Raw genomic sequence first — 144,179 nt, forward strand, 5'->3', positions numbered from 1 at the left:
AAGTCATTGTTTTATTTCTTCTTCTCACAATCATCTTACATTCAACACTCCTTCCCTTTCAGTCTTCTGCCATCCAGGCTCTATCAGAGAAAACCTAAACCACTGTAACATTTTCCCAGTGGGGTCTCTGCCTCCAGTCTCTGCCTTCAATAGTTATTTTCCTAATACAAACATTTAGATGTCTGCATGCCCATAGCGATGGCTCCTAGCATGGGATGCCAGTTAAACTAAAAACTTAGCTGAACCCTGGTCACATTTCAGACCATGATGGAATCTGGGGCACATGGCACATCGTGGACTGGATGTTAGCCCAACACATCCAGCCCATCACACAGTCAAGCCTTCACCTGGGTAAGTATAAACTAATAAGTATTGACATTTGTGGAGTACTTATGTTGGGTGAGACATGGTTCTAAGCAACTGGCATATATGGGCCCATTTAATTCGCATAACAACCTCTGGGGTGGGTTCTAGTTTTCTCATTTAATAGGCAGAGAAATGAGATATAGGAGGCCAAGTAAACTGCCCCACCTAGAGTTAGTGATGAGAGCACATGGATTAAAAGCCAGTTAGTTGGATCCAAAACCACACATTTAACCCCTGCACTCAGAACAGGCACTTGCTTGGCTTCTAACACCTCTGTCTTTGGGTCTGCCTGGCCAAGTCAAAGTCTTGGTTCTGCAGCCCACATTCAGCATGGCCCTAGAGAATGCTGGTTTTTCTTCTGGTTCCAGGAGCCCCTACTCAGTAGTGAGAAATGGTTATTAATTTTTAAATGTTGGAAATAAATATCAAAAAGTTTAAAAAGAAAGTAAAAGAAAAAGCATTGGAGGGTGAAATCCTATCCTTGTAGAGAGTAAGTGGTCCTCTAAAAGAAGATTATTTTCTATAAATCAACTATACTCCAATAAAAATTAATTTTTAAAAAAGGAAACAAGCGGGCTTCCCTGGTGGCACAGTGGTTGGGAGTCCGCCTGCCAATGCAGGGGACGCGGGTTCGTGTCCCGGTCCGGGAGGATCCCACATGCCGCGGAGCGGCTGGGCCCGTGAGCCATGGCCGCTGAGCCTGCGCGTCCGGAGCCTGTGCTCCGCAACGGGAGAGGCGACAACAGTGAGAGGCCCGCGTACCGCAAAAAAAAAAAAAAAAAAAAGGAAACAAGCTACATAATAAACTTAGTTCAGAACCTGACCCCGCTCCCCCCAAAAAAGTGATTTAAGAATAAATGATTTCTCATACAGGAGAAAAGAAAAAGATTATTTTCATCCTTCCCCTCCCCCCTCCGCTGTGCACTGTAGTAAGAATTCCAACACAAAACTATCTTTACCTATTTTATGAATAGTTTACCCTGTTCTGTTGGATTGATTCTTATTTGCAAAAAGACTTGTTCTTTTATTCCTTGCTTTTCTTAACAAAATCATCATTTGAACAAAGAAATGTTTAAAGAACTGGTTCCCCTTCCCCCCAAAGTTTGCCTCCCCTTTCCAAACTAAACAGTAACCCCCTTTTTCCCCCACCTAGAGCATTTTTTTCCAGGATTCTTTAAGCAAGTTCGAGGTTACAACAATCTTTGCTGAGACACTCTTAAGATTCCATTGTAGATATAATCCTTATCAGTGTGACTGTGATTACCAAGTCGCCTAGCTCTTATACAGCGTCAAAGATAAAGGCTAATATTCTACAAACTAAAATGCTGCAGCCTTTGAAAGTTAAGTTTTTCAGGTACAGCTTTGTCACTTAATGTACTTCTTTCTTCCCTCAAGACAGAGCGAGAGGGCTTGTCATGAAGAGCGGGAAACCTCCACCTTCCCACGCTCGCGTGTGAAAGCCCTATCGTAAAAACACGGTACATTATCCTTGAAACAAATTTCTCTCTGACTTCAGTGACACTAAAATGCACTGCAAACAATGGTGCTGGCACAGTTCCAGTGTTTCTGGACACTGCTTCTTAACATGAAATGAGTTCACAAAGGCTTGGGTTTCATTTCTGAGGATAACGGATACTTTAAATACTGTACACTTTTGTGTCTACACATACAAAGTGAAGCAGTGAATCGGGGCAATTATCCTTGTAATTCAAGTGCGCCCTTTCCTCCCCACATACATATTTTGGCTTTAATTATCTGAATGTTTCAAATGAAAAGCGTCTTTTTTTTCCCATGGAAAATTGCTTCATTTCTCTATTTTGTGTGTGTAAGTTTAAAGTATTCTCTACTCCATATATAGAGATGAGAGAAAGTTTTGCAAGTAAATCATGTCAGAAGCAACACTTTTCCTTTTTCTAATGGAGAGCCACACAGCACCTCAAATATGGTTCAACAGGCAAAAAATTGTTTGCCTGTGAGGTCGGAATCCCACCCAGGCACGGACGTCTCATCCCCATCTTCCAGCCCCGAGGAACAGAGAAGACAGTAGAGGCCCTGCCACCACGGAGCTGACAGAAGCTGTCATCCAGGAGGAAGGAACACAATTCACCTGTGGCCTGAGAATTGTCATCAGACGTGTTGACAGGCTCGTGGGCTGAGGACAGAGGCAGGGTCTGTGCCAGCCCGTGAGAGGATGGAGGGTCCCCCTCCTCTCATCCAGCAGGAGGGAGATACTGCCGTCAGCATCACTGATGGGTATGAACAGTGTCAGGCATGGATAGATCATTCCTAGCCACTTTGTGGAGATCCTCACCAGGCTTGGGGGTGAGGGTAAGGGATTTGAAGGATGGGATTGGAAACTGTGCGGCATCTTCAGCTCTGGAGCGCACATATTGTGTGATTACCTGGTAGCCCGAGGGCCTGGATGAATCACCCATCTCAAAGTACTTGCATTCGTTTAAGGACAAAAATGCCGTGGTTTGGCCGGTGAGCCAAGTAGTTCTTTCTTGCTATTGTTTGTCCTTTTCACTCAGCTATGAAAGGAATGTGTCGCTTTCTTTCAAAACTGTGTAGACAGAAATAAGAACTTCGTCTCAGGAACCCTTAAGGGACTACAACTGAGTAAAAGGAACTCGTGTTTAAAATACACATTAAATTCATCCTCAGAATACTTAGGATATGCCAGAGCCTCTGAAAATGGAGGATTTTTAGGATTATGAAACATAGGACAGGGGAGAGTAACCCTAAAAGACCTCACATAACTAAAGGGGACACTGTATGTTCTTTATTGTAACATGGCTATGATTCCAAGGTTTCAGACTACAAGAGACTCTAAAATGTTCTTGGTATTGAGCAGGAACGTTTGTGGATTTCAAATAAATGCAGAGTGAGTGAGCATGGATGTGTTCTGCTCGGAAGTCAGTGCCTTCCTAAACCAGCTGATAATGAAAACAAGATGCCCCGTTTCTGGAAAGAGGGGATCTGTGGGTCCAGATAACCAGGAGATGTCAAGAAGCTCAATTCACGAAAGCTGTGAAGGATGAGGAGAGTGATTGGAGTCGTTTAAGATGAATGGCCCAGAAAAAAAGGTCAGTTAGCAAGTCCTGGGAATTGTCAGCCACGAATGTGGCCACAAAGATGAAGGAAAGATAAATTCATGATGCTAAGGTTTTCGTTTTCTGGTCATAAACCAATATTTGTTTATGTCAGTTTACCGTAAAAGCAACATTTAGTCACGAGCTGTTTGAACATCATTTATTATTGCTTCAGGCCAAATGCACCAGGAGGAGGCCAGAGACACAGGGCCCTGTAGGGAATGAATCCCTTCCTTGGAGCTTGGATGGCTCCGTTCGGTGGTCAATACCCTCAGCCACTTGCTGAAGGCCTGTGGTCCTTCCTCCTTTCCCCACGGATCCCAACAAAGTATTCTTTGCTTAGACTTAATCCCTGTCTACCTACCTGCTATCCAGCCTCTGTCATTTTCCTGCTCAGATCTCCAAGCCTGTGTCCACCCACTCCGTTCTTTCTTCAACCCTGCAATTTGCACCTCCACCTGCAGATGAGACCTCGCCTCTCAAAGTCCCCCATGATGTCCTTTCTCTTCCTGCTTCTCCTCCAGTTCCTCCTCCCTCCCCCGCCTTTCTTTCTGTCTCCCCACCTTTTCCCCCCACGTCTCTCCCAAATTCAAATTCAGCGAGTTGGCTCATGGGTTATTCTTCTCAGCCCTTCTTTGATCTTAGACACTTTTGACCACTATCTCCTTTTAAGAATAATTCGCTTGTTTTCTGTGTTCTCGGCCTTTCTCTCTGTCTGATTCTGTATCACCTTTGCATCTCCCTTCGTCCTCCCATCCCTCACCTGTGCATACCTTCAAGTCTCTATTTTTGGCACTCTCCCCCCCACCATCTTCTCAAGTCCTTTCATTCGTGCTACAGCTCCATCTAAATCTTCGTCTCCATTTTTTTTTTTTTTTTTTTTGCGGTACGCGGGCCTCTCACTGCTGTGGCCTCTCCCGTTGCGGAGCACAGGCTCAGGACGCGCAGGCTCAGAGGCCATGGCTCACAGGCCCAGCCGCTCTGCGGCAAGTGGGATCTTCCCAGACTGGGGCACGAACCCGTGTCCCCTGCGTCGGCAGGCAGACTCTCAACCACTGCGCCACCAGGGAAGCCCTCCGATTTTAAATCCTGATTTGCCTACGGTCAATTCAGCTAAACTCAGTGAGCACTGGGTGCCGTCATCCTGTGTCCAGCCGCCTACAGGATACTCTCACTGTTCTTCCTGATGGCACCATAAGCTGAAAATGCCCAAACGTAGCATCTCCTCTCCTAAAACTACTTCCCTTTGTCAACGGCCCGATTTTTGGTACCTCTCATCCTGCTTCCTGTCTTTGAAGTGAAACCACCCCCTGACATTTGATTCTTTCTCACTGCTCGGTCCTCAGATGCAAGCCGTTATGCATCTTACTTCAAAAGGGCCTTCCGTACAGCCTTTCCTCACCCCCTCCCCCAGCTACAATTTTCATTTGGTTTCTTTCCTCTTTGACAGCTATTTCTATGTCTCCTGTACCAGGATCTCTTCTACTGCTTCCTCCTGTACCAGGCCAGCCTTTGATCCTCCACACCTCTCCCTCTGCCCATCGTTGCAGGGAGCCCACAGCAGCAACTGTAACCTCTGCATGAGAGCTCACAAGTCTCCACGCAGGCTGCAGGATACAGCGGGCTTGGATTGGCCAGCGTTGGAACCCTAAACGGAGCACTTACAGACTGTTTATTGCCCATCCCCCCAAGAGCTGTAGATTCTTCCTTTGCAACATCTTGGACACTTTCCTCTTCCTTCCTGTTTCCACTCCCACCACCTCTACTCAAGCCCACTCCATGGCTCACCTGGAAAGTGGCAGAAGCTCCTCAATAAGTCTTCATCCAGGTTCCCCTTTTCAACTCATCATCATCATCATCATCATCATCATTTTCGCTATGGTCTCTGTGTCATAGTTCACTGGAGGCTCTTGTATATTTTCCTGTCACGTCATCTTTGTAATAAGCCTTTGCAGTATAGAGAGGAGATGAGCAGATGAATAAACTACAGGTGATGAAACGAAGGTGCAGGATGGCTCGATGGTTGTCCAAGATTTCAGAGCTAGTGACTGGTGGAAGCAGGACCCACCTCCCTCCAGTCCCAGGGTCTGAGCTCTGAGTTCCCTTATAGATTTCATAAGCTAAACAACAATCATATCCCTTATGTGCTTAAATCTTCCAAGGGCTCTTCACTGTCCGCAAATAGAGTCTAACGATTTTAGCCTGGCCCTCTAGGTAGAACCCCCATGGTCTAATTCCAAATTAGGTACTTCTCCAGGTTCATTTCCTGGAGAAATACATTAATTCCTTAGGTACAATATCTGCACACCACACTCCAGGAAAAGGTACACCATACAACTCTGAGCTCATTGCAGCTTTGGCATCTTTTACAGTCTATTCTCTGCTCAGCAGCTAGAGGGGTCTTGTAGAAATGTGAGTGACAGGATGTCTCTGCTCTGCTCAAAATGCTCAGAATAAAATGCAAAGTCTTTGCCATGGGACACAAAGCCCCACGTGATCTGGCCCCAACACTCCCTTCAGCCTCATCTATAAGTCACCTCCTCAAAGACTTGCTACATTGTTTTCATCTATACTCTTCAGACACACCCAGTCTTTTCCCTCCACAGGCCCTTTGCATGTGCTATTCCCCCTGCCTGGGGGGCCTCATCTCCTGAAATCCACACAGCGGTCTCTTGCACTTCCATCAGGTTTTTGTCAGAAGGGCTTTCCCAATGGCCCTCTTTAAAATAACACTTGCCCCCTTTATCCTGCTTTAATTTCCCTTGCAGGGCCTCACACCACCTGGTATGTTGTAGTTTTATCCGCTGTCTCTCCTGCCCCTAGAATGTAAGCTCAATGAGAGCGAGGACTTTGTGTGCTTAGTTTATTCCTGGATCCCCAGCACCTAGAACCATGCCTGGTGTACAGTAAACACTCAATAACCATCTGCCAGATGAATCAATCAATGAAAATGAGGCTTCTTGTCATTTACTGTCTCCACATTCTCACTCAGGCTGCTCTTTCTACCTGGAATTTGTGGAGTATCCACTTGCAAAAGAATGCAAGGGGCTTCCCTGGTGGCACAGTGGTTGAGAATCTGCCTGCTAATGCGGGGGACACAGGTTCGAGCCCTGGTCTGGGAGGATCCCACATGCCACGGAGCAACTGGGCCCGTGAGCCACAACTACTGAGCCTGCGCATCTGGAGCCTGTGCTCCGCAACAAGAGAGGCCGCAATAGTGAGAGGCCCACGCACCGCCATGAAGAGTGGCCCCCGCTTGCCACAACTGGAGAAAGCCCTCGCACAGAAACGAAGACCCAACATAGCAAAAATAAATAAATTAATTAATAAACTCCTACCCCAAACATCTTCTTTAAAAAAAAAAAAAAAGAACGCAAGGCCATGCCGCCTCAGTCCCTCAGTCCATCCCAATTCCTGGACCAACTCTCGTACCTCCTGAGCATGCCCGATCTCTCCGTCTGCAACTGGGCTCATGCGCACCTACACTCCAACAGCAATGTCCTTGTGTTCCTTTTATGATATTTATTGCATACTGTCTGCGGAGTGGATATTTGTGTATGCATAGCCATTGTCCAACCAGACCACATTCTCCCAGGAGCAGAGACCTCATATCTGTACCAGTTCTGGGCACTCACCTTGACACATAGTATTTGTGTAAGTAAAATAGTACTTATAAATATATTATGAGAGTGTGATTGCATATTCAATTACATATATACATAGAAAAGTAAATATAAATGAAAGATGATAGGTTAGGTGTAAGATCACAAGTCACAGAGGGAAGAGAAAAACAGAGGGAAAAACCAAGAGCAGTGTACATTTGTGATCCTTCCCAAAAGTACACACCCTTCTTTGGGTTCAACCCTTTCCTTGAGAAAATGACCTGGGGAATGTGATTGGTTAATTTAAGGTGCCTTTATGTCTAGACAAAACTATAATTCAAAAAGCTACATGCACCCCTATGTTCATAGCAGCAGCCAAGACATGGAAACAACCTAAATCTTCATCAACAGATGAATAGATAAAGAAGATGTGGTACATATATACAATGGAATACTACTCAGCCACAAAAAAAGAATGAAATAATGCCATCTGCAGCAACAAGGCTGCAACTAAAGATTATCATACTAAGTGAAGTAAGTCAGAAAGAGAAAGACAAATATCATATGATACACTTGCATGTGGAATCTAAAATATGGCACAAATGAACCTATCTGCCAAACAGAAACAGGCTCACAGGCATAGAGAACAGACTTGTGGTTACCAAGAGGGAGGGAGAATGGGAGAGGGATGGACTGGGGGTTTGGGTTTAGTAGATGGAAGCTATTATACATAGAATTGATAAACAAAAGGTCCTACGGTAGAGCACAGGGAACTATATTCAATATCCTGGGGTAAACCATAATGGAAAAGAATATAAAAAAGAACATATATATGTGTATAACTGAGTCACTTTGCTGTAGAGCAGAAATTAACACAACATTGTAAATCAACTATACTTCAACCACCTAAGTGTCCATCATCCGATGAATGGATAAAGAAGATGTGGCACATATATACAATGGAATATTACTCAGCCATAAAAAGAAATGAAATTGAGTTATTTGTGATGAGGTGGATAGACCTAGAGTCTGTCATACAGAGTGAAGTAAGTCAGAAAGAGAAAGACAAATACCGTATGCTAACACATATATATGGAATTTAGGGGGGAAAATGTCATGAAGAACCTAGGGGTAAAACAGGAATAAAGACACAGACCTACTTGAGAATGGACTTGAGGATATGGGGAGGCGGAAGGGTAAGCTGTGACAAAGCGAGAGAGAGGCATGGACATATATACACTACCAAACGTAAAATAGATAGCTAGTGGGAAGCAGCCTCATAGCACAGGGAGATCAGCTCGGTGCTTTGTGACCACCTAGAGGGGTGGGATAGGGAGGGTGGGAGGGAGGGAGATGCAAGAGGGAAGAGATATGGGGATATATGTATATGTATAACTGATTCACTTTGTTATAGAGCAGAAACTAATAAAAATAATAATAATAAAAATAAATATAAATAAATAAATTTAAAAAAAGATGCCTCAACTTCAACTTGTTCATTCAAAGTCAACAACCATCATGATAGCTGAGTTGAGGACAGACAGCCATCAGTCTTCCAGGAGACGAGCCTGCTTTGCCAGCGCCCACAACTGTCACACTTTCCCACTGGCCTGTGACATTGTTCTGACAACCTGGTCACCACCAGAAAGGTCACCGACCCTCAACAAGCCGAGGCCATGGGTCCGCTTCCTAGCGTCACTGGGGATCGCTCCAGGCTATGCACTGACCTGGCTCAGAGACCAGGGGCAGCCAGGTCGCTGGCAGGAGCGGGCCAGGGAAGAGTCACTCAACCATCCTACAAAACCTGTATCGCAGAGTCCTGCCTGGCTGCCTCAGAGGTGAAAAATTGGAAGCAGGAGGTGGGGACAGAGAGGGAGGGGTCTCTGGGCACTTAGGCGACAGCAGCACTGGACAGAGGGGCTCAGGATGTCACGGAGAGCCAGCTGGAGCCAGGTCTGAAAGGTGAACCAGGAGCACACAGGCAGGCCTGCCCAGGAGGCCTGTGGTAGTTGCCTCAGCTGTGCTGGCAGCTAGTCAGCAGCTGTCCTGGCTTTGTCCCCTGCTGGTCCAGTGCCAGCAACCTTCTGTGTTCACCTCAAGCGCATCTGCAGCCCTCTCCTGTTCACTTTTACCCCTCCCTCCCTCGCATGAGAAGCAGTATGTGTGGCATCTGCAAAAATCCAAGGAGAGCCAGATAGGCACTCCCACTACGATTTTCCCATCTGCAAAATGGGTAGGATAATGCTTATCTGCTCCATGCTTCGAATGAAACACTTATGAAAAGTTGCCTGGTAAACTCTCATGGATACAATATCATTGTTAGCTTTCTTCATCCTCCCAATTTATTCATTCTTCACCTTCCTCCTCTTTCCTTACCTGCCCCTTTGCAAATCTATTCTAACATCATCAAATCATATTTGTAAAAATGCAATTAAAACAAATTTAAAGGTACCAAATCCAGCAAACCAGATAGCTTTGTGCTTATGAAAACTTTATTTTTGTTCAGAATTCCAGAATATTACAGACATCATGTTTTAGAATATAAAAATACTAGTTACTTGAAATTGATTAAAATGAGGTGTCACTAATTGTATTTCAAATCACCTTTGGTGGGTGCAGGAAACAGAGCTCGTTCATTCGATGGACCTGAGACCCAGGGTGATGCTCACAAAAATGGAGTCCTGGGTGGCCTTGTGCTGGCAGGAATCATTCTGGACCAGCTTCACAGCTCCCACCTCAAAACTGCTCTCTCTCTACCCAACAAGTGGGACTAAAATGTCGCCACCATTTGGATGAGGCCAGAGCTCCAGGTTAAAATGAAAACCTGTGTCATCTCACCGAGTTCTAGCTCCTTTCCAACTAAGACCTGCTTTCCAGAGAACAACCTAAATGATAAACAACTGTTTGTGTGTCTGACACAGAAGAGGGAGTTGTTTTAAAATGTTTCTGAAGAAAATAAGGGAGACAGTTAGTTTTTGTCCTCAAAGAGTTTCTCAAGTTTTAAGGGGGTAGAGAGATGCTATGTCCTCATGCTGGAATCCAGTTCTGCCTGGTGTGGGCATCCCTGGATGGGTACCCAGTAGGAGAACTTACCTGACTGGCCAAGTAGACGGTAGAGGGTCCTGGACACCCGAGGTGGGTGGGATTTGGAGTCAGCCCAAGGACGAAAAAGCGCTACCAAGTCAGGCAGAATGCTACCCTTGTCAATGGCTGAATTTGGTCTGGACAAACTAGATTACAGGAAGGAGATTCAACCTCATATTTATTATCTCTTCCTCTCATAAAAACTGCTGCCATTTATTGAATACCTACTCTGTGCCAAGTGCTACTCTAAGCACTTGGCATTTAAGCCTTTATAGCAACTCTACTTACTGTTCCCATTTTACAGATGGGGAAACTGAAGCCCAGAATTGTCAAGTCAGCTGCCATAGGACTCCCAGCCAGTAGGTGACAGAACCAGGCTTTGAACCAAGGCACTCGGACTCTAGGGTCCACTCTCTTAGCCAGATGCCTGCCTACCCTGTGCCAGAGGGTTTACCTAAGGCCAGTGGAAGCTTTCCCTCTCCTCAGGACACTGACACAGCCAGAACTCCATCCCTCCCATCTCTGCCCTCACCTGCCAGCTCCCCGGGGCACAGCAGAGCTCCAACCTATTGCTCTTGCATTCTTCTGAAGGCTAAATATGTTTTCAAGGGTACCCACAGCAAGGAGCTGGTCAGGGCAGGCTGTATTCATCTCCCCTCCATCCTGAGTTAGGGGCCAGTCCTTAAAGCCATGGGTAGGGAAGGACCCACAGGACCCAGCAGCCCTGTGGCCAGAGCCGTGTTCCCCCAGCCCTTCCAGGGAGGAATGCAGGGGGGGGACCCAACAGCTCTTGCTTCTCAGACACATACACGTGCGCACACCGGGGAACAGAGCATTTGCTGTGTTTAACCCTCTCCCCAGTGATCACAGGGCTAAGTTACGGATTTCTGCCTCCAGGATTGAATCGCTCATCTCTGTGTTATCTTCCGTTGCCTCTTCCCTCTCCACTGGAAAGGTGGGGTCCCCTCTGGGCTTCTACCCCGGGCCATTGGCCCTGTGCAGAACGAGTCTCCCTCCCAGTTTTGAGATGTGGCGTTTGCAAAGAAGTCAGGCTCTCGTGTTCCCAGGGTAGCTCAGTGGAGGGAGACAGTTGCTGTGGAAGCTGGGGGCCCATTGTCCTGACCTGACAAGGCTGGAAATTATCCTGATCTCTAAACGATGAACTCCAGGAGCATAGGGACCAATCCTTGTCCATGGGTATTTCTCCAAATTCTAGAATAAGGCCCGGCACATGGGGAGGAAGGGCATGTGTCACCTAAACACCACCCCACCTTCACGGGCTTACACTCTCTCAGGGAGGATGCTACATGTGCATCTCTAACTAGACGTAGAGAACCTTCACACGATGGCAGGGCTTGGGGGAGGAAGAAATGGCATCGGGTTGGGTGGCTTCAGAAAGACTAGATGAAGACCCTGGCATTGGAGACGGGCCTTGAAGGGCAGATAGGACTTCAACAGGCAGAGGGAGAGGGGTGGACAAGGCTTGCTCCCGGAAAGCACGGGAATAGTCAGGAAACGAGGCGGTTTCCTTTGGCCGGGACACGAGGTACACGCAAAAGGGCAGCAGGAGCCACAGCGAGGGTGGGGTTTGGCCAGGCGGGGTGGGGGTGGGAGGGCCGGAGCGCCTCCAGCAGCGTGGTCTGGTGGGGGAAGCAGGAAGGCCAAGGTGAAGGGGGCTGGCCGCCTTCCATGTTGTCCCGCCTCTATTTCTCATCTGGTTCCGAGAATCAATTGTTCTGTGTTAAGTGGATGGAGGGACTTTCCTAGCCTCCTATCTCTGCTGGTAACTAGACTCAGTGGAGCCTGCAACAATGGCTTTCTATTTAGAACCACAAATCAGGCTTTGCGAGGGCCTTCTCCAAAGAGGAGGGAGAGAAGGGAATGCGATCTATTTGCAGAAAGACTACAGGGTGAATGTAACAATTCTAATTCTATCAGACTCCGATAGGCTGCTTTCTTTTATTAATAACATAATCTGTTGGTCTAAAAGCATGTCCTCAAATACCCAAATTTGAATTATTTGACTGGACTCCTAAGTGGGAAATGCTCAAGTGTGAGAGTAGCTGGCAAGCCTGCAGAGGTTTCTAGGAATAAGGCAAATGAGTAAAAAATATTCTCCTGGGCTTCCCTGGTGGCGCAGTGGTTAAGAGTCTGCCTGCCGATGCAGGGGACATGGGTTCATGCCCCGGTCTGGGAAGATCCCACATGCCGCGGAGCGACTGGGCCCGTGAGCCATGGCCGCTGAGCCTGCGCGTCCGGAGCCTGTGCTCCGCAACGGGAGAGACCACAACAGTGAGAGGCCTGCGTACCGCAAAAAAAAAAAAAAAAGAATATTCTCCATGTAAACTATTAAAATGTTACAAATTAGGCTAAAGTTCCCTTTGACCAACACCTCCCTGCTCCAGCCTCACCCCTGCATTGGCCTCATCAACCCTTCTCCTGAGTTAGCCATTACTATCATTCTGTTGTATATAGTTCCAGAACTTTTTCCTATGTATTTACATATTTAGAAAATGTATACTCGTGTTTTGTGTACATCTACCTAGATGCATTGCTCGTGTGGTTTCGAAATCAGTTTTCTAAAAGGCTGAAGGTGGAAAATGACCAGAACACTGGGTACGTGCTGCAGCAGAAATAGGAAGCTCTTCATATTCTGTAAATAAAGCATCCGTCCACTTAACCTTGGATTTTCCTTCCATACTCAGGAAGATGGGAAAGGACAAGTTGATCCTGTATTTTCCTACTTGGATTCCTTACCTGCTTCTGGAAATCTCTGCTAGATTCCTCATCCCACACAATCTTTAGCACTTCTGACACGGGTAAGCAGAGGGAGAAATCCAAGGATGGACAGGGCTGTCACCCATTCTGCCCACCAGCTGCTGGAGGAATGCTGGCTGCCAGGTCTCCAGACACTGGCACCTACCATTTCAATAAGGAAAACCTGTCTCAGTCCAAGGATGCGAGAGTTGTCTCCTTGGCTTTCTTAGATCTCCAGTTTAATAGCAATATCGTGCAAGTTCTCATGCCTTTTATTTTAACCAGGAAACACAGGGTTTAAAAGTCTTGCAGGGCTTCCCTGGTGGCGCAGTGGTTGAGAGTCTACCTGCCGACACAGGGGACATGGGTTCGTGCCCCGGTCCGGGAAGATCCCACATGCCGCGGAGCGGCTGGGCCTGTGAGTCATGGCCGCTGGGCCTGTGCGTCCGGAGCCTGTGCTCCGCAACGGGAGAGGCCTCTCATCGCAAAAAAAAATATAAATAAATAAATAAATAAATAAAAAGCCTTGCAGATAGAGGTTTTCCATCGAGAAAGACAAGCAGGCTAGTTAGGTAGACTGGAAACGTTTAAGTGAATTATTAATAAATTTAACAATAAAGAAGATTTCTTCACTTGGATGATAAAGCACATTGTTTGAGCACTTTTGAGTTCTCTTGCACTTCCTGTGACCCCTAAGAGTGTTAACGCTCATAGCATAGAACTTACAAAGTCAGAATGCATTTTCATGTCACCAGTTGCCAAGGATCAGCTCTCTGGCTGATTTTAACCACTGATTCTTATTCTGCTTTCCTAAAGTGACAAGCTAATACAACCTGTGATAATTTCATTGGAGGGCAAGCTAAGGGCCCATCACCCTCCCCTATTTATTTCCACATGGCAGTCAGGGTCCACGTTGGTTATTGTCAAATATTACAAAAATTTCTCCTGCTCTCACTGCAAAGACAAATGACAAATTGCTTTGGGGGTCAGGTTTTATGAAGACGATAAAATCCTCTAATGGGTTTCAGGTGCTTCTCTACCACCAATCATGAGGTCTTCTTGAGGTCACTGCACAGATATGATCATAGCTCTCTTTTAAAGGATCACCCTTGAAATTTGGAGGTCGTAGAGGCTGAGATTTGCTATACAAAGGGAAACTGACTTTACCTTCCAACCTTCCTCAAAGATTCCATTTCTGATATGACCCTATATTCCTCAAGAGCAATTCTCCCTGCCGCCTCTCTTGTGTTGTGAAGCAATGCATCTGTGCTTAGCACCAAGCATGTTCTTTTTTTTTTTACATCTTTATTGGAGTATAATTGCTTTACAATGGTGTGTTAGTTTCTGCTTTATAACAAAGTGAATCAGTTATACATATACATATGTTCCCATATCTCTTCCCTCTTGTGTCTCCCTCCCTCCCACCCTCCCTATCCCACCCCTCTAGGTGGTCACAAAGCACCAAGCTGATCTCCCCGTGCTATGCGGCTGCTTCCCACTAGCTATCTATTTTACGTTTGGTAGTGTATATATGTCCATGACACTCTCTCACTTTGTCACAGCTTACCCTTCCCCCTCCCCATATCCCCAAGTCCATTCTCTAGTAGGTCTGTGTCTTTATTCCTGTCTTACCCCTAGGTTCTTCATCAAAACCTGGATGATGCCTGATGACAGTATCCCAGTGGCCTACCAGTAGCAGCGTTGGCTTTGGGTATCAGACAGTCCTTCGACCCCCTGGAGGTGCTCTTTTGCATGTGAGTGAGTGTTGAGATAGCACTGCAGATTCTGAAATCTGAGGTCCAATCTGATAGGGCAGCATCAGAAAAACATATTTTGAAAGAGAGAGGAGTGTGCTATTCTGAAATAACCTTTTCTGTTATGCCAGCCTTGTAAATGACAGTGTATCCATTACATCCAACAGTAACTTTTGCTTAATTTTTAAAGCTTCATATTAAAACGTTCAAGTTTATATTCAAATAGTTATCCCCAGAGGACTGTAAGCCCAATGAGTGAAGGGAACAGGCTTGGTGTTCCCTTTATCACGCCTCAAAGTGACACCATACCCAGTGGGTGCCTCAGGAACATCTCAGAGACATAAATGGTAGAACTCTGCTAATCTTGCTGTCACACTCAGAAAACCAAGGAGGGACAGTGTTGCAGTGTCTCCTGGGGCAGCATCCTAACCCTGGATTCTCCAGTTCCTTCCAGGCAGAACACAGCTCTCATCCTCCACCCTAGCCTCCCACCCACACCACCTCCTGCCCAGGGGAAGAATGAGCGCCTTGTTCCCAGTAGCTTCCTCTAAGCAGATGCCTGGCAGCCCCCCTCCGGCATCTACAGCCAGCAGGGACGGGGACTGTGGGTCTCCACGCGGGCCCCAGGCCACACCCATCAAGGAGCTGGGTCTCAACCAAGCCCAACCAAAGGGTCTCCATATAACATCACTTGCGTGCCTGGTGTGGTTTCCTCTTCTGAAGAAAAGGCCTTTCAGCTGGTTCAGCCTGCCTTTAAACCACAGCTTCCCTGCTACCAGAAGGCTATTACATGCTGTTATATTATAGACCATTGCACAAGTCTCGGGCATCACAACATCAGTGTCAAACAGAACTGCTCTCAGATTTGAGCCCTAGAACCTTCTAGCTGGGTGGCACCAGGAAAATTCCCAGCCTCTCTAGTGCTCCATTTCTTTATCAGCAAGAAGGTGATGGTGATGGTGATGATGATGATGATGACGTGATACCTTTTTATAGGGCTCTTTGTGGTATTAAATGAAATAACGCAAGCAAAGCACTTAGTGATACCTAGCAATATAGAAATCTCTCAATAGATAGTAAGTTATTAAATTTTCTTTTCCAACTCCCATGTTCTTTCATTTATTCTGTAATACATAGTATATATTTTTGTGCCTTTTTTCAAATTATTAAAACATGCTAGACAATAGGATGATAGACCATTTGTCCGTCATCCAAATACTAAATAGACCTCAGTTAAATAGATTAATTGTATGTGTTCCTTGAATGGAGAAAGCAGTAAACTAAGAGAAAATATCCTGTCAGAGATGCAGGATATTTTTTAAAGCGACTTCTATGATGAGGCCTGAGTATCAGTTCAGGCTATTCTCAGCATGGTCATCCTCAGTATTATACAGTAAGAATTAATATTCAGAAAGAATTAACCCTAAGCTACAAGATATGTATCGATGAGAAAAAGATCCGATTATTTTAAGATGATATTTTAAGGCATCAATATCTCTGAAGATTTTCTATATTATGTATTGCAAAGGAAAGGGAGTTCTAGTGACCCCCAAATTCAGTAAGCCATAACATCCCATCTCCCAAGGTTTTATTTATTCCAGACTTTACTGAACTGAGTGAGCGAAGGATGTTTGCGGATTGGAAGATTCCTGGCTGCATGTGGTTGAATGAGAGTACACCATGTTTCTTTTTGCTGTCCTCCTCCAAGACCATGTCATTAGTGACAATCTCCAGCTTAGGCCATGGAGTAAAACACAGAAAATGCATAATCACCAGATAAGAGTCCACTCAAAGCATTTTTTTCATGCTACCACACAAACCCTGAAAATACTCCTATAAGGCAAATATTAATATGCAAAACTTACTAATTCTATTGCTGGAGAAATGAAGAACAGTAAGCCGTTGAAAGGCCACTTGAGATTCACATTAAGAGTTACTCTTCTCCAGCTAATTCATACCAGTATTTAGGTTTGTCAATCCCCCTATCACCTACCATGTTGCCTTTGAAGATTGGTGAAAACCTGCAGTTCTGACTTCTCCTTAACCTGAATTTTACTGATTTAGGGGAGAATGACCCTTTGGGGAGGGTTGTGCTCCGTCTCCTGCCTGGAAGCACAGTAGCCCATTCACTGTACGGATCTCCGAGGGACTCATAATGCAGCTGCTTAGATTTACAGCCAGTTGATGGATTTAAGGGCTGTTAGCTCTTTTGTTGAATTTCATATTAATAAAGAAGGGGGATCTATAAAAACTTACTGTTGCATGGAGGGAATGCATGAAGCATCACAGAGCAAGGACTATGATGTCTTTACAACTAAAGAAGTAGGGTAGAACCATGCTTTCTTTCATCAGGTTCTGCAGTCTTAAAAGCAAGTAGGCTCTGAGAGAATTTATGCATAAAATTGGCAGGACAAACTAAACTCCAGCAATTATATATAAACTCCTGTTTTCCTCTTACCACCAAGAAGTTGCTTTTACTGCCAAGACATAATGTGGGTTTTTTTTGTTGTTTTTGTTTTTAAAGATCAGACGTAAACACTCCAAGGTTGAATTCTGGCAAGTTTTTCTCTTGTCCAAGTTCTTAATTTATGCCAACATGCATCATATACATCAATTTTCAGCTACTTAAGAAAAATCGAATCCTGATTATGTAATATAATAGCATAAAGCTCTGAAAGAACATCCAAACTTGTAAAGGAGAGGATCCATTCCTCCTTTTTATAGAAAATCTCCTCTGGCATTAGGAACTAACCAGGCTCTCAATGTACAAAACTGAATGTGAGATGCCAGGGAATGAGAATAAAACATAGTTTTCGGCACAATGTCTATCTTATTTCACTTATCAACACAACGATGCCTCAAGGTATGATTTCACTCCATCATACAGGTGAGGAAGCTAAGACCAATAGAGGTTAAGTAACAATCTCATTAGGGTCACCTTGAGAAATTGTGGTAGGCTGGATTCTGAAAATGGCTCCTAAGATTCTATGCCCTAAACGACCCCAGACCCTGTGAATATATATACACAGGTATATATATATATATATATATATATATATATATATATATATGTATATATATATATATAAAATATAATAAGATATCACTCCCATGAGTGATATACATATACACAGGTATATATCACTCCCATGATTATGTTATATCATATAGCTCAGTTGACCTTAAAATAAGGAGATTATGCATGGACTTGATTTAATTACATAAATCCTTAAAAGCAGAGAGCTTTCTCTGTCTATTACTGGAAGAAAAAGTCAGACAGATTAGAAGCATAAAAGAGCTTGATGCTTAAAGATGGAGGAGGGAGGAGACCACATTCAAGGACTAGAGAGATGCCTGCAGGAGATGAGAATGAACCTTAGCTGACAGCCAGCAAGGAAACTGGGACCTCAGTCCTACAACCAGAAGAAGTTGAATCCTGCCAACAATCTGAATGAGTTTGGAAGTAGAGTCTTCCCCAGAACCTCAGATAAGGACACAGCTAGCCAATACCTTGCATGTAGATCCTCAGCAGAGAATCCCACTGAGCCATACCAGATTCTGACCTATGGAAACCCTGAGAGGATAAAAGGGTGCTGGTTTAAGCGTCTACATTTGTGGAAATTTGTTATGCAGCAATAGAAAACTAACATAGCAACTACGTGGAGGAGGTGAGCGTCTCACTCTCTCCATTTGGCTGTAACCAGGTTGAGAAGAAAACTTCCAGCCTAATCACAAAACTGGCTTGAACAGGTTAACACAAAATAAAGAACTAACTTATTTCCATAACAGATTAGAAAAATTAGCTCTTGGTTTAGTATCAGTCTCCACCCCTATCCCTGACTTCATCCTCAGGAACAGCCACATTTTGGCGGATGGACCTCTACTTGTCACTCTTGTCATTCATATCGTATTATTACCTTCATTCTATCAGGCTCTCCAATCTTCCAAAGTGCTTTCTCATTCATTATCTAACTTTCTCTTCACAACAACTCTGCAAGTCAGATGGGACAGAAATAATTATCTTCACACTCTGAATGAAAAAAACAGAAAAGCAGACCAATTCTGGCTTGCCTCCAAATGCCATCTTTTCCTTGAGATTAAGAATCTGAAACTCGGAGAAATCAAGTGACATGCCTGGGGCACAAATCTACTGGGCTCCTCACAAGTCCTGGCCTTCATAGCACACTGACCTAGAGTTCCTTCTCCCTCAGCCATCGGACACCAATTAAGCTGCACCCACTGCCTCCTTCCAAGCCACACCCTTCTGACTTGGGTCCCCTCCACACTCAAGGCCTTCCAGCCAAACGGACCTTCTTCCCAGTGGCTCCCTGCTCCTGCCTCAGCGGCTTTGTACTGGCTGCAAAGGTCCTCTCTGCCTGGAACACTCTCTCTGTCTTTGTCCTTTCTCCTTTGGCATGTTAACTCCTACTCATTCTTCTGACCTCAGCTCAAAGGACAATTTTAGGGACATGTCCCCTGAACTTCTCGAGTAGGTTATAGATGGCTCTGTATCCATCCTCATATCCTTGACTTTCCACGGTGGGCAATTGATACCGATTTGGGTATTAAGTCATTGAAATGGATTCTCCCCATTATATGGCCATTCCAGGAGAACTGGAATGGCATCTCTTTTGCTCCTCTGTGCCTAGCACAGTCCTGGCACATACAGGGGCTCAGCAAATACCAGATGAATTAGTGAATGCACTTATGAATTTACCTATGCATGAAAGAATGTAGCTACTTTTCAGGCAGGCACGCCATTACATCAAGTTCCTCCAAGAGGTCAGCCAATGAGGGGACTTTAGCAATACTAGACCACATCTTTCTACCTGCACCATTCTTAGGCCAAGCCCAAGAAGTGAGTGTAGGGCCTTTCCAGTAAAAATGTTACATTCCCACCTCTTCTGGAAAAAAAAAAAAATCCTTCACTGGAAAGTACCCTTACCGATGAGCATTTCCTCCTTTTCATGGGCTGGTGTGAATGGTATTTCTCACCTCCTCACAGTGACAGCTCTACTGACAGATCTGCTGAGAAAGAGCCATCCTCCCCTCCCACAGGTGACCAGCTGTAACCCAGGCACACACTGGAAGCTGCTGTATAGACCATGATCCTTATGTGACTGGGTCTTTCTCTTCTCACAGCAGAATTCAGTTATAAAAACTGCCCCACAAGGCTTCCCTGGTGGCGCAGTGGTTGGGAGTCTGCCTGCCGATGCAGGGGACGTGGGTTCGTGCCCCGGTCCGGGAAGATCCCACATGCCGCGGAGCGGCTGGGCCCGTGAGCCATGGCCGCTGAGCCTGCGCGTCCGGAGCCTGTGCTCCGCAACGGGAGAGGCCACAACAGTGAGAGGCCCACGTACCGGAAAAAAAAAAAAATTGAACTGGATTCTAAAGTAGGGAGCCAATGAAGTTTGTTCAAGGTGTGGCCGATGTTCACATGAGAGGTGTACCCTTCCTCTCCTGTATGAGGACAGATGTTCCATCCCTTGTCTGTACACTCTGAGTATCAAGTTGAGAGTGGCGTCCCTGGTTCAAGCACTTTTCTTTAACCATCCTGAGGGACTCTTTGAACACATAATACTGGGAAGTCAGCAAGTATGAAATTAACATATCCACATTATGGGATAACTCATATACACTTTTCTAAAGCACTGAATATAAGTGCATATGTAAACAACAAGCAGCAAACAGTATGCAGACAACCCAGTAAAGTGTTTGAGTCTTTCTTACTAAGAAATTTATAAAACAAATAAGACTGACATTGTAAGCCTTCACATCCATCAGCTTCTTTTCAGGCAAATATGTTTGTCCCAAGCCTGTCACAAGCCCTTCTTCTTTCATCTTCCTGATTTAGGATAATTTGGTGATGCTTATAGGTACCTAACTGGGCCACATTCCATGATAATCCACAATAGGCTGATTATTTCCTTGCACTGGAGATAAAACAGAATATAATTCAGAGATCAACTCTCAGTCGAGCTACAATTTCTCAAAGTGTGTAAGTAGAGAGAGACTTCCTCACTATAATCCTAAACTCGACTACATTATTTTTCCACTTTACCCCTGTGCAAGCCTGGACAATGCTGACATTTAATTAGGCATGTTCTCCTCCAAATGAGCTCTGCAAAGCCACTTGCCCCAGCTTCGAGTGACAGCCCAGGGAAGAGCTTCCTTTCTGGACAGGACCACAGCACTGGGGGGCAGTGGGGGGAAAGGGGCCTGAGTTGCCTCCTGTCTTGGGAAGAGCCGTGGCCAGGGGTTAGTGCAGAGAGAGAAGTGCAGGTTGTAGGCCACTGGGCAAGTCTCCCCACTACTCAGAGGACTTGAGTCTTTGAGTGCTCTCTGGGTCAACACGCTTAAAGTCCTTCCCGCCCACACAGCTTGGTTTTGCTTTTCACCATATGAGGGTCCTTTCTGTGTTGTTAGCTATGCAAACAGTGTCCTACTGAGATCAGGCTGGCAGCAGCAGTGTGCAGAGTGCATGGAAGCCTGAAAGTGGACCTACCCTGTCGGGGAAGTATGTGATGAGGCTTTGAACTAAAGCCAGAGTAAGAGGACTGAAAAGGATAGATGATAGTGCTTCATGATGATGTAGGATATTTTTAATTATAAGATTACAGGAGATGTTTATTAATTGAATTAGCCCACATCAAGTTTGTCTTTTTTTTTTTTTTTTAACTTGCTGAATAGTTTTAAAAGACCCCTTCTGTTCTTGAAAGGTGAAAGGATGCATTTCCAAAAAAGGAATAGGAGCTCAAAACATCTTGCTGGGAATGTGAGAGTCAACTCTCAGGAAAGTATTTGGTTGCTGGAAAGTGATCATGCAACTGGGTTCTCCATAAACAAAGTCCTTCTGTAATTACAGAAAAACTTACTTTGAAACCAGTATCCTGGGTGTGGCTGGAGTTAATTGCATTACAGAGAACTCCAGTCTACACAGGCAGTGATGTAATGTAATTTGTGGGGTTTCCATCCTCTATCATATTTCTGTCTAGATATTTGGTAGGAGGGTTTGGTCTGTACCTAAGACAGTTGTCCAACTATGATGAATAAGTCAAGGGAAATTACAAAAATGAAGAAACCAGTTTTTAAAAGAATGATTTCTAATGTAACAAATTCAGGAAAAAGCATGACGCTTCTCCTGCTTCTGGTTAATTTGTTTCATCACAAAATTCCAAAGAAAAGTGGAACATCTCAGAATTCATGCGCAATATGTTGATATCATGTAATCAGGTTTTGCAGAATTAAGCTGGAAAGAAAACACTAATGGGAATAAGGATTTTAACAATATAAATAAAGTTGACTTTTTGAGGGGAAGGAGGCTCAGAAATAAAAAGAAAAAAAAAGGAAGTCTAGAAACAAGAGATCTATACAAAGAGGCAGAAATACATATGCAATTATGATTGTGATGGGGAGGCGGATTTCATTTCTCTTCTGACGAGAGTAGTGATACAAGAGAAACAGTTAGGAGATCTCACCAGTCTTTAATGAATGCAACACATGATTCTAAATATTCAAGGTATATTCACGGAGCAAGCATGAAAAAACTAATATATGTTAAAAATACTTCATGTATTCTTAATAATTCTTAAGTTTATCCAGGATACTCTATGTTAATAGAGTCTGATTGGTAAAGGTGATGAATAAAATTGTTCCTAAGTTTAATAACAAAAGAATTTGGAGAAAAATGTAAGTTTGAGATATTTATTATAAATTACATATATGAGAAAACCTCAGTTTACCATAATATTTTAGCAAATCAGAAAGTTTGAAGGTGCTAACTTGAAAGGATCTTGGGGTTAGAATGATATCATCATCAGTTCTCAATTTTTAAGGAGCTCCCAGAAATAAAATAAAATCTCAATCTTTCTCCATTCACTGCTTACTTTACCTTTGCTCCCCCGTGTCATCACACTTTCTTCAAAGACTATGCTTTATAAGCCTACTGATAACTGCTTCCTCCATTATTAAACTCTGCTTAAATTCTAGGTCTTCATGTTTTCAAATATCAATGCTCCCCATTCAAAAGGAATTTTCCTTTTTTTTGAGAATTTCATGGGATTTAATTTTTTTTTTTTTTTTTTTTTTTTTTTGTGGTACGCGGGCCTCTCACTGTTGTGGCCTCTCCCGTTGCGGAGCACAGGCTCTGGACGCGCAGGCTCAGCGGCCATGGCTCACGGGCCCAGCCGCTCCACGGCATGTGGGATCTTCCCGGACCGGGGCACGAACCCATGTCCCCTGCATCGGCAGGCGGACTCTCAACCACTGCGCCACCAGGGAAGCCCGGGATTTAATTTTTTTATTTTGCATTTGTCTTACAGGATTGAGCTATTTAAAAGTTCATATTTTAACTTATTAACTGTTATATGAAAACCCAATTCTAGATCATTTTATTCCTATTCCCAAACATTTTAAACAACATTTTACAGTTGATGCAAGAACGATCTTGAAAGCTTGGTTTCATTGGAACTTTTCCTTCTAGAATTTTTGCTTGGAATAAGGTATTTTTTTATCCTTCAAGAAACAGCCTGCCACCGTTAGAAATGCAAATGAAAAAAAGAAGAGCATTCTATTGAATATCCAAAGTCTCCAAATTTGCCAGCAGCTTCTAAACAGTTGTTATACAGAGACCTCAGTGATGGCCCTGGATAATTATTTTTAAGATGATGTTGGGTCTGAAAGAGAACTGCCAATTTACAGTCTCAAAGACCATTTTTTTGACATTAATGAATAAGAATAATTATGGCGTTTCCCCCTTTTTCCGCTGATCATTTTGTTCTCTAAAATTAGTTCCGTTTTTATTCCTTTCTACAGCATATACATTCAGATCTTGAATGTAAAATTCCTTTTCTCACAGGTAGTAAGGTTAAGTCTGAAGTTGTACGGAAGAAAGGAAAACTAGATAATCACTGAACTCCATTTGAAGGTAGCAACACACAAGGGTATGGGCTTCAGTGGGCTAAAAATCTCCCCCCTCCTAATTTGGGTTAGCTCATGTACTAACTGAGCCTCAAATGTGCTCTTCCTTCAATCCACACACTCCAACTGGCAAATAAGGTCCAAACAACCTGCCTGGTTGAGTGAGAGGAGGGATGGGACCCAGGAATCCCTGGGACCAGCATCACCACTATGGGCGCCAATCACTGGCCCTTTGCTCTGCCTCTGCCCAATATTCTAGAGTCCCTGTGTTTCCAGTGGCCTTTAATGAAACATCATGCACAGTAAAACCTTAATCTTACTATATTTTATGTCTTCCTAGCCTCGCCCCTGAAAGAGCTTAAATTTGAGGTGTCCAGGCTAAAGGGACTCCTACCCATGCGCTTCAGGAGATGCTGTTGGTATTTAGGAGGGGACAAAGCTTTGTGGTGCGGGACTGTGCCAGATTGCAGAAAGTTTAGCCACCCTGGCAGCTAACCACCAGTAGACTCCCCCTTCCATTGGGACAACCAAACACTGCCGCCCCCTCCATTTCCAAAGGACTCTTCCTGAGGGGAACTTCTAAACATAGTTGTTTTGAGAAATAAAGTTGGAAGTAACTCCTCCCTCTAACACATCTGACATAGAGTAAAAGGCTCAAAAAATACACCAAATTTCAAGAGCTTCCAAATGTATACTCTATTATGAACTTGAAAATAAAGCTACTTCTAAAGCAGAAGCATAAATTGTCCGGTGCTGCTTTATTTTGGTATAATACCACTAAGAATGGTGGTACCACAGAGATATTCAGGCCATCTGCATACAGTAATATTGGCTTTGGTTAATTTTTTCCTGCAGATATCAATATTTATAAAGCATGTACATATACGTCTTACTTTACTCTGTTGATCAAAATTGAGAACGTTTAGGCAATGGAAAGAATAGATAAAATTATGATGGTGGCCGTGAGCTATTTACAGTTCTTATTTTCACACATTTCTGTTATCCTGGCACATTTCTGTCATGCTTTTTGCATTTCTTGGTGCTTCTTTGCTGTCTTCTTGCTCTGGCTGATATCTGAGGACCTCCTCCTCTACTGGGGCCTCTTTAGCAGCAGGCGATTACGCTTTTCAAGGAATCTGATGCCCTCACTATGCTAGCCCAATAATGGGTGGGATAACCCTTCACTATATTTATTATCCTTGATAGATAATGAATTTACACTTGCCTCCTGGACACCAGGTACTAAGCCACTAGGCACTAGTAAAGGGAAATTTAAGTGCTCTGTTGTGAGCCAGCAATGCAGATATTCTGAAGTATCAGGATTTCTGGTGAATTCTTCTACCTACTATTTTTTTTCAAGATTTTTATGACGTGGACCATTTTTAAAGTCTTTATTGAATTTGTTACAATATTGCTTCTGTTTTATGTTTTGGATTTTTGGCCATGAGGCATGTGGGATCGAACTTGCACCCCCTGCACTGGAAGGCGAAGTCTTAACCACTGGACGGCCGGGGAAGTCCCTCCTCTACTTACTTTTAAGCCCAACTTAGCTAGATATTAATAATTAGGGACCTTTCTTATTTTACCTTTCACTCTTTAGGGTAAGCACAACTTCTTGATTTTTAAATCTTCTAGCTGATTAGAGGCTTGAGAGACAGGAGCACCAGCACCAGCATCGACTCTGATCTCCACTCCTGACTGGAGAGAATTTGAAGCCATGATGCACTTGCTTACATTCTTGGTTTTCTGTCTTCCTACATGAGACTCTGTCATAAATCCCTTCTCTCACCCCAAATGCTTTGACACGGTCAGAAGGTTCTAGATCTTTTTCAAACCAAATTTGAAATAGGAATAGCTTAAAAAGTTAAAAAGGATAAATGCTACCTGTGTTTTTCCTGAGGTGCTCCTATAATCCAGTGGACAGGATATTTCTGATCTTGGGTGATCATAAATTGAGTGCAGCCATCATCAGCACCATAAAAGTTATCACCCAAAGTCATAAAATGAAAGCGAGGCATGATCCTGCCTTTTAACTCTGTAAGCTTGGCAAACATTAACTCCTACATGTGCATGGATCAGTGACCCTGAAATGTGATTCTATACGAGACTGTGTCTGGTCGCACTGCCTTTCACTAGAAATAGCTGAGTTAGTGGGACACATGGAGAACCAGTATTCACAGCCCTGTGTCTGAAGCCCACTCTGCCACATAGAGTGTGTGGCCTTGAGCAAGTCACTGAAACTTCCTGAATGGCTGTGACCTTGTATGTAATTTAGGAGTTATAGGTTTGTATGAGGGATGATTGAGAAACCATAAGAGATACTCAATGATCTCAAAAAGCAAAAACATTTCTTCTAGATCTGATCTATTCAAGAAAGAAAAGGGTATGATTTGAGGGATCTACTAGGTCTAGGTTGGTTGCCTTTAGCTCTTTCGTGCCCTTTTCCTGCTCAGTATCACTAGATTGCACAGTGGCAGCGGGGATGTCCCTGCAAGCGGAGTGTTCCAAGTTCTCTGTCAGCTGGCTTCATCCAATGCAAGGTACTGGACTGGAGGGTGAAGGAAGGTAGGAAACAGGTATTTCTCCCCCTCCCTGCCAGTGTCTAAGACCGTGGCTATTTCACCAGGCAGACACCTCCCATCTGTAACACACCCCTCTCCCAGCCCTTTCTGCCAGGGGTGATGGTGGCTTTCCACTATTGTTAATTTCTGGACTGCCTCACTGTCTCCAGTTGGATTCTTGGTTCTTCCATCACTTGTGGAGACAATTCCCTGCATTAAAATCTCTTTTTTATAGATACTTTAAGTGGTTTATGTTTCCCTTCTTTGACTTTAACTGATATTAATAATAGCATTAGGAAGACTTTTCACCAAAAAAATTTTCCTGATACTGGAGGCATCATTAGAAAGTCATTCCATTGGATTATTTTCCACAAAGGGGGAGAGTAGCATAGTACAACAGGGACTGCTGCGTGATAGCATTTACAACTCATGTTGTCATTTCATCAATCCACCCACTGAACATTTTATATCTATTATGAGTTAAGAATTGACCTAGGCCCAGGACACACACGATAAACTAGATACACGGTGTGTCAGACCAGGCGATTTCAAGGTCACTCTCTAATGACTTGAAGGGCAGAATGTGCTTATTTGGGCATCAGGAGTAATAATGCGGGTCAGGTACCTAATGCTATGCTTGGCACACAGCATCAACAAAAGAGATTTCACACTCCTGTTTCCAGCAGCCACCTCCCACCTCATTAATACACTGAGGTGAAATGAAGTGAGCTGGACAGGAAATATAATAACCATTACATAGATAAAGAACCAAAGTTCAGAATTGTTATCTGCATCTAGTAAGTGTCAGAGTCTGCAGCTGATGGTCACACCGCTTCACTAATTGCTTTACTCTAAGTCATCTGTGCTAAGAAATGTGTGACTCTGTGGGGCTGGGGAGTGGGGAAGCAGAGAGCACATTTTGCAGGGAACCAGGAAACCCTGCTTCTCCTCCCTTCCTCTCCAAGTGGTCCCCAAACCCCATCTGTCAGACACTAACACATCAGTTAGGCTCTTTGAAACTAAGGTCTTTGAATCTAAGTGTCAAATGAGGGCCAGCACCTAGCTCACAGGATTGATAGAGACCATGAATGTGGTACATGCTGTACGGTGATGGGCGCCTGCTCACTTCATGGAAGGTAACAACATCGAGAGACGGCGTGACAGGCACGGTTTTGTGTGAGCTCCGGGTACCGGAAAGGGTCTGATTCAGCCTCCTGAGTCTGCAGGTACTGTCTGTGAAAAGAACTAGCCCCTGTCCTGCCAACCTCACAAGGGTATTGCAAGATCAACGGAAACCATGCTTTGAAGATGGCAAAAATCTGTTTGAGTTGCATTGCAAATCTTCCATGGTAAATGTACCCCGAGCATAACCCAGTCTCATAGCTTTAGGTAATGCAATTCAGTTGTGGAGACAAAATAAATTGTAAAACAGAATACAAACTGCACATTGTAGGGAGAGAATTATGACGTTGTGTGGCCCTACCTACTGCTCAAAACCTTATTTTATTTCAAACCTTTATGATAATTTCCATAACTGTATTCATGCATCAGAGCAGATAAAAGGGGGAAATCAACAACAATAATAGCTAACATTTATCCAGCAAGTGTGCCAGGAACCTTCTAAGCCTTTCCTGGGCATTATCTTATTTACATCACAAGAAGCAACTCTGTGAGGTAGGCACTGTCATCATTATCCCCATTTTACAGTTGAGGAAACTGAGGCACAGAGAGGTTAAATAATTCTCTCAAGGCCACACAGCTCGTAACTGCTAAAGCTGAAGAGCTGTGAACAAGTCATTTAATCAACTATACTTCAACCACCTAAGTGTCCATCATCCGATGAATGGATAAAGAAGATGTGGCACATATATACAATGGAATATTACACAGCCATAAAAAGAAATGAAATTGAACTATTTGTAATGAGGTGGATGGACCTAGAGTCTGTCATACAGAGTGAAGTAAGTCAGAAAGAGAAAGACAAATACTGTATGCTGACACATATATATGGAATTTAAGAAAAAAAAAGTCATGAAGAACATAGGGGTAAGACAGGAATAAAGACACAGACCTACTAGAGAATGGACTTGAGGATATGGGGAGGGGGAAGGGTAAGCTGTGACAAAGTGAAAGAGCGGCATGGACATATATACACTACCAAACGTAAGGTAGATAGCTAGTGGGAAGCAGCCGCATAGCACAGGGAGATCAGCTCGGTGCTTTGTGACCGCCTGGAGGGGTGGGATAGGGAGGGTGGGAGGGAGACGCAAAAGGGAGGGGATATGGGAACATATGTATATGTATAACTGATTAAATTTGTTATAAAGCAAAAAAAAAATCATATGTACTACAAAGCAAGGCTATAAAGTAAAACAAGTACAAGAGACTTCTGGTTAAGTATGAAGCCTAAAACTTACAAATAAAAGTATAAGTAAGTGATACTTTGAGTTTATAAAGGATCAGATACTTAGTGATAATTCATAACAGAATGTGACCAAGTCTGACTTTGGGGATGTGATGGTTAGCTTTATTTATCAACTTGGCTAGGCAATAGTAACCAGTTATTTAATCAAACAATAATTTAGATGTTGCTGTGAAGGTATTTGTAGGTGTGACTAACATCTATAATTAGTTGACTTTAAGGAGATTACCCTTGACAATGTGGCTGGGTCTCATCTAATCAATTGAAGGTCTTAAGAGCAAAACTTGAGGTTTCTTGAAGAAGAAGAAGAAATTCTGCCTCAAGATTGTAACATCAACTCCTGCCTGAGTTTCCATCCTGCCAAACTAGATAGATAGATAGACAGAGAGATATAAATAAATAGATACAAATATAGATATTTAGATATAGATTAACATATGTGTATATATAGTATGAGTTCTGTTTCTCTGGAGATCCCTGACTGATAAAAATTTTGATACTTGGAAGTGGGGTGCTGCTGTAACAAATACCTGAAAATGTGGAAATGGTTTGGAATTGGGGAATTTTGAGGAGCTTGACAGAAAAAGCCCACATTGCCTTGAAGAGATGGTCGGAATGTGGACATTAAAGCTGATTCTGATTCTGGTGAAGGCTCAGATGCAAGTGAGGAACACAGTAGAGAAAGCTTCTATGATCTCCGAGAATACATAGTGTCATCATGAACAGAATGCTGGTAGAAATATGAACATTAAAGGTGCCTCTAGTGAGGTCTCAGATGGAAATGAGGAAAATGTCATTGGACACTGGAGGAAAGACCGTTTTTGTTAAAAAGTGGCAAAGAACTTGGTTGAATTGTGTCCTAGAGTTCTATAGAAAGTAGAACTTGTAAGTGATGAACTTGGATATTTGACTGAGCAGATAATCCAAGCAAAGTGTGGAAGGTGTTCTCCTGGCTGCTTATGATAAAATGCTAAAGGAAAGGGACAAATTGAGAAAGAACTGATCAGCAAAAAGAGACCAGCAGTTGATGATTTGGAAATTTTTCAGCCTATTCAGATAGCAGCAAAAGATGAGAAAGTGTGCTCTGGCAAGAACACCAAGGGTGTGGTTGGGCAACAGTTTGTTAAGGAGATTGGACACATGATTTATGGATCCAATCAACCATCTCAGCAGAAGCCAGGAGCAGAGAGGGGGTCATCCAGGAAGGATCTGTGGAGTATCCTCATGTCTAATGGCTCAGACTCCTGTGAATTTCACCCGAAGACTGACATATTTTTGAGAATTTTATACCAGCAAAAACACCGTCACCCTGGGCTGAGAGAGACAGAGAGAAGAATACCATGTAAAGACAGAGATACACAGGGAAAATGCCACATGAAGATGGAGGCAGAGACTGGAGTGATGCATCTACAAGCCAAGTAAAGTCAAGGACTGCTGCAAACCACCAGATGTTAGGAAGAGTCAAGAAAGGATCCTCCCCTAGGGCCTCGCTGACACCTTGATTTCAGACTTCCAGCCTCCAGAATGTGAGGGAATATATTTCTATTGTTTTAAGCTACCCGGTTTGCGGTACTTTGATACAACAGCTCTAGGAGATGAATACAGGAAGCATGGAAAATAGATACGAGCTGAAATCTCCTCTTCCACTGAACCTGTATATATTCTGTACTTGCTTGATGGAACAACATATAAATGCTTTGGTTTTATAAATAATTATATTAGATTAAATTACCTAAATAACTAACTGATTTAAAACTTGGCTTAACACATAAAAAAAAAAAAAAGAGTGCATTCTTAAGAACCACAGAACCTAATGGAGTCAATAGGCAAACACATACAGCTGCCTTTGAAGGGAGGTAAGTGCTGAGAAATCACTTTGCATGCCTTTGACGTTCATCTTAGGCACCTTGGACTCAAGTCATCATCTCACTGCACACACAGACGGTGCCTTTAAACACCTATCTGGCTATTTCAAAGATTAGTCTTCTTTGCCTCCCTTTCCACTTTTACTTTCTCTAAGCAAAGGTTAGTTGGTACATTAACTGAGGTCATTAGGGTAATGACGCCTGAAAAACAGTGAGCTTCCTCCCTCTTGGTACATATTATTACCCCAGAGCTTCTGTGTTACTACTAAAATGTCGAATTAATCATTCGGTGTATTATTTTTACAAAATCGTATGGGAAACTATCACGTCTAAGAGAAAGCTAAACCTGAGGATCCCGGAACATGAAGGAAAGTCATGTGTCTACGAAAACAGTAGCAGGGATTTTTTGTTGTTGTTGTTGTAATTTTTCCCCCGGGGGCTGTAATTTGACTGCTCTCTTTGGCAACGCTCCAGAGACAAGTCCAAGTGCTTAATCTCTTTCTCCTTCTCTCTCCCCCTCCACCTCCCCACCGTTCTCGCCCGGGCAGAGGGGAGGAGGCACCGCAGATCCGCTGCTCGCGGCGGCGGGGCCCGCATCCCTGCGCCGGGAGGGGCGGGTCGGGGCGCGGCCGCCGAGAGGGGAGCGCGGCCGAGCGGCGGGGCCGAGCCGAGGAAGAGGAAGTCCGAGCCGGGGCGGCGGTGCAGGGCGCTCGGCGGGCGCCGGAGCCGGCGCAGCGCAGCGCAGCCGCACCTTCCCGGGCCGACGTGCGAGGGCGGCCCGCGCCGGGAGCCGCCTCTCCCCGGGTAAGCGCCCGCTTCGCTGGACACCGGGTCCTTTTCCAGGGACGGGACCGCTCGGCCGGGAGCCCCGGGGAAGGGGAAGGGGCCCGGGGCACCCTCGGCCCGGCGCCCCAGATCCGCAGGTGGAGGCGAGCGGAGCGCGGTACCGGGTTCCTGTCCCCCGCGCGCATCCTCGCGGGTGGGGGCCGGCGGGGTCGGGGGAGCGCGCCGCCGCCGGGACCCGGGCCCGCCCCTGCCCGCCGCCGGCCGGAGGGGGCGACCCGCCGCCGCCGCCGCCGCCGCCCGGCTCCGGGCTCCGCGTCCCCGAGCGCCGGCCCCCGAGTCCCTGGCGCTCCCGTCCCTCCACCGGGTGCTGCGGCGGAGAAGGGGCTCCTTAGTGCGCGCAGGAGCGTTACCAACCCAACCCTCACAGCCCAAACGGCACAGTCGGAAAACGGGACCCGAGCGCCCGCCGCCCTCGGTCAGCTCCCCACCACCGGGCCCGGGCGCCTGGGCCCCCAGGAGCGGTGAATCGCGGTGGGAGTCGGAGGCCGGGGCTCTGTGGCGCGTATGGCTGGCAGGATCCCTGCCTTTGTAGATCTAGCCTTGGTGTCCCAGCTCTGCAAATACGTCCCCCCGGGGGGGGCGGTGTCGAAAGCCGGTGGCCGGTCCGTCATGGGGTCGATGTAACACCTGGTCCACGGGGACTCTGCCCACCTTCCTGGCCTCGGAGGACAGCCAGGGTCTGCGGTGAGGACAGCCAGGGTCTGCGGTGAGGACAGCCAGGGTCTGCGGTGATGCCCGCAGCACCTCCCCCTCCCCCCACCCCCCACCCGCGCTTTGCGTCCTCTGGTGAGACTTTGGTTCTTAAATCAGAAGCCTAGGGAGATTCTAATCGGGAAAAGTCGTTAAGCTGTGGCATTTCATTCCGTTCCTGGGAAACAATGAGGTGGATGACTTTTTAAACGCTCTGGTGGAGTCTTGTTTGTAGAGCCGGTATTTCATTAAGTTCTGGTCCTTAACCCTCCCTTTGTACCACCCTCAGGTGGCCAAGGCTACTGCACATAGTTTTGAAATTGTAGAGGGTGAGTCCGGGGGAAGGCTGTTTGCAGCAGGCATCGCGGAAGACAAGGTCGATCGCAGAGGGAGAGTTGGTTTGGGGGTTTTCCGACAACTGGGTACAGAACTTCCCTGTGTTTTCGTATTTAAACCAGGAGACCAGCATGTTGACTCTGGGTCAGATTCGTCTTCGAACAGAATTCCAGGCCTAGAGAGATCGTGTAATGCTATAAACACAGTTATCAAGTGTTAAAATCAGCCTCTCCGGGCCGCCCAGTTTCTGTATACTTTTAAAGAATTTATGGACTTTGGATTTTGATTAAACGCTATTAAAACATTTCCAGGCTCATCGTGTCTGGGAATAAGAAACTCCATTCTAATTTCATCTTTGCCAAGTCAGACCTGAGCAAGCTGCTCCACCTCTGGTGGCCTTGGCTTCTCCCTTGTGAAGTGATTTAGAGGAACCAGAGAGTTTCTAAAGCTTCAAGCTCACTCCTGACCGCACCACTCCCACCCCGTGGTACTTGTTTGGTCTCCTGTATTTAAGATTTAGATACAAAAGTGATGGTTTGATATTATGGTCCTTTCTCATCTTTGAGTCTGACTTCCCAATTCCTCACTTTGCTTTTGGTCCTATTTGAAGCCTGGTGTCTAAGCCACCAACGCCCCCGAAGAAACGTTTCCCCAGAGTTCTCCTTCCTCATTGGCATCATCCTCATAAGGTCATCAACAGCTGACCTTATGCATGACCTTCCTTTTCCCTGGTATAGCTCTCCCTGAAGCCTTCCACTGAAGGGCAAGGCGCAGTGAGAAACGGTTACCTGGCAGTCAGACCCATGCCTGAATCCTGCTTCCCTTGATGGTTTTCTTCCTGCTCATCTCCATCCTCACCATGGGCACCAGCTTCCTTCAGTGACTTTAACATGGACGATGTTACCAAATACAAGCTTAAATATTTCCTGGGAGACTCAGTCTGTGCTTCAAAAAGATTAAATGATGTTTTTTTTTTTTAACAAATTGCTAGGAAGTGGCGAAGTAAGTTTTCAAAAGAAAGAATAACCAGTACTGTTTTGTTCTCCTCCTTTTTGAGGCTATGACTTTTTAAGTGATTTTATGGTTTGTAGTCTGACACATAAACACAGGAAATGCTTGAGTAGCACTAAATCTTTTGAGCCCTTAGTAAACTATAAAGCAATTCCTGAATCTATGCTCTGATTTTTAAAGGCTGCAATCCACTTTGTACAGATTTCTCTTCCCTCCCCCTTTGCGAGTAGTTGGTCTTTCGAACAGCTGCCATCTGTGAATCCTCATGCATGCGAGATTATTATATCCATGGAACAGTAAAACTAGATGGATCTTGGATGATCCAGCCAAGCCCCTACATCTTAAAGATGTGTGCAAGCGCTAGTGGTTAAGAACAAGTGCTCTGGAACTAGCTGACCTGTGTATGGAGTTTGCCTCTGCAGCTCAACAGCAGTGCGACCTTGACCCCTCTAAGGAAGTTATTTAGCCATGGATTATTTTATAATGGAGAAAATGTAGCAGTCATAGTTGATCATTCTCTCCGGATTATCTCACCTTTGCTCATTCCTTCCTCTGTAAATTTAGGAAGTAGTGACCCTTCCCTCTTGAGCGGTGCTGAGCATTGATGATTATTAACAAATTAATCTGTAGTAAGTGGTGGGTGCACTGTGTGCTTCCAAGATGATTATTGTTGATAAACCAAGTCCCAGGAGTGAGTGATTTTGTTGGCAGTTAGACAGCTCTCAACTGGCAAAGCTGTGATTTAACCCAGGATCACTTCTCTTACCCGTGAACTTCACTACCTAGAAATGGTGGTGGCATGGGGACATATTTTAAATTAAATGTAATGGTTCACTCTTTAAGAAAAAAATCCCTTGCCTCTTTTGACGTAAAAAAGAACATAGTTTCCAAAGCAAAATGTTCATGTATTCAAGCAGGGATGGGAATAGAAACATTTTCTAGACAAAGACCCTAAGCAGCCTAGTGCTTGTGTGTGGCAGGCATCTCAAATATTAATGTTTCATCACAGCCTGCATCAATCTTGCTTTATAAAATGAAGAGCTGACCCCAAACCAGTTGGGCATTCAGGGCCATGGGCATCTGTGCCAAGGAAAACTTACTAACTGCAGGGCCCGCTTTCAAGTAATTAAGAGATGGCTTCATACTCTGCTTCATATTGCTCATGCTGATGAAAAGCAACAGATGCTTTAGCAGAGATGATAGAAATATAGGCTGGACATCCTAGTGAGGGGACCTGGGTTTGCTGTTAAAGTAACTAGGCCACAGGTCATCCAGCTGCTGCAGCACAACTTCATGGATGCTTGGGTGACCGCCATCCCAGTGATTAGAAGTTGCCTGTAGATCTAGTGTAGTTGTCATGTTCGAGTCACGTTTAAGTATATTTCCAATCTGTATACACAAAGTTACCCAGAAATGTTTCCCTGATTTTTACAAGCCATGTAAAAATCTCTAAACCTAAACATCTCCTTTTGGTAAATATGGAATTACTGTTTGATGGAAAGCAAAAGTAGGCTGGATTCATGGATGCAAAAAATCCCTAACCCTCCTCTTCTTTCCCCCTTCCCATATAATCCTGGCGGAAGGGCAACTTCAAGAGTGTTAATGTTAGGCTGAGTTTTTAAAAGAGTCCAGCTACGCCCCCTTGATGTACTAAACTGATGTCTTTAATTAAGAAAGCTATTTGGGTAAAAGCTTTAATGACCAGGGTGCTGCTGAGCCTACAGAAGCCACTTATCACCAGCATTAGGAAGATGAAACCATTGCAGCATTTGGCCAAAAGCTAGCAAGCCCTCAAGTGTGAGAAGGACATCTTTTAAAAAGATCAAAGACAAAGTTGAAATGTGTGTGAGTGTAATAATCGCTGAAACTTTAGAATTTTCATAAAAGGAATCAATAAATCTAATAAATCAAATAGATCTTAGCATTGTCCACTCTGTGTCCAGTCACATTAAGCACTGACTTAAATGACCTGACTCTGAATAGAAATGGAGGAGGATGATGAGAAGTTCTAGATCAGGGGGTGCTGAACCTTTTCCTGTAAAGAGCCAGATGGTTAAGTATTTTAGGCTTTGTGGGCCATGTACATGCCTGTCGTATATCTTTGATTTGTAGAAGGGGGGATTGGTTGTTTATATAAACCCTTTAAAAATGTAAAAACTGGGGCTTCCCTGGTGGCTCAGTGGTTGAGAGTCCGCCTGCCGATGCAGGGGACACGGGTTCGTGCCCCGGTCCGGGAAGATCCCACATGCCATGGAGCTGCTGGGCCCGTGAGCCATGGCCGCTGGGCCTGCGCGTCCGGAGCCTGTGCCCCACAACGGGAGAGGCCACAACAGTGACAGGCCCGCGTACTGCAAAAAAAAAAAAAAAAAAAAAAAAAAAAAAAAAACTGAAAATCTAAACAAGTGTTAGTAAACCAAAAAAAGAAAAAAATATGGCAGCCGTAGTTTGCCAACTGTGTCCTAAATGAAATATTCTGTCTGTGATATCCTTTAGTATTTTTGTGGAGCCCCCAAATGATAAATTTCATAGGCTCTATCTAAGCTGACTCACTATAGACTGACTTATAATCAAATCTCCTGTGTTACTGTTTTTTCCAGTCACTCTTCTTTATTTTCTCTACACTGGGCTTAGAGGTCTCTGTTAGACATAGCGATCAGTTGACATAGGACTGACAGCACCAAATTTCAACATTCATCCTTGAGTGAGATGCAGGACAGGGAGAGAAGCTCAGCTGGGATGGAATACAGTCCACATTGAAACGGGTCATTGACGAAGATCATTGATCATATGAAATGAAGTTCAAACCCCCCAGGATGGCACCCAGGACCTTCATGCTCACTTTTCTCCTAGCACCTTCCCAGGTATACTCTATGTCTCTCTCACTCAGGATAACTCACAGAGCCCTACATGGGCTGTGCTCTCTCTCACCAGTGGTGGGGTCCATCCATACAAAGTTTAAATATACATCTCTTTCGTGGAGCCTCTCCTGATCTTATTGGGAAGAAACATGGGCCCCTGCACCTCCATATTAACACAGGACCTTACACGTGAAGCATATAGAAGGACAGAGAAATGTGGGGATCCCCAGTGGACAAATATTACCTTTCAAGTTTGGGGGAACAGTCTTATTCTTCTCTGTAGCTTCAGAGGTCCTGCCTCACCTCTTTGGACCGCTCGCAGAATCAGACCCATTTCCAGGCTTTGTATGTGATGCACAGTATAGCATGGCACCGATGTGTCTGGATTTGAAGTCAGGCTGAGCTGACCTCTAGTCCTGGCTTCTCCACTTTACCTGATGCCCCATCTTTAAAGTCAATAATGAGAATGACCTCTCAATTGGTAGGAATAAATGAGATTATTTTTCTCTGACAAGCATTTAGTTCAGGGTCTGACATGTAGTGATTGCTCAATAAATGGCAACTTCTGTTCATTCCAGGGTCATCTATTGAGAACCTACTATCCCTGAAATGATGCCTGATGCTGCTCTAGGAATAGCAGTGAATACAAGAGTCACGGTCTCCATAGTGATATGATCAGTAAGTGGAGAGAATCAGGGTAAGGGATGGGCCACTGTAGACGGGTGCTCCAGGAAGCCTGTCAGAGAAGGCAAGGTTTGAACTGCAACTTTAATGAGATTGATGAGTCCCTGTTTCATCAAATCTAAGATGCTTTTGAAACACACCCTTTTTAAATGTACCATTAAGAGAGAAGAAATGCTGTCAATAAAATTGACACGGTCTCCTGTAAGATGCATCCCTAAGCTGTGAAAAATGTGCATCTTAGCAGCAATGAAATGCATTAGTATTAGTGCTCAATAAATATCCATTGAATAAGGTAGTGTTACACCATGGTTGCATACAAGGTTCAGCTCCGATGGTTTACATTGTAACTGAGTTTGTCTCTTCTGTTTCTCAGGTCTGAAAGTTTGACTTGGAACTAGCAAAGGGTGTAATATAGTAAATTAAAGTATTGTGAGACATTTGTGATCCAATGTGCTTTAAAAATAGTTTAAAACATTTGCTTTGGTCATCTCAATGGGCAAAGTGTCTTGGTGACTCCTGTTGAAGTGAAATTGGCCTGAACATAACTTGGGTAGGAGTGAAGTTGAACTTGGGTAGGAGTGAAGTTCAGCAGCTCTTGCAGCCGATAATTCCTTCTGGCAGCTGTCCATAGAGATGTGTGAATCTTTAATGCACAGAAAGGCCTTCCTCAGGGCAATGAAGGCATTAGCTGGAGCTTACTTCCTTCTGTTTCCCAGATTTAATGTAACATAAATTCTCCTCCTCTCCTCTGTATCCCAAGGGGCTGATCATTCCTCTAACCAAGCAGGTCCTCTGTGATAATGAAATGGAGGGGGCTCCCTTTAGAGCCACCCCGCTTCCCTCCTCTGGCAAGTCTCTGGGTTTTCACAGTCCAAGCAGTGTTCTCCTCTCTCTCCCCACCCTCCTCCTTGCTTAGAGAGTAAAACACTGCTTAAGTCTTTGCTTTCTGACCACCCTCTAAACTCTCTCCCTCGTCAAGATCCTTTTCTGAACCCAGTTGGGAGCCTGCTCCAGCTCTCCCTTCTGTCCAAGATCTCAGCTTCTGGGTGGATGACTCAATGGGAGCTTTGACAATACTTGGGTATTTCTAGCTGTAATAAAGTGTGCTTTCATGCTGTTTTGATTTTAATTTCAACATGTCACTCGAGTCCCGCGCACACGTCAGCACGCCTGTGCTCCACACATGGTGAGCGTGCCTTTCCTTCTGCCCGCCTGGAGTCTGTTCTTTGGGGACCCTTTCAGCAACTCCCACCCTCTCCCAGCAAAGTTTCCTGCCTGCACCCTGCCTGCACCCTGCCTGGCTGGGAAGGGTCTGTCAGCACTAGGCCACGGAGGAAGCGAATGCAGACCTTGCTCCCTTCCAGGCACATCCTTCCTCCACCTTCTCCTGTGACTGAAGCCCTCATGCTATAGGGGGTCTTTAGAACCCTTGCCAACTCTAGCTGAAATATGAGTCTTTGGAAACAAGTAGATGCAACGGAAAGGCCATTTGTAGGCATTCCAGGGATGCATATTAACCACGGTCCAGCCTCAAGATGATTTAAGGCTGTCTCCGACCTGTGGCTGGAATGCTGGTCGGGGTGGAAAGGGTGTGTGAAGATGCAAGGCCACAAGGAAGGAGTGGAGACCATCGCAGAGTTCAGCTTCCCATGGTCGTATGATTACAGGCAGTCCTCAAGCACTAACATCTGTGCTTCTCTGATGTGCTGGGAGAGAGGAAAAAGCTGTAATCTGGGGCATAAATCTACGATCCTGTGTTTATTCCCTTAACCATGTAAACCTGTTATTAGTTTAAGCATCTATGTTGTGCTTAAATATCACAGCTGCTTCAAAGGAGGAGACGGTAGCTGGTCTGAAACAGCTTACCGTTTAAGTATTCAGTTTTCTCACACTTTTAAAATCTGAATCAACTAAACATATGAATTATGAAGCATAAGAGTCAAAATCAGGAATATCGGATTACCGAGTGGGGTATGCAGAGGAGAAGCCTATTAGAGGGGACGTAGACTTTAAAAGTGATTTTTTTAAAGAAAAAACGCTTTGGGGGTTTGGGAGTGCCATGTACACACTATTATATTTAAAATACATAACCACTAGGACCTACTGTATAGCACAGGGAACTCTACTCAATATTCTGTGATAACCTAAATGGGAAAAGAATTTGTAAAAGAATAGATACATGTATATGGATAACTGAATCATTTTGCTGTATACCTGAAACTAACACAACATTGTAAATCAAACTATACTCCAATATAAAATAAAAATTTAAAAGAAACAAAAAAAGAAAACCCTTCCTTTACCTCGTGCCCTTCACACCTTAGGTCAGAGTTTTGAGAGAATTACTTGCTAAGGACTAATGAGGGTGAGGCTAGAAGGGTGATGAGGTGGGCAGGGAACAGACAGGGAATGGGCGCCCAGATGGGCTGAGGAGGCTTGGCTGTGTTTAGGAAAAGTGCTTTGGGAAATATTTGTAAGCTTATGGAATATAGTTATGGAGCAAAATCTTGGTGGTCTTGGCTTTTTTCCACTTTTCTTCAGTGTCTATGTGAGATGAATGCTTCTTTTCCACTCTCTCCTTTAACAGTTGTTTAGATTAAACTCTAAGGAATTGCCATTTAATCACAATACTTAATGATATTTGATCTTGACACTAAAATGGCAAGGAAAGCAACGTGAAAGTAATGTTTTTGAGGCATGTGGACCCCTGTGGCCCATGGGTATACCAATCACAAGGAAGCATTACCTCGAGCAAGTCGGAATCCAGAGGATTTCCCAGAAGTGTCATTATTGAGAAGCGCTCTTTCTTTCTTCTTTCTTTCCCTTTAGAACTTATCCTGATAGGAAAGCAAATACCATGAAGTTCTAAAAATCGAGTTGCGATGAGCACTGTAATAGCCACGCCTTTCAAAATCCAGAATCCCCCTAAAGAGCAAAAAGAGATTTGTTTCACTTTATGATCTGCCACATCAAGATGCAGTACTATCTAATCTAATCCTATAGTTTAAGAAATTTCCAAATAGGAAGTTAACAGGTGTTTGTTTTTACCTTCTTATATTAGTGAAGAAGAAAGCACCTTGCTGTATTAGCTAAAGGCATAATAGCTAGCAATAACTATGCTAAAAAAAACCCTTGGCTTCGGATTACTAATATGAGCAGAAAACATACTTTGCAAATGTTTGGAAATGAACTACCGTGCTCTTAAAAGAGAAAATTCTTACTTGATACTTCAGTATGCATAATAGATATAGCAATCAAATCTAATACTTTCTTGCTTTCTTTGCTTACTTATTGTAATGCTAGTTCAAGCACTGTTTCTGTGACATTAATTATGGGAAAAATGGTGTGCATGGGAGAGATAAGTTTGTTTTTCTAAGGTCTGAATATTCAGAGTTGAAATGTTGGAATAGTCTGGAATTAGGCAGCCTATATATGTCATTTGGACATTATTTGAAAATGCCTGCTAACCTGGGGGTAAGACTATATAATAAAGATATTGTGAGGCTTAAATGCACAATGTATATATAGCACCCAGTACATAATTAGCCCTTGGTAAATAGTGGCTCTTTTACTATGTTTACTGGGTGTCACACTTAAGGTTTATTCCCTGCTACTAGACGTCTGGAACAATAAACCAACATGAAAATAACTGAGAAAAAACATCTCAGTGGTGGAAGAACAGCCTTTCTCCTGAGGCAAACGTAAGAGAGAGGGAAGAGAAACACTTTGTTCCATTGGTTTTTACTGTAGTAGAGACAGACTATACATTACACTCGGGAATTCAGATTAGAATTCGTGTATTCAACAAAGATAATTTCCTGAATTCTGGGGATACAGTGATGAACAAAACAGACCAAATCTGGGGTGAAGGGGGAAAAGCCATGCGATGAGTGCTTTAAAGAAAAGAAAAGAGGGAAATGGGTTGGGGCCGGGGAGTGGCATGCTATTTGCCTGGGTGGTCAGAAAGGCCTGTCTGAGCTGGTTACCTCGAGCCAAGATGTGTATAATAAGAAGTGACCTTAAGAAGACACGAGGGAAGAACATTCTCGGCAGAGAGAAGAAAAATACGTGTGGAGGCCCTAAGAGAGACATAAGATCCATGAGTTCTAGGGAAAGAAAAGCAGGCTGTGAGTGAACAAGGGAGGCAGAAGAAAGCGTGAGGCAAAGGTGGAGAGGGAGGTGGGGCCTGAGTCTCGTAGGTCTTTGTAATATTGAAGGTCTTTACCGTGGCTTAAAAGAGAAATAGCGTATGATACCCGGATGGTATCGCTTACACGAGGAATCTAGAAGCAGTGATACACATGAACTTCTTTACAGAGCAGGAACAGACTCACAAGACTTAGAGAATGAATTTATGGTTACCAGGGTGGGGCGGGGGGAGGGATAGTTAGGGAGTTTGGGATTGACAAGCACAGCCTGCTGTATTTAAAACGGATAACCAGGGCTTCCCTGGTGGCGCAGTGGTTGGGCGTCCGCCTGCCGATGCAGGGGACACGGGTTCGTGCCCCGGTCCGGGAAGATCCCACATGCCGCGGAGCGGCTGGGCCCGTGAGCCATGGCCGCTGAGCCTGCGCGTCCGGAGCCTGTGCTCCGCAACGGGAGAGGCCACGACAGTGAGAGGCCCGCGTACCGCAAAAAAAAAAAAAAATAAAAATAAAAAAATAAATAAAATAAAACGGATAACCAGCAAGGACCTACTGCATAGCACAGGGAACTCCGCTCAGTATTCTGCAGCAACTTAATTGGGAAAAGAATTTGAAAAAGAATAGATACAGGTATCTGTGTAACTGACTCACTTTGCTGTTCACCTGAAACTAACACAACATTGTTAATCAACTATACTCCAATATAAAATATAAAGTTAAAAAAAAAAAAAAAAGAAGCGCCGTGCAAAGCCACTGGAGGGTTTGAGGCAGGGGCGCGACAGAATCTGATTAATAATCTTTCAGCTGGGAGCAGCAGCGGTACAGAGAGGATGCTGGCAGAGGCAGCAGGTTGACTCGGAACTGGAATGTCAGCCAGTTAGTGACTCTGCCTACTAGAAAATAATCAAATGAAATAGCTCTCAAAATATTCTGATTTAAGTTTTCTGGCTCAAATAGTGAGGGCCTGTTGTGTTTCAAAATAAATCAAGAGAAACACTGTGCAGCAGCCCGCCTGAGCCTCCCACTCTTATTCATATGCCTTCTGAGATTTATCTATTGGCTTTTGCACAATTGATTTAAAGTCACCCACCCAGAACTGGGCTCACAATCTCCATTTCCAGACCCACCTCTAACTTCCTGGGGTTGTTTCTTTTCCCTCCTTTTCCAATTCTTAGTTAATAGCACCACAATTCATTGGTCAGGACAAGCCATTTTTTTTTTTTCCTTTTCTGCCTTGTCGAATCAGTCAGCAATGACTTCCTAAACAGTCCTCCGTCCATATTCACTTATTCGTGTCCCCTTCCCATCCGTTCAGATGCTCCTCGCTTGCCTAGCCCACTAGCATAGTTGGTGAGCCAGCATGGATTGATGTATCTAGAATACAAATCTGACCAGTGAACGTGTTGTCATAGAGACCTCTTCTAATGGCTTAACCCAACAGAAAGGTTGACAGTAGAACTTCAGGTGGAGATACAAGTCCCAGGTAGAGAGCCTTTGGTGTTTCTCTGGTCATGTTTTCCCTCTAATATCTCAGGTCAAATCCATAGGCAAACTGGGCTCTTCCTCCAAAATATCCAGAATCCTATGACTTCTCAGTCTTCACTGCTGCCCCTTGGTCTGGTCCAGCTGCCTTCTCTGCCTGGATTGTGCAGTAGGTTCCTAACTGGTCTCCTGGCTCAGCCCCACGCCCCCTCAGCCAAAGCGATCCTAATTCAGACTCCTCGAATGGTTTCCCATTTCACTCAGAGTCAGAAGCCAATCCACAGAACGGCCTCCGAGCCCCCGCAGTGGGACCCCTGCCCCGCGCTCTCACTCTGATCTGCCACCTGCCCTTCCCCACGTGCCCACCCTCCCCCGGCTCGCCGGCCCCTCTGCTGGTCCCAAATATGCCAGACAAGCCCCGGCCTCAGAGTGTTTTCATGACCTCTGCCTGGAACATTCTTCCCTGGATATCAAAGCTTTACTGTCTCACTCCTTTCAGTCCCCTGCTCAAGTGTCCCCTTATCAAAGAAGCCTTCCTGATGGTGCTCTAGAAAATGGCAACCTCCGTACCTTGGAGGCCGCTGTAGCCTTCTTACCCTACTTCATTTGTATGCATAGCATTTAAGAACACTTAACAAAGGATATAGTTGTTTCTTGTCTGTTCTTCCATGAGGAGAGAGGTCCTGTGCTGTTCACACTGTATTTCCAATGATTTAGAACAGTGCTCAGCACAGAGAGAAGCTTCACTTTTCGAATAAATCAATATCACCTCGGCAATTGCCACCTCTTGCCTCTAAGTCAGGTAAATTCTGGTTGCAGTCTGATACTGTTGCACCATGTTCTAGAACGAGATCAGCGCCTAAGGTGTTGTGGGCGGGGATGGGTGGGTGTGTTGGAGTAGAAGTGGTGGAGAACCTGCCTTATGACTCCACCTTCCTCCACCCTCCATCCCTGCCCTCATCCTCCTGGGCTTCGGAAGAAGCTTCCTTTGGAGGTCCGCCTGGGCCTCTTGCCTGCAGTGTCTGCTCTCTAGCACCATCCAGCCCCGAAAACCTTACTCTTGGCTGTTCTCCCCTATCTGCCTTATTCCTCCACAGTACCCACGGCACCACTCAGAAAATATCAGGACAATGCTTGATATTTAGGTCTAATCTTTTACCGTTCCTTTGTCCAGATGCTACTTATCCATCGCAATAGGTGGTGTGGTATGACAGTTAAGCGTTCAGACTCTGGCGCTGGGCTACCTGGATTCAAACTGGGTTGTGTCACTTAGAGTTTTCATGACCTTGCACAGACTTTTAGCCCCCCTAAGCTAAGGGGCAGCGACTTACAGATGAGGGAAACAGCACCAGCTTCTGGGGTTATGATGAAGATCAAAGCCAATCATTCTTTAATATGTTTGCAAAACCTAGCTCCAACAGAGAGAAAAAGTCAGGCAAATGTTCGCCATCGATTTCCTGAACATTTCTTTTAAATGGGCCTCTTTAAGAAAACTCAAATTTCTCTTCTTTCTCAGAAAACCGCCTGTCTTTTAATTACCATTTTATTCAACTTCCTGTGTATTAAGGCTTTATCTTTTTTTTTTTTTTTAAAGAAGATGTTGGGGGTAGGAGTTTATTAACTTACTTATTTATTTTTGCTGTGTTGGGTCTTCGTTTCTGTGCGAGGGCTTTCCCTAGCTGTGGCAAGCGGGGGCCACTCTTCATCGCGGTGCGGGGGCCTCTCACTATCGCGGCCTCTCTTGTTGCGGAGCACAGGCTCCAGACGCGCAGGCTCAGTAGTTGTGGCTCACGGGCCCAGTTGCTCCGCGGCATGTGGGATCCTCCCAGACCAGGGCTCGAACCCGTGCCCCCTGCATTAGCAGGCAGATTCTCAACCACTGAGCCACCAGGGAAACCCCTTAAGGCCTTATCTTGATGCAGTTATCAACTCATCCAGGTCTTATTAACTTACGTGTATAAAATAAATGAATACTGCTTGCGTGTAGAAATACTATATTTATCCACCCTCCTCTCAGCATTTCCCACTCCCTTCCTGCTTTATTTTCCTGATTAGCACACATATCTGCCTGATAGATACACCAGGAATTACTGTTTATCTTTAAAGCTCCATGGAGGGAGGAATGCATCTTCGAATTAAGGAAATTTCCAACTAAACACAAGTAGAGAAAATAGCATAATGAACCCCCATGTACCCATCTTCCAGATTCAAGAATTATAAACATTTTGCCAATCTTGTTTCATCTGTTCCCCCATGAACCCCCTTCCCCAACTTCGAAGTAGTAAAAGCAAATCCCAGATATCATGTTACTGTACCCATAAATATTTCAAGATGCATTTCCAACAGATAAGAACACACTTTTCCATATCACCACCACACAATTAATACACCTAATAAAAATAATAGTAGTTCCCTAATGTCAACTCTTTCTCTGTCCATAGTCAAATTTCCATCACAGCTCGAGTTTTTTGGCCTGTTCTGTTCACTGCCACATCCCAAGTACATAAGACACACTGTAATATTTAAATGAATGCGTAGCTAAGTTGTGTTCTGAAATTTCATTTTTGGAAGACAATTCCATAAAAATATGATAAATGGTGGTTGTGATCTTGGGATAATAAAAGAAAGCCCGCTTGACTCAAAATGTCAATGTCTTTTAATGAGCAGATACCTTTGGAGTTCTAACTTGGAATAGGTTGTCTTTTTTTTTTTTTTTTTGCGGTACGCGGGCCTCTCACTGTTGTGGCCTCTCCCGCTGCGGAGCACAGGCTCCGGACGTGCAGGGTCAGCGGCCATGGCTCATGGGCCCAGCCGCTCCACGGCATGTGGGATCTTCCCGGACCGGGACACGAACCCGCGTCCCCCGCACAGGCGGGCGGACCCCCAACCACTGCGCCACCAGGGAAGCCCAGGATAGGTTGTCTTTGAACCTGCCTCTCTGGCCTCGGAGGAGTCTGAAATTCCACTCCTCCTCCCTTCTTGAACAGGAAATGAAGTTAGCATGGTACATATTTTTAGAGTTGAATGGACTGCCCTTTGAATATGAGCTGTACTACTTATAAGCTATTTCTTCTTTCATAAAATGGAGGAGAATTGTAACTACTGTAGAGGGTAGTTATGAACATGTAGTGGATAAACTGTTTAACAGTGCTTGGCCTTTAGCAGCTGTTTAATGGACAGTTGTGCTCTCTCTCTTGTTGCAAGCCACTGTCATTGGCAATTTCCAAGGTGAGAGTTCCCAAGCCAGGGGGGAAAGGCCCCCAGAGGCTGCTTGGAGGCAAGAGGCTACCAAGCAGAAGATGGCTCTCCACAGTGCTGCCTTCCCAGGCCTCCCTGGCCCTCCGTCCACACTCTCTCACTCTCTCTGTCCAGATTGGCTCTTCAGTTTTTCTTGCTTTCGCTGTGGTCTACTGTGCAATGGCAAAGCAGTGTTTTGGTTTTACTTCTGGGAAGTACTGCTGCCCTTTTGAGCATCAATTTGAAGAGCTTTAACTTCTAATGACACTTAAAAAAATCCTTGGGGGTTTCCCTGGTTGGCACAGTGGTTGAGAGTCCGCCTGCTGATGCAGGAGACACGGGTTCGTGCCCTGGTCTGGGAAGATCCCACATGCCGCGGAGCGGCTAGGCCCGTGAGCCATGGCCGCTGAGCCTGCGTCTCCGGAGCCTGTGCTCTGCAGCGGGAGAGGCCACAACAGTGAGAGGCCCGTGTACCGCAAAAAAAAAAAAAAAAAAAAAAAAAAAAATCCTCATAGTTCTATCTTGTCTTTTGAGTAAACACTAGACAAAAATAGTTCCATAAAACTCAGGTTTTGTGCTCTGCTGTCACTGTAGATGGTTGTATGACCTCTCCAAAATTAGAGTTCTGTTTCTACCAACCCCTGAATGAATGACTGGGTCACACTTTAGATGCCTATCTAGGTAAGATTACTGTCAGGCACATCAGGGTCCCTAATAAGTTCTGAGGTCATAACCAGTCTTGTCAGTAACACATCACTTCTCATACTAGGTTTAGATGCAAGGTTAGTCTTCCTCTCCATCACTGGTCGGACACATGGAAGGGCCTTCTCAGTTTCATGATTTGAAGGAGTTGCCCTCCATTTCCAAGGCCACACCTTGTTCTGAGACAGATTAGCCTGGAATTTGAGGTGAATAAAGCTTTGGATAACCTATAACCTCAGCAAAGCTCAGTCCCTTTCCATAGCACAGAGGGTTTCAAAACATTAGCTCTAACTCTGATAGTTTTGTACCCGAACATACACCCTTGAGCCCTTTTCTGCATGACACGTCTGGGTCCCCTCCCCTCCAGCGAACCCCCAAGTCCACGCAGAGTTCTCTTTGCTCTGACTTGGCCTCCTTCACCCCTCTGCAAGCTGCCGTCTGCTTTATTTCCCTTCCTCCTCCATCACAGCCCCTCTTCTTTCTAAATCTCCCCAACAGAAATCTGGAAATATGCATATACTTAAATTCTCACAACAGGAAAAATAATACAGTGGTAAATTCACAGGGGCTAGAATTTTTTGTGAGGAGAAACAGACTGAAGGGGGATTGCAGTGAGGGAAGTCTGCTCTAAGGAATAGAGGGGAAATTCTAAATAAGGACCAAGGAGACTAGAAGGGGCAGGGCATCTGGGCAGCAGGTACGGGGAGAATGAAAGGCAGTGTGAGGGCTAGGGTGGTGGTCCTGAAGCTTTACCTCTGGTTCCCATTTGCCTCCTGTCGTGTAGTTCCCTGTTGTACCAAGGAAGTACTGACTAGCTCAGGCAATGTTCCAGAGGCTTTGCATGTATTTACTAATTTCATGTGCACAAGCACTGTGAATATGTACAATCATTCCCATTTCATAGATGAGGAAACTGAGGTGTAAAAACAGTTAGATGACTTGTCCAAAGACACTCAGCTAATCAATGGCAGCCTCGGATCTGTGCCCAACAGACTGGCTTCAGATCTCATGCTCATGGCACACTTGGGGTATGAGTTAGGATTGGGCTCGGCTGCTAGGGTGAGGGATGGGGGACACAGGACTTACAGGTCTGAGTAGGTCCAGGACGAGTAGGGAGCTCTCTGCTCATAGGGACCCAAACTCCCTCTGTCTTGTTGCCCTGAGAGATGTCATCTTCATTATGGGTGGCTATATGTGGTCGGCCCTCCGTGTCCCCAGGTATCACATCTGCAGATTCAGCCAACCGAGGATCAAGGTTGGTTGGCTGAATCCGCGGACGCGAAACGTGTGAATTCAAAACACGTGGATGTGGAGGGCTGATTATATTTAATGTACTGCACCATTTTATACAAGGAACTTGAGCATCCTGGGATTTGGGCATCTACGGGGGCCTCCTGGAACCAACCTCCGGATAATACTGAGGAACAACTGTACCTAGTTAAAATTAAGGGTTGCGTTATTGTTGAAAAAAAAGAGTGGCAGGTTGGGATACAACTCTCTTGATAAGAGGAAAGGAAGATGACATTGCAGGGTGTGCTGTTCCAGAGGGAAGGAGCACCAGCAGCCAGAGTCTCAGAACTGTACTGCTTGAGGGCCTTGAAAAGCTGTGGCTCGTGGTAGCTACTAAAGTATTTGATTGACTCTTCGGGTGTCTTCTCTAAAGGGAAAAAAAAAATGTTTAACATCTGGCGGGCTGCCCCACTTAATTACAAATAAATATTACATGCGAGTGTTTGATGAACAACTGGGCATTTCCAACAAACATTTCATCCTGGCAAGGGCTGTTTGCTAACAGAAGGTCAGAAGCAGTCTCTTCTAGAGAGGAAACTTCTAAAGATGCTAATCATCATAGGATGTCAGTCATTCATGGTGACATTAGGAAACAGCTGAAAACTGATAAGGTCTACTTGCCTCCTTCAGTTTAATGTCTTGTAAGAACTTGCTTTTCTGTCGAAGAGTTGTACTAGTCAGACTCTTGCTTGAAGGGCTCCACATTTGGACTGAATTAATTAATCAAAGAACTGAGTGAGATGGCAGTATTCTCAATCTACTGTGATAGAAAAAACATTGATAAATGTGAAGTTCTAGAATTAAGACCTATGTTGAGGAAAGAATGATTTAAACATTAGTGAGAGGATTAGAAAGAAAATCAAGAACTTGGATAACAAAGTTTTTTACCAAGATTAAGAATTTGAAGAAGTGTAGTTGAGTTAAATTGTATATTTTTCAGAAATTTAGATTCTGTGAATTTTCCTCTATTGCATGTTCCCAGAGAATTACAGGAAATCCTTTCTAACAGGGTATCCTGAGTTGGAGGGTTTGTTAAGTCAAAAAAACACTCATTTGGTGCTAGGCCTCTGGTGAAGATTATAGAAGCCATTATGCTTCACTGAATTTGAAGAACTACAATCACTTTAATCACACTTGTTTTCACGGTGGCCCAGAGAAGAATTAAGAGACTTCCTTTTTCAAAAGTTTTTGCTAAGACAGCGCTTTTATTCTCCAGTTGAGTCAACAGCATTGTCTTCTATTGGAATTCCAAAATCAGACTTGATGTCCTAGTGAAATTTAAAAGTAAATCGATGAGAAGTAATTAACCAGTTAATTACTAGTGTGACAAAATAAACTTGTGCTTTAAATGTGTTTTAACTACTCAAATGGCTGGGGACTTTCAGGAGAAGGCTGTTGGTTAACGTGAAGCCTTGGTAGTACAGAACTCTAAGTCTCCTTGGCAGCGTTTCCCGTAGAACTCAGTAAGGTTTAGGTCTAACTTGAGATGCCCAAGAAAATTAAGAACAGTGATGCTGATGGCGAGTGGAGGATAAAGCTGCCAACTGGTGTGAGTGCCCTTGTGAGGCCAAGCTGCAGAGCGTTCACCAGGGTTTATAAATGCAAAGGATTTCCTTCTATTCTCTGAGGACGTTCGACAGACAAATGATTGCAGCTTATTGATGGGCATATCAGCAAGCATTGTCTTGAGGAGGGCCTGGGGTGTGGGAACAGGTCTTAAGGGGCGATAGAGAGCGAATATGGTATGTGCTGGTAAATGTTTAACAACCTATGGGGGTAGGTAGCTCTGTGTGTGTGTGTGTGTGTGTGTGTACACACAGGAGACACACATATACATATGTACACATAAGTTTATGACAAATTGTAGTAATATAAAGGATGAATAGCACGTAAGGTGCAAATAATAAAAATTGATTCTCATAGAATGCTTTTGTTGATGTTTGCTGAGCTTCTTATATTCATAACCAACCTATAATAAGTGAATTTAGTCTCAACATTAATGTTTGTTAGATATTTTCTTTGACATTAATATGACAAAAGTGAAACAATGAAGATGTATGTCAGAGCTTCACACTTTCATCAGTGACATGAGACCCCTCTGCTGAATTGAATGCTGGATGACTGTTTCCTCATTTTTTGGTCCTACGTGTACAGTGTAGCAGCTCCAGACATAACACCCTTTTATGTTTTAATCTGTATTATTAACGTTTTCTCCAGCACTTTCTTAGACATGAAGAGAACAAATCAAAGCCAGGTTTGCAGTGTTTGCCAACTTCCATGGTGTAAATATTCGCACTGTGTCTACTTTCAAGCTACCAGAGTTGGGGAGAAATATGTAATTATTAGCCATTATTATGATATTTCTACCATATAGATAAAATAGACATCAATAACCTCAAGAACATAGGTAACAGTAAAATATAGTAAAATAATAAGTGAGGAGTTTTGAGCATTTCTACCTTTGTTTCTAATGCAGTTTATTTAATGTTAAGATTATATTATTTACATTTTAATGATGACTTTAACAAGTGGCTCACAAAATTCCTGAAGCTTAACAGTTGGTTCTTGTGAGATGCTAAGGAAAAGAGCGTTGAGTAGGAGAGTGTCAACTGTCACAGTACAGAGCATCGGGGGAGTAACAGAGTGCTTATCTGGGAAGTTTCTGACCTGACGAAATGTATTTTGAAAAGCAGGGGTAATTTTCCTCTAAGTGTGGGCCAAGTGCATTTATGTAACTGAATACAGGTGGTCTCCAGGTTACTAAGGACAATTGCAATCCAAAGGGTGGGACAGCCCCTGCCCAGCCATTGCTGGAGATCTCTCACTGGTTACCTCAGGCTTTTTACTTACTCGGGGGCGAGGGAAGTAGAAGCAGAGGGAGAGTAGTTTGTGAAAAACAAGGGAAGAAGGAACTTCCCCGGCAGTCCAGTGGTTAGGACTTGGCCCTTTCACTGCCAAGGGTGAGGGTTCGATCCCTGGTCGGGGAACTAAGATCCCACAAGCCATGGGATGAGGCCAAAGGGAAAAAAAAAAAAAAAAAAAGACAAACCGTAGAAGAAACTGTGGACAGTAAAAAACAGTTTAGACTTGCTCTGGGGACAGAGCCTAGACCTTTTGACTCAAGTGATGACTTTTCTCAAAATTCTACCTATTGAGAAATCCATATTTGTTAAAGATGGAGGAGGGGGCGCTTCCCTGGTGGCGCAGTGGTTGAGAGTCCGCCTGCCGATGCAGGGGTCACGGGTTCGTGCCCCGGTCTGGGAAGATCCCACATGCCGCGGAGCGGCTGGGCCCGTGAGCCATGGCCGCTGAGCCTGCGCATGTGGAGCCTGTGCTCCGCAACGGGAGAGGCCACAACAGTGAGAAGCCCGCGTACCGCAAAAAAAAAAAAAAAAAAAAAGATGGGGGGGTTCAAAGGTCATCTCTACTCTGTGCTCAGGGTCCCTCTTCACAGCCTCCGCACTCCTGCCTGTTAGCGCCTCCCACCTGCCCTCTTTCCCATTCTCTCCTCTTCTGCCCTGGTAGAGAGTTTCCCAGCTTTCTCTACCTTTGCATTTGCTCAGAGCCATCACTCATCTCAGCAAGACCTCAGAATTCATACTCCCTAGAGGGCCACAGACGATTGTAAAAACAGACCTATTTTCCTGACACATTTTCATTTGAATTAATTCAGTGTTAATTAATTAATATTCGTTAATGTTAAATTAGTTCAGCTTTACTCCTAATACCCACCGAGCCCCTCTGTACTAAGGGAGGGGATGACGAAGTGGAAAGGAAGGCAGTTTTGAGGCAGGGAGCCTTTGAGGACCTAAGGGCGGCTTTTACGGAGCAGGTGGAGAGGTAAAGAAAATAAAATGCATGCTTCTGGATGCTTTCTTTCTTCAGACATGAAGGAAGAAATGTTCTTTTTTTTTCCCTCCCACTTCATGCTGCCCACAGCTCCAGAGACACAGGGCTCAGAAAAACTCCCATTTGCTGCTTGGACCGCTTATAATTTTTGGCATAAATTGATTTCTTTTTCCCAAAAGATGTGTTTTGAGTTGAGGAGGGTGTTTCTGTAGCATTAACACATTTAAGCTGCTGTATTGAGATTAACACTGACACTTAACACGGCTGTGTCTTCTCTATAAATGCCACGTTTGTTTGATCACAATCACACAGTCATCTTTATATTTTTATTGTATTTATTTTGGGGGTCTTTCTTTGTGTTTACTTTCGTTGTTTATTTTATTGTGTGTGTTTTTATAATTTTATTGCATTTTTAATCAGAAAGGGGATTTTTGTATGTGTGAAGGGAAAGAAAAACACCGATTCCAATTGGGTCATTAGAAATAGTTCTAGATCTGTATTCCTCAGAGTTGTAGCCAGGCCATGGGCAGGAAGCCCCAGACGTGGGCAGCCCGCCTGCATTCTCCCCATGGGAAGACGGCCTGACTCAGTGGCCCTCCAGCTCTGCCAGCTCCTGGCCATACCCAGGCCAGACCCGGCAGGTCCTGATTCCTCAGGAGATTGCTGCAGTCTCCAGGCCTGTCCTTTGTCCCCTCAGACCCCTTCGGTATTTGTGCAAGCAGGGAAGGGCTCTGTGTAAACACTGACACTCCCTCTCTGACAGTTGGGCACTCCACACCCTCTTAATCCAAGTCGGGGTGAAAAGAGTCAATTGTGTGTTCTGTTTTGCTTATCTTTTAAATTGCCAGATCTTTTTGACTGACTAAGCTTTTTTTTTTTTAAGTTGTCTAGACTTCTGCCGTAATGAGGAGTCTGTGTGTGTGTGTGTGTGTGTGTGTGTGTGTGTGTGTATGTGTTCATTCAGTAAATGTCTGTGTGCCTCTTCTGTGCCAGGCATCCTTTATTTGCTGTGTAGGCACTTAGGGTACAAGGATGAACAAAACTGAGGCCCTGCCCTCTTGCAGTTTGCATTCTCTGCAGGTGACAGATATCAATAAGTAAACTGCAAATGTCATCAGGATTGACCAATGCAACGAAGAAGAGTCAGGCCAGGGTAACAGGGTGGAAAAGGAACTCGGATTGGGGAGGGAGGGCACTTTTTCTTACTGTTACCCAGATACATCTCATCTGTGGATGTTAAAAGTGGTAGCCAGAAGAAGTAAATAAAACTCTGCCATTTATCCTGTCTGTGTAAGGAAAAGACAAACATCCAGCTTCTCTTTCTCGGGTTGAATCTCCAAGGTTCCTGACTTCAGTTTCTGGGCCTCAGTTTCCTAATGTTAAGCTGCAAATTTAATAATAGTAACCGGCTCCTGGAGCTGTTGCAAAGAGTCATATGGAGTTAGTGCTCGTGACGGGCTTAGAACAAGGCCCGGCGCGCAGTAAGTCCTCGAATGGTAGAGCTAATGCCGAACAATAACGATACACGTGAGGATCTAGCACTTGTGCCAGGAACCTGTGTTCCAGAAGGTCAGGATGTAGAGCTGCTGCTTTGCAGGGAAGCAGTAAGCAAGGAACCTCAGCTTCCCTCTTTGTAAAATGGGATCCTCTTAGGCCACTAGCCTCAGAGGGTTTTGTTGTGCAAATCAGTTTAAGGAACATGAGAGCACAGTTTGAAAACTGGGAAATACTATTGGAAATAGCACTACAGATGGTGGTACTGAGCACTCATAGGGCCCAAAATAACGTATGTAAAGTCTCTAAATATAAGTGCTATCAAAATGCACATCGTAATTATTTACGCTACACATCATGTCCTCCTTCCTTTATGATGCTTTCCCTTTGGGTGACATCTCGTCTCTGGAACACCCTATAATTCACTACGTGGTGGCATCGGTAATGCCTTATCACATTGTGCTCAGGTTCAGTTGTGTTATCAGTGCAGTTGACCTTGAGCACATTGGAATCCAACTCACGTTTGAGCCTCTCTTTCCCTTACTGGTCCCTCACACGACCCCCTTCCCTGAGAACTCTGTCCACCTCTGGGGTCTGCTTGGTTATGTCAATGTGCACTTCACATTATACCAGGTGGAAGGAAGCAGAAAGCCGAATGAGAAGGTCATACTGTGAGATATCAGAAGTATACTGTTGTTAAATGAGTGAATCTCAATAAAAGCAAAAATGTTATATGAATATTTATTATATATGTATAAAGCACTATTCCAGATGCTATATGGTGAGTGGTAGTTTTAGCCCCAAGATAGAGTAATAGTTTGTTATCCTATGTACAGTAACAAAGAGGAAGCATTCCCAGTGACAGACTTCTTTGGAAATGGCAGAAATCAGAATAACTGGAGCCACCAGGCTGTGTCCCAGCGCAGGGGCAGCGTGGTGGGGCACCCATCCTGTGCCCTGTCTCCCCACCTCACCCCACCCCCGTGGGGCAGTCTTTGGTGCCAGAGCTTCTCAGAGAGCACTGAGCTACCTCAAGAATTCTCCCCACCCCTTCTCCGGGCCACTGTTCTTGAGCCAGGTGACTCAGCGGGACCCACCAAAGAGATGCACACCCCTCACCAGCTCACCTCTCCCCAGGGTGAAGTCCATAAGACCCTCTCGCCTCATCCCCTCCAGACAGGTTTTGTTAAAGGGAGATGTTCCCAGAAACTGTGTTATTGGAGGTTCATTGTAAGTCATGCACATGGAGTTTTACCACCACAGGAAGTTGGACGCTTTTTCCTAAAATCGGAATAAGAAATCAACAAAAGTTAGTTCAGTACCTCCTAAGTGCCTAAAAGTGTGTGAGGCACTACTAGGGGTTAGAAAAACTAAGGGGAATTTTATAGTAGCACCCTCACCCTCCTAAGGAGAAAGACCTTGCCAACTGCATTGTTTCAGCCCCTCAGACAGAGAGGAGGTGGCACTTCCTCTTTTTGGCCGATAGATATGGAGTCTTAATTAGCATCTTTTGTTGTTCTTCTGTAGGAAGTGAGTGAGCCAGCTTGCTGAGGCCACTTCTGTCAGTTGTTAGGTATGTCAGGGACACGTTCTTGAAGTTTCACTTCTCTTCCTCAACCTCACTGTAGTGTAATTCATCAAGTGACACTGAAGTCACATTTGATGTTATCGTGCCCTAAACCACACAGGTGCAGCCAGAGAGAGGAAAACAGATGAGATTTTTTTGTTTTCATTTTGCAAGTTAAATAACCTCGGGGGTGTGGGGGGAAGCATCACATAGTTTTGTGAGAGCTTGTGCTGTAGGGCCAATGACAATACCATCTTTGGTAGTACTTTGCGAGGACATAATCACCGTTCTAAACATCCTTTAGTAAAAAGCATTAGCAGGGCACTTGGGGTTCTGTTCTTAGCTACATTTCCCCCATTCCCCACCCTGTAAAATCATTAGGATCTAGATCAGCAGTCTTCCAAGGATGGTCTAGGGGCCCATAGTTTTGCCTTTTTACTCTCTTCTGTCATGAGGGTGCAGTGGTGTTTTCCAAAGACGACGTGACGTACGCTAGCACAACAGACTGAACACAGAGGGAGGTGGGAGAATCCAGCTGTCTTTGTAAAGCCAGACATTCAAGAGATTTAGAAAACTGTAAAACAATGACAGTCTCCTCACGAAATATTTTTGGGTTAAAAAATATTATTTTTTCATTAAAATGTGATTTATATGAACATGCCATGGATTTACAATGGCTCTTTTAAAATTAATACATATTTTGAACTTTTTTTAGTTTTAGTTTCTAATATTTATCATATCTCATATGATAAATATTAGAATTCATAAGCTACATCATCAAGAGCTCTTTGGGGTTCTCAGTAGGTTTTGTTTGTTTGTTTTTTTGCAGTACGCGGGCCTCTCACTGTTGTGGCCTCTCCCGTTGCGGAGCACAGGCTCCGGACGCGCAGGCTCAGCGGCCAAGGCTCACGGGCCCAGCCGCTCCGCGGCACGTGGGATCTTCCTGGACCGGGGCACGAACCCGTGTTCTCTGCATCGGCAGGCGGACTCTCAACCACTGCGCCACCAGGGAAGCCCCTCAGTAGTTTTTAAGAATGCACAAGGAGCCTGAGGAAAGATTAAGAATCACTGACCTAACCATGGAAGGGTCGGAAAGGTCTGTGTTTCCCTCTTCCTTAGGGAGGGAGCAGACAGTGCCTCGGAGGGTAAATCCCAGGTGGAACCCCGCAGAGATTGCCTGTGCCGGGAGAATTTATTACAGATTCTCACTCAGCCCTTCGGCCCCTGTGAGAAGACCCTGGGCTCTTCTTCCAGTTCTTTCTCGCATCACGGCCCTGTTCTCAGCCCTGTGTTACGGTGCCTGGGACTCGGGTGCCTTCCTGCTCCTTGCCCTTGGGCTCCTGTCACCCCAAGGGATCCCTGCTCAGGAGGACCCTCTCTCCCTCCCCATTGCCTCAGCACCTGAACCTCAACTTTCCTCTTTGCTATGCTCTTTCAAAGAGAAGACAGTGCCCACCTCACGGAGTAGCTGTGGAGAAGTGCGTTCATCTCCAGTGTTCAGCACAGGACCTCACGCTAAGTCAGTGCTCAGCCTTCCATTGGGAATCAAATGATTTAATTCACTTCCGTTCAGATTACAACTCCTGGTGGGTAAAGGTCTTCCGCGCTACGTAGGGCCTGGAGACCATGTGACTGCTGCGGGACAGTCTCTTTGGAAAACTTCAACCAGGACAGTTTTAGTCTGTGCAAGAAAAGTCGGAAGGCTCTGTTGTCATCCTCGTGATTCTTACAAGCATAGTGATCGAGGCTTCATCCTTACTTCAAACAGAAATTTGGGGATTTCTCTTTGGATGAAGGAATGGGAGGGACATTTACTGAAAACTTTCTATAACCCAGTCACTTTCCATAGTTTTGGTTTTCTTTCTCAGTTGTCACCACAATCAGCCTAACTTCAACAGAGACAGACAGGCTTAGCTGTGGTCCCCAGTGGGGAAATGGAAGGCCAGAAGGAAGGAACTTGCTTTGCACCAAGGAAGGAACCCGTATTTGGAATCCAGCTTGTCTGAAATAAAAGCCCATAATTTTTCCATAACAACCAAATGTAATGACTGAGCCTTGATTGAGCTGTAGATCAAGAAAAAGGATAACATATTCTTAAGATAGTATATTAGTTTGCTAGGGCTGCCATAACAAAGTACCACAGACTTGGTGGCCTTAAACAACAGAAATTTATTTTCTCATAGTTCTAGAGGCTAGAAGTCCAAGATCAAGGTGTCAGCAGAGCAGGTTTCATTCTGAGGCCTTTCTCCTTGGTTTGCAGATAGCTGTCTTTTCCCTGTATCTTCACATGGTGTTTCATCTGTGTGTGTCTGTCCAAATTTCCTTATCTTATAAGGACAGGAGTCACATTGGATTCGGGCCCACCCTAATGACCTCATTTTAATCTAATTACCTCTTTAAAAACCCTATTTCCAAACACAGTCCCATTCTGAGGTACTGGGGGTTAAGACTTCATCATACGAATCTGGGGTGATATGATTCAGCACATAATAGACAACTGGTTAACTTTGAACATGGATTGGGTGTGAGACAGTGTTAGGGAACTCTTGTTAATTTTCATAGGTGCAATCATGGATTGTGATCCTACAGGAAAATGTCACTTTGGGGGTGAATGCATGATGAAACATATAGGGGTGAGGAGTGATATCTGTGCATTACTTTCAAACAGTTCAACAACCACAAAAAAAGTTGTAAGAGTGATTTAAAAAACTGCAAAAGACACCATAATGGGGACAGACTCAGAGAGAGTGTCTGCAAAACAAGCAGTAAATGGGTTTTACTGTCCAAAATATAGGAGAACTCTTGCAGGTCATTCAAAAAGACCCAAAAAAGGCCCTTATTTTATTTCCAGGAAAGAAGGGTATATAGAAATATTGCATATTTTCCCAAAGAGAGGGTGCTATCCACTCCAGAGGTCTTCAGGCAAAGGTTCAGAGTTCCTCAGCCTGGCTGAGTTTCAGTGTGGTCTTTCCTGAAGGCTAAGGATTGAACACTTTGGCTTTGAGAGATCTGTCCAAGTCCTTGTGATCAAGAGTCAGTTTTGATCTCCTGTGTGTTTCTGTCTGTGAAGGACACTGGGAAGTTGGTTCCGTTCACTGCTTGGTGCTCTTGAGTGAAGGGGAAACTCCTACAACCGCTACACCCATGTTAGCTAGCTCACCACTTCAGACCTTGCAGGGCTCAGATGTACCCTGTTGGCAAGTTTTTTTGGGGTGTGTGTGTGTGTGTGTGTTTGCTTTTATGTTTTAAGGTTCAGCTATGATACCAGCCAGGTTTTATGGTATATGCCTAAGATAAGTAAAGCTTTTTGAATAGGAGGTTATCAGTTCCATTTCAAAAAGCTCAAAGGCCCAATATCAAAGAATTCAAGCCCATTGGTTAGTATGCTTGAGGAACAATATCCCATCATTAGGAATAGTTCAGCTTTTATCCTGAAATGCGTGTGTGTGTGTGTGTGTGTGTGTGTGTGTGTGTGGCATTTTTACCCTCAATTTAGGTCAAGGTTATAAAAAACTATTTAAAGTTAAATATCTTTGAACTCAACTGTTAAACTCAGGAAAGCTTATGAATGAAAAGTAGCAAATAAACCATGCTTTGTAGTGAATGGGACGCTTTGAGAGGCAGGGAAGATGGAAAGTCATTGTCTAGACTCTGTGGTGTGGTGAGTTCTTTGTCATAGATCAAGGGGAGAGTTTGCTCCCAGACCCTGTTTCCAGAGAAGTGATATAACAAGTTAAATCAGCAAGTCCATAGCCAGACCTGTTGGTTTATACCATGTCAGATTCTGGACAAAATATTTATATGAAGAATGAAAAATATTTATGTCTTGAAGGGCATTGTTGAGGCAGACAGAGATGGAAAGAAAGTTTTTAATCATTTTTCTTCCTGAACTCTATTAGAAGCTACAAAATCTGCTTTGAAATGACTCACACAAGAGAATCAAGGACATGATTCTCTCTATCCCTGAATCTCGCTAACATGGCAACAATCTCTTCCAAATTGAAAAATTTTCTTTGTGCAAAAGTAAGGTTATCATGGTTTCTTCCATTAAGAAGAGTGACCATTTCCACGGATTACTGTGGCATAAATTTCAGGAGTGAAGAGAAGGAAATTTGAGCTTACAAATAACAGTGATCTTTAAAAGCAACAACAGCAACACTAGCATCATTTTTGAGAAGAAAACTTAAACATCTGGTTTCCTCCTGGGAAACTGCACTGTTTTTTTGACCTTCATCTTTAAAAAAAAGTCTTTACTAGTCTAGTCTGCATGTATGAAGTTAAAAGAATTACTACATATCTGAAAAATCCAACATTGGCAGATTGATTTTGTTTATTAGGATTACAGGGTTAACAATATTGGATATACATGTGTCCTGCCTGGCAAACTGAATGTAAATATCTGTCAACACACGCTTGCCACAATTAGAAAAGGCTTCCACGGCACTATTGCCCTGAGCATTACTGGAGGAGCTCATTGCCATCTGCTATCATCAGGAACTTAAATCCCAGATTACACAGATAATAAACAATTGCTGCTTTGTTGCCTTCCAAACGGGGTGCTGTGCGATAGGGAGTTTTATGGAATGCAGGCTTTATTCCATGTTTTAAGAACAGATATAGGCCTCCATTAATATTTATTTTTAATGATATCCTTGTAACCACATGATAATGGGATTTTTAAATAGAACCCGTTCTGGTACAGAATTGCACATTTAACTAGTCTGATGTCTGACATATGGGAAACAGGCTGAACCCAAAGTAAATGTTTTAAAGGTTTGGTAATACTGGAATGATTGTCTGAGGAAATGCTGTTTCTGTATTAAAATTGAGCAATTAAGCCATGATTTAGGCATTTGAACTCCCACTTTTTAGAGGTTTGAAATGTAATGTGTTTCAGGTTGTTTTCTGCTCTGAGTGGGATTTTCTTGTTTTGCTGTAAATTGCCACTGCTGTTTAGTATGTGTATATTTTTCTTGGTATCAACTTCAAAAGGGATGTTGACCTAGTAGAAAACTCCTCGCCTGAAGAATAGCATAAAGTAGCCACTTCCCACACATAGCACTTCAATCCTGGTTTCTCTTTAGATTCCTTTGAGATCAATTTTCAAAGAGTCTTTAGCAAATGGACATTTGTTTGGGGAATGGTGTGCAGGTGGGAAAACACACATACACACATACCTGTCCCTGCCCTGCTATGTGATACCCTCTCTATCTAGATTATGTATTAACTTGACTCAGTCAGACAGACTTGGGGCTGAATTCATTTAGTTCGATAGAGTTGGTTAATATCCTGCCCCTACTACTAATGGCCCTATAATCTAGCAGAGAGGATAAGATGATTGCATAACCATTGTGTTATCCTGTAGAATAAAAATCTTCGCTGTGATGATATCCCAGGTGACTCACAGGCACATAAGGTTAAGAAGTTCCGTCCAGGTGACAAGTGGTGATGTGGCACCATCACGCCTGTGCAGGTGATGAGGCCTCAAAGTGGACTGGAAATCAGTGGAAATGGAGAAGCTCCCCCAAGAGAAAGCATACGTGTGTGTGTGTGCGTGTGTGTGTGTACACGTGCTTGTACCCACATACTGGGGGTGCACGGGGACCTGCTGAGAGATTGATAGAGAGGAAAATGAGGACTTTAGCCTGAGAGATTAAACTGATGTTGACCATGGTGGAGAAGCTGACCAGGCAGCCAGTTTGGATGTGAAGGGTAGGATTCCCCAGACCAGTTCCAGACTTGTGATGACGTCTCAGTACATCCAGGCAGTGTGTACTCGGGACACTTTGAAATAAAGGGTTGAGCACAGGGACACATTGCTGCTTAGAGTATAGGTTCCTGAAAGCCATCTGACAATGTGTATCAGGCCTCCAAGGTCCATACCCTTTGACCCAGTAATTCCATTTTCAAGATTATGCCCTAAAGAAATAAACCTTTCTGTATACCTGATTATATGCGGGCTTTTACACTGCTGCAATAAACAACCTAAATTTTCAACAATAAAGGACTGAGTAATTTATGGTATACTCATCCAAGGGACTATTGTGTGTAATTAAGATTTCCCAAGATTTTATCAATGGTAAAAGTAAAATCCTTAAGACATGTGAGAAAGGAGAGGATAAAATCAATGTGGAATAACCTACTTAAAAAAAAAAAGTCAGTACTGCATAGAATAGAAAGGCAGGAAATTAGATCAAAATAGTAATGCTAATAATAGTTATCTTTTGGCTTTTTGACACTTCGATTTTTTTCTCTTTTTTTTCTTTTTTGGCCACGCTGCACAGCATGTGGGATCTTAGTTCCCCAACCAGGGATGGAACCCGTACCCCCTGCAGTGGAAGCTCAGAGTCGTAACCACTGGACTGCCAGGGAAGTCCTGACACTTTGATTTTTATTTTATTTATACTTTCCTGTATTTTTCAGGATTTTTCACGATGTCTACAATCAGAAAAAAATTGTTTTATGTATTAAGTAAAAATTAAGGATACTTATCCAGGCAGCCTCTTCCCAGCCAGAGTGGTTGAGCACATAGGCTATTTGAAGGGTTCAGAGATGAGACCATTCTTCATATTGGACCAGTACTGCCCACCGAGTTCTCTTCAAAGCAGTCTCTACCTTGTTCAGCTGGGAGGTGAAGAGAAGTATGGTACTCAGGGTATAAGTCCTGGTTAGGACCTTGGCTTTACTCTGGGTGTGATGGGAAGCCATTGGAGGGGTCTGAAGCTGGGAGTGCCATGATCTTGCACATGAGCAGAATTGCTCTGGCTTCTGTGTGTAGAATCAGCACTGGAGAAGATGAGTGTGGGCAGAGAGATCAGTGAGTAGGAAGCTTGTCACAGTCCAGATGAGAGATGATGGAGTGGGAGCTGCAGAATTGGTGGACTGTGGTTGGATATTTGCTGAGAGTGGGCCCACTGAGGTCTGTCGACAGCTTACTTGTGGGGCATTGGAAAGAAAAGGGTGAAAGATGAAGCCAAGGATGTTAGCCTGAACATCTGAGTGTATTTGGCATCATTTGCTGAGGTGAGAAACACAGGGGGAAAAGCAGATTAGCAAGGATGAGAAATTAGGAGTCTGTGGTCAGGCTGGATCTCGAAAAGGCATCTCAGCTTTAAGTGGTGATGCCCGGCAGACACCTGCATATGTGAATCTGGTGTTCGGGAGAGGGGTCTGGGTAGAAGATGTGCACCTGGAAACTAACAGCAAATCAATGGTATTTACAATCATGGGGCTAGAAAAGCTCTCTTCAGAGCAAGTGTAGACAGAGAAAAGGCCAGAAGGCAGATCCTAGGGCATCCCAGCACTTAAAGGATGGATGAGGAGAAAGACCCAGTCCAGGACACTGGGAAGGAGGAGCCAGTAGGGGAGGAAAACCAGGAGACCTGCCTCTCCGAAGCCAAGTGGAGAAGGTGTAGCACAATGGCTGCAAAGTCATTTGCACACGAGCTACCATTTGCAGCAAGACTTCTAGGAAAATACAAGCTCTAAGTGTGCATTTCAGAATACTTCTTCCCCTGCTACAACGGATTCAGGGCTTCCTTTCCTCTTGCCAACAACCACCCCCTACTTGGCTAGCAGGAGTATTACCGAGGCTTCCGAGCATGGCCGGAGGCTCCTGAAGAAGAGGATAAAGGGTTGAATCGGGCTGGTCAGAAGAAGAGGATTTGGACCGCTGGAGGGGTGTAAGGGGGAACAGAGCTTTGTGGGAGTCAGCCTCCTGCCAGGGCTTCTCAGCCCCAGTGCTTTCTCTGCCACTGCCACCAGGCTGTCCACCAGAGTTCCCTGCTCTCTGGCCTACTGAGAATGGGAGCAGTCTCACAAGTGTGCAGCATTTCTGACATTTTCTGAAGCGTTCTTGGTGCAAGTAGCAAAACGTCCACAGTTTAAAGTTCTCTCCTGGACTTCTCTGGTGGCGAAGTGGTTAAGAATCCACCTGCCAATGCAGGGGACACGGGTTCGAGCCCTGTTATGAGAAGATCCCACATGCCGCGGAACAACTAAGCCCGTGCACCACAACTACTGAGCCTGTGCTCTAGAACCCGCGAGCCACAACTGCTGAGCCTGTGCGCCACAACTACTGAAGCCCGTGCGCCTAGAGCCCATGCTCTGCAACAAGAGAAGCCACCACAGTGCGAAGCCCACGCACCGCAACGAAGAGTAGCCCCCGCTCACTGCAACTAGAGGAAGCCTGAGCACAGCAACGAAGACCCAACGCAGCCAAAAATAAATAAATAAATAAGTTTATAAAAAAAAAAAAAAATAAAGTTCTCTCCTCAGAAATTGTTACAATGCTCAGTCGAAGAAAAAAAAAAGGTCAGAGTACACTAAATTGTTTACTCTTCCTTCTCCATTATAAACAAACAAAGCGGCAAGACTGGAAGGAAAGTACCACTGTTTTGTAGCCATGATCCTCTCTGAGTTATAAGTGGTGCTTCTTCCTTGTTTTCCTTTACTCTCTAGACTTCTTTACAGTGGGCATCTATTATTTTTATAACTAAAAAAAAGTATATTTAAAGATTTCTTGGGAATTCCCTGGTGGTCCAGTGGTTAGGACTCAGTGCTGTCAATGCGAGGGCCCGGGTTCAATCCCTGGTCGGGTAACTGAGATCCTACAAGCTGCGCGGTGAGGCCAAGAAAAAGAAGGAAAAAGAAAAAAAAGAAAATAAGATTTCTTCCAAAGTTCAGTACACTTTAACAATCCTCCTTGGCAAGTTGGGTACCCAGAGGGCTGCTATCAGAGTCTCAGGTGCTGCAGTGGATGGTCAGACTTGGGGTAGCGTGGACGTGGGGCACAGGCGACAGTGGGAGGAGAACAGAGCTGAAGCTACCGCTCAGAGCCCCCAGGCCCACAGGCGAGTGCAGCCCGGGATGGCCAGGCTCTCTTTCCTTGCTTCTCTGCCCTCTCGCTCCATACCTTGCTTCCAACAGGGTGGCCGGGGCACATACCACTGTTGGAGAAGGTAGTCCAGGAGCCATCTCATATTAGGGACTAATGTGCATTTTCTCTCTGGGTCTCCCAGTAGCCCTGTGAGGTAGGCAAGAAGGGTACTGTTGCTCCTCAGTTAGTTAGCAGGAAGCTGATGTCTGAGGGGTTGCGACTCTAGCAAATTCCATAGCGGGGACCAGAAAACTCTGAACCCTTGTTTCCCTACGCCAGTCAACGATGGTTTTCAAATTTTTTTAAACCATAACCTCTGTGTGGAAACAAAATTTTATATGCAAAGTGTATATGGATATGAAAAAGATACAATTGAATTGCTTGGAACAGGAGTGAAAAGTAAGGACAGCCCCCACTCCCCATAGGGAAGGGGTGTGCATGGTCGGGGAGGGACTCTTTATTGCCATGCTCAAGGAGCAAAGATGGAAACCCACTGGCTCAACCTGTTCTGAGCCATGAGGGATGGAAAGAAAAAAAATCAGCCAGCAAAGGGCATGGAGAAGATAGCAGACCCCTGGGAGTGCTTTAGGCAAGTTCAGTGTAAGAGAACTCTGGAGGAAACTTCCACGAAGTTTAGTGTTGTTAAATGTTACAGAGAAAGAGACAAGGTGATTGACCCCAAGTAAGAGCTGAACTTGCAGCAAGAGAAGAAGAATTTCTGGCGTGGGAAGCAAGTGAATCTGCACACGGGAATTGACTCATAAGAAGTGTGTGGATTGAAAATTCTCTGCCTGTTCAGCATTTTCCTTTTAAAAAGAACAGAAACAGGACTAGCTAGAAGGGTGAGCAGGCATTGAAAGAGTATGGCCTGAGCCTTATTTAGGAAATGAAGAGAAAGGAACTCATGGTGAGGGCAAGATGAGGGGCTGATGGGGGTAAAAGGGGAGATGAGACAGATGTGTATTTCTACTGTGGGGTCCGCTTTCTGACTCACTTTATTGAAGAGAGAAACCCCTTCCTTTGAGAATGCATGTGAGGAAAATTGGAGGATCTGTTTGTTAAGGTGAAGTGCAGGGCGCTCAGCTGATGGTCGCCATCTTCACTGAAGTCGGAGGTGGACGTGTTCATAGAAAAATAGGTGTGGAAGGGGTGCCATAGACATACGAGGGCTAAGGTTCTACCACATGTTGGGACATCTCGTCCAGCTTTCTTCTGCCAGCTCAGCAGACCAGGATTTATCTTCATCCCCCCAGCTTGTCATTGGTCACAGCCATCCTTCCCACACAACCACCACCATCCTGTGTCTGGAATCTCAGGCGGGGAGCTGTGTGTTTGTGTGTGTCTGTGCAGCTCATTCAAAAGTGTCTTCCAGAGCACTGACTATGGGGATTCTTGACTCACTTAGTCCAATCCACTTTTATTGAGCTCCAGGTGTGTGCTGAACCCTTTGCCTGTTCCAGCTTCCAAAAGCGATCAGTCTTTAAACTCTCCACTGATTCTGTGGCTCCCTGGCCTGTTTTCTTCTTAGCCATAAGTCCCTCCCGACACCCTGTCTGTGAAGTGACCGACATGTTAATCATTGCCAGTGCTTTGGCCTGGGGCCCCATTGGATGGCATGATCCCCGGTCTTGAGTGTGGCCTGTGCTGTCAAGCTCACTGCTGCCGCCTGGGTTCCAGTGCGAGAGAGAACCCAACAAGCCTGCCCAAGGCCATCTCCCAGGGGACCGCCAAGCTTCGGGGCTGATGCTGCAGGTGTGACATTAGCTGAGGAACAAGGGAAAGCATCAGATGCTTCCAGGGGCAGCTTTACAGAGAGTGGAAGGCTTGGGGGTCCATGATGGGCAGTGTGAAGGGAGGCTACTCTTGAGTTCTAGAGAAGAGAGATAGTAGAATTTTGGGCGTGCATGGGTTTGGGGGTGGGGGTCTGTAAGAAGCTCCATTTGGAGAATCTGACTTGTATCCAGAGGCCACAGATGATGCCCTGTCCTGTGTGGTGAAGTCTGGAGGAGCTTCTCCACTTCTCTCTGCATAGGAATCACCTGCAGGCTCCAACTGCCTTTCCAACAGCTCCCAGATGTCCTGCCTGGATCACATGTTACATAGCAAGGCTGTGAGGGTGCCCCAGAGTATGGCTGATGGGGGTCTGTGCTGGGAGAGGCTAGGGGCCCTCGATCAGGTTATTTTAGGGTCCTCAGTAGGCAACCTGGTGCTGTCAAGAGTGATGGGTGGAATGGAAGTAAAGAAAGCTGGAAACCCGGGTGCAGAAGGTGGGTGGCGCCACTGAGAGCCCCTCTGTGGAGACCTGGACCTTCAAAACACACATTCCGAACTGACGTGAGCCTTGTGGGAACTTTTCTAATGGTCGTGTTCTTCTTTATGGTCGTGATTCTTTTTTGACCGAAAGTCACACAGCGAAGCTAGTTGGCTTATTTTAGTGAATAGTAATACTTTTGTCACAAGAGAGTCAACTTATGAGTATAAAGAACTTGCTATTTGCTAGGGAGTGACTTGTGCATACAGGCTATCAAATGTCCTGAATTTTAGACAGACCACTTGGCTGTATGTCTGTATCATAGGCTTTGACTTCCAGAGCAGTGATATGTTTTTATATTTTATATGCATATTTATATACATAAATACATATTTTATGTAAATATTGTATATACATATACATAAAAATCAAAGTAATTAAATCCCAGAATCTTGGCGCCAAATGGTAAAGATTAGTTCAATCCTCTTATTTTTATATGAACTATTAAGATACAAGAAGAATATATAACAACGGGCATACTCATGTTTAGAAGTCTTACTGGTTCATTTAAGATCTAAAGTACTAAGTTAGACCACATTATCACATTCTATTATGAATAGGATGAAGAAGGCTCCTTTCCTTTTGGGAAAAGAAAAGCAGCTTTAGGCTTAATAGTAAGGTCAGGTTTTGCATTTCCATAGTCACCACCTGTCGTTGGTACAGGCATCCTATCCCTGGCAACAGTCATCTTTTGCATAAATAGTATTCACAGGCTGTGATATTGTCATTTTTAATATTAAAAAAACTTACTTTTTATTCTTGTAATTACTTTTTCATAAAACCTCTCTTAATTATTACAAAACAAAATCTTCCTTTACTTGTGTGTAGAATGTGCATTTGAAAGCAATGAGGGTTCTGCTGGCCCTGTTTACCCTGAGGTTAGTGTCCACTTGTGAGTGTCAGCTGCCTGGGGGGACGTGACTCAGAGAACAAGGTCTGTCTTTTGAATAGTTTGCCTCTATTTACGTGCCTTTCAGTGATTGCAACAAAGCTTTTCATGGTTGCAAACACAATGTAAACTTGTTCTAATAAATATATGCAGTTCAACTAAGTGAATAGTGAGAACTCCTGACCGTTTAGCTGGTGGTGATAGGGGGAGGTGAGGAAGGAGACCCCTCTGACAATAGATCTGACAACACCAAGGTCCAGAGGACCATGCAGTTCAATTCACTAATCCCCTAACAGGCAGCATAGGGCTTATCATAGGAAAGCAGTAATGATGGCCAGCAAAGGCAGGCTGCTCAAGTACCAAGCACCCCTTGACCCAGCAGAGCCTGAAGTTGCATCCTTGACTATGAAAACTGCCCTGCCCAGTGTTCTGTGACCCCCGGCTGCAGTACAGTTCTGTCTCTTGCGTGTTAGGTGAGATTCTCGACAGATGTGAATCGGTTCAACATGTTTGAGTACTACCCTGTGGATGGCGCTTTGGGAATGCCCAGAATTAAAGTTATAGCACTGTTCTCTAGCATGTATAGTAGGATAAAGGACATGTCCCCACATATCCATCTACAAAGTAACACAGAGATATGGAGGGTGCCATACACGGTTTATTGTCAATATAGAAAGGGAACACTCACTTAGCAGGTGAAATCACTGTTGATCTGAACAGGAAAGATGTATATCTGCTCCCCAGGGCCTCCACCTAAGAGGGTCAAAGGTAGAGTAATGATGGTAATGGCAGTGGAGAAGTTAGGCCAAGTGGGGAGGGTGGGAGGTTTAGAGAGATGTAGAGTGTGCCCGTGTGCTATGTCTTGGTCTCAAACATACTATGTTTTTCCTGCCCCTGCCCCTTGCTCTCAATGTTCTCCTTCTACAAGTCTTCCCTTCTTTTTTCTCTTGAAGACCTGCATGAGCTTCAACTCACAACCTCCTGCTGCCTCCCCATGAGCATTCCTGGGCTATTCCAATCTAACTAAAAGGCTTCCTGATCACTTTTCAGGCCAGTTTGTTGGGTATTCTGTTCCCACTGATTCTCAGCAGGCAGAGTATTGCATATACATCGTGCAAAGGCAAGCACCCTGATGTACCAGGGATGGAGCTGAGTACTCTTTATGGGTGGATTAATTCATTTGATTGATGCTTGCTGCACTTCTATTACCTTGTGTCATGCACTGTTCTCCAGCTGCAGGTGATGAGTAAAAAAGGAAGGTAGCCACCCCCTTGGAGCGCAGTGTCCAGTTGGGAATACAGACAAGAATACGGTATCACAATGCAGGGGAGAGAATGCAAGGGTGGTAGTTGTGCACAAAGTTCAACTGCAAATAGGAAGGCCTGTTACCGAGTCCAAGCTTGTACTGCTCACTGTACAACAGGCTGGTAAATCGAGAGACGAGGTGTTGGGGCAAGGAATAACCACTTTATTCAGAAAGCCAGCAGACAGAGAAGGTGGTGGACGAGTGTCCCAAAGAACCAACATACCCGAGCTAAAACTGAGGCTTCTAAAAGGGGAGGGGGTGTGGCTGGTAGTTGCAAACTTCTTGATGCCCGAATCCTTTGTTGTTTCTTGTTGCTGACCACTAGGTCTGCTCACAATGTTCCTATAAACCTCCAACAAGATGATTGTTGTTTTCTGTTCTGCAGCTTTATCGCTATATGAATGGAAAAGGTCGGAGCCTTGAGAATGGGCTGTCATGTGTATTTCAGGCTCTAGGCAACATTCTTTTCAAAGATGCAGAGCCAGCATGGCTAAGCACAGGCAACAGAGCACAAGGGTCAGAGCTAAAGGAATAGATCCACCATGGAGTCAGGTTTGTTCTTTTCTATTACAGGACCTCAGTCCAAACCAGACTGATAAGGGAAGGATTCCCAGAGGAGGTTACATATGAACTGAGTCTGAAAGAATTCAGCATTAGGTATAGATGAAGAAATAGTCATTGAACATGTAAAATGCATTTAGAAAACCTTGTCAGGTACAAAAATGCAAATACCTGAGTTTCAATGCCTTTTCTACATGATTATGTTAGGCCTTCTCAGGCCTCAGCAACATCATCTTCATTTTCTTAAGGATCTGACTTGTCTCAGGGCTGAGCCCAGAGTTCAGGATGATATCTCTCCAGTGAACAGTGTGAGGAAGACTCAGAGGATATCACAGAGGTCTGTGACATGCTTCTCAGTTTATTTATTATTTAAAGAACTTTTTACAAGAGTGTATAAGTGATACATGAGGATTAGGGCATGGGAAGGAAGAAAATACTCATATACTTAAGTTCTCCCAGCCGGGGAGGCAGCAACCACTTGTAACATTTTTGCTTTATATCCTTCCAGATGTTTTCCTGCAAGCTTGCCTTTTTTTATTTTTCCAGAAATAGGATCCCACTATCCTATACATCCTGGTCTACAGCCTGCCTTATGCAGCCAATATTCTGTGACCATACTGAGCACTTATTAGAGTATACACTTTGTAATAAAGTAATTCCAAGTGCCTCATGACACCTACAGTTTGCTTTGTGAGTCCAACAGAAATACAGAGAATCAGTTTTCAGACTTTTTATTCTTACATAGGTAGTGTTGGTTGTAGGGGTACTGGTGGTTAAAAGACAAGGAAGAGGGGAATGAAAAGGGGCTCTACCTCGAAGCGATGTTTTAAAGAACACTTTCTAAGACATTTTGCCCTGCAAAGGTACATATCACTAATTGTTGGTTTTATTTACTAGAAAGTGCTGTAAAACTAGCTGCCTTTAAATTAGAGGATATCAAAGACTAAAGTTTTCATGCCCTTCTAGGATGATTTCATTTGAATTTCCCTTTTCGAACTTAGTTGATATTTTGCTAATGATGTAATTATTTATTTAGGCTTAAACGATTCTGTGCAAATACCTTATGAAATGCTTTCTTTTTTTAAAAGCACCTTTTATTTATTTTTACTAAGCCAAAAAACACACTTCACATCTGGGATCAACCAACGAATGGACTTGCTTTCCTTTGAAGACTCATAATTTAGTTTCACATTTTTGACTAGTGACTCTGGGCCTGAGGCCCCACAGATGAGACAAGGTTTCTGCCCTTGAGGTCACAGTTCTAATGAAGAAACAGAGCCAGGGCATCACCTGGAAACGCACTGCTCAGGGGTGCCCTCCCGAAGGAGGTCATTGGCGTTGGAACTGAGCCTTGAGGGACGAAAGAGAGTTGGCCAGGTGACAAAGGGTGAGAGTGACACACCAGGCAGAGGCGAGAGCAGGACAGAGTCCAGAGAGGCAGGAAAAAGTGCATCCGGCAGAGGTGGTACAGGCAGGCAGTATTGCCAGCGTGTGCAGTGCCATGTGAGGCCCGCAGGAGTTGGAGAAGAGCTGGCAGGATGTGGGGCTTTACCCTGATGGGTAGTTAGCCAAGAGACTGCTATGAGCTGTTCTCCAGGCCATTGGAGATACAGGTCTGAAGGCTTTGCTTAAAGCTGTAAGTAAAGATTCAGGAGCCTCTGAAGACCTGTGCCTTAATCACCTCAGTGGCAGAACAAAGGAATAGAAGCCCGAGTGGAGTCAATAAGAGATGAGGAAAAAGAGGATCATAAACAGTGACACTGAGAAAATATGGTCAAGTAAGGAAGACGATAAAAGCTGAGGGGAGGAGGAAGACGGCACTGGTCCAAAGGGGATGCTTAGCATGGTTGAAAAGCACCACGGATATAGGCTGAGAGAAAACAGCCAATGGAGAGGGAGAGTTCGGATGTCTGGGAGAGAGTGACGTAGGGATGAGATCGAGAATGCTGGTGATGAGATGTCCCTCCTAAGTTCTAACCATCCTCTCCTCTGAGCCTGCAGGAAGACAGCAAGGAAGAGTGGAGCCAGAGGTGGCTTGTAAGTGCAAGGCTTAGGAAGTAGAGAGAGAGAGAGTTCCTGATGGCCTCATTTTCCTCAATGTAGCAGCTGCCTTCTGAGAACAGGGGGTGGGCTGAGTTAGAAGGTTTGTGGGGCAAAGTGAATGATAAACCTGCTGCAGAGAAGAACTATAGAGGGAGTGGATGAGGATTAAGGCAGGAAGAGCTATCCCAGGACAGTCCCTGGCACACAATAGGTGTTCAGTTAACATTCAATTAAAAAATAATGTCAAAAGTTGGTTGAATAGGATCAAGAACCCAACTGAGGTTGGCAACCACGGATTTATTGTGGTATCATGATGCCTGTGCGGTTTCTCTTTAGTTTTCATTCCCAGAGATATAGTAGAAAGATGGAAAGTAGAAGGATGGAAGCTAACCTAGTGTTGGTCTTTTCCTGGGAGTTGCAAAGTTCAAGAGTGGAAGGGAAGGAAGGGTATTGTTAAGAGAGTGGTTAGGGGGTGAGCCAGGAGGATCTGCTCTACTAGGAGAAAAAGGAGGGGTTCAGGGGTTGGAAAAGGGGGACTGTCACTTTTTATTATGGGTCCATAATAAATGCCATACGTACAAACGTTTCCTCATTTTTTAAATGGTGATATTCATATATTGTTAATTTTAAGTTTTTCTAAGATAAAATGAGAAGCAGTCTAAACTTCCAACAACAGAATACACATGCAAGTTCAAGTGGTAATGAGAGAAACACATACATGATGTAGCTGGGAATCTGTGATGATACCACATTTCAGTGGGGTAAATGTCACTGTGAGAAGTCTCAGTGTCCAGCACAACATTAAAAATCAGGTCTGGTTCTTTCTCCCTTCTGAGAATAGAGGACTGTGCTGAGCTCATATTGATGGCTACCACACACACTCACTGATTCAGGAACTAGGGCCATCCCTGTGTGGTACCACTTATGTGCTGAGTGCCATGAGTAGCTAGGAGCCATGGAAAAGACTGCCCGACTCTCAGACTGGTTTTTCGTTTGGTTTAGGAGAAAAGGTCAACTAACCTACATGGCTTTTAAAACAAAGTGTGTGATCAAGTGGCCACATGAGCAGTAGAGAATAATAAATATGAAATGATTTTGCAGTGTAGATAAAATGTGTGGCCTACGGTAGCCTAAGAAAGCTTGATGGATTTGGTGAAAGTTTAAACAGTAGTTAGAGAGAAAAAGTATGAGAAGCTCAAAAACCAAATAGTGTACCCTCAATAGGTTATCCATTGCTATCTTGACTTCTATAATTGAGCCACATTCAAGGCTCACTTGAAAACTGCAAAGAGGCCTGAAACATAGCTTTGGGATACAGCTTTAAAAATTAATTAATTAATTAATTAAAATGAACATTTAAAATATTTTAACTGAAGAATAAATCAAGTTCTCCATCACTGCGTCAACTGGTTGAAACTCAGACATATGGAAAATTTCAACTTTCAATTCCAGACCCTAAGCCTAATTCTGGGAGAAAATCCATTAAAGTAATGAAGTAAGGAAACAATTGAACAACGAATCTTTATTTTGTAGAGAATACGGTGAATGCTGGGAGGTACATCACCATTTCCATTTTGTGCTTTTGGATAATTACAAGCACCAACATCTTTGCCTAAGAGTCACCAGGCTGTGGTTTGTAACTGACTTCAGGGTAGGAGTGGGTAGGAATTTATAGGATATTATCCTTCAAGAAGAGCTCGGAGAATTTTTTTCAGATGCAGAAACTTAAAACTACCCAGGTTTTAAAGTAGTTGAGTGACTCTTCCCCTGGAAAAATAATTAGTTGTCAGTCCTTTTAATTTGAATATTCAATAGAGCTGTCATTGGGAACCAAAGGAAATGAAAATGTAGGTGGATACAGTTCCTACCCCATTATAAAGGGCTTATAACAGACTACTATGAATTTCACACAAATGTTTTACATTATTTCATTAAATTTTCTCCAATACATTTCATATAGTTTCTGAAAGTGCAAGTAAATTGCAGCTTTCACTGCTCTTTGAAAAAAATTGTTTTGGGGAGTTGTGGAGATTTACTTGCTGCAAATTTCACTTTTAATAAATGACATTGAAATGTTTTTAATGCCCTGAAATAACTGAATGAAGGTTTTAAGAGTCTTGTAATTAAAATGAAAATATAAAAGCTATGGATGGACATTGTAGAGGAATCACAGTTCTATTGTTTTTTCTTTTGGAATTTGTGGATCAACTATATATAATTTGTAGTTCAAAAGAATTGAGAAATGTGTCTGTTTGGGTCTAATATTGTCCTTTTTAATGTTTCTAATCTCAGTTGTCTTCACTTATAGGACAAACGTCTCAGCTTACCTGGGCTACATTTTTTTATATTCCTTTCATGGGTTCAAACATGTTAGTCATCATCATACACATTTCCAGTGAGTTATGAATGTGATATTTTTGGATTTTCTCAGTTTCTAGACTCTGGATTTTTAAGACACTCAATGGATTTAACAGTTGCACAAGGAACCTAAGTAAACCCGGCCGTGTTAAATGTTCATGTTAATTGTAAACTATATCCTGATTTCCGGTATGGTTTTAAAATGTTAAGTGTATCTTAAAAATAAGGAAACTTGATAAATGTTCAGTGATTTGGCAGGCCCCTATTAAAGCTGTCCAGTGTATCAAGGGCCGTAGTTACCTGCATTGTACAGTGCTCATCATGGATTTTGGTTATGTGAATTGCAGAAGGCAGGACGGTGGGCTTTTTCCATTTAAAATTTAAAATCATTTATCTTTTGGGTGTTAACAGAGGGCATGTTTAAGTTGAAGGGAATGAAACAATTATTATCTTTCATGGTTGTGTTATCATTAGTAGATAAGTTAACGGCTCCCTGTACAAATAATTGGGGATCAGTGTACCTAAGACTTGGGTTCTCTTTAAGACAAAAAAAAATTATCTACAGATATAAATCCCTCTTCAGGGTCATTAGACAAACTTCAAAGTGTTAATGTGCATGAAAAGACGCCATATTTTGAATTTTTATATGTTATATGAATAACAATTTGGCATAAAACAGTTGGATTACAGTGTGTCGTTTATGGGTTTTTTTTAAAGTCAGTGTAATATATAATACTCATAAATGTCACACTTTCAGAGAGGAAACAGGTGTCTTTTGAGCAGCTTTTTTTTTTTTTTTTTTAAATGCGGTATGCGGGCCTCTCACTGTTGTGGACTCTCCTGTTGCGGAGCACAGGCTCTGGACGCTCAGGCTCAGCGGCCACAGCTCATGGGCCCAGCCTCTCCACGGCATGTGGGATCCTCCCGGACCAGGGCATGAACCCGTGTCCCCTGCATCGGCAGGCGGACTCTCAACCACTGCGCCACCAGGGAAGCCCTTGAGCAGCTTTCATGTGGAGGGAACAGGGCCACTCTGGTTTACCCAGCAGTAGCTGTGGTGCCCGTACAGCATCTAATGGCCTGTTATGTGATTAACTCTGCTCAGTTGGTCCCTTTTTTTGGTTCACTGAGGGCTCCCTCCTCCTGTCCTTTCCTGTGACCATCCATTCTTCACGAGAGTACAGACACTGCCTCTAGACAGGAGAACAGACCTTCCTGTCCTTGGTTTTGTTTATACTCTTGCTTTCAAATCAAAGTTTAGATAAAAATCCCTTGTTTAATCATTTTCAGTTAGCTTCCCGTGTTTGGAGCCCTAGGTTTTTCTCGTTTTGAAACATTCTCTTTGTTAGCAGTTAGATGCCTCATGAATAAGACTTGACTCATTCTACTCTAAATGGATGTATTGTTTTAGAAATCTAAATCATTTGGAAGGGGCTGAAATCAAACACAGAAACCTCATTCCTTAAGTGACAGCCACTGCTAACAGTTGCTATATTAGTGTTGGTTGTCACCAACTTATTTCGTCTCCAAAGCATCTGTCGAACCTCTGCTCGGCAAAATGCGGATATGAGCGTCCTTTATTCATCTCTTCTCCCCATGACTAAGGTGACAAACCAGTCCTGGTTTACCCAGGACTTTCCCAGTTTTAGCACTGAAAGTCCGCCGTCCAGGGACACCCCTCGCTCCCAGGAGGGTCAGCCCTTACCTATAAACTCCCAATGTGTTAGACCATCATTATTACAGCATCATGGTAATACTTATTGTTAGAGCATAGCGGTGAATGCTTGTTTTGTCCATAGATGGTTTCTGAAAATCAAAAGCCAATATGCAAATAGTACTCACTGTGGAGCCACGGAATATAATAAGATCCATAGAGAAAGACCTTCCACACTGAATCACTGAATTTTGCTGCTTGAAGGAGATTTTCCAACAGCTTCGATTCTTTATAGACACTCTTCTGCTTTGGGGTTATATTCAGCTCCTACTGTTTTTCTGCATCCATGTTGTTCCCTTCCTTAGATTCCTGTTTTCATTTGGTAGTCTATTCCCTTTGAGTAGCTTTTTGTATATAATATGCACGGATGGTAAGCTCTGTTACTGCATGTTTGGAAATGTCCGATTTTGCCTTCACGCTTGATTGATAATTTCAGTCTAGATTCAAAATGATAGTTCCTCAACTTTGAAGGCATTGCCTCTCTGATACCTACAATCTAATGTAGCCAATAAGTCTGGTGCTAGACTGATTCTTCTAACTTAGTTGATTGTGTATGCATGTGTCTATCTGTCTACCTCTTTGAAGCTTTGGGGAATTTTTACTTTATCCTTAGTTCTGATGTTTCACCAGTGATCTTTTTTCATTAATCTTTTTTTTTTTTTTTTTTTGGCCTTTACGATCTGAAGTCTCCTCTAGCTCAGGATATTTTTTCCCCACTAATACTTACGCACTCTTCAACTCTTCACCTAGGACTCCAGGGGATGGATTTTGGACGTCCTGGAATCAACTCTCCATGTCTTTCCTATTTTCCTTTGTTTTTTGCTGTACTTTCTGGAGATTTCCTTGGCTTAAATTTTGCCACCTGCTGGATGAGTCTTGAGCCATATAAATTCTATTATTTAGTCCATGGAGTTTTCTGTTTTGGTATTTATTTGTTTAATACTCTGAGAACGTTCCCATTCTTGTTCCTTTTTTGCCTGAAAGAAATGTGAATGTGAACATTGTTCCAGCCCTTAAGAAAGTATTGTTCTTGACAATGATGATCTTGACAGATGATCTTCTCGGATTGCTTAAAATTTTTCTTTTCCAGCACCACACACTTCTTTAATTTGTTAATTTGTAGATAGAACGTATTCCTGTTTTCCACCAAAACGCCGACTCCAAGTAAGTTACCCGTCTCAGTTCCTTGGAAGAAGTTAGGCTTTCTGGTTTCCTGTGCTCTCCCACTGTTCTGGAAGGTCTCTCCTTCCATCTCCTAACTCTTCCCTAAAAGCTCTCCTGCTTGCCCACCCTACACTTCATTTACACAGACAGTCTGGGAGCCCCCTCAACCAGAAGCAGTCTCTCCTTTCTCTTAACATTCATTGAGACTTGGGACTTCTCTGGCGGTTCAGTGGTTAAGACACTGTGCTTCCAGTGCAGGGGATGCGGGTCCCATCCCCGGTTGGGGAACTAAGATCCCACGTGCCACGCGGCATGGCCAAAAAAAAAAAAAAAAGAAATTCATTGAGCTTTTTGATGGAAACTTTCTTGCCATTGCCCCTCCCTCTCTCTTCAGGATTCCTGAAATGATGGCAAATAAGGGTGTTGAGAGGACAAGAAAATTCCCAGACATGGAAGGTTGAGGATGAGGAGGTCTAGTGAGCAGGTGAAGGCTGACTCTGCCAGTTACCTGGTATGAAAAATGGCTACTCAGCGGTTAGGGGCTTACCTGTCTACCTCTCACCTAGAAACCTAATTGGACTAAAACTTAATTTTTCCAATTATTTTATGTTCCAAAATCCTTCCAAGTAACAATTAGTCAAATAGATGACCAAAATAGAAACTGTTAATTTCTCTTTATGGAGCAGGGAATAGAATTTTATAACCTGGATGCATTCCTAAAATTTCTTTGTGGTTTGGCTTCAGTAAATTACTACTTTACATACAGCTTTTAAAATATATTTAGACTTAAGTTTAAAGAGTGAGAACCACTTGTGTAAACATCCTTGAACACCGTTCTTTTAATGAATGGGCTAATGTTAGTTATAGTTTTTCTTCACTTCCTGTGGAAAACCCATTTCTCTGGGGGAGGGCTTTAATTTATATTCACCTTGAAAAGTGAAAGGAATTCACCTTAGTGTATTTTAACTCAGCCACAGAATTCTCAGTATTGCTACTGAAAACTGCTTGGCCCAAATCTCTGAGTATGATGTTTTTTAATTGGACTCTCTGTCATAAAATAGCAAATGACAGTGCATGTGTCCCTAAAGTAGTAAATCGGTATGTTTAGGGGATTCGAATAACCCTTATTTTATGTGTGCTTTAATAGAGAAAATCCTCCCTTTCTCTTTTTTTTGAAAAGCAATTTTGCAGTTAGTGTTTCAGTGAAGCAGTGAAGTGAGGCAGGAACCCGTAATGAAGGGCTTCCTGGGTGGGGTTCAGGAGCCTGGGTTCATCAGTCAGCAATGGGGAAACTTCTGAAGGATGGAAAGAAAGAAGCCACGTGATCACATTTGTCATACACATGACAGGATGAAGGTAGGATTGGAGGCCGCCCAGTGGAGAGGTCATGATGTAACCCATGTCAGAAAGTAATGAAGCCATGGGCCAAGGCAGTAAAAATGGTTATTGTCCAACTCTAACTTTTCATGCTGTATTTATTGTGCTGCCGTTAGACTCATTTACTGGTTATTTTGCAAAGATTTAGCCCTTTGAGAGCTAGAAGGGATAGTGGAGGTTCTTAAGCAGTCCTTTCATTTTACAAATGGTAAAGCCTAAGTTCTAAAGAAATGAAGTGATTCCTCCAAGTCAGGCAACTCATGACGAGCAGAGCTTGGGCTTAGACCCAAGTCTCCTGATTCCGAAGCCAAAACTTTTTTTGTGATGCTTCCCACCTGTCCTACCTGCTCTCTGCTAGGCACTTGCCCAAGCCCATGTCCCACCTAAGGATCTGTCTGTCACCTGGAGGTTGATGACACAGTGGGATATTGACTGACTGACGACTTTTTTCTAGTCATGCCCTGACTCTTCCAAATGACTTATTTCTAATCTTCCTCACTCCTCCCAAATGCTCTTTCTTGCCCATCACATTCAGAAGATGGTCTTGTCTCTTACTTCCCAGAGAAAAACAGAAATCATCTGAGAACACACTGGGCTACTGCCTGCCAACAAATCTACTAACTCCCAACTGCCTGCCCTTTGTTTTAACAGCAAAAGGGTCTTGACCTTATTTAACGCTGGGTCCTGGATCCTGGGCCCCAGTTCCTCCTGTCTTTTCAGGGATATTTTTGATTATTTTCCCTGTTCTAGTATTTTCAACCATTTCTTCTCTAAAAGATGTATCCTGTCATCATTTATATATCAGCCGGACTTTTTCATTTAAAACCCTGCTTAGGGGCTTCCCTGGTGGCACAGTGGTTAAGAATCTGCTTGCCAATGCAGGGGACACGGGTTCGAGCCCTGGTCCGGGAAGATCCCACATGCCGCGGAGCAACTAAGCCCACGTACCAAAACTACTGAGGCTGTGCTCTAGAGCCCGTGAGCCACAACTACTGAAGTCCACGTGCTGCAACTACTGATGCCTGCGCACCTAGAGCCCGTGCTCCACAACAAGAGAAGCCACCACAATGAGAAGCCCATGCTTTGCAACGAAGAGAAGCCCAAGCTCGCCGCAACTAGAGAAAGCCTGTGTGCAGCAACGAGCACCCAGCGCAGCCAAAAATAAATAAATAAATAAATAAATTTATTAAAGAAAAAAAAACCTTCTTAGCATACCTGTCCAGTGAGGACATTTCACTTAGTTATTCATTTCATAACTATTCCTGAGCAACCACCATGTGCTAGGTGTTGGGTATGCTGTCATGTACCAAAGAAATGGGGTCTCGTATAGTCTAATGGGGGAAACAGATGCTAAACAAATATGTGTACTTGCTGATCATTTAGATTGGAAAATGCAGTTCTAACCAATTTTATGGTAGTAGGCAATATATTTCAGTTTTTTCGTAGGTGCTGTATTTCAGTTTCATAGTTAAATTTGTGGTAGTATGTTCTTTGTAGCATATCTGTGCATTACCAGAGGACTGGCCTTTGCTCTGGGTTTAATTTTAATATCACATGACCAAACGTCCTTACTGTTATAGGCTATTGTACACACCCAAATAGCTGAGCTAACAATGCAAATAAACTGAATCTGAAGAAATATTAATCTGCTCATGGAGTTAGAAACTAAAAACCACATATATTTATTCTAAATAAAATTTATTCTCAAATAAATGAAACATACTTAATATAATCTAAACTTGCAAGGTAGATTGAAAAAAATCCTAATGGTTTTCCATGAAGAAACCAAAAATATTATACAGAAAGAATCATCTGTTCAGTTTAGACTCTCCCAAATATTTTTTAATGACATTCATGTTAAGTTGGAGCCTTTTAAAATTAGCAAAATAACTGTGTGAGCACACACTAGGTATGCTAATGACAAGTTTCATAAAAAGAAAAAGTTTTCTCAAGTACAGATGTAAAATGAGAAGGTTTCTTTGCGTATGTCCATTATCACCCTCCTAGTTTCCTCGTGGGCTACATCATTCAATTTTAGCATTTCCCCTCGTTTTAGAAGTACAAGCAGTCCACATTAGCAAAACCAAAGATTTCCAGGAAGTACTAGTTGCTGTAATGGTGGGGAACGTGTGAATAAATCACTGTTTGGTAGGAACTGTAAAATGTTTTCTTGGAAGTCTGCTCTCCATATTCAGGTTTCCCTGAACCTGAAAGCCTATTGAAATATCCTCAATGTTAAATGAATAGTAAATAAAAACTCTGTGATATATTTGGTAGTTTGTTTTTTTAAAAACTGATAGGTCAAAGCCTGTTTTTCTTGACTGATGTGGAAAGGTTGAGAAAAGAAAAAAGGCCTCCAGTGAAAGGAAATTACCTTTCTAAATATAACATTCTAAAGTGATGTAACAGGTTTTTCCATATGTTGCTTGAAAAAAACTGGTGTTTTTACAGAAGCATTTTACAGTACTCACCATTAAATAAACCGCAACAACAAATTTAAATTTCTAAAGCTATCTCCCAAAATATTAATTTATTAACTAACTAGTATAAGAAAGACATGCGATATCTTTGGTTTCCCTTTGCTAAAATCTGTTTTACTTTTGAGTCAGTCCAACTTTAAAAACCACAGCCATCTGAATTCTGTTCATTTTAGGGAATTTTGCTATGTAAACTAACATTGTTCAGTTTCGTTGCTTGCTAACACATTCTGAATCACTTAAAGTTATTGATCTAGGTTGAAAGAAGCTCTTGGACTCTAATCTATAAAAGCCATTGCTGGGCTTCCCTGGTGGCGCAGTGGTTAAGAATCCGCCTGCCAATGCAGCAGACATGGGTTCAAGCCGGGAAGATCCCACATGCCTTGGAGCAGCTAAGCCCGTGTGCCGCAACTACTGAGCCTGCGCTCTAGAGCCTGTGAGCCACAACTACTGAAGCCCGTGCGCAGCAACAAAGACCCAACATAGCCAAAAATAAATTAAGTAAATAAATAAAAAGTTTTTAATGTTGCTTATAAAATGTTTCTGCTTAGAAATGCTCATCCATTTCTATAGTTTCCTCCATTTTATTAAGTACAGAATCTGCCAAAACTTTATTAACTTTCATAATCACCTTCTTTCTTATTTCTGTCTGGACTTGAGAATCTTTGGAAAGTCTTGTCTTACTCATTATATTCCTCCACTGGTGTGCTAACTACTAAGCCCCAAATTTTAATATTAGAGTTATATTCCTTTTATGCTTTCAGGATCACACTGGGTAGCATGCTGTCTCTGGGTGTTGTTACTTGCTAACTCTGTGACAGTCCATTCCACTGACTGGAGGTTCCATGGGGGTAAGAACTAGTCTGTCCTAGTCACTGCTGTGTCCTCAGTAACCATGCCTGGTGCATTATTGGTGCTCAGACGTTGGATGCATTCAGGTCATTTTAAGAGTAACACAGGTCTCTTGGGTGATAGGAAAGTGAGATAGGAAAGTGTTGATAACTGTATTATAGCATTTGAAATACAGCTACCATCCAGTCTATTGACGGGTATACATCCCTTGAAAGCCTGCTATCTTGGGAAGAGGCTCGGTATTTTTCTTTGTAATCCTAGTGCCTTTAACAGCACTTGAATGAAGGTCATTCATTCAAGAAACATTCACTACTTCACATTCTTGCCCATTTCCCCCTCCAACATTGAAAAATAAAAGGAAAATGGTGTTGGAATCCCCAGTTCTGTTTTGCCAGCTTTTTTTAATAAAGAGGCCCACTTTGCTCTAAGAATGAAAAAGAGAGGGACATACAGGGGACTATGAGGAAGCATCATCTACTCTAACTCCTAATCTCTGATTCAGTATTAGAATTAAGGATCCTTTGTCAAGTCATTATGCCAGCTGTTAGTCTTTTTAAAAATATAAACAGCAGGGCTTCCCTGGTGGCGCAGTGGTTGAGAGTCCACCTGCTGATGCAGGAGACACGGGTTCGTGTCCCGGTCTGGGAAGGTCCCACATGCCGCGGAGCGGCTGGGCCCGTGAGCCATGGCCGCTGAGCCTGCGCGTCTGGAGCCTGTGCTCCGCAACGGGAGAGGCCACAAGAGTGAGAGGCCCACGTACCGCAAAAAAAAAAAAAAAATATATATATATATAGATAGATAGATAGATAGATAGATAGATAGCAGATGACAAAATCTAAGCTATGGGTCATCAAAATCTGGTGTGCAGAGTCTGTGTTGTCTATCTGCTTTTGGTTTCCTTTCTAAAAAATTCACAACCAACTTACCATTCAATATAGCCCAGATTTGGGAAGCATGCAGTATCAGCCTAAAGTTTCTTAATAATATACAAAGAACTTTAATTAGTTCTACATACACACAGTTGGTGTGTGATCCAGCGGAACCCAAGAAATGATACAAACTAAAGACTGAACTTGTCATTTCGTCAGTCTTCTTTCTGTGCAGAATACAGTGCCTGCCAAGTCATGCAAACCTGATGTATTACATCAGAATTGAGTGGGTAGAACCTTCACTTGCAGTTTTTTTTCTAATGTATCTATTAAAATGCCACAGAAAACAATTCAACTTATTAAGAATTGCTTTATGTATGTATTTTTCCCAAGAACACACCCATTTTGTAATATGAGATACATTCCTCAGAGACCTTGCTTTACCCACTTTATAACCTCCATGCCTGGCATAGCGCCTGACACACATCAGGCATTTACTATATAATTGAATCAAATTGTGGGTAAAACGAGTACATTTACTGGTTAGGAAACCAGTAACTATTAGTTATTGAAAGATGTGTACCTCTTCTCAGTAGTCTCCACTTCCAAATTCTAGGGTTTGAGTTTTATGTTTTGTTTTGTTTTGTTTTTTTGGGGTTTTTTTGCTGATCTCCCTGTGCTATGCGGCTGCTTCCCACTAGCTATCTACCTTACGTTTGGTAGTGTATATATGTCCATGCTGCTCTTTCGCTTTGTCACAGCTTACCCTTCCCCCTCCCCATATCCTCAAGTCCATTCTCTAGTAGATCTGTGTCTTTATTCCTGTCTTACCCCTATGTTCTTCATGACATTTTTTTTCTTAAATTCCATATATATGTGTCAGCATACAGTATTTGTCTTTCTCTTTCTGACTTACTTCACTCTGTATGACAGACTCTAGGTCCATCCACCTCATTACAAATAGCTCAATTTCATTTCTTTTTATGGCTGAGTAATATTCCATTGTATATATGTGCCACATCTTCTTTATCCATTCATCCGATGATGGACACTTAGGTTGTTTCCACCTCCGGGCTATTGTAAATAGGGCTGCCATGAACATTTTGGTACATGACTCTTTTTGAATTATGGTTTTCTCAGGGTATATGCCCAGTAGTGGGATTGCTGGGTCATATGGTAGTTCTATTTGTAGTTTTTTAAGGAACCTCCATACCGTTCTCCATAGTGGCTGTACCAATTCACATTCCCACCAGCAGTGCAAGAGTGTTCCCTTTTTTCCACACCCTCTCCAGCATTTATTGTTTCTAGATTTTTTGATGATGGCCATTCTGACTGGTGTGAGATGATATCTCATTGTAGTTTTGATTTGCATTTCTCTAATGAGTAAAGATGTTGAGCATCCTTTCATGTGTTTGTTGGCAGTCTGTATATCTTCTGTGGAGAAATGTCTATTTAGGTCTTCTGCCCATTTTTGGATTGGGTTGTTTGTTTTTTTGTTATTGAGCTGCATGAGCTGCTTATAAATTTTGGAGATTAATCCTTTGTCAGTTGCTTCATTTGCAAATATTTTTTCCCATTCTGAGGGGAGTCTTTTAGTCCTGTTTATGGTTTAGTTTGCTGTGCAAAAGCTTTGAAGTTTCATTAGGTCCCATGTGTTTATTTTTGTCTTTATTTCCATTTCTCTAGGAGGTGGGTCAAAAAGGATCTTGCTGTGATTTATGTCATAGAGTGTTCTGCCTATGTTTTCCTCTAAGAGTTTGATAGTGTCTGGCCTTACACTTAGGTCTTTAATCCATTTTGAGCTTATTTTTGTGTATGGTGTTAGGGAGTGATCTAATCTCATACTTTTACATGTCCCTGTCCAGTTTTCCCAGCACCACTTATTGAAGAGACTGTCCTTTCTCCACTGTACATTCCTGCCTCCTTTATCAAAGATAAGGTGACCATATGTGCGTGGGTTTATCTCTGGGCTTTCTATCCTGTTCCATTGATCTATCCTTCTGTTTTTGTGCCAGTACCATACTGTCTTGATTACTGTAGCTTTGTAGTATAGTCTGAAGTCAGGGAGCCTGATTCCTCCAGCTCCATTTTTCGTTCTCAAGATTGCTTTGGCTATTCAGGGTCTTTTGTGTTTCCATACAAATTGTGAAATTTTTTGTTCTAGTTCTGTGAAAAATGCCAGTGGTAGTTTGATAGGGATTGCATTGAATCTGTAGATTGCTTTGGGTAGTAGAGTCATTTTCACAATGTTGATTCTTCCAATCCAGGAGCATGGTATATCTCTCCATCTATTTGTATCATCTTTAATTTCTTTCATCAGTGTCTTATAATTTTCTGCATACAGGTCGTTTGTCTCCTTAGGTAGGTTCATTCCTAGATATTTTATTCTTTTTGTTGCAATGGTAAATGGGAGTGTTTCCTTGATTTCACTTTCAGATTTTTCATCATTAGTATATAGGAATGCCAGAGATTTCTGTGCATTAATTTTGTATCCTGCTACTTTACCAAATTCATTGATTAGCTCTAGTAGTTTTCTGGTAGCATCTTTAGGATTCTCTATGTATAGTATCATGTCATCTGCAAACAGTGACAACTTTACTTCTTCTTTTCCGATTTGGATTCCTTTTATTTCCTTTTCTTCTCTGATTGCTGTGGCTAAAACTTCCAAAACTGTGTTGAATAAGAGTGGTGAGAGTGGGAAACCTTGTCTTGTTCCTGATCTTAGTGGAAATGGTTTCAGTTTTTCACCATTGAGGACGATGCTGGCTGTGGGTTTGTCATATATGGCCTTTATTATGTTGAGGAAAGTTCCCTCTATGCCTACTTTCTGCAGGGTTTTTATCATAAATGGGTGTTGAATTTTGTCGAAAGCTTTCTCTGCATCTATTGAGATGATCATATGGTTTTTCTCCTTCAATTTGTTAATATGGTGTATCACGTTGATTGATTTGCGTATATTGAAGAATCCTTGCATTCCTGGAATAAACCCCACTTGATCATGGTGTATGATCCTTTTAATGTGCTGTTGGATTCTGTTTGCTAGTATTTTGTTGAGGATTTTTGCATCTATGTTCATCAGTGATGTTGGCCTGTAGTTTTCTTTCTTTGTGATATCCTTGTCTGGTTTTGGTATCAAGGTGATGGTGGCCTCGTAGAATGAGTTTGGGAGTGTTCCTCCCTCTGCTATATTTTGGTAGAGTTTGAGAAGGATAGGTGTTAGCTCTTCTCTAAATGCTTGATAGAATTCGCCTGTGAAGCCATCTGGTCCTGGGCTTTTTTTTGTTGGAAGATTTTTAAACACAGTTTCAATTTCAGTGCTTGTGATTGGTCTGTTCATATTTTCTATTTCTTCCTGATTCAGTCTTGGCAGGTTGTGCATTTCTAAGAATTTGTCCATTTCTTCCAGGTTGTCCATTTTATTGGCATAGAGTTGCTTGTAGTAATCTCTCATGATCTTTTGTATTTCTGCAGTGTCAGTTGTTACTTCTCCTTTTTCATTTCTAAATCTATTGATTTGAGTCTTCTCCCTTTTTTTCTTGATGAGTCTGGCTAATGGTTTATCAATTTTGTTTATCTTCTCAAAGAACCAGCTTTTAGTTTTATTGATCTTTGCTATCATTTCCTTCATTTCTTTTTCATTTATTTCTGATCTGATTTTTATGATTTCTTTCCTTCTGCTAACTTTGGGATGTTTTTGTTCTTCTCTCTCTAATTGCTTTAGGTGCAAGGTTAGGTTTTTTATTCGAGATGTTTCCTGTTTCTTAAGGTAGGATTGTATTGCTATAAACTTCCCTCTTAGAACTGCTTTTGCTGCATCCCATAGGTTTTGGGTCGTCGTGTCTCCATTGTCATTTGTTTCTAGGTATTTTTTAATTTCCTCTTTGATTTCTTCAGTGATCACTTCGTTATTGAGTAGTGTATTGCTTAGCCTACATGTGTTTGTATTTTTTACAGCTCTTTTCCTGTAATTGATATCTAGTCTCATAGCATTGTGGTCAGAAAAGATACTTGATACAATTTCAATTTTCTTAAATTTACCAAGGCTTGATTTGTGACCCAAGATATGATCTATCCTGGAGAATGTTCCATGAGCACTTGAGAAAAATTGGTATTCTGTTGTTTTTGGATGGAATGTCCTATAAATATCAATTAAGTCCATCTTGTTTAATGTATCATTTAAAGCTTGTGTTTCCTTATTTATTTTCATTTTGGATCATCTGTCCATTGGTGAAAGTGGGGTGTTAAAGTCCCCTACTATGAGTGTGTTACTGTTGATTTCCCCTTTTATGGCTGTTAGTATTTGCCTTATGTATTGAGGTGCTCCTATGTTGGGTGCATAGATATTTACAATTGTTATATCTTCTTCTTGGATCGATCCCTTGATCATTATGTAGTGTCCTTCTTTGTCTCTTCTAGTAGTCTTTATTTTAAAGTCTATTTTGTCTGATATGAGAATTGCTACTCCAGCTTTCTTTTGGTTTCCATTTGCATGGAATATCTTTTTCCATCCCCTTACTTTCAGTCTGTATGTGTCTCTAGGTCTGAAGTGGGTCTCTTGTAGGCAGCATATATATGGGTCTTGTTTTTGTATCCATTCAGCCAGTCTGTGTCTTTTGGTGGGAGCATTTAGTCCATTTACATTTAACGTAATTATCGATATGTATGTTCCTATTCCCATTTTCTTAATTGTTTTGGGTTTGTTATTGTAGGTCTTTTCCTTCTGTTGTGTTTCTTGCCTAGAGAAGTTCCTTTAGCATTTGTTGTAAAGCTGGTTTGGTGGTGCTGAACTCTCTCAGCTTTTGCTTGTCTGTAAACGTTTTAATTTCTCCATCAAATCTGAATGAGATCCTTGCTGGGTAGAGTAATCTTGGTTGCAGGTTTTTCTCCTTCATCACTTTAATTATGTCCTGCCACTCCCTTCTGGCTTGTAGAGTTTCTGCTGAGAGATCAGCTGTTATCCTGATGGGGATTCCCTTGTGTGTTATTTGTTGTTTTTGCCTTGCTGCTTTTAATGTGATTTCTTTGTGTTTAATTTTTGACAGTTTGATTAATATGTGTCTTGGCGTATTTCTCCTTGGATTTATTCTGTATGGGACTCTCTGTGCCTCCTGGACTTGATTAACTATTTCCTTTCCCATATTAGGGAAGTTTTCAATTATAATCTCTTCAAATATTTTCTCAGTCCCTTTCTTTTTCTCTTCTTCTTCTGGAACCCCTATAATTCGAATGTTGGTGCGTTTAATGTTGTCCCAGAGGTCTCTGAGACTGTCCTCTGTTCTTTTCATTCTTTTTTCTTTATTTTGCTCTGCATCAGTTATTTCCACTGTTTTATCTTCCACCTCACTTATCCGTTCTTCTGCCTCAGTTATTCTGCTATTGATCCCATCTAGAGTATTTTTCATTTCATTTATTGTGTTTTTAATCGATGCTTGATTCATCTTTAGTTCTTCTAGGTCCTTGTTAACTGTTTCTTGCATTTTGTCTATTCTATTTCCAAGATTTTGGATCTTGGAAATAGAATCTTGGATCATCTTTACTATCATTATTCTGAATTCTTTTTCAGATAGACTGCCTATCACCTCTTCATTTGTTAGGTCTGGTGGGTTTTTATCTTGCTGCTTCTCCTGCTGTGTGTTTTTCTGTCTTCTCATTTTGCTTATGTTCGTGTGTTTGGGGTCTCCTTTTTGCAGGCTGCAGATTCGTAGTTCCCGTTGTTTTTGGTGTCTGTCCCCAGTGGCTAAGGTTGGTTTAGTGGGTTGTGTAGGCTTCCTGGTGGAGGGGACTAGTGCCTGTGTTCTGGTGGATGAGGCTGGATCTTGTCTTTCTGGTGGGCAGGTCCACGTCTGGTGGTGTGTTTTGGGGTGTCTGCAGACTTTTTATGATTTTAGGCAGCCTCTCTGCTAATGGGTGGCGTTGTGTTCCTGTCTTGCTAGTTGTTTGGCATAGGGTGTCCAGCACTGTAGCTTGCTGGTCGTTGAGTGAAGCTGGGTGTTGGTGTTGAGATGGAGATCTCTGGAAGATTTTCGCCGTTTGATATTATGTGGAGCTGGGAGGTCTCTTGTGGACCAGTGTCCTGAAGTTGGCTCTCCCACCTCTGAGGCACAGCACTGACTCCTGGCTCCTCAATTTGGGATGATTTGTTGTCTATTCATGTATTCCACAGATGCAGGGTACATCAAGTTGATTGTGGAGCTTTAGTCTGCTGCTTCTGAGGCTGCTGGGAGAGATTTCCCTTTTCTCTGAGTTTTTTTTTTAAGTGGTTGAGACCCACTGGATCTCTTTAGAAACATGCCAATTAGATCAAACAAAGGCCAATTAGAGATATCAAATTAGAAATAGAAACTGAATTGAGTTTGCAAGGAAAGCTGTAAAGTGTCCGTCTTTGGAGGTCTCTGTGGGAATAGAAATGTATGTCTGTGCATAATAGATCCTAAATACTTGTTGAATGAAAAAATAAAAATTGAGTCTGAGGCATATAAATAATTGCCTGCTTGAATGAAAAATTTTTGTGATTGTTTAACACTCTTATTCTAAAATATTTGATGATTTAAATTTCCCCCCTCCGCTCCCACTTTGGTCAGCCAGTTTCTGTTGTGAATTCTGTAGCTGATGGGGCTTTTTTTTGCTTATGTCTGAACAATTATAAGTACATATGGCATCCCAGAATCAAAACTTGGTTCTCTGAAACGACTAATAAGCTTTTGACAAGAAAAAGCTAAGAACTACAGTTCTAACTTTTGCAACTTTTCTGTATATTTCCAAATACATTTTATTCAAGTTAATAGCCTTTCTAGAAAAAGCAGTATATATTCTTAAAAGATATATTCTCCAATAATAACAAAAATTAAGTTCTTAGAAACATATTTGATGAAAGATCTTTATGTAGACACTGGAATAACTTTAACTTTATTGAAAAATACTTCTAAAAGATCGAAATAATTGGAGGGACATAAGATATTCATAGATGATCACATTATTATAAAGATGTCAGTTCTCCCAAATATAGATCCAGTACAATCCCAGTCAAAATTCAAGATGTTTTTGGTGGAACTTAGGTTGATTCTCAAACTTATACAGAACAAAGATCCAGAAATAGCCAAAAGAATCCTTAAGAAGAAACAGAAGGATTTAGAGATATTTATATTGTTATAAAGCCAAAATGATTTAGACACTGTAATTTTGGCAATTACCATTGGAATAAGTGATTAGACCAGTAAAACAGTATTTCTGAAACAGGCCCACATTTATATAGAAACCTGTTATGTGACACAGCTGAAATGCAAATCAGTGGAAAGAATAAATAAATGATACTGGGGTAATAACTTATCCTTATGGAAAAAATGAAAATGGCACCTGCCTTGCAGCATACATAGTAATTAATTTCAAATGGATCAAGGACTTAAACACAAAATACACAATTATAAAACGTTTAAAAGAAACATAGAAGAATATCTTCATGTCCTTGGGGTAGGGAAAGAATTTATTAAACAAGACAGAAAAATCATTATACCATAAAGAGACATATATAACTGCATCATACTTAAGAACTTCTCTTTGTCAAGAGACTGAAGATAAACCATAACCCATAACAGACAGATGGGTTTACATTTTGGGGAATATATAAATAACTCCAACAAATTCATAAGAAGAAAATAATTCAATAGAAAAATGGGCAAAGTGTATGAGCAAGTTTTTCACAGGAAGGAAATGTGAATAGCCAACACACAAATGAAGTTATGCTCAACCTCATTAGTAATTAGGTAAATGCAAATTTAAACCACAGTAATACCATTTCTCACCCACCAGAATAGCTATAATGAAAAGTTTATGGTATTAGGTGTTGGCCATAATATGGAGTGAAAAGAACTCTCATATATAGGCATACAGCAGAGATATTGCAGGTTCAGTTTCAGACCATTGCAATAATGTTAATGTCACAATAAATCGAGTCACACAAATTGTTTGGTTTCCCAGTGCATATAAAAGTTATGTTGGGGCTTCCCTGGTGGCGCAGCCGTTGAGAATCTGCCTGCCAATGCAGGGGACACGGGTTCGAGCCCTGGTCTGGGAAGATCCCACATACCACGGAGCAACTGGGCCCGTGCACCACAATTACTGAGCCTGCGCGTCTGGAGCCTGTGCTCCGCAACGAGAGAGGCCACGATAGTGAGAGGCCCTGTGCACCACGATGAAGAGGGGCCCCCACTTGCCGCAACTGGAGAAAGCCCTCGCACAGAAACGAAGACCCAACACAGCCATAAATAAATAAATAAATAAATAAAATTAAAAAAAAAAAAAAGTTATGTTTATACTATATACTGTAGTCTATTGAGTGCTTAATAGCATTATGCCTAAAAAAACTATATACCTTAATTTAAAAATATTTTATTGCTAAAAAATGCTAACCATCATCTGACAACACAGGGTTACCACAAACTTTCAATGTGTAAAAATAAATAAATAAATAAAAATGCAATATGTTCAAGGTGCAATAAAGTAAAGCACAATAAAATGAGGTATGTGTGTACTCTGGGTGGAGTGTAAATTGGTACAATTACTCTTGAAAAAAAATTGGCATTACCCAGTAAAGTTCAACATGTGTATGATGAACAACCCAGCAGTTCCAGTTTAAGTAAATACAGTGTAGAAGTGTGAATACAGGAGTCATGTACAACATTGCTTGTATAGGAAAGAAAAATGGAAACAATCTAAAGATCTAACAGTAGAGCGTATAAATATACCACGAAGTATCCAGTGAAATTCAAAGAAATACTCTCCATCTGCACAAATAATTACACTGCAAAATGACATGGAGGAATCTCACTAACGTAATATTTATTTATTTATTTGGTTGCAACAGGTCTTAGTTGCAGCAGGCAGGCCCCTTAGTTGTGGCATGCAAACTCTTAGTTGCGGCATGCATGTGGGATCTAGTTCCCTGACTAGGGATGGAACCTGAGTGCCCTGCATTTGGAGTGCAGAGTCTTAACCACTGCATCACCAGGGAAGTCCCTCACAAACGTGATATTGAATGGAAGAAAGTAAGTCACCTTGGAGCATGTATAGATCTGTTTTATAGTTCAAAAGCACACAGAATTGATCAGAATGAGATTCCTCCATGTAGGCTCATTTTCATGCCCCACATGTTTGCAGAATGGCTACAGCAACTCTGGCCTCTAAATCCTGTCTTGTTCGTGTCTCATAGAAGCAGGAAAAGTTCTGCTTCCTTAGTAATTTTAATAAAATACCCCAATTAGGTCTCATTGATCCTGATTGGTGTGGCTTGGGTCACGCACCTATCCATGCACCAATCACAGTAATCAGGGAGATGAAATATGATGAATTGTTTAGCCTAATTGATTTCATTCAGAGCACCTGGGCAGATAGTAGGACAAAGGAGAGGGAAACGCTGGTATGGTTGTCAGAAGGAGGGTGGATGGATGTTGAGCTTCCAAAATTATAGAGGATATTATTCCGCCCCCTTTCAGCAGCCAAATTAAGAAGGTTTGTATTTCACTAGCTACTGTTGCTTGCTTATGGTCTATGAAGGAAATGAGGCAGCTCAAAGAAGGGCAAGTGGAAGAGAGAAAGTGGTCTTTACGTCGAAGTGGACCTAGAGTCCCGAGTTACCTGGCATTCTTAAATCAGAATGGATAGATGTGGAGTGGCCCCCCAGGATAGCAGGTGTGGGGCAGGCGCTGGACTCCGGTCTGAATACAGAGACTCCTTTTGGATTTACATGATCAAACTGTGTATCCCCTCAAAAATACTCGCTTTGTTTTTGTCTACTTGACCATCTGTGTTACTTATTTAAGGAATACTTTCTAGATACTTAGGGCATGAACATTGGGAAAGTTGCCCTTTTTTGGTCTTATTGCTATTGAGTACATTATAGTCTACGCTGGACTAAAATTCTGTGATTTCTGGTAGCCCTTTCTGTGAGTTTTCACCTTCACTTGTTTCTTCTATGAAGTTTTATGTGTTTTACTCAAGAAATAAAGATAACAGATTTCATGCTTATGGGCAAGCCTTTGGGGCTCCTGTATTTCAAATAGTTGACATTTTTAGGGAAAGTGTCTATGCCTTGGGTATTTGCACAGTCATTATCATAAGTAGAAGTGTTTTTATCGAACATGACTTTAAATTGTTCCTTGTTTAAACCCTGCCAAACTCAGCCCATTAAACCTGTTTTTACCTAGTCACTCAGTATCATCATCCTCCAAAGCTAACAGGCCTTTAATTTTGTCCTGATATAAAGAGTAAATGTGAACCCTTTTGTGACATTGATCCCATAGTTATTGTCAGAAACACTTGGCTTTTAGTTTCTCTCCTCACTCTGTTGTCTAAAATGAGAGGTAAGCTTATTTTAGACACTGTAGCTAAAAAGACATGGTGACATATTGGACTTGTGTCTCCTTTTTATAAAACCAACCCTGACATTTTATTTATTTTTATTCTCAAACTCACATTAGTTGTGGTTTGCCTATAGAACTTATTTTAAACACCACCTTGCATGTACTCCTGACTATAAGTTTCACATTGTTCTTTGGCCAAAAGCAATAAAATGTGACCTGTTTTATCATGGTTCAGTGAAGTGTAATTAACATTTTCTTTCCAGAAATATAACATTGATGGCTATTTATAACATTTCCCCAACCTTCAGAAGTGTAGTGAAGTGTTTGGGGGTATTTTTATATCAAATTCTATTTGTATTTAATGCTGTGAGTATAATCTATCAGTGCATTTTGCACTTAAGGCCGGATAATCAAATATTCTTAATGTGTTTTTTTCTAAAAATTCTGTTGTGAATTTATAGAACAGCCTCTGAGATCCTCAAGTATTCACCTATAAATAAGCCTCTCTGATTATAAAAGCCTCTTACTGTTCTCATATTCCTATAATGGTACTTCACCTTCTACAGACCAAAAATATAAATTCATTAGTTTACCTCATATTGAGTTTCCTGGCTAGATGATGCTTTTTTTTTTCCTTTTCTAAAAAAGTACATTTATACTTCTCAACATTTCTCATGAGGAAACCATTGTCCTAAAGATTTCCTTAAACATTTTCTATATAGGTTCTTTAAGCATAATTTTTCTGAATATGACCTGTTTTCAGACTGTCTTTTTTTTCATTTGTTTGTGACTGGCCTTTGCTACCACTGGACAAAAAGCATTGCTTTTTACGTATTTCAAATCATCTGATACCACCCTTGCTATTTCCAGCAGGGTTATTTTTAGATATTTCTCTTGAGTTTTAGGTATTCAGCCTTGCACCTGCTGATGGTGGTATTTGGTCTGTTCATTTCCTTTCACTAATACTTTGTGAACATCTTTTTATTTTATTCCTGACTTTTTAGCAAAAATGTTGTCTGTTGGTTTTAGATCTTTTTAAAAATCATAGTAGGTGATCTTTCTATTTCTAGATTACTGAGAGGTTATCAGGTGTAAGTGCTGAGTTTATCACATGCTATTTTGTCATCTTTGGAAATATGAATACGTGTTGATCTGACCTATTGATACAGCGTAAGAGATTTATTTATATACTATTTATAGAATAAGCCCAGTTTATATTGTTGTGTCATTATTTTAATTTACTAGAAATCAAGAGTTCTGAGCACTTTATTTGATGTTCTTCCATCTTGTTTATCTAAGTCAAATAAGCCTCTTACTTTTTTCCTTCTCTGTGTCTTATCAGGTTAGGTTATCTGATAAGCTTCACCAAACAAACTGAAGAGTCTCATTTGTTTTATATCCTGAAAGCTTTTTATACAGTTTGGGAGTTGTCTAATCCTTGAAGTGAACCATATTTCTTAGCCTTTCAGCTTTTATATTTCTGGTTCAGTTTTAATAATTAAATACCACCTTAGAAAACTGTTTCCATTGATGTTCAAATTTATTCACAAGGATCTTTTAATATGGCATTCTCAAGTTTATCATCTCTTCCATATCTGTGATATGTTCTTCTAGTAATTCAAGTTTCGTGTTGGATTTTAAGACTAGATTTGCCTGAAATCTGTCTATGAGACATTTCATTCTATAATGAACCAGTGACTGTTTTTTAAATATCAAAATCAAAAATTCCTGCTTTTATTTTTTTCTGCCTTTCCTATATTACCTTTATTGCTGCTTTTGAACTTAAGTTTAAATATGCAGTTTATTGCTTTGTTCTCTCCAGTTTAAAAAAAAACAAAAACAGTTACTAGTGTCACAAGTAAAACTGCATTTCTTACTCCCCACCCAAAATGAAATTAACTTGCTTTTACCACCTATCCCCACTCATTTCCCCGTTTTTCATAACATGATCCAGGATTTCAGACTTAGATGAGCTTAACTATTATAGTAATGTTTTTATTAGACATTTTCCCCCAAAATTTGGAAGTTTGCACTCTATTTGGACTGGTTTTAGAATAATTAGCATACTTTATTCCCTATTTACTGCTTTTAACACTTACCAGCCATGCTACTACGTGACTACTTTTTCACTCTTTTTATTTGGATTCATCCCTCAGTCAACTGGAAATATTTTCAAGTAACTTTTGTTCATGAAGATACCTATCTGATACATTTCTAGGCACATTTGTTTTTCCTATATAATGTCTGTGGTTCTTTCTTTTCAAAAATAGTGACCAGAAAAAAAGCAACCCCAGATTTCACCACATCTAAGCATCACTCCCATTAACTTCTACCTTCCCACCCCAAGTGCTTTGCAAAGAGGGAAACTGAGAGGAATTATTGGCTACAGCCATAGAGAGGAGCTCAGGGATAGAGTGGCCATGGCCTTAGAAGGCGGTTCACATCCTGTGGAAGACTTGCGTTTCCGAGATAAGGATACGAGGGCTGAGACTGAGTGAAATCATCCATTCTCCTTCTGCTCCTTGGAGTTTCATCTCTCTTCCTGGTAGAGGAAATTCTTCTTGGCTCCTGGCAAGTCATTGAACTTAATTTTTAGCGCTATTGAAAGTTCAAGTCTTTTTTAGATTTTCTGAGTATTTCAAGGGAAAGGGAAAATCAAGATTGGACAGTAACTTTCTAACACCACACCCTGTAAGTTGTTTTTTAAATTAAATTGTTATGATTATTGCTATAGGTCCATTATAGACCAGTAGCATAGGTGACTTTTTCCTAGGAAAATTATGGTCTTTTTGCATCCAGTCTTCCTTTTGCCCCTTAAAATTGGCCCAGATTTCTCATCCATGTTCCACTGAAATCATTCTGGAAAAGTAAAAAGCAATTTATATTTTGTTTCTGCTACAGGTGGAGACGGATGTTAGCAGTTGGTGGGTGAAGACACTGGAAAGGCTTCAACCATAAAAGTGAGCTGTTTTCATTTTTTTACCACTTGAGTATGAAACATGCTAAAAGATTAATAAATTCATAATTTAGGTTTGTTAGGTGTTTTTGTGTAAGTATCCTCTAAGAGCTAAATTTATATTGTTTTTTAACTACTTTGTAAGACAGAATAACAAATATTATAACCAGAGGGTGAAATACAAAAGAAAATTCATATTTCAAAGTACATACATGAGGAATAAAAATGGAGTCAGGAAGAGTAGACCATAGTGTGACCCAAAATGGAATCATTTCTTCTTCCTGTTGGCCCTCTACTGTTAATGAGTCAGTCTCTTGGGTAATATTTTAAATGCTTTTCATTGGTGAGAAAAGTTCTTCCTGTTCTTTTCAAGTTCCTCTTTTTTCTTTAAGATTTAAAATCTCAATGCAATTTTGTGGTGGTAGTACTTGAAAAACCACAATGAACAATAAGAGGGAAAGGAAGGAGGGAGATATACCCCTTTTTTAAGGTCTCCTTTCCTTTCTCCTTTCCTAAGTCCTTTAATTTATCATACTCTGACCACATCATAAGCTATTTGGCAAGACTTGAAATGTTAAACTGACATTATTACTCAATTCCATATCAAATGCTTACTAGAATGGAAGGAATATGTGAAGAAACTCAGTCCTGGTAAGCACAGCATTATCCTTTTACTCATTTATACTTTCAATTCTACACCAGGTCTTTTTTTTTAACCAAACAGTAAAATAAAAATAACATTAAAGCATAAGTGCAACAAGGGGTTAGAGTCTGCCTTTAACTAGCAAAATAATCGTGCTTTATTGGAATTATGAATATTTGATACACTGCATTATTCTTGTTGAGGTACTCAAAGTTATTACAAAGACAAATGGTATTTTAATGGAGTAAAGATGTCTTTGCTTGTGTTGGAGTTCAGAGTTCATCGGTATTTTGTTAACTGGTAAAATAGTGGTTTTCTTACCGCAGATCTTCATTACTGGCAAGAAAGTCCTAGAAGTTCGTTTGTCTAATGTATGACTAGAATGCTGAGTAGCTTAAAAATCAAGAGTCTGAGGTCCAGAGCTGACTTACCCATTACACACAGTGCCTGGGGCCATGATACTTTTAGTGGCCCATGAAAATGTTTTAATTTTAATTCTTTCCCCAAAAATAAATAGAAAAATAGTGAATATAAAATAATGAACCCAGCCTGGATTATATTTTTCTTTATACCAATGCAGTCATAAAATATAATTTTTAATATTCTTTTTTATGGAGGTAGGGACCAAAGTGCCTCAGAGCCCAAGAAAATCATCATGTGCCCCTACCTGGATCACAGTCAGGCACACTCTATATATGTGACAGATTCAGTCATTTGAACGCTTTTTTTTTTCTTTTTTTGAAGTGGAATAATCATTTCTTTTTCAGAAATGATTACCTTCTCTGGAAATGAGTTCATAGACTTGTCTGCTCACCAGAGAGATGAACGGTTCGTCTCCAAAGAAAGAAATGACATCTTGTTAGGTTCGATAGCTGTGGTTATTCGTGATGTTTTCTTAGGATAAAATAAATATTTTCTCCCCTGAGAGACCCACTGATATTCTGTTTGCTTTGTAATATGATACGCAAAATAAGGGAAGGGGAAGCGGGACTAGCTCAGGGTTCTTTGGTCCCATTTTGGACAAGCATTTTTGCCTGAGAAGTGTGTGTTCCATGAGAACAGTGGCGACCCCTGCTCCTTGCTGCTGTGGGCATGTAGACTTTAGCTCTTAGATCTTCCGTGGTTGCTGATCTGTGTTACTGAGTATGTGACATTTTCATTTACCACGACCGATCCGATTTTGTTTGTTTCTGAAGCCATGATCTAGTGTTGGAGAAAATAGCTTTGTCAGTCTTCAACTGCAGTGACCAGATAAGAATGTCTTCTAAAAGTCACTTGTTCATTTAAAGTAAGTGTGTTGAATGTCTGATGAACTTCTTTTTCAAAATTGGTACCCACTCAAACATAAACTCTCTCAGAGCCAGGTCTTTGCATGTTTTGCTTGTTGCTAAATACCCTAGAAAAAGCCAGACATAAGGGAAGCTCAAATGTTTGCTGAAAGAATGAATGAGCTAATTTCCTTCTTTAGAAAAGTCATGTTTCCCCCTCCCAAGAATTAGGGCTCCAGGCCTCTGGTTTGAGGTAACAACGGTGGAGATCGGATACTGGAAGGGCCACATCTCCAGTGCCTGGAGGGGTGGGTCACCCTGCAGTGGTCAGCCTCCATCTCGAGACTCAGTTTACCCTTTCACAAAAATAGCTGGTTAGAAGGAGCTTTTTTACTTTTCTAGAACTTTTTTTTTTCGCTGTGCCGTGTGGCTTATTGGATCTTAGTGCCCCGACCAGGGATCAAACCCATGCCCCCTGAAGTGGAAGCTCGGAGTCCTAACCACTGGACTGCCAGGGAATTCCCTTCTAGAACTTCTTAAGACAACAACAGAAAAGGTATTCTGATGGCCTTCTCCACCTTGGTGCCCCGCTAGACTCCCCTCACTCCATGCTGGTCTCAGGCTGGTCCAGGCCACCCCACGCTCCCTCTTCCTAGCCCTCCAAAAGGAAAAAGTACCCCTGTATTTCTAAAACAATTGTTTATTTTAAATGTAAATACATATAATTAAATTGATAACCCCCCCCAAAATCATGTTATACTTCTGAAGTGTTCTGAAATTGTTTGGGGTATATAAGTGAACTGCAAAACTTCTAGTTCTCAGACTAGCAAGTATCTGGGCATGTACACAAAAATGTATATGGTACATCAGTATAAAATAATAATCTACCAGTTTGTTACCCACAAACTATAGATAAGAACTGTTCTCTCCAGGGTAGCAGGCCAATAGATGCCATTGGGTACCAGTTGATCAAATTAAGCTAGGAAAACAAGAGAATTCTAGGGAGAAGCGCCACTCTCTCCAGCTAATTTTTGAAAAAATCAGAGGAGTATAGGCCTATTTTTCACAGTTTTTGACCCCAAAGGAATTAGAATGCATTATTTTCTCTTGGTATGATGTGTGTGTGTTTGTGTGTGTGTGTGTGTGTGTGTGTGTGTGTGTTTGTGGTATTCAGCTTCAAGACTACATCTTTTTTTAGAAGATGTTGGGGGTAGGAGTTTATTAATTAATTTATTTATTTTTGCTGTGTTGGGTCTTTCTTTCTGTGCGAGGGCTTTCTCTAGTTGTGGCAAGCGGGGGCCACTCTTCATCGTGTTGTGCGGGCCTCTCACTATCGCGGCCTCTCTTGTTGCGGAGCACAGGCTTCAGATGCGCAGGCTCAGTAGTTGTGGCTCATGGGCCCAGTTGCTCCGCGGCATGTGGGATCCTCCCAGACCAGGGCTCGAACCGTGTCCCCTGCATTAGCAGGCAGATTCTCAACCACTGCTCCAGCAGGGAAGCCCAAGACTACATCTTTGATGAAAACTCTTGCATATAGAATGGATAAACAACAAGGTCCCACTGTTGAGCACAGGGAACTATATTCAATATCCTGAGGTAAACCATGATGGAAAAGAATATGAAAAAGCATGTTTATATATATGAATAACTGAATCACTTTGCTGTACAGCAGAAATTAACACAGCATTGTAAATCATCTTTACATTAATAAAATAATTTTTTTAAAAGACTACATCTGGGCTTCCCTGGTGGTGCAGTGGTTGAGAGTCCGCCTGCCGATGCAGGGGACACGGGTTCGTGCCCTGGTCTGGGAAGATCCCACATGCCGCGGAGCGGCTGGGCCCGTGAGCCATGACTGCTGAGCCTGTGCAAAAGACTACATCTTTGAAATACCACCAAAAAGATACGTGTGTACCCATACTCATATAAACATATTTTTTTTCCTGAATAAGCTTTCCTATACATTTAATTCTTGGTACCCTTTTGTCCAGGGTTTCACCTGCCCCGGTTCTTTGAGGAAAGTGGAGTTTAGGAGCACACAGCCTAGAGCTGCCTGAGTATCTGAGAGATGCCACTTAAATGTTCCAAGGTACACACCAGGCACTGGGGTGCTTGGGGCATCCTTTACAATTCTTGCTAGCATTTTCTGAACCCTACCATGTGGTCATGCTCTTCTCTGGAGGAAATAAACATCACTCTAGCATCTTCCATCCCTAGCTGAGGACTCTCATGGCCCTTTCATGAGCAATTGCAGGAGGCCCACATGCTCTGTGGTACCTCAAAAGTCTTGAAGCTGAAGGCTTTGTGGGGTTGCAATACTGTGGCTTATTACCCTTAAGACTTACAAACAATGCAGTGAAGGATGCTCAGTGAGGAATCAACACTGCACAGCCCTTTTCATATCCTGTAAGTGACCTTGCCACTGTGTTCCAGGAAGTGTTTTACTTAAGGCTGATAGATTTATTGGAAGGCAGCTAACAGAATTATCGGTGGCTACAGCATAAATGATTGACATTGTGAATAAATAACTAATTATATTGTGCTAGACATTGCTAATAATATACCCATCTGGTGCAATTCTTGGCACTAAGCTAGAGGACAGGAACTTAATGCAGTGGGATCTTTAAAAAGTCATTGAGATGCTTTCCATCAGTTTTCTTCCATTGCAAAATCCCTTGATTATCTCTTAACATGGAGGTGGCATGAAAATAATTTTTAAAGGATAATCGAAAATTAAAAGTGTTATAATAACTAAATGTAGTGGTTACAAAAATATAGCACAAAATTACACGTTCAGAAAGACGTACAGATTTGGCTTTCTGAGTATGGGCACCTCTATTAAAAAATATCTCCTTTTAAAGAGTTCTGGAGATGGGTTGCATAACAGTGTGAATGTACTTAACACTACGGAACTGTACACTTAAAAATGGTTAAGATGATAAATTTTATATGTATTTTACCACAATTAAAATTAAAAAAAAATTTTTAATATCTTCTGGAAGTTTGCATACCTTAAGCTGGTATAGAGACTAGACACCGTTTGGTGGGGAGGAGAGGTGAAGGAGGAAGACTTCTTCATTGTAGATCCTTCGTTATATCTGGAAAGGTATGAGGGGAAGTACCCAACCATTTTTGAGAGAAAAAGGACATAAGTTTAAAAAAAAAAAAAAAAAAGTACTTGTTTTCTCGTGAAGGGAAGACCTTTGGAATAAGGAACTAGTTCCCGTTCCTGGCACTGAGCATAAGAGGATTCTCAGGACAGTATGTTCTCAGTTTTGTGGAATTATGGTAATAGGTTTCTGTCAAAAACAAGGACAGGGAGGGGGGCTTCATGGTCAAATAAGTTTGGGATTTAAGCAAGGTTAATGATTACTTTTTCTGCAGAGCCTTTACTATGCTGCCCTGAACTGTACGTCTTCAACAAGGAAGTGTTACAGGCAAGGTTCTCAGACTTATTGAAATGGAATTCCTCCTCCCTCCCCAAAGCCCCCTTCCCCACCTGCTAGTTTTTTGACCTATTACTGTGTTGTTCTGTGGAAGATGGCTTGGTAAATGCCAATGTAGTATGGAAAGAGGAAGTGACCAGCACAAACACAGAAATGGGTTATGGGAAGAAATATAGACGAATTGAAGCCATAATTGTGACGTGTCTCGGTCGGAGGAGCCAGAGAGGACATTTGGAGGATAAAACTCTATACAGTGACTCCAAGAGCTCCATCTGGATAACCAGTAATGGAACCAGCCCTGAGTTTGATGGTGAGGGATTCCCTCCCGTTTTGCTCTCCCCTCAGACTGACCTGTATGTTCCATGCATACAGCTTGTGAAGCATCTTGAAGCATTCAGCTAAGCCACTGGCAAAGGGATCAGGGATCAGCAAAGGGTGACATTCAGTGTTCTGAAATTCTACTGTGGAGAAAGTTTCCTTAAACCTTTTGCTATTAAACTGCCTCCAACTTAATAACATTTGACAGATTCTGAGGGACTCCTTATTGGAAGAGAGGTAGCATAAAATTATTTAGCATAGGTTGTTATTGATACATCATGAAAAGTGATCTGTTTCAGGATGATCATTTTATAAATGAATGTCTACTTTGTGTAAAGCACTAAGTATTGTGATGGATGCAAAGGCAAGAAGACAAGGCTTCTGTCCTTGGAAATGTTGTAACGTACATCAGAGAAGGTAAAACACATCTAACAAGTAACCTTTCTGTGAAGCAGTATGTGATAAAAAAAAAAAAGTGGTAACAGAAATTTAGAGTACCAAAGGACCTAGAAATATGATCCAAAGAGATGTACTTCCCATATAAATTATTCAGTTGTCAATGTCCCATGTCTTGAAAATAATGCTTATTGGGTACAAAGTTATCAATTAAATAAAAATCATTTAACTGTTATTCAAATCATCAGTATCCTTACTTAACTTTTGCTCTATTTGACCTGTCATTTTCTGAGGGAGCTGTTTTGGAACTTAATTGTGTTGAGTGGATTGTTAATTTTTTCTTTTAGTTCTATCAGTTTTTCCTTTGTGTATTTCAAAGTTGTACTTTAGATACACAGAGGTTAATAAATTATTCACTTGTTATGTAGCTAGGTGCAAGATAATGGTTGTGTTTTGGAAATCAGATAGAATATCCAATCCCCATGAAGTATGGGCTTGCAGAGGATTTTTGAAGGTCTCATGTTTTTAACATCTGCCGCTGATGATGAACCTTGGATAGACCTGCCCAGGGCTTGCAAAGGGGCCATCTAATAGGCACGGAAAGGCCGTCACTTAGAATGTCAGAAGAACCAGATGAGTCCAGTGGTGCCAGATCTGCTTTTGGCAGCTGTAGATAATGAATCTAGTGTCTGGAACAGACAGTTAGTTGTAATATTTGAGAAACTTGTAGAAGCACTGGACCAGATTCACCAAGCTTAGGGAGTCCGTACAACAGAATTATCCACCATAGCTTTGGGTAAGCAAGGCCTGTATTCATGTTGACGGAATAAAGCTGACATCCCCTCCGCCTCTGTCTTGGCCCCTTGCTTCCTGTCTCATTTCAGATCCCAGCTATTGCTGTTTCAGCTGCATTTTCCAAGGTATGCATAATTTTAAAATCTGTGCTCTATTGCCTTACACCATCATGACTTTTCTATGCCATAAGGAAAGCCTGTTCTGGAGGCAGATTACATTTGTGATAAAGGCTTTCTAGAGTTAAGTCAGGTATTAAAGCAATCATTGTGTTTTAAATTGAAAGACGGGAGTTGCAATTGATCTTAATTCCTGTATTAAGTAGAGTATTTTCTTTTAATATTCTTTGTCTTAAAAAATGTGGGATTGGATTTCTTAAAATGTTGTAACTTCATATATATTCCTTTGATTTCTAAAGCATAGTCATTCAAAGAAAAACAGAGTTTAGCAATGTCACAAGTCCTCATAAATGGAATATTATAGCAAACAGGCTCTTAGGCAAATGATCACCAAATCCTTTTTTTTCTGGTCTCCCTTTTGTTTCTAAGCTCTCCGTCTCATTTCTAACTCTTTCCTGAGTGTTTTCAATTGGGGATCTCCCAGTCACCTCTAAGGCCACTTATTCCTAAAACTACATTTTAACTCCTATTTGAGGAAAATGAAGATATTTTTGTGCAGGTTTATCATTTCAAGTGCACATCTGACATCTCTCTCCCTTCCTCCCCCACCTCCCGCCTCCACCCCTGATACCTAATTTGTCACTAGATCTCCCTAAATTTACTTCCCTATCTGTCTCAGCCCTTCTTTTCCATTTCCACAGACTTCAGAAAAGGGAAAAGTGAATATCTGAATGTTTGCCACATGCTACACATTATATGCTTTTTCTCATTTCATCCTTTTAGCTTCGTGCAGTTATCATCATGAATTGGGCTTCAAGGTTAGGAGACTGAAATTCTCAGAAATTTAAGTCATTGCCCGAAGTCTCACAACCAGTAGTTTTAAGAAACAGGACGAGTTATAAATACCCAAGTACAACTCCAAGTCCAAGTCCACCATCTTCTTTGCTGCCCTGGAATGTGGGATACCCCTGCAGCTCAGCCATGCCACGTACCTCTGTGGTACCACATTGGAGCAGAAGAACCAGATTCTCTTTCTCTCTGGTTTTTCCAAATTCATGAACCTGCAGTTCATGCTGTCCACCAGCCTGGTCCACCCACAGGGCTGGGTTAATTATGCCAGGTGTCTAGTCTAAAATTCACAGGGATACATTGTTGCTTGCTCCATAAGCTCTGACCTATTTTTGCTTTTCATCTTGAAGTCAGCTGTTCTAGAAAAGTCTATATTTTGCCACCCAGAACTGTCTCCACTCCTTGGAGTTGTCATGAGGGAAACACCGTGGGTTCTGGGGTCAGTTGGACCTGGGCTGCTCATCTCCTTCCTGGGAGGCCTCAGGCACGTTTTTTGCTATCCTCAGCTATAAAATCATGACGATAAACTCACTACAGTCTAGCTGTGGGTCCAGAGAGTGCATGTACAATGCCAGCTGTGGTGAGAGGCTGGCAGGCTCCCAAATGGAGCTGGAGGGTAATCGCAGTAACACTTTTATCGAGACCTTATCTATCCTCTTAAACTCAGTTCAGGTTCCTCCTCCTTCATAAATGACTCCAGCCTGATTCTATCTGCTTCCTCGTATGTAAGTTAGCTTCAGAACCATTCATTTAGCAATTTTAATTATGTAGTGCCTCTTGACACTGCTTTGTGGTCTTAAAAATCCTTCTTGAGTGTTGTTAATTCCTGCTCTAATGGACTAAAACACTTCAAAGGCAGGACTAGGTCTTAGGCATATGATCTATAGCCTGGTGCCTGATATGTAACTAACTATTCACAAACTCTTTGGATTCAAAATTAAGAAGGTTCACATATATTCAGCTGAAATCAATAGCCTGCGTATTGGTTTTAAGTACAGAGGGTTCCCGGGTAAATGTCTTCATGTAGCATGATTAGCCCAAATTTCTTTGTTCATAGTTCTGAATGTGAAGAATATGGCAGAGTAAACTTTGAAACTCCAAGAAATCTTACTATCCAGTATTTCTCACAAAACTGCCTTTTAAACCCTGGGCAATCTTAAAACATGGCTGTATATACACTCATGTTTTATTTTCTTGGAGTACCTCCAAGATAGGAAATACTCTAATTGTCTTCATAACTATTATTTTCTAGGCCTAAATTTTTTTCTTGGGCAGATTTTCATTTTTCTTCTTTGCCTCTTCAGTCCAGGTAACTTTTTCTCCCCTCCCCTCCTGGCCAGGTTTTCCGCTGGGACAGTCTGGTGGGGAGGATGTTGCTATAAAAAATAAGCCTGAGGAAGAGTCAGAGAAGAGATCGTTTAGAGATAAAAATGTGGTGGCACTTTTAAACTGAAGGGACCATTTTGTTCATGATGGGTCTTCTATTTTTATTTTATTATTATTTTTTTAATTAAAAAATCTCTTTATTTGAAAGACACAGAAGAAAATAAACAAGATAATTCACAGGCTGGGAGAAAATATAATATACATATGGGATAAAAATATATAAAGAACTCTAAAAACGCAATAATAACAAAACATCATTAAAAATTAATAAAAGATTTGAACAGATACTTCACTAAAAATGAGATACAGTTGGCAAATAAGCAAATGAAAGATGATCAACATCATCATTTATTAGGGAAATTCTTATTAAAATCACAATTAGATCCCAGTTATTTGAATGCTGGTGTGGATACAGGGCATTGTACACTGCTGGTGAAAATGCAAAATGGTTCAGCCATTTTGGAAAACACTTTAGTAGTTTCTTGTTAAGTTTAATATAAACTACCATACAACTCATCAATCTCTCAGATATTTACTCAAGTGAAATGAAGATATAATCCATACAAAAACCTGTATGTGGATGTTTAGAGTAGATATACTTATTAACAATTACCAAAAAAGTGGAAAAAACAAAAGAAAACAAATATTCATCAGCTGGTGAATGGATAAACAAGCTATGCTACATTTACTCAATGGAACACCGCTCAGCAATAGAAAGCAGCAAAACACAGGTATTTTTGGCAACATACATGAATCTCAAAGGCCCTAGACTAAGTAAAAGAAGCCAGATTCATATACAGACTACATATTGTATGATTATATTTATATTACATTCTCACAAAGGCAAAACTACAGGGATAGAGAACAGCATTACCAGGGGATGGGGCTAAGGAAAGAGAATTGACTATGAAAGGGAACATGGGAACTCTTTGGTGTGATGGGAAAATTCTGTATCTTGATAACTTGACAGTAAAGGAGGTTACAAAATTGTATTCTTTGTCAAAATTCACAGAAATGCACAGCTAAAATGGTGGATTTTATTGTATACAAATTGTACTTAAATAAAATTGGCTAAAAAGTAATCTGTGGGGCTTCCCTGGTGGCACAGTGGTTGAGAGTCCGCCTGACGGTGCAGGGGACGCGGGTTCGTGCCCCAGTCCGGGAAGATCCCACATGGCGCGGAGCGGCTGGGCCCGTGAGCCATGGCCGCTGAGCCTGTGCGTCCGGAGCCTGTGCTCCGCAACGGGAGAGGCCACAACAGTGAGAGGCCTGCGTACCGCAAAAAAAAAAAAAGTAATCTGTGAGTGGAATGAGATTGAGTGGGGAAAGTTATGAAACAAGATTGGCCATCAGTTGATCATTGTGGAAGGTAGATGAAAGGATGCATCATTATTCTACTCTGTCTACATTTATATGTTTATATATATAGTTTTTTTTATAAAATCTGCAAATACAGTTTAGTCTTAAGGAACTGTTTTTTAAATTAATGATAAAAATAACAGGGAAGTACAGTACAAGTCAATTTACTGAAAATAGTTAATGACAAATAAAGAATTACCATTAAGAATTATAGGTAGATATAAGTTGTAATGATGGGTCTTTTAGCTTTATTTAATCACCCCATATTCAGAGCCAGTTTTTAAAACTCCATACTTTATCATTTTAACTGGAGGTTTGGGGACCCTCTCTTTCAACAATATAAGTATTGGCAAAATAGTCATTTGAAACACGTTGTAGCCAAGTTTCACCTGCCAAGGTGTGTGTTCCATCTTAATTCACATTTAAATGCATTTGCAAAGTCTATTTCTAAACAAAATGCAGATTACTAATTTTGGCAATATTTTGCCTATATGGAGAAGTTATTTGTTAAAATATTTACTTAAGAAAAAAAAGTCTCCTTTGTCTGCAGGCTTAAAGTTGTGAAATTGAACTGCGTGAGCGCCTTTGGAAGAACCCTTCCCAGGGGAATGGCCTTCTTCCTTCTTGGGGTCAAGGTGATGGGGTGAAGAGTTGGGAACCACATCCCCCAGCTGTGGAACACCCGGCTCGGTGCATTAATTCTCTGATCTGTGCCCTCCTCTCCCTTGTCCATCCGGGAGGCAATGCTAGATAAAACCCCAGAAGGTGTGGAGGCGCCGGCTGACTCAGCACGCACCACCACTGGGATCTGGGAAGACCTCTCTCTTAGCAAAAGGAACTTTCCAAAGAAAAATTTCAAAACTTCAAAAATTTTCAAGAATATTTGAACATTCAAGACTAGGATTCTGTAGGGAAAGACTGGGACCTAATAAGGGTTCCGTCAGTAAAACCATGTGTACACACAGCATATGTTACATGCAGGCAATCTTCAATTTAAGCCAGGGTTGTTTTCCAAAAGTTCATTTGAAAAATATTTTGGAGTGTATTTTTTCCTCATTAGATATAAAGCTATGTGTGGGAAGTCCTCTGGCAAACAGAGCCTGTTTAACCCATACTGTACCTGGAAAGCAGTTCAGGCCATTTGGGTGGCTGGTTGCCAATACTAATATTCTTCCCTACTGTTCATATAAACAATTGCGATTCCAATATTTGTAGAACTTCTCACAGCTAGAAAATGTGGCATAAACATTTTTATGAGGCCATGTATCTTGATATCAGAGTTTAGAGAGACATATATTAGCTACAAAACTATAAGTCATACAGACGTGAGTAATCGTGTATAAGAATGATTCAGGAGAGCTTCATCAACATATCAAAGCAATAATAGAAGCACATTACAATTATATAGCACTTTCAAGTTTGATATATTTATAATTTATGCCAGTTTGAATTTTGAAACTCGAATACCCAGGCATTCTTATTTACTTTGTGCAAGAGTTTAGGGGGAATGCTTTGAAATGAATAGTAAGATGGGGCCTGGTATCCTGAGCGGAGAATGAGGAGAATGTGAGAATGATGCCCTGTGTGGACCTCTTAGGGAGAAGGGGGAGGAATAAGTAACTCAGAAGAGTGAGCCAGGGACTTCCCTGGCGGTCCAGTGGTTAAGGCTCCACGCTTCCACTGCAGGGGGCGCAGGTTCAATCCCTGGTCAGGGAACTAAGGTCTTGCGTGCCACAGGGTGCGGCCAAAAAAAAAAAAGAAGAAGAAGAAGAGTGGGCTGTAGAAAGGAGGAACATGCAGATCATGATAGCCCTCCTCCCTCATAAATCCCAGAGTGAGAATTGGCTGGTTATGGTCATAGTAGGTTGATGGAGAGAAGAAGGGGGAGGGTAAGGAAATCTTTGCCTTTCAAGTCGCCATCTTTCCAATCAGGGTTACCCCCTGGTCTCTGAGACATATTCTTCCATAAAAACACTGATAACCTATGGTTAGATCCCACATTTGAGAATCATTATGGGTTAAAAAGCTTTTACAGGCAAAGCAGCTGGGAACCCTCTATACCAATAGAACCTGGAACACATTTTCCTGTAGAAATAAACAACCATTTACCAGGAGTCTTTTGGAATGTGTTCCATTTTTAAATTGGTTCTGCCTCTATGTGTAGAGTTGGGTGAGCCTGAGAAGCAAATAGTAAAACGCTGGATTCTCATGGGGGATGTAGAGTTTTTTGCCTTTGGAACTCAATGAACTGTTGTACCTCTTTGTACATCTAGAGACCAGCCTCAACTGTGTGTTTCTTAGACACAAAATAAAATTTCTACGTTTTCCACATTTATGATTTTTATGAACATGAGCTTTCCTATCTGAGAAACTTTAAACACTTATGAAAATAAGTATAATGCTCATGGGGTCACTTTAGAATACAAAAACCAGATGGTAAGAGGTTCGTTGACATGACCAGCTGACCTGCTGTGAGATATTGAACACTTAAATTTATTTTTCTTCCTCCATGATCGTTCTTCTGAATATCTTGAAAGACATCCAAGAAAACTTTTTCTTCTAATTATTTCCAACTACTTCTTGGAAGTTCATTCGGACTTACAATTAAACAAATCATCTATGCTTTGGGAGCACCAATTTAAACATCAAATGTGTGTATTTATATATAGAAAGAAGGTTAATTATCTCTCCCCACCACCAGGTTTTAGCCTAAAAGGCAAATTATTTAGTTTTGCTCCCTCTTGTATACTGAGCAGTTGCTCAGTAAATGGGTTAAATCATATGGTATCTTGATTCAGGAGAATGTGGTTCCCAAATGAACCATTTAGAGAAAATAGGATGTGACCGTGAGTAGGGGGGTGGATGCCTCAGCAAAACAAGCTGTTGTGAAGGGAGAAGTGGAAAGTAGATGCTGGGTAAGCAACCGAAAATGCCCATGAAATTGGGGCAATTATACTTAATTGTTACAGTTTTATTTCTAAATAAAACATAGTTCTGAGTATAATCTTTCCATCCCTGGCTCTTATCCCTACATATTATTGCAGACCGCACTTCTACAAAGTTCCTCAAGTTATGTCTTGGCACCTTGGAGGGAGGGGGGGCACATCTCATATTATGAACAGCTGTGGTCTTGTCTTCATCTTCTGATCTAAGTCGCTGAGCTCTCCATGACTGGAAGTGCCTGAAATCCAGCCAACACTGCCATCCAGAATCACTCATGCACAGAGCCCACCCGAGGCCAAGTGGTGCTTTGCTCTTTGGAGCATGTGCCAGAGTCAAAGTATATTCTGTGCAGAATTCGGGCAGATGCTTCTAAATAGCTGATGGAGTTTTAAGTGAGAATTACTCTGTTAAAAAATACTTTCTGCTCTCTATTCCTCTATCTTTAGAACTCGGACATAAACTATAGATACAGGGCCTGAGGAAAGTAGTCCAATAATTGAAGGATGGCTTCCAGGCTTCTGCCTTGGACAGCTGTGTGGGACTACGCTATAACCAGGAGGACAGGCTTCTTGGGGTATTTAGCATCCAAGTTACATAGATCAATGTAGGCAATTTTGTTACCTATTTATCCTTTATAATGCTGTATCTACAGGAAAATGAGTCCTCCTTCCACCCTGGCAGCACTCTGGATAAAAGAGGCAAGTTATATAAATATAATGCAGACATATAATGTGGACAATGTATTAAGAGGGCCAGATGTTCCGCTGTCTGCAGTCTGATAGAGTTGTAGTTGTCTAAAGTAAGGCCATATATTCAGATTGGAATATTGCCAAGAGTAAAACGTTGAAGAACGAGGGTAAACTTGGCCTTCCTCTCAACAAACTGAGGCCACCACGGGATAACACTGGCTTTCCCCTTCAAGGGCTTCTTTTGTCTGGCTCTGGCCAGCAGAATCTCGTGTTAGTTCTCCATCCCATACCCACTCTGCTCTGTCGGTCCATTCGCTGCTGACCTAACATCTGTTTGTCATCTTGCCTATTCATGAAATGCCCTTCTTCTCTGCTTGGGGTAGAAGTCTACCCTCCAGATAACCAGTAAGCCTCGTGTCTCCACCCCTCTCTGTGCTCACCTCAGCCATACCTAGGTGTTCATTTTAGACACCCAAAAGATCTAGTCCTATAAAGAAGATGTGGCACATATATACAATGGAATATTACTCAGCCATTAAAAGAAACGAAATTGAGCTATTTGTAATGAGGTGGATGGACCTAGAGTCTGTTATACAGAGTGAAGTAAGTCAGAAAGAGAAAGACAAATACTGTATGCTGACACATATATGTGGAATTTAAGACAAAAAAATGTCATGAAGAACATAAGGGTAAGACAGGAATAAAGACACAGACCTACTAGAGAATGGACTTGAGGATATGGGGAGGGGAAGGGTAAAAAAAAAAAAGAAAAAAAACCAAAGATCTAGTCCTAAATACCTCATGTTGCTTATGAGGAAACTGGGGCACAGGGAAAGTTGGTGTCATCACCAAATTTGCGTGGCAAGTTTGTGCCAGAGACTGAACTAGAATCAAGGTGTCTTGTCTTCTAGCCCAGTATACCAACTGCATTTATAAAATTCTTTAGTTTTTCCACAAAGGGGGTAGGTATATAGATACACACACACACATATTGTTTTAAACTGCTGAGCAATAAGAAAGATGAACTTTTAAAAATTGATTTGCTATATTAGTCTGTTTAGAGCTGGGAAGGCCAACCATTCAAATCTTACAACATGAAAATTGGGCCTGTTTAAACATATATTAGGGCTGGGTTTGTATCACCTTTGGTCACGTAACTACTAAGATTTCAAGTTTCTAACATCCCAACATCAGACTTTCAAAATCTTGAATGGCTGTAGACATGACTTTTAAAAAGGATTTCCACACATTGATTTTATGGATACCTAGTCTTTGAAGCCTAAGAAGGCTACTTGTTTCTATTATCTGTTCAATCAAGTCTTTGTGTTTTCAGCAAACTTATAAGAGACAGCAATTTGTTGTCTTATTGCGGCACTAAAATGGGGATTGGGAAGGGCAGACTTCTTGTAACACACAATCTAACATTATAAAGTATCTTGGGAAAGAGTAGTTTGAAGCACAGTTTCCAGTGACAACCTCCCAGAGTATCATTAATTTTCCTTATTCATAGCAGTCTAGTTTTTCCTGTTTGCAACAGATGTGTCTAAACAATATATTTTATTAACTCAAACAGAAACATTTTCCTGCATTAAAATGACCCTAATATCACATTGTTTTCTTTTGTGTAAGAAGCGTATGCTGCTTGGGAACGTTTAGAGAAACCGAATTCAGATGTATGGAAAGATAGGATTCACATGTATGGAAAGATAGGAAGTGGCGAGAAGCAGAACTGACCCTCCTTTAGAGCTCAAGGTGATATTAAATCCACCAACAATAACAAGTAAAAATACTATGTATTGTTGTCGAGTGCTACCTGTCCCTTGAAAAGATTTCTCAATCAGCAGATTTTAAAAGGTTTCAAGACCTCTTGTCTCTTTTTGAGATGTGTGTCTAAAGAGACATAAAGAGCAGAAGTATTTGAAGATTGACTTGTATACAAGAGTGGCTAAAATACTTGTATACCCATAGGTCCTTCCAGGAATATGAAAGGGAAGATGGATTCTAAAAGCGTACTTGCTGTTTTTTTCAGCTGGCTGTTGTCAGGTGTGAGAGTTTTTCTATGCATCGGGGAAGGCGCCCCGTGCCCATGTACTGCTGTGTCCTGGTGCTTCTGCAAGGAGTGAATGTGCACCTCACTGCTATCTGTACCCGCCAGGAAAGGATGTAAAGCGTTGGCCGCCCTTCCTGTAACTTTTCTGAGAACAAAATAAAAAATTATCATGGGAGAGTTAAACACCAGAACACCTTCTAGACAAAGTGCAAAATGATTTGGTTCTTTACGGATCCCTCAAATATTTTTCAACTCCCAGTAGTCTAGTTCCAAAGAAGAAATTATGGTTTTCTCTAAGAGCCAAAAGTTCCCTTTGTAAATTTCTGGGTTTTGGGGGGTGATATTTTGAGGTCTTCTGCAATAAAAGTTAATGGTCCATTTGAGCAATTGTACCTGTATTGAGCATAGTTTCTATTTTGGGATTGTTGGAGGCAGTTGTTGAGTGCTGACCTCTTCTTTGATCTGCTGGGACTCACTGGTTTCCATGGAGTCTTGCTGGCTCTCATGACCAAGTGAGACCTCGGCATTCTTGTCAGCTGGGATGCAGTGTTCCCGATCAGGTCTGACCTGAAACACTTGGACAAAGGACTTTAAAATCAGAATGCTTTATATGTCATCCTGAAAATATGTTGATTATTTTGGGAGAAGAGTGCAGTAGAGGTTTAAAACCTTGTGTTTCTTTCATTTACTTAAATGTTGATTCATTTCTGGAAAACTTTTAGTCTTCTGATGCTACAAAATCCATAGTTTCTCCAGTCCTCCTATTCTGTACAAAGTAACACAAAGCATAATGTCTTATTTGACCTTAAATGTAAGTAAAATGAGAGCCAAGTTATTGTGACCAATACATTTTATGCATCTGGCAGTAATCTTTTTATTTTATGGCAGTGATGACTCAAAGCAATTGTTGATCCTAATTTATTTTTAAACATTTTAACTTAAGCCTTCTTCTCAGGGCTTCTCTGTTCCTCCCCCACCTAGCATTGTCGGATGACTAAAATAAGATCACCGCAAGTACCGAGGTTCTTTTTTCTAAGTCAGACATTTGCACGGCTACACTGTGGATGCAGGAGAGACAAAGGGAGGTCCCTGACTTAGAACTAGCCCTCAAGTAGAGGCGGACGGGCATCTGCAAGGCTCATAATTGTAGAGACCTGGGATGTGTCTGTATTGTACAAAATGAGTAGGAGCGAAGAGGAAGAAAATATGACTTTGGCCAGGGCAGGTGAGGGCTGAAGAGGCATCTGAGATGGTATTTGTGTTCCTACAGAGGGCATTCTCTGACCTACTTGGATGCCTGACTCGCTTGTAATTACTTCTGCTCGAATCCACGAGGCTTCACTCTAAGGGGGGAATTAACTCTTTAGCTAACATGGAAAATCATGAGATGTTCTTTGGGGGAAATTTTTACCTCAATTACTTTCAATACTTGACTTGATGTCAGAGTTACTTGAACTATTCATTTAGATCCTTTGGCAGCAGCAATTGTAAAGAATGATTCTTACACTCAGTCAGGTTCTTACCAAAGGTGTTCTCCATGTTGACATCATGCTAACTCAGATTTTGACCTTGAAATGTATTTCTAATTTCCTTTTGAAGCCATTCCTGAGATTACTAAGGGATTTTTGTATTGAAGGAAAGACGTGGCTTTATTAATTTTTATCCCTGCTCCTTCAATGAAATAGATGTTTATTTTTCTTTATAAACCCCATGGATTTTAATAGGAATATCAAGAAAAACCATCAAGAAAAAATTTATACAATATTTTCACATGTGCTTATGTTTTCAAAGTAAATAAGCAATGAGGAATCATTTTTCAAAAATCAGTAATGTTGGTGGTGTTCTACTAAAAAAATTGACTTAAGTAGCTTCACTTTTCATAGCCTCTCACTGACTTTTATTTCTTTAACTTTATAAGGAATATGATCCATTTAATCATATTTTTAAAGACTTGCATAAGATAAATATTGGGTTTTTAACAAAGAATAAACCCAGGAGCAAAGCATAAAGCTGGAAGAATAGGGCTTCCCTGGTGGCGCAGTGGTTGAGAGTCCGCCTGCCGATGCAGGGGACACGGGTTCGTGCCCCGGTCCGGGAAGATCCCACATGCCGTGGAGCGGCTGGGCCCGTGAGCCATGGCCACTGAGCCTGCGCGTCCGGAACCTGTGCTCCACAACAGGAGAGGCCACAATAGTGAGAGGCCTGTGTACCGCAAAAAAAATAAAATAAAATAAAGCTGGAAGAATAGTCCAGAGAGGCAACATTAAGGAACTGAGCAGGGCCACCACCTGCAGCTACACAGACCAGCTCCACACACTCCACCGGGAATGGGGCCCCCTGGAGTTGCGCAACCTGTCATCCCTAGACCTAAGGGTTATAAAAAATGTTTTCACATTTTGGGGTTCATTCAGCAAACTTTTGGGTTCCCTAATTATCCTAGGATTGTTGGGGAAACCCTGGATCACACAGCGTTCATAGCTAAGTGGCCTTTTTATTGTTGACCCCCAAGAGTAGTCCATTTGGCCAAGGCAAATGGCATAATGTTACAGCTCCTATGTTGCTGCGTTTTCCCCATCCTAAAGCATGCTCCTTTAAAGAAGAAAGGGCAGAGCCATTATGGGTAAGAAGGAACCAAAGCCGAAGACTGCTGAGGAATTTGTCAAGTCCGGAGTCCTCCACACCTCACTTGCTCAGGCTTTCACGCAGCCAGCACTTAAGGACGGGCTCCATATGCCAGACACTGTAGTGGGTGCTGAGGATACAGTGGTTACCTTGGAAGTACCTGCAGGAAGCCTGGAGCTAGTGGAGCTGAAAGATAATTGTAAAGACCATCGTTAGGTGTATAATTACACATTGTGGTGAATGCTATGAATGAAGAGACCAGGGGACTCTTAAGAGAGTGGATTTTCATTGGCACGAAGGCTGATCCTGAAGTTGGGACAAAAATGAGAGAATGAGTGAATGAATGAAAGCCAGAACGTGTAAGAGGCTGGTGAGTAATGACGAGTGGGGCAATGAGACGGGGCTGGAGAGGCAGGTGAGGGCTGTATCGTGCATGGGGTTGCAGGCCATGTTGAGGAGTCTTTTATTCTAAATGCAGTGGGAACATACTTACAGGTTTTAAGCAGGGGAGTGATGTAATCCAGCTTAGTTTTTTGAAGGTTTGCTCTTTGGGGTAAAGAATGAATTACAGATAAGAGTGGAAAGAGGGTAACCAGTTAAGAGCTTTTTCTGTTTCTTTTTTAATTGAAGTATAGTTGATTTACAGTGTTTGTTAGTTTCAGGTATTCAGCCAAGTGATTCAGTTATATATATATATTTTCAGATTATTTTCCATTATAGGTTATTACAAGATATTGAATGTAGTTCCCTGCGCTGTACAGTAAATCCTTGTTGCTTATCTATTTTAGGTGTAGTAGTTTGTATCTGTTCATCCCACACTCCTAATTTATCCCCCCCGTCCCTCCCTTTCTCCTTTGGTAACCATAAGATTATTGATTATTTTCTACGTCTGTGAGTCTGTTTTTGTTTTGTATATAGATTCATTTGTATTATAGTTTAGATTCCACATATAAGTAATATCATATAATATTTCTATTTCCACACTTAAGTGATATAATATTCTCTGTCTTACTTCACTTAGTATGATATTCTCTAGGTCTGTCCATGTTGCTGCAAATGGCAATATTTCATTCTTTTTGGTGGCTGAGTAATATTCCATTGCATATATATATATATCACATCTTCTTAAACCAATCGTCTGTTGATAAGCACTTGGGTTCTTCCCATGTCTTGGCTATTGTAAATAATTAGGGGGCTTTTCAATAGGCTAGTCAGGAACTAATGGTCCCTTGCACCAATGGGATCCCTGACATTAAAGAAATTACCCTCTAGGGCACACGAAAGACGTGAAGATGTTATTGAGGAACCACTGTTTAAATAATGGGAAAAAAGCATGTGACCAGAAGTCTTCCTCTCTTCACTGCCTCACCTTTTATAAGTGGTGCAAGGATGCTCTCTGCCTGGGTTCTCTCTATACCATGGAGAAAATTAGAGCCCGATTCCAGTGCTGTCCACATGAATAAATCAATGCTACGAGGTGCTCTGTAGTACTATACAATTTCTAGAAATTGTTGCTGCCTCCTCTGCTTTCCCCTTTGTTCCTTGATGTTCCTGGGGGAAACCAGCAGACATTTATATTGGTTGTTCGTGGAGATGAGTGAACATCACAATTAAGGATGATTTTACAGTCGTCTTAGAAGTTGAATTCTTTGAAAAGATCTAATTAGTCGCTCATTTTAATTATAAGCCTATTTTAAATTAAGGCTGTATTTCACAAATACTAACCTTGAGGTGAAAAGAGAATACAGAAAATTTTAAGTCATTCTTGCTTTGACACATGTGTAATATAATTAGCATAAACTATTTAATATATAAATATATGTAGTAAATGTACATAGTAAGCATATAATATACATACATTAAGTTAATTATAATGTATAAGACATCTCAAGGAATGTTTTCAAATATTATTTTAAGTACTATTAAAGCATTGATGCACAGTATCTCAGCTATTTGTTACTGTACTATGATTTTTTTCCTTTGAATATTATGATAGAAAATCATATCAAAGACTTTAGAATTAGAAGAAATTTTTAAAGATGAGTAGGTGTACCGCTCCTTTTTTTTTTTAACAGAAGTAAATGATACAAAAGCACTTCCGTATCATGGACTCAGGAAATCATAGTCTGCCCTCTCCAAAAGAGAAATAGAGGCACAGCCCAAAGTGACTACATTTTTAGTTGATAATTCAAAGAATGAAAAGAGAAAACTAGGATTATTTATTGTTTCTTTGTAGATGTTTAATTTCATTTCCACATAGGTAAGATTATAGTGAGAGGGGGGTGAGAAGTCCTCCTGTTTTTAGTTTAGGTAGGAGGAAAGAGCACATTGATGGATAAAAAGGAAGATAACTGGTCCCCTCTGCTACCCTCCTTCCTCTTCTAATATTTCCGCAGGTAGGCTCACAGCATGAGTGTCTGCTTCTAACTAGTAGGAAATAAATAATTCAGCATTTTCTGCTACATATCAGCTCTCTGCTTATTTTCCCCCTCAAATTACATATTCTGGCAAGATTTCTCACTTGTTAAAGCATTTAATTATTGTGTTTGGCAGTCCTGGTTGCTTGCATTACATAAACAGATGCCTACTTCAAACACTGAAACTGATTTTTTTCATAGTCTGCCAGAAAGCGAGACTATTTGATGTGCAGTTTGAATGCTGTATTTCTGATTATATAATTTAGGTCTGGGAATAGAATTTTGGCATTTGTCTGCAGTCCTTTTGCCATAGAAAATTAAGCTTTAGCATCCTCTTCAAAAGGGCAAATCATCATGGATACAAGTTCCAAAACCACTGTGAAGGTAAGGGCCATTCTACTAAAAGATCCTTTTATCTTCAAGCATATGCACATCTATCTAGCACTGCATTCTTTGTAAACATTCTGTGTAATCTGTGACCTCTGCAGAGCTGTGGCTAACTCAGCCCCCCATCCTAGTCAGTGTTTAGATGAAGAGCCTGCTAGACAAAGCTGCTTTTCTTCTGCCTGTCTGTAGCCAATGCTTGGTATTAGATGCTGAAATATATTCAAAAACACTTCTCAGGGCACTAGACTCTCGTTTAAGGCATATTTTCACCTGTACTCGAGTGAAATTTAGGTAAGCCAAAGCCCTTAATGGACTATTTTCTTTCTAAACTCGATTTCTAGGAGAAACCCTCCCTCCCCACCACAAACACAAACTAGTTAGACATGAGGGATTTATTTAAGGAGAAAACATAAACCTTCAGAACCGTGTTATGTGATCAGTCCTTGTTAAGCCACTTCACCATCTTCTCCTCCCAGAGCCTGGCGCCACATGCCTTGTGGAGTTGACCCAAAGGCAGAGCAAGAGTCTGAATCATCAGAGGAAGGTTAAATTATATTAATTTAATATAATTAATTAATGGGAACCTGTATAACTTAGAAAAAAAAATTAACAAGGCTTAAAAGAGTTTTTTATGGTTAACCCTGAAGTGATCAGAAAGCTCAGTTGGGCAGAACTCCTCATCTCTTGAGGAAATTGAGTAACTGCTATTTTACTTAATAACAATGACAGAATTAATGACCTCAGAGGCCAAGCCCTCTTCCCCCTGACTTCCCCAGCATCAGCTTGCTACCAGCAAGTTACAGAAGCTCCTCTGAGCATGATAGCCACCGAAATGAGGAGTGGAGAGATGGTTGGGTTCAAGCACTTGTTACAAAACAGAAACAGACCCACAGACACAGAAAACAAACTTGTGGTTACCAAAGGGGAAAGGGTGGGGGAGGGATAAATTAGGAATTTGGAATTAACATATACAGACTACTATATGTAAAATAAACAACAAGAACCTACTGTATAGCACAGGGAACTATATTCAGTATCTTGTAATAAGCTATAATGTAAAAGAATCTGAAAAAGCATATATATATGTACAACTGAATCACTTTGCTGTACACCTGAAACTAACATAACGTTGTAAATCAACTATACTTCAATTTAAAAAAAGAAACAAGTTCTTGTTACAGATCATTATAGAACTGCGTTTATGGCACCTGGGTTTCACTTGCATTTCAAATTGCATGATGCCAGATTACGCGTCACACCTTTCCTAGAAAAGGTACACACACACTGGGAACTGTTTCCTGTTTGAAAATGTAAACCCGAAAAACTTTTGTATGAGTTGATGACGTGGCCTGGCTGAGACGTGTAGTAATCTCGGGCACCGTTTGGGGAGCTTATCACGTGCCAGCAGGCAGCGCGGGGCAGGTGATTTGCAGGTGCTTTGTGAGTTCCCTGGTGCCGCCCTGTGATAACAGCTCCTGGCAGCTCTTCTCGCTCATTCTTGCCCGCTTCAGTCCACGTTCCATTACACGCTTTGGAACTTGCCTGAAGTCACACAGCTGGAAAGCGGCAGAAGCAGGACTCACACCAGATCTTTCAGACACGGCAGCGCGTGCCTTTCACCACCTGCACTGTCTCCAGCGCATGCTCACGCAGGGCACTCATGTGTTCTTGCTCTTTGCTTCTTCCTCTCATGCTTTCCAGGTGGGGGGGGGGGGGGCGGTGCTTAGGAGAAGGGAGGTCCTACCCCACAACCTCATCTTTCAGTTTTTCATCTTTCAAACATATTTGAGGGTCTTTTATCCCCTTTCTTTTTTATGGAAAATTCATCTGTATTCTGTTTAACTTTGGTGACATTCTAGGGCATCCATAATGCATTTCACTAGGTTCTCAGCCACTTACTAGCTCTATGATCCTGCTCAAATTGTTCAGCCCTTCTGAGCCCCAGTTTCCTCATCTGTAAAGGAATGAGATGTAATATTACTTATAATATGAGTGTATATTATATTACACTCATAAAGGTGTGATACTACTTATTCTTCAGAGTGATTTTATGTAAAGCACCTGTCATGGTGCTGGTGTACACCCTTTCTGAGATAGTTTTATTTTAGCCTCTTGTCTGTAGTGATAAAACATATTTCCCTTAGTGGAAGATTAAGCACAAAGATAATTTAAATCTAAGATTATAATATTAAATAGCAAAAATGAGCCTACAGAAATACTTCTTGCAGATATCATAATAAAAAACCTGTAAAATATAGATGAATCAAGTAAAAACTAGTAAAATTATTAACCACAGGATATAATATGAAAGAAAAAAGTGTCTAAGATTCAGACCACATACCATAAACAATGTGGATACCTCAACAAACTCTCAGTGAATTGAAGAATTATGGATTTGGAGTAGCACAGTTCCAGCTACAAAGGGGAAATTTTTGTTGAAAAAATGAACATTGTGGGACTTCCCTGGCGGCGCAGTAGTTAAGAATCCACCTGCCAATGCAGGGGACACGGATTCGGTCCCTGGTCCGGGAAGATCCCACATGCCATGGAGCAACTAAGCCCGTGTGCCACAACTACTGAGCCTATGCTCTAGAGCCCATGAACCACAATGACTGAGCCCGCATGCTGCAACTACTGAAGCCCACGTGCCTAGAGCCTGTGCTCCGCAACAAGAGAAGCCACCGCAATGAGAAGCCCACGCACCACAATGAAGAGTAGCCCCTGCTCGACACAACTAGAGAAAGCCCGTGTGCAGCAACGAAGACCCAACGCAGCCCAAAAAAAAAAAAAATTTTTTTAATTTTAAAGAATTAAAAAAAAAAGAAATGAACATTGAAAAGGGAAAGATGGGAAAATGTATTTACATAAAATTTAAAACCTTTTAAAACTAAAACAGTGAAAGCAACAAAATGAGAAAATATGCATAGCAAAACTTAGAGACTTGATAACACAGATGAATTTATATAAATGTGAGCACAATATGAGATTATAATTAAATAAATGGTCCAAGGAAACATTCAGCTATTTCACCCAAAATAAAACAAATAGAAAATTAAATTTGTACATTCAACTTCAACAAATTTTAAAATGAATTTTACACCTACCAAGTAAATGAAAGTCAAAGGCCAGATCTGAAAAGGTTATAGGAAAAAGAGATATACTCATGCATTATTGCTGATGAAGTAAAAAAACTTGATCTTTTTGGATAAAATCTGACCGTATATAGTAAGAATTATCAAAGTCTTCCTCTTTGATCCTGCAGTGCTCTTCCTGGGAATTTATCCCAAGGATATCATGAGATAAACACTTATTGAACCACTGCAGTGTGAGAAGCAGAGATGGGGGAGATAGATTCTAATCTGAAGGAGCGACTAATGCAATTTAAAGGCACTAAAATAATACATGTACAAAAATGTTTTCAAAGGATTAATTATAACGGGGGAAAAATACGGGGTAGTGTAAATGTCTGAAAATGGGGGACTCATCATTTCCCTGAACAACCCACCACCCCACGACCAAAACGCCTCTCTTCCTCTGCACACACCCCTGTGAGCCCCGTGTCACCTGCACCGCAGACCTGAGCTCCTCCTGACTGCTCTCTCCCCTCACACCCAACCCCAGGGAATCAGTTCCCAAGCCACAGGCATCCCCACTCCAGCTGCCTTTATCCAGGCGACCATCATCTCTTTTTCAGCTGGTCTTCATCTGCCTACTTGCATTCTTACTTCCTCCAATCCGTTTTCCAACTTCATTTAGTCTTCTTTTCAAAACACAGATCTGATCATGGTACCGCTCAACTTTGAACCCTTCAAAACCTTATCACGCTTCAGGAAAAGCTAAACTCTGTTAAGATATATAAGGCTCTTCATGGCCTGATTCCTGTTTACCTCTATAGTCTTGTCTCTTATTTCGCTCCCTCTTTACACCTCCTACCCCCACACACACACACACACACACACACACACCACTTACTACCTCACTACATTGCTTACAGTTCCCCAAATAGGCACCCTGGGTCTTTGCACGTAGCACGCCCTATACCTGCTCCTAACCTCATCCTGAAACTCCAGGCTGGCTGACTCCTATTTACTCTTATTTTTTATTCTGGATTCAGTTCATATATCATCCCTTCCAGGGCATCTTCATGAGATAGGCCACTTTCTGATATACACAGACACGAGATGAGGAGGCCCACCTGTGTCCACAACACCTGACTACGCCTCATGTAGAACATCGCCTTTATTGGGAAAGAACTTCTGAATTCTGAAAACGCATGTCTGAGCAGTCTGTTTTCCATTTAACTTGAGGCACAATATATTATCCTGCTTAATCTCTAATATGGTGAGTTGTCATGCTATCTTTTGTACTATTTTATTGATAGTGGTAGCTACAACCATTTAAAATTATCTATAAGAGTTGTATTTCTTTGCTCACTTCCTTGCTGTCTGCAGAAGCAAGAACAGATTTCTGGCACTGCCAGATTTGGGAGCCTTCAACAACCACAGCAGAAGAGGAAGGAGGGAAGGGATATACCTCCAGTGGCATCAAGGGGGAAGTTTAGACCATTGCGAGATGAAAGGAAGGTCACCCCAAGAAGGAGCTGACCTGGTTAAAGCTGCATCTCTCTGAGATTGCCCAAATCCCATTAGCTAGAAAATCTAGCAAGTCAACTGTTCATTAATTTAAAAGTCTAATATCACATGTTCTCAGCAAGAGTAAAGAGGGAAACCTTTCAAGGTCTTTTCAGTGTGTTCCCTTGTCTTTAATGTAAATAGTATTTGTGACCCCTTAAATGTTGGTATGAGTATTATCTGGTACTTAGAGAGCAAACGGGGCCCCAGAAAAGGTAAATATGTTTTCTCACTTTTTCTAGTCAAATACTTAAAATCTGTTTCCAGTGAACACCTAAACTGAGCACTGCTTGAACAAGCTTTAATAATGCTATAAAATAAGCATAGAGACATCTAGCTCCTTATGCCATTGATAAACAAGAATTATTTCTTAACAAAAATAATCCACACTAACTTCAGATGCCATAGTAAACAAAAGTTTTTATATTAGATTCAGCCTGAATTACCCATCTTGACCCAATCTAATTGATGGAGATGGAAGTGGTAGGAATTACTTCTGTGCAGACAGGGATAAAGACTAATCCCGATCAATCAGCGCCTTGTAATTAACCCACATACTCTTTTTAAAAGAGAGAGAGAAATGTTGGCACTTCTCCAGTTTAAGGTTATGCACCAATCTAATAGAGAGTTCTACAATTTTATAGGGTTCAGTTTCAGGGTAGAATTACAAATAACAAAGGTTTTGCTGTAGCAGATGGTTATTTCCAACTGCCAAGTGTTGAGGCTTTCTTGGGAATCTGTTCTAACCATCCATGAGCAAATGTATGAATATATGAATTAAAGACAAAACATTTATGTGCCTTTATGCTAACACATGTATATGGAATCTAAAAAAAAAAAGGTCGTGAAGAACCTAGGGGCAAGACGGGAATAAAGACACAGACCTACTAGAGAATGGACTTGAGGACACGGGGAGGGGGATGGGTAAGCTGGGACGAAGTGAGAGAGTGGTAGTGTATATATGGACATACATACACTACCAAATGTAAAATAGATAGCTAGTGGGAAGCAGTTGCATAGCACAGAGAGATAAGCTCCGTGCTTTGTGACCAGCTAGAAGGGTGGGATAAGGAGGGTGGGAGGGAGGGAGACGCAAGAGGGAAGAGATACGGGGATATATGTATATGTATAACTGATTCACTTTGTTATAAAGCAGAAACTAACACACCATTGTAAAGCAATTATACTCCAATAAAAATGTTAAAAAAAGAAAAAAAAACATTTATGTGCCTTTTAAATATGGCTTGAAAATCTGGGCTTTATCATATTAGGTTAACATTGATATTGCAGTTTTCAAAATCAGACATCTCTGAATACCCATTAATTGTAAACTGGAAGTCAGTCTATATGTATCATCCTTCATTTCTGAGAAAATAGATAATAAACCCATGAAAAAAAGGACAACAATATTAATAATTTTATAAACCAATATATTAAACAAATTCTTATAAAATTGCATATATAAATGAAGGTGCCACACTAAGGGATAGTAGCCTTGCCTTACTTTGATGTAGAGGAGAAAATAAATATGAGAATCAGACTTCCCTGGTGGCGCAGTGGTTAAGAATCAGCCTGCCAATGCAGGGGACGCGGGTTCGAGCCCTGGTCCCGGAAGATCCCACATCTTCCGTGCGCCACAACTACTGAGCCTGCGCTCTAGAGCCCGCAAGCCACAACTACTGAGCCCACGTGCCGCAACTACGGAAGCCTACGCGCCTAGATCCCGTGCTCCACAACAAGAGAAGCCACCGCAATGAGAAGCCCGCGCGCCTCAACGAAGAGTAGCCCCCGCTCACTGCAAGTACAGAAAGCCCCCGTGCAGCCAAAAAATAAATAAATAAACAAATTTTTTTTTTTAATGTGAGAATCTTTTTTGCCGTATATTAAGGGTTTGGCATGAGAAGGCGCCATTGCCTCTTCTTTATTCCAGTTGCTGTGTTTTTAATAAAATGCACATTTAAAAGTTTTTAATATATTTTAACCTAGGTTTTAATCTTAGAATGAATACTAATCTGCAATGAGATGCTTAGTCATTTGTTAAACTTCCTGAGCTTTATGGCTCTGTTCAGCAATATTGGTAGGATTTCTAGGGGCACAGACGAAGTGAATCTTAAATCTAAATAGGAGATCAATATAGGCAGCCCACATTTCACCACAATGCTCTCTTTGAAGAATCCATATAATAAAGTGGGGGACATAAAGTAGATCATATTTTCCCATGGGAATGTTTTTATAATTACCAGCTACTCTTTTAATCCAATCTTAGCATCTAATTATAACAATAGCATGTTTTTAAACATTACAACAACTGTGATAGAAATATCATACACACTCATTTTACCAAAGTCTCCAATGCACTATAGTTGTTCATTCATTCATCCCACAAATGCTCATTGAGTATGTACTATGTGCCAGGCACTATTCCAGGCTCTAGGGATTTGATATGGGCAAAAAATACATGGCCCCCACCCTCATCAATATTACAGAGTAGACTAGTGGGGGAGATGACTATAAACCAAATAATCATTGCAAATTATAAATGCTAGAAAGGAAAAAAATGCAGGCATTGCCTTAAGGAGGTGGTCATTGTAGAGAGCTCTCACAGATCAGTAGTAGCTGTGGGGGGAGGTCGTTCATGGCAGAAGAGCAATGTGGAGAGACCACGACTCCCTAGAGGAACTTAGAGAAGAGCAGTGAGACTGTAGTGCTACAGAGGCTGGTAAGGTGAGCAAGGAGGCAGGGACTAGACCTGTGAGGAGTTGGAGGCCGTGTCAAAGATCTGATCATTGTCCTGGAAGAAATGAAAAGCATGGAAGAGTTTTCAGTTGATGGGGTAAAGGTGGGGTGACATCAGATTTACAATTTGAAAAGTTTGTGGTGCAACAGTCCTATACCCTCCAGGATGAACGTTATACTAGTACAAATGAAAGATGAGCAGGGTAAAGACAGAGGAAAGCAAGTGCCATTTGAGAGAGTTAGGAACTAAAAAAAAAACAAGAGCTGGAGGTAGTAATGGTTTGACCATCTGGGGCAAAGGTGGAAAGGATGGTTCCAGAATTTCTGGCTGGTATATCCATGCAAATGGTAGTAGCATTCAGTTTCCTGTGAAATCTCAAAGCTGAGATATCAAATAGTCACTTGGGTATACTGGTCTGTTGCTCAGATGTTTGGGCCAAAGGTAAAATCAGTGATTGGATGGTCCTGCAAAAGAAACTGAAAACGGATGTCCATATAGGTAGGAGGGAAACCAGATAGTAAGAGATCCTGGTCCCCAGGGGAGGCCAGTGCTTCAAGAAGAAGGGAGCAGTCAGAAGTGTCTGATGCTGTCAAGAAGTTACAGGAGAAAGAGCCTGATAAATGGCAGTGGGATTAGGAGGCATTATACTACAGAGAGCTGTTTGGGTGGTTGAGGAGGGTGAGGGGAGAACTAGGTTGGAGTGATTTGGGGAAGAAATGAAGAGAAGTAGAGAGCAGCCATTTGTGATTTTTTTTTTAAGGGCTTCAAATGCTTGGCTTTTTATTTATTTGTTTATTTATTTATTTATTTATTTATATATTTATGGCTGTGTTGGGTCTTCGTTTCTGTGCGAGGGCTTTCTCTATTTGCGGCAAGCGGGGGCTACTCTTCATCGCAGTGCGCGGGGCTCTCTCACTATCACGGCCTCTCTTGTGGAGCACAGGCTCCAGATGCGCAGGCTCAGTAGTTGTGGCTCACGGGCCTAGTTGCTCCGTGGCATGTGGGATCTTCCCAGACCAGGGCTCGAACCCCTGTCGCCTGCATTAGCAGGCAGATTCTCAACCACTGCGCCACCAGGGAAGCCCCATTTGTGATTTTTTACCCTTGGGGAGAAGAGACCTACAGCTGGAGGAGGAGGACACAGGGAAAGTCAAGGGAACATCTTAGATGGGCAAGTCTGAGCACGTTTTCTCTACTCTTAGGGCGGATAGAGAAGAGATGCCTTTGATAGTGAATGAGCATCTCTAAACAGCACGACCTGCTTGTGTATGTGAGCATCCAAATTCCATATGAATTTACAGATATGTTTTTCAGTGATTATCAGCATTAGCAGAAGCCACACATGCGTTAATCTTTTCCCCATGTGCGACCTCTACAACACTGAGGACTGTACATATGGCACGGGGGAGTTATGCTGTAGTGCTTGGTTGGTTTTGGTACAGCATCCAGTTCAGAACCATTCAGCCTGGGTTGTGGTTATCACTTAGAGAAAAGAAATGAGGATAGAGCATCAGTATTTTCTTTCCATTTTCTTTTGTTTTAAAATTTTGAGAATTTCCTCCACGTTCCTCTTATTGAGAACTATGCAAACACCAATGGCTCCATGCCCTCCAAGTTTAGAAAATAGGTTTTATTTCCCATCCCCTGCAGCAGTTAACTATGTACAGCTATCATCCCTAAATGCAGCACTTTGATCCAAAGTCCATCGCCAAGTCCAGGGCAGAATCTCAGTGGTATCTGAGTGAGAGAACCAAGCGAACCCAAGTCAGCTGGAGGCCCCATAGTGTGGGGAGACTCTCAAACCTGTGGATGAGCCATCTAAGTTCAGATTTTCCCCCCCCCTCAATTTCCTCGTGGCCTTGAATGCAGAGTAGAATTGGAGCAATTAGTCAAGCGCTGCCTGGATCTGCCTGGCATTACTCATTTGAAGTTCAGTCTCCTCAGGCTGTGTGTGCAGAACTTGCTGCCTTGCAGCGCTGTTCCAGTCTTGATGTCTAGAAAGCCTGTAAACACAGACTCTCCTTTTCCTACAACTGACTCTTTGCCTCAGTACACCTGCTTCAGAACCCTGCACTGTGTAGGTCAAGGGCAGGCAGTGGTAGCCTGCCTCCGAAAGCCCCCGACACTTAGGCTAAGCCTACACTTGCTGAGGCCACCCAGCCATCTGCTTAGGGGGTGAGACCTGAGCCCTGCTTGGGAGGCCTGATGCCTGCAGGCCTGATGCTCTTAAAAGAGCCCCTCGCCTGTGAGCAAAGTCATCTTAAGCTGAGTCAGCTGGCAGAGTCAAAATTGCACATGGGATAAAGCTTAAAGCTGCTCACCAGATCACCCAAAAAGCAATGGCATGACCATAAAAGCCAACTCTGGCACAAAACAATTTGCTGTAAGTTGCCAAATAAACACCAGTGGCCCACACTTGGTACAGCATCTGCCAGAAGCGTCAATCTCCAGGAGTCATTTTGCTCCCCAAATGCCATGTCCAAGAGCCAACCCACCATTTGTTGGGGCTTGTGGGGAAAGGGCAACTAAGACCCTTTCCTTCCATCCAGGTTCTGAACCAATCTGAGAATTTGAAACAAAGGAACAAGGCAGATGGAGACTAACCCCCCACCTTTATTACTGATAAAATCGACATTGGATATTGTGTCTTACACCTGTGGGCAGGTGAGCATCCTAATACTAAACTCAGCGTCAGAAGCCTTCCCACCAGGGGGTTGAACAGGGGCAGGATTCCCCACACAGGAGCAGAGTGTTCCTGGGAAGTAAAACAAAACCTTGCTCCCTGTGGATGGCGCTCTACCACCGGAGCCAAAGAGTAGGGCTAGATTACCCCTGCCCGGTTTTCCCTCCTGTGTTTGCCGATCTAATTCCCGATTCCTGCCCCCAAGAGAAATGTGTGTGAGGAGTCAGAGAGAGACCAGGAGCTCTTGGAAGCCCACCTAGGTGGAAGAAAACCTCAGGAGCCAGGCAGAAATTCTCCACACAGCCCACCCTCCACCCAATAGCTCCTTCCTGAAGTAAGAGCTGAGGTCAGATATCTGCTGCAGAGATGGAAGCCATTCTTAGTCTGGTAGCTCAAAGCCCTTTTAGCAGTTGACAACCATATCGTCACAGCTTGATGTGCGTTTACACAATCAGCATTTTCTGAGAGCCCTCTGTGCGCCCAGAACCGGGTCCTAAGGGGTTACCAAGAAGTATGTGGCCGATTCAGCCCTCATCCTCTTTAGAAGGTGGGTGGGAACAGTACTTATATTTCTGAAATTTAGAGAATTGTTAGTAACTCATAGACAGCATAGGAAATTAGAAGCAAACATCCATGAGCTGAGTTTGTCTTGAGCCATAGTGACCTTTACAGAGCCTTCAGCATGACTCTGGTTTTCTAGATATTCTGTCTAAAGAAAAAAGGGTGTTTCCTTCTTCAGTGTGCCCCTTTGTGTGAGTGGAAGGGGAGGGTATCTCATAATAAGACTGACAGGGGGTGGAGGGGGGAGATGACCTCATGGGCTCGAGGGCGAGCCGTTTCCCCTTGCGTCCCCGTGAAGAGCGCAGTCGGCCTGGGGCGGGTCTCTGTCAGGAAGTGTATGTGTGGGAACCTGGAAGGGTGGGGCTGCCCTCCACGGGCAGGACATTACTCTTCTTCCTCTTCCTGGCCACATTTCCCACAGCAGGCATGGCCATGGCTCAGCTTCCTGTCAGGGAAAACCGTGGCTACTGAACGTCCACCTGCTACAACCAGCAAAGTATTCCCTGCTGCTGCGAAACCTTGAATTCACATGCAGATCCCTTGACAATGGTACCCGGGGCCTCAGACATCAGAAGCAAAGATGGAGCCATTCTTTGTGGGGTTGAGCGGACAGGAAGCTGCTGCCTCGGCAAATCTTGTTCTGGGCCAGAACCTCACAGGCGAGTGAAGTGTGCGAGTCTGGGGTGGAGAGAAGACGAAGCGATGTCATGGAATGGCTGCTGCAGCCAGGGTGGCCTTGGGGGTAGGGCAAGGAAAGGGGCTTCAGGGGAAGGTGAGGGGGTCAGGCAGCCCAGTGGGTGTGGAGACGAGCGGTGGGCGTTGATTCTCCTCATCCAGCAGACTGCAAGCTGGCCACACACCCTGTGCTGGCCACAAAAGTAATGAAGGTCGCAGGCTTCAAGAAGCCCGCAGTCAAGGAAGTTCATTGCTTCAGACCTTCCTTGATCAATTCCAGGCTGGTGAGGACATGCAAGCAACCTGAGTGTCCATCGACAGATGAATGGATAAAGAAGATGTGGCACATATATACAATGGAATACTACTCAGCCGTAAAAAGGAACGACATTGAGTTATTTGTAGTGAGGTGGATGGACCTAGAGTCTGTCATGCAGAGTGAAGTAAGTCAGAAAGAGAAAAACAAATACCATATGCTAACACATATATATGGAATTTAAGAGAAAAAAAAAAGGTCATGAAGGACCTAGGGGTAAGACGGGAATAAAGACACAGACCTACTGGAGAATGGACTTGAGGATATGGGGAGGAGGAAGGGTAAGCTGGGACAAAGTGAGAGAGAGGCATGGACATATATACGCTACCAAACGTAAGGTAGATAGGTAGTGGGAAGCAGCCGCATAGCACAGGGAGATCAGCTCGGTGCTTTGTGACCACCTAGAGGGGTGGGATAGGGAGGGAGTGAGGGAGACGCAAGAGGGAGGAGATATGGGGACATATGTATATGTATAACTGATTCACTTTGTTATAAAGCAGAAACTAACACACATTGTAAAGCAATTATACTCCAATAAAGATGTTAAAAAAAAATTCCAGGCTGGTGGGGGGAGCTCAAGAGAATGCAGGCCCCCCGGCACTGTCATTGACCTAGGGGAGCCGTCATTTCAGGGCGAGCCCTGGGAATCTGTATTTTATAAGGTGTTTCTGATGCGCAGTGAGGTCTGAGGCAGCTGGTTGAGTGGGGCAGACGTCCATGGCCGCAGCAGAGGGGGACAAGCGCTGTGGTTCTGCGCCCGGGGACTGTGAGAACAGAGAAGCCGTACCCATGGGAGGGTTCAGGGCTGGGGTCTGGGGAGTTTTATTTCAAGTATCCGTTGGCTCCGTTCACCTCCTTTCTCACGTATGTCTGTCTTACCTTGGTGGCTGATAACAGCAGCTGTGCGGGGTCCTCAGAGTCAGCATAAGGGCAGTTTGCTGTGCTTCTGGCCACGAGCCCTGTGTCTCCTACCATGGACTTCTCATTGGCCCACTGGGGACGGATGTCTGCAGGGATCTTATATACGTGGCAGCACTAATGATCGAGCCTCAAAGAAAAGCTCCATCTGGGGGCATTAGTAGATCCCTAGAGTCTTCAGAGCTGATCTTTTGCTTCCAGCATCACTGTGTTATCTCCACCACCTCTCCCTGAGGATGGGGCCGGGTGGCTTCTGCTCGTCCTGATAGCTCCTCTCCTGGAATCCCTACCACCCTGCATCCCCAGCCCGTCTAATCTCCTACAACTGGACACAGAATCCCCTGAGAGCTGACTCAGGGTAAATGCACCCACCACGTTCCTGCCTCCTGACTCTGTCCCCTGATGAATTCCAAGTGACGCTGGACCATCCTCAAGACCCCTGCTTAATCCCTCACCTCTAAGCCAGGACCAGACCCCAGGCTCAAGTAACGGGCTCCCTGCTGTCCTTCCTGATGCCGCCCCACTCCCACAGGGGGTGTCCCCAGCAGAAGGCAGGTTCAAGCTGTCTTTGTGACTCTGGGGGTCCCAGGAACTGAGAGACTATTGAAGGCTTCTTTCCTCTTTCCCCTAAAGGGCAGGTGGCATTGCTCCCTGAGCAGTTCTCCCCTGAACCCCAGCAGAGCCCGGCTCAGCCCTCGGAGGTGGAGGGCGCTGCCCACGGCAGGGGGAGCCCCCGCTCCAGTGAGCAAGTGGGAGACGCACCTCAGGGAGAACCAGGACGTGTCCTCTCAGCAAACACAGCCCCTCCATGACCGCAGACTCTGCCCCAGGTGCGTGTCTGAACCCCTCCTGAGGTCAGGGAACAGAGAGTAGAACCAGCAGCTTCGTACTCTTAGACCACTTCAAATCCCATCCTTCATTTCCGCCTTCCCTCCATCTGCCATGATACCAAAGTTTTTCTGCAGTTTGGAAAAGTCAAAATAATAAGCAAATGAGGGCAGTTTTGACTAACTGAATCCGTAAAATATGTATCCCAAAACACTACTGCGTTTTAGTACACTGGAGGCTTTTTAAAAGAAATATTGTAAATGGATATGGAGGGATTTGGGGAATTTGCCCACCTCCTGCCAAAACAGCCTTGAGCTTATTAGATAAGGTATAGCTGGGGAAGAGAAGAGTGAAGCCAGGTAATGGGTCGTTCCATCTACTCCAGCTGTGTAATCTGTAACAGTCATTAGGACAGAAAATAATATCAAAAGCCTCAGCCTGCCTATAATTAATTCAGGCTAAATGAATATAGCATACCTAGGGGGTTCCAGAACTTTCCACCCCTTGCCCCTCCCACAGCTTTAAGGCAATCATTGGTCTCTAACCAATGTGCACCTGGCATCTTGGCCAGGAGGGGGCATATGTGAGCAGTGTACGCTATGCCTGACGTTCAAGTCCCACCCACCAGTCTGAGGCAACTCCAGCTAGCTCACCAGGAGAGAGAAAAGAATTAGGTCATCGGAATCAATTCATTTTTTAAAAGTTCTCGAGCATTGACATGATTGTGAATTTTTATTAAATTCCCTTAATCAACTTTCCTCATCCACAAAAGCTGTTATGATTCTGTGACGTGAACACCCAGACATTAGAAATACTTTTCAGAAGCAAATTCTGTTTATCTAGACGACTGGTTCTCTTTGGAAAAACAATTGTCTGATAGCTGTTCCAATTTAGGAGAGAAAATAAGCTGGGAAAAGAGAAATAGATACACAGGTACATGCCGCCCTCCACATATACAGTCATTTTTGTCTGTTTGGGTTTTGTTTTTTTTTTTAATTTTATTGAAGTATAGTTGATTTACAATGTTGTGTTAATTTCTGCTGTACAACAAAGTGACTCAGTTATACATATATAGCTTCTTTTTCATATGCTTTTCCATTATGGTTTATCACATGTACAAAGTCTTTTTTTTTTTTTTTTTTTTTTTGCGGTATGCGGGCCTCTCACTGATGTGGCCTCTCCTGTTGTGGGGCACAGGCTCCGGACGCGCAGACTCAGCGGCCACGGCTCACGGGCCCAGCCGCTCCGCGGCATGTAGGATCCTCCCGGACCGGGACACGAACCCGTGTACCCTGCATCGGCAGGCGGACTCTCAACCACTGCGCCACCAGGGAAGCCCTACTACTCAGTTTTGTTTTTGCTGTTTTCTGCTTTTCCTCGGCTCATCTCCCACTCTCCCTGGGCCTCCTGGGGTTGGATCAACAACACAAGGCTGAGCGTGTGGGTGGAGAACGGGGGCAGGTGGAACCGCCCGGACCTGTCTGTCTGGGGTGTAGCACCATCGCAAGTGGATGGGATCCTCCTGACGGTGGCAGCCTGACGGCTGTCTACCCCTCCCGGCCGCCCAGCGGGGCTACGGCCACCTGGGGGACACATGCTGTCCACAACCGTGGTGGGAGCTCTGGTCAGAGGATGGAGGAATCGCAGCTCTCCCCAAAGGGCAGAACCCAGACTTCTGTTCTCCAGAGCCAAGATGGAATTCAGACTCAGGGTAGGTTTGTGACTTTGCTATGACTGTATGAATTTCTGTTTAAAGAGTTCAGGAAGGTGATAATGAGCTTACAGGCTTTCTCCCCCTTCAAATAGAGTTGACAAATCTAGAGCCTGTTTTTCTTATTAGGTTATTATAAATCATGGCTAACTCATGGCGGGAGGTTCATTTTCTCTTTTCCTAGTCAAAGACGCAGGGATTTTCAGTGATCACACAGTAAGAGATCATTATCTCCCCTTATTTTCCTTCAAAGGCTCTTATTTTAAGATGTAATCCTTGTTCTATGATATGTGTATTTGACTAGTAAGACAGAAAAGGTTCACTGGCTTTGGCAAATTGTAGTCTAAATCGTATCACTTTATTACTTCTGGTATGGGAAATGGTAAAAGCAGTTAGCTTCCGTGGATAAACAACAAGGTCCTAATGTATAGCACAGGGAACTATTGATATGTTCAATATCCTGTGATAAACCATAATGGAAAAGAATATTAAAGAAGGATGTCTATATGTATAACTGAGTCACTTTGCTGTACAGCAGGGATCGGCACAGCACTGTAAAATCAACTATACTTCTATTAAAAAAGGTAGTTAGCTTCTGGGTTTCCCCATTAATTATATTTATTTTCTGGTACTTTTTGTTTTGAGGCAGCAATAGAACTCTTGACCAAAATGTAGCACTCCTGTTAACTTAGCTCCAAATTTCTGAAAGAAATTTGCATTGGAGTGAAAAACTTTGGAAATTCCTAACCTTATTCTGCTCTGTCTAGACCTTGGACTTCTCTCTTTTTTTTTAATTTGTTTACTTTTTTTGGCTGTGTTGGGTCTTCGTTGCTGCGCGTGGGCTTTCTGTAGTTGCGGCGAGCGGGGGCTGCTCTTCGTTGTGCTGCGTGGGCTTCTCATTGCAGTGGCTTCTCTTGTTGCGGAGCACAGGCTCTAGGCACCCGGGCTTCAGTAGTTGTGGCACATGGGCTTCAGTAGTTGTGGCACGTGGGCTCTAGAGCTCAGGCTCAGTAGTTATGGCGTATGGGCTTAGTTGCTCCGTGGCATGTGGGATCTTCCCGGACCAGGGATCAAACCCATGTCCCCTGCATTGACAGGCAGATTCTCAACCACTGCACCACCAGGGAAGTCCCCTAGACCTTGGACTTCTTCATGATACTTACTTAGAAGGGAACTCTTTGGTCTTGCTGATAACTGACCTATGAGAGAAGCACGGAGCTAGCAGAGGAACCAGGAGTGAGCCCAGAAGGAATCAACTCCCAGGGGTGTTCTGAGCTGGACTGCTGCCCCTCAAAAGGCTTCTGTCTGACCCAGAGCCCTGAGAGGTTCCCAAGCAGTAACTGCTAACAGTTCTGTCGTTTCAACAAATATGTATTGGAAGCCAGTACGTGCCAGGCATTTTTCGAGATACTGACTTACTCTGGCCTCTAGCTAACCTACAGTTGAGAGGTATGAAAATCAAAAGTTGTCATTTGTTTTGTTCTGATGGTGGTTTCCAACCATATTTTTCAGGCTGATGGTATTCAAGAAGAATCAAGCCAAGGGACTATTGTGAAAATGGTCTGATAAGTTTATTCATGGCAAGATAGTCAATTCCTTATTTAACCAGATATGCAAAAGACAGAAGGCTCAGGGCTTCCCTGGTGGCGCAGTGGTTAAGAGTCCGCCTGCCGATGCAGGGGACACGGGTTCGTGCCCCGGTCCGGGAAGATCCCACATGCCGTGGAGCGGCTGGGCCCGTGAGCCATGGCCACTGAGCCTGCGCGTCCGGAGCCTGTGCTCCGCAACGGGAGAGGCCACAACAGTGAGAGGCCCGTGTACCACAAAAAAAAAAGATAGAAGGCTCATCTGTGTTCTAAACTGCCAAGAGAGTTAGTGATTATTGGTAACATCTGGCATTCAGAAAGAAGTGTGAAGTGTAATATTTCAAACATTGAGCGCCCAGTTATGCTCCTAGTGTATTTATTTAACAATATTCAGAGCTTTACAAGATGACAAAATAATATGCTAACATGTGAGGGATTTCTTTTAACAGCTTTACTGAGATATAATTTACAGGCCATACAATCCACCCAATTAAAGGGTGCAATTCAATGGTTTCTGTTACATTACATTATTCATTTTATAAGTTGTGGGAAAATATGTAACACAAAATTTGCTCTTTTAACCATTTTAACGTGTACAATTTAGTGGTATTAATTACATTCATAATTTTATACCACCATCACCACTGTCTACTTGCAAAACTTTTTTGTCACCCCAAACAGAAATTCTGTAACCATGAAGCAGTAACTCCCCATTCTCCCCTATCCCAGCCTTTGGTAACCTCTAACCTACTTCTTGTCCCTAGGTATGTCCCTATTCTAGATATTTCATATAAGTGGAATCATACAATATTTGTCCTTTCACGTCTGGCTAATTTCACTTAGCATAATGTTTTCAAGAGTCATCCACAGCATGTATCAGAACTTCATTCCTTTTTATGGCTGAAGGGATAGTATGTTTTAATTTCCTTCTGTTTTATTCTCCCTCCCATAACTATACCATAATTTCTAACCTGGTCATAGAAAAATCTTCAGATATTTTTCAGTCTACTGGTATTTTTATATTTATTTGAAGTCTGAAGAGACTCTTAGGAAGGTATTTATTTTCAGTTAGCTCTTTAAAGGCAGGGGCCATAGATTCATCTTTTTAAAAATCTTTTTTATCCCTAATGTCTAGTCCAAGTCCTGGCCTAGAATAATTATTCAGCAAATTTATCTTGAGATGGACAGATGAATAGTTTATAAGGTTTTACTTTTAGGTACCAGGAAAGAGATTTTAAATAAAAAATAATATAACCTTTATGCTTTAGTTCTTTATTTTCTGGAGCAATGCTATTTTCTTTTGACGTAAAAATTGCTAGCTGCAATTATTTCACACTCCATAGATCACTGAATATCAAGAGTAGATGTGTTATATAATATAAATATTTAACTGTGACATGTCAAAAGTTAACTTAGGAAATCTGATAATGCCTAGTTCATACTAGTTTAGAGAATATTTGGTGGTGTGTTGTTTTGTTTTGTTTTGTTTTGTTTTGAGGGTGATCTGAGTACCCCAGCTGCTAAGCAGTGTGGTGTCAATCAAGTCTTCTCAACTCATAGCTGCTCTTGGTGCTGTCTACATAGTTATTCTTTCTCAGTGCTGGGCTCAGGAACTGGGAATAGTGAAACTGAAACAGAAGCTGCTACAAGTTGGAGAAGCTCTTAGACACCTCACTGGAGTAGGGAAACTGGAGGCAAGGGTGGATGTGGGTGATTCACAGTGTTCATCTTTTTTTTTTTTTTTTTTTTTTGCGGTACGCGGGCTTCTCACTGTTGTGGCCTCTCCCGTTGCGGAGCACAGGCTCTGGACGCGCAGGCTCGGCGGCCATGGCCCACGGGCCCAGCTGCTCCGCGGCATATGGGATCTTCCCGGACCGGGGCACGAACCTGTGTCCCCTGCATCAGCAGGCGGACTCTCAACCACTGCGCCACCATGGAAGCCCCCACAGTGTTCATCTTTAAATACAGAATGTAACTATGCTTCTGCCAGCTCTGTCCAAATAAGTAAGGATGTATGTGCATGTATATATGGGCAGTCCACCATTCAGCATACTAAAATGTGCTCTCGTTGTGCTATGACTATTTCAAAGGTTGTGAAGGACATGAGAGAAAGGAGGAGGAATGCAAAATGAAGCCCTTGGTGAGGACTTGGAAGTAACTCATCAAAGGATACCTTTTCTGTACATGATTCCCCACCCACTTTCTCAATATCTAACCAAGAATAAACATTTGCAATTTTTTTTTTTTTTTTTTTTTTGCGGTACGCGGGCCTCTCACTGACGTGGCCTCTCCTGTTGCGGAGCACAGGCTCCAGACGCGCAGGCTTAGCGGCCATGGCTCACGGGCCTATCCGCTCCGCGGCATGTGGGATCTTCCTGGACCGGGGCACAAGCCCGTGTCCCCTGCATCAGCAGGCAGACTCTCAACCACTGCGCCACCAGGGAAGCCCTGCACATTTTATTTTTTTAATTTATTTTATTGAAGTATAGTTGATTTACAGTGTTGTGTTAATTTCTACTGTACAGCAAAGTGATTCATTTATACATATATATACGTTCTTTTTCATATTCTTTTCCATCATGGTTTATCCCAGGATATTGAATATAGTTCCCTGTGCTCTACAGTAGGACCTTGTTTATCCATTCTATATATAATAGTTTGCATTTGCTCATCCCAAACTCCCAATCCATCCCTCTCCTCCCCTCCCCTCCTCTCCCTTGGCAACTGCAAGTCTCTGTGTTCTCTATGTCTGTGAGTCTGTTTCTGTTTCGTAGATAAGTTCATTTGCATTTGCCCATTTTAAATTGCAACTAAGTGACTTGCTTTGTTGAGTGAAATCGTGCCCACTTTCGTGTGTGCACTATTTCAGAAATTCTATTCTTCAGTGAAGCTCCTGTGAACACCCAAAAACCCTGGCTGTGTTGCTCATTTGCAGCATAGCAGAGACAGCACCCACCATTCACTTTGCCTGTGATCTTCCCTCCTTATCTAGATGCTGAGCCCAGTTAGAGCTCCATGGCTTGATACTCTAAATCCACCGTGGCCAGTGTCCTATGTAGGGTAGGCACTCAATGATTATTTGATAGCCGGGCCTTCAGAAACATGACTGCAAAATGTTAACAAGTAAGGAACCTGGTTTTCATAGATGGCCTGTATAATCTATCTTGATGCCTTGTAAATCATACCAGGAACTTAAATTAGTATTGCTTTTCACATTTCAAAGGCATACAGACTACCATTGGCCTCACTATAAAATAATAATTTCTGATTGTGGGACTCTATACCCTGTGGTCGAAAAGAAACCCCTTCCTTCCTCATTTCTCGGTGACAGCCTCTAATCATCTTTGAGTAATTTTTAAGATTCTTTCTAAACCACCATTTCCTTCATTATGTCGGCTGGGGAACAGCTTCTCCTTGTATGAATGGAATGGTTCTCATTCCTTTCCAAGCTCAACCACCCACCTAGTAAGAAAAGGTACCTGTAAATCTCAACCAACTTTCTTTTTCAACAATTATTCTGGGAGCAAAGTCAGATGATAAAGTCAGCTCACCACCAAATATTTATTGAGGACCTGGGAGAAGTTTCAGGTAACCATTAAAGAGAATATAAGTTCTACCCAAACCTGATTCCCCAAGTGCATTGTGATTTCCATACTTAAGGAACAGTGGGAAGAGCATCCCCAGGGCAGGCACTAACTAGCCTGAGCAAAGGCCCAGAGGTATGAAAAGCTAGAGTATTCCTGGGGAGTGTTGAGTGTTCCAATATGGCTGCAGTACCTGTCCAGACCCTAGAAAGCTAACTGCTAAGATAAGGAGTATCTGCTTGATTTGTAGACCATAGGGAACTATATCAAGCTTTCCTGGCAGAGAGTAACCTACATTCTGAGTTTTAGAAGAGAGCCATGTAGAGATGGCTTGAGGAAGCAAGAAATTGAATTTAGCAAGATATATTAAAGAGGTCATTGTAAAGATTCAACCCCAAACTATGAAACTGACAGTAAGGAGAGGAAGGATGGAAAGAAGAGACATAGACTTATAACTGATTCTGTTTTATGGCCTATGGACAAGTTATTATGGCAGTTGTTTATTAAGCTCTATTGTCTCAATGTTTGTCCCCATGGGATTTTAATTTATGGAAGTGACTGAGTGACAACACGGAGAGACTAATGCCACTAAAAGATTTTTATTACTTACATTTCCCAAGGCAGGGGGTGTGGCTGGCATGCCATGTAGGGCCACATGGGGAAGCACCAGTGTTGGTCAGGAGGCAGAAAGAAATGAGAGGAAAGCCTAGGCCAAACCCTTATTGGGCTTTCCGTGGGATTGCCCATGAAGCGCAGGGCAGGGTCCACAGTTTAGGATTGACTCGTTTGAATAATTCCAGCTGGCCTTGGAGCATAGGGGCTTCCCCTGGTTGTCTGGTACCTGGCCCTGGGGTTTTGTGTGAGAGTTACATCAGGGAGTGGTTCAGAGATCACTGGATCACAGGGGAGGAGTAAAGAACTTCGGCTATTTGTTTGGTCCTACACTTAATGGCTACTAAATAGACAAATAGAGAATCTAAGAAAACACGAGTTTGAAGATCTCTCTCTATATATCAGGACAGTTGGCTAAATGCTTTATATGCATTATCTCACTTAATCCTCTCAGCGATCTGCAGTAAGTCCCAGATTGTCCCCATTTTACACATGAAGCAACTGAAACCTAAAGGGGTTCAACAGTTTACCCAGGTTCATGTAGGTAATGATTTTTCCAGCCAGATTCAGTCCTACTCCACGCCCTGCTACTAAGCTCTGCCCTACATAGTCTTCTCCACTCGATTATTCCTCACTCTGGGCTCAGGATGTGAGACTAGTCCTGCTGAAAAAGGAGTGGTGGAAACTTATAGAAGCTTCCCCAGAGCTTCCCCAGGGCTCACTGGACTGGGGAACAGAGGTGGATTCATGTGGTTTACTGTCTCTCTGTAAGTCTTCCTTTTTCTACCTGCTTTGTCAGAATAGTGTGAAGATGTATTTGCCTACTGGTGGCACCCCATTCAGCACGTTATAATAAGCAAATAAATAAAATGTGTGACTTAAGCACTGTCTCCTCCCTTCCCGGAAACTGATTCTTGACTTTTGGCTTTTTTCTCTCTGATCATTTTAACTCTGGGACTTGGAAGCTCTCAGCAAACAAAGCCTTTGGCAGACTCTTTTCCCCCCTGTGTCATGAGCCAGTGATCCAAATTGCCTATGCAAGAGGCTCTGAATTCCCTGGGTTAGACTCTGAGGTCCTGCATCAGTAACTACCCCGTTTGGTCATTGTCCAGCCCAGTCCCTTGGATCAGCCAACCCAGTCTGCATGAGGTCTGTCTCTTCACAGCCTCCATGGCTTAGTTTTCTAACACTTGGCTGCCTTCTCACCACCTCTCTCCACACATCTTCATGCATCATTTCCACAAGGAGCCAGCTTGGTGCTCAGCCTCTGTAGGAGGGTGTCCACAGCACACATAAATCATGCAACCACATCCAGGAAGCACCTACTTTGCACAAAGCCATGAGGGGGACACAGAGCCATGAGGGGGTTACCAAGCCATGAGTGGCCCCAGTCAGGATCTCAGGGAGCTTGTGACTGGCTTGAGAGGCAGGGTAACATGGTAGAAGATGCAAATAGCACCTCAGAAAATGGAGGCTATGTCACACAAGAGTTTAGAAGTTATTCCCCACCAAACTGGTACTGCTTTGTATGTAGTTATTGCTTCACTCGTCTTCATCTTTCTACGCACTCCTGATAGTTTATCTGGGAGCTTTCACTCTTGAACTGGGCTGTGACCCATCAGAGAGAGGCATCACAAGTCTAGTTTATAAGAGCCTTTGCAGAAGGAACATGGCGGCAATTCCTGGTTTCTACCCACGATTAGGCCAGTTATGTGGGAACAGTCCCTGTCCTTACATGCAGAGCTTGGCTGCATGGACTTAGCATAGCAGAGTGGGTAAATGTTTCAGCCCCAGAGTTAGGCTGTCTGGCTGATATACCAGTTTTATCACTTCATAGTTATATGGCTTTGAAAGTTACTTCATCTCTTTGTGCCTCATTTTCCTCAAGTGCAAAATAGGGATGATAGCAATACCTACCTTTTAGAGTTGTTATGAGAATTAAATGAGTTAGCTTTTTTTAAAAAGCTTAAATATGGTACCTGGCACATAGTTAAAACATATTACTGTGTGGTCCTCATGACTGAGTGATTCCCACCTTTTAGAGGTTTTCCAGTTGATTCCTAGTAACTGGAGCTGTCTTATCCTTATAAGTCATCAGTTTCATTAATCTTCTCTGCTAGTAAATTTTACGAAACCAAAGTTTAAAAACTTGAGCATAAGCATTTCCCCTGGAATACTGGAATTGTTGGTATTTTATTATTTCTACCTGGACATTTTAATAGCCAACAATGGCTTTGAAAAGAACTAGGAAGACATGCAGCGTCTGTCAGTCTCCATATTGGAGTTTCTGTTGTGTTTTTGTTTCCATGTGAACTTGATTTTTTTCTAAAGTTTATAAGCCTTTTGCTCCATGGTGAGATTCAGCAACAAGTTTCTGTTCCAAAGAGCAATATTTGTCCTACTTGAAAATCGACCCTGGTTTCCATTTTCTTTACAGAGAAGTTGCTCAATACTTTGTGATTCCAGAACGTGGTTTTAGCTTGATGTTTCCACAAATGTAATTTTTTCATGTTTGATCATTTTGAAAAACTATTGAAAAGCTGCAGATATAGCACATTGTCCTTCGGCTTTTGTTTTGTTTTGTTGGTGATTTTATTTTTTGTTTTGTTGATGCTGAGTTGCCTTTAGTTGGTCTTCGTTTGAGATAAGGGGTAGAAAATATTAGGAATTCACTACAAATATAGCTCTGATCTATAGACTAGGATCCTAGACTGCAGAAAGTATTTCTTCCTTGTTGAGAAAACTGTTGATTCCCCTTTCCTTGAAGTGTTAAAGTACAGGGCAGTGGTTAAGAACACAGATCTGGATAGAATCCTGGCTCTTGTGCTTCCACTTGTGTCACTTTGGACTTGTTGCATAGCTTGCCTAAGCCTCAAATTGCCCAGCTTTGAAATTGGGACAACTGAATTCTTGTAAGGGCTGGATGAGACCTTGTAATTCTTGTAAGGATCACCAAGTGTTCATGGCAGTGCTGAACAAACACAAGCTCGCCAACATCCATGACGGCTGTTTTGCAGAGGTCCGACCTGAGAGTTTTTATGAGGAACTCTACCTGGCTCTTGAAGTTTTCTTGAAAACTAAATGTGCCCCTCTTGATTGAAGGAGATTTCGTGTGAAAATATCTGTAAAGTAACCAAGGGTGCTTACTGAAATCACTCTAGAAGGGGGGAGGAACCATTAAAAAAAAAATTCAAATTTAGAAGCTTCACCTTCGAAAAAGGTTAATTTATCATTTCCTTGACCACTTTCACAGCCAGTCAAATGAACCTGGGGTACTCTTTATGTAAGTTATGCAGAGAGTACAGAAAACAGGTATTAGCCTAAAATAGTGTCCAAAGCCTCGGCTATATATCAAGATTATGATGAGGGAGAATTCAGATCACAGAGAATATTTTAGAATGTCTTCCCTCTGTAAATATTTTTAAAAGCCCATATATCTTTAAAATTATTTCTTTGATAGCTTAAGTTGAAAGTCTAGGGAGTCTGGCAGTGGAATTCATACTAAAACCAGGAGACCAAAGGTGATGCCGCTGGCGGTGATCGCTCTGTGTGGAAGATTCCCCACCCCCGCAAAAGCCCTGAGCCACTTTAAGGCCTGCGGTGATGGCAGGCTGCCAGCTCTGGGGGAAAAAAAAAAAACCCTGCAGTTTTCATTTGAAATCAGAGGATGACATTTAGACACTTCTTAATCTTGCAGCAAACACTTCAACTATCTAGTTACACACACACATCACACGAATGCACACATGCCTATCCTTCTTCGGGCAGCACCAGTGCTGGGTCCAGGGTCTGTTTTCTTCAGTTCCATCTCACTGTGTGGGTGTTTCTGAACAACAGCATCTCTATCCAAAATGCATGAAAGGAATCTTTAGCCAACCAGGATTTGAAAAATGAATCACTGATTCATGAGCATCATTTTACAAGTGCTTTTTTAAGTCCAGGAATACAAGAAATCATCTGTGCAAAGGACAGAGGTCTCAAGGTAAGTACTCTTAATGTGTTGAGACGGAGTCCCCGAGTGGTGTTATGGTGGTGTCAGAAATCAAACATGAAAGCTGTTACAGAAGTGATTGTCTCTTTACTTGCGATCTGTAAAACAGAAGCCTTTGTTGTATTTCCAAGAGTAAAATTACTTTTGAACTACCAAGAAAATATGCAAAAATTATGCTATGGCCAATGAAAAATTTTTTGGTTTTGATTATTTTGATGGGTTCCAATTATATAGGTGTGTGTGTATATATACATGTAGTGCTAAAGTTTGCTAAAGATTGTTTGGAAACCATATGTTATTATCAAAAGTACTTTTTTGTTTGTTTGTTTGTTTGTTATTTTGGCCCTGCCGCACGGCATGCAGGATATTAGTTTCCCCACCAGGGATTGAACCCAGGCCCCCTGCAGAGGAAGCGTGGAGTCCTAACCACTGGACCTCCAGGGAAGTCCCTGTAGTATTGAATACTTTTAAATATATGAATACTTTTAAGCATTTAAAAATTTCTCCAGGAGCTGAAACAGAGTATATGTGATGATTTGATTCTGATAGAGTAAGTATCATTACAATTTGTCAACTCTCAAGCTTAAAAAAAATGGATACAATAGTATATTTTTGATGACTTAGGCCACAGAACAATTTGTCATGCCTTAGGCGATGGAGACAGAACTGATCTTGGAGTCAAGCCTACAGCTCTCTAGCTGTGTGCCTTGGGCAGGTTATTTGAGTACTGTCTCTGTGTCCTCAGAATCTTTGAGGGGGTGCTGAGCTTAGGGCCCCAGCCCTTGAGGGAGTGAATCCTGGGTGGGCGGGGGACAAGGGGAGGGGAGTGGGGAGATTTCAGGACACTCAACTGGGATGTGAATCAGGGCGCCTGGGGATGGGGTGGTGGCACCAGTGTGGTCCAGGACAAGCTTCTCCTATTTCAGAATCTTGCTCAAGGCTGGCCCAGGAAGGGAGGAGCCTTCTGTAGGAGTTCTGCTTGGTCATTTAGAATTCAGATGACCCCAGCGGAGGTCGTCAGCATTTTGAGTACCGGTGGAGGCGACTGTGGCTTCACCAACCCTTGAAACATCTGTTTACTCTGGCTGGACTCTCTGGGGGCAGATTGACGCAGACAGCTCCCACCCTGCAAAGGGAAAATGCAGTGTTTTGTTTCCTAATACCAAAGCTGCTTTTTTAGGGTGAAGAATCCAAAATGTCACCACATCATTTTCTGCTCAGGAAAGTAGTTCGAGCCCTTTTAACAGACCTGGAGAATCTACTTCTTATGAACTTCTAAAGACATTTTGTTCTTCTGGTGGGCTGCTGCTGGTTTTTTTTATTTTTTGTTTTTATTTTCTGTTTATATTTCAGCTAAAGAGCAAATGTTGGCAGATCAATTGTGTTATATCCGTTTTGAAAGATAGTTGTTAGTTCAGGAAGTTGTTGTGTTAATGATTTGACTCCCTAACCTGACTGTATATTATGCAAATGAGATACAGAGGAAAACCTCACCTATTCCAGCTAATTGAAATATTCCATTTTAGTATTTCCAAATACATATGTAAGAAAACAGAGTATGCTCACGGAAAAATATGTTGGGAGCCTTTAAGGAGTTGATAAGACTAATTTATAATGAACACAATATGGGGAAATGTAACAAAATCCAACTACTCCAAGCCAGGCAAAACAGAAAGTTCCAGAGCTCCTCATTTATCCTTCTATGACAGTTGTGCAGATTGTGTGTTTGCACAAGGACAGGATTGTGTACAAGTCTTGAGTTCACCTCTCACTTTAAAAGAGGCTGAGTGGCTTCATGATAAGTGCTCATATCTATAGATGATTTGGAAAACAGGTTAATCCAATTACAATTGTTAAGCTCAGTCTCTGAAACAAAATTTAAGTTCTTTTTTCAGGGAGAGTCTTATCATGTATACAATTTGTGAGCTTAACATTTATCTTCTTCGCACAGCTAGTACATATAAAGGCAAATTTCAAAGTAACATCAGACGATAGTGATTGTATTCATCGCCTTTACATCTCCTTTTAATTTCTTCTCTTTGCTCATATGTCCTTCACGACTAAAGTGTAACTGTCCTTAAAACTGGAGAAATTTGACTATATGCTGTGGAATGGCCCTATGTCACTGTCCTGGTTTTGTTACCATACTACAGTTATGCAAGATGTTGGCCTTGGGGGAAACTGAGTGAAGGATACAGGAGACCTCCTTGTACTTTTTTTTTTTTTTTAACAACTTCTTATGGATTTATACTTATTTCAAAATTTTGAAAAATTGTAACTGTTCTCTAGAACATTTATCTGAGGTCTCTAGTGCCTAAGCAGGTAGTTTAATAAGATATTTTTGTTCAGTATGTGACTTCCATGTATTAAGTCCTGTAAGGTGTTTGTGGGTAACAGATAATTGCCTTGTAAATGTAGATGCTCCATAAATGCTTCTTGAGGTCCATGGTCTCTAAATCACCTTGCTAAGCCTCAGAACACCCCAGGATGGCAAGAAAATGAAGCAGTTTTAAATGTGGCAAGTTCAAATGATCATTAAATAATGTCCCTACTTTCTAAAGAGTTCACTCTGCTAGGAATCTTAATGAAAGGCAATGGATCCTCTCAGCTAAACAAATAAACACAAAAATTTCCTTTTGATTTTTAATGCAAACAAAAGAAAACTTTGAAATTGTCTAATCATCCCCTTCTGAGAATAAATACTGGCAATTATCCATGACTCCTGCTATGTTTAGGATTCAAAGAGCCAAATTTCAGGTCACATGTTTTGGTAAATAGCTCAGGGTGACAATAATATTTACTATTGGCAGTAAGCAGGTTGGTATTGTTTCAGATTGGTGATGTGCGGGGGTCGGGGGAGAGGGTCAGAAGCAAGTTCCAATATCATAGTGAATCACGGTATAACGTGCCTGCCAGCAAGAAGCTTTCAGATGTCTCAG

General features: G+C 42.5%; 1 long non-coding RNA gene across 1 annotated transcript; it reads left to right on the forward strand.

Moving 5' to 3' along the window:
- Window positions 1–31,099: 31,099 nt before the first annotated feature.
- Window positions 31,100–96,282, forward strand: LOC307061616. Its single transcript, XR_013811191.1, has 3 exons — window positions 31,100–31,226; window positions 94,669–94,727; window positions 96,134–96,282. It is a non-coding gene; the product is annotated as an uncharacterized lncRNA (long non-coding RNA).
- Window positions 96,283–144,179: the final 47,897 nt, after the last annotated feature.

Source organism: Hyperoodon ampullatus, assembly GCF_949752795.1.
Source record: "Hyperoodon ampullatus genome assembly, chromosome: 12".
Classification (NCBI taxonomy): domain Eukaryota; kingdom Metazoa; phylum Chordata; class Mammalia; order Artiodactyla; family Ziphiidae; genus Hyperoodon; species Hyperoodon ampullatus.